Source organism: Tachyglossus aculeatus, chromosome 1 (assembly GCF_015852505.1).
Source record: "Tachyglossus aculeatus isolate mTacAcu1 chromosome 1, mTacAcu1.pri, whole genome shotgun sequence".
NCBI lineage: Eukaryota > Metazoa > Chordata > Mammalia > Monotremata > Tachyglossidae > Tachyglossus > Tachyglossus aculeatus.
Genome location: NC_052066.1, coordinates 73,567,433 through 73,711,611, shown reverse-complemented (window position 1 = coordinate 73,711,611; position 144,179 = coordinate 73,567,433). Strand labels below are relative to the sequence as shown.

General features: G+C 47.5%; 2 protein-coding genes and 1 pseudogene across 2 annotated transcripts; 2 read left to right on the top strand and 1 right to left on the bottom strand.

Annotated features, from left to right (window-relative positions):
• Nucleotides 1-5,216: 5,216 nt before the first annotated feature.
• On the bottom strand, nt 5,217-5,316 carry LOC119937369 (annotated as a pseudogene).
• Nucleotides 5,317-50,630: 45,314 nt separating this feature from the next.
• On the top strand, nt 50,631-93,464 carry AMMECR1L (AMMECR1 like). Its single transcript, XM_038744113.1, has 6 exons — nt 50,631-51,063; nt 67,893-68,003; nt 68,446-68,560; nt 69,845-69,935; nt 73,052-73,148; nt 89,964-93,464. Exons 1-6 carry the CDS (start codon nt 50,657-50,659, stop codon nt 90,073-90,075), a joined length of 933 nt encoding a protein of 310 aa, XP_038600041.1. The 5' UTR covers nt 50,631-50,656; the 3' UTR covers nt 90,076-93,464.
• Nucleotides 93,465-114,104: 20,640 nt separating this feature from the next.
• On the top strand, nt 114,105-143,308 carry POLR2D (RNA polymerase II subunit D). The gene is made up of 4 exons (XM_038751933.1): nt 114,105-114,212; nt 136,298-136,478; nt 141,185-141,280; nt 142,701-143,308. Exons 1-4 carry the CDS (start codon nt 114,140-114,142, stop codon nt 142,777-142,779), a joined length of 429 nt encoding a protein of 142 aa, XP_038607861.1. The 5' UTR covers nt 114,105-114,139; the 3' UTR covers nt 142,780-143,308.
• Nucleotides 143,309-144,179: the final 871 nt, after the last annotated feature.

Genomic DNA, 144,179 nt, shown 5'->3' with positions numbered 1-144,179 from the left:
GTTAAGCGCTTCCTATGTGCCAAGCACTGTTCTAAACACTGATAATAACCATGATGGTATTTGTTAAGCGCTTCCTATGTGCCAAGCACTGTTCTAAGCACTGATAATAACCATGATGGTATTTGTTAAGCGCTTCCTATGTGCCAAGCACTGTTCTAAGCACTGATAATAACCATGATGGTATTTGTTAAGCGCTTCCTATGTGCCAAGCACTGTTCTAAGCACTGATAATAACAACGATGGTATTTGTTAAGCGCTTCCTATGTGCCAAGCACTGTTCTAAACACTGATAATAACCATGATGGTATTTGTTAAGCGCTTACTACGTGCCAAGCACTGTTCTAAGCACTGATAATAACCATGATGGTATTTGTTAAGCACTTACTATGTACCAAGCACTGTTCTAAGCACTGATAATAACAATGATGGTATTTGTTAAGCGCTTCCTATGTGCCAAGCACTGTTCTAAGCACTGATAATAACAATGATGGTATTTGTTAAGCGCTTACTACGTGCCAAGCACTGTTCTAAGCACTGATAATAACCATGATGGTATTTGTTAAGCGCTTCCTATGTGCCAAGCACTGTTCTAAGCACTGATAATAACAATGATGGTATTTGTTAAGCGCTTACTACGTGCCAAGCACTGTTCTAAGCACTGATAATAACAATGATGGTATTTGTTAAGCGCTTACTATGTGCCAAGCACTGTTCTAAGCACTGATAATAACCATGATGGTATTTGTTAAGCGCTTCCTATGTGCCAACCATTGTTCTAAGCACTGATAATAACAATGATGGTATTTGCTAAGCGCTTACTATGTGCAAAGCCCTGTTCTAAGTGCTGGGGAGGTTACAAGGTAACAGGTTGTCCCACGGGGGGCTCACAGTCTTAATCCCCATTTTACAGATGAGAGAACTGAGGCACAGAGAAGTGAAGTGTCTTCTAGACTGTGAGCCCACTGTTGGGTAGGGACCGTCTCTCTATGTTGCCAACTTGTACTTCCCAAGTGCTTAGTACAGGGCTCTGCACACCGTAAGCGCTCAATAAATACGATTGAATAAATACGATTGAATGAATGAACTGCTGTGGGTCTTTCTCGATAGTTGAAAGAGTGCCAGATCTTCACATATTGGTAAGTTTTTTCTACTGTTTGTAGACCCTCCTCCGCTGGGCCGTGTGATACCGTTGATACCGTGTGCGTGACTCAGTGGAAAAAACCTGGGCTTCGGAGTCAGCGGTCATGGGTTCAAATCCCGGCTCCACCAATTGTCAGCTGTGTGACTTTGGGCAAGTCACTTAACTTCTCTGTGCCTCGGTTTCCTCATCTGTAAAATGGGGATTAAGACTGTGAGCTCCCCGTGGGACAACCTCATCACCTTGTAACCTCCACAGCGCTTAGAACAGTGCTTTGCACATAGTAAGTGCTTAATAAATGCCATCATCATTATAAGCGCTTAGTACAGTGCTCTGCACACAGTAAGCGCTCAATAAATATGATTGATTGATTGATTGATTGGGCCACCTTAACACCCTGTGGGCCCGGGGCTAATAGATTTTGTGGGGGTCTCCTTCACGTGGCTTGTGACATCATTACATCATCATCATCATCATCATCAATCGTATTTATTGAGCGCTTACTGTGTGCAGAGCACTGTACTAAGCGCTTGGGAAGTACAAGTTGGTGACATATAGAGACAGTCCTTACCCAGCAGTGGGCTCACAGTCTAAAATACATCAGACTAAAATACATCATGCCATGTATTCATTCGTGCGATCGTATTCATTGAGTGCTTACTGTGTGCTGAGCACTGTACTAAGCGCTTGGTATGATGATGATGATGATAGAGGTATTGCCCTGGCTTAACTGATGAGTGCCCAGTGAGGAGCCTCTTTCATCCCTGCTCTGGCTTCCCTGCCACCACTCTTAAGCTCAGGCTGACCCCTCATGTGAATAATAATAATAGTAATAATAATAATAATAATGGTATTTGTTGAGCATTTGCCATGTGCCAGTACCCTACTAAGCGCTGGGGTGGATACGAGCATGTCGGGTTGGACACAGCCCCTGTCCCACGTGGGGCTCACAGTCTCAACCCCTGTTTTACAGAGGAGGGTAACTGAGGCCCAGAGAAGTGACTTGCCCATGGTCATACTGCAGACAAGTGGAGGAGTGAGATTAATAATAATGGCATTTATTAAGCACTTACTATGTGCAAAGCACTGTTCTAAGCGCTGAGGAGGTTACAAGGTGGTCAGGTTTTCCCACAGGGGGCTCACAGTCTTCATCCCCATTTTACAGATTAATCAATCAATCAATCGTATTTATTGAGCGCTTCCTGTGTGCAGAGCAATCAATCAATCAATTGTATTTATTGAGCGCTTCCTGTGTGCAGAGCACTGTACTAAGCGCTTGGGAAGTCCAAGTTGGCAACATACAGAGACCATCCCTACCCAACAGTGGGCTCACAGTCTGAGGCCCAGAGAAGTGAAGCGACTTGCCCAAAGTCACACAGCCAAGTGGCGGAGGCAGGATTTGAACCCGTGACCTCTGACTCCAAAGCCCGGGCTCTTTTCCACTGAGCCACGCTGCTTCTCTAACCCATGACCTGCTTGCTCCCAGGCCTGTGCTCTCTCCACTGAGCTCTGCCGCTTCTCTCCGTCCTCGGTGAATCTCCCCCTCGAACGGCGGCTCGTGGGGCTGTTGGCACGTTGAGCCCCATGGCAACTCTGCCGAGCCGACTTTCTCCCAGCCCAGGGTTTTGGGGAGCAGGGGAAAGGGGAGGACGGGAGGGGCGAGGGAATGGTCCGCCGTCTCATCAATCGTCTTTATTGAGCGCTTACTATGTGCAGAGCACTGTACTAAGCGGAGAAGTCTCCACTTCTCCACTGTACTAAGTGGAGAAGTCTCCACTTCTCCCTCCAAGGTCTGGTTGTTCCTTCCCCTTCCAGGTTAGCTGAGCCGGTTCGGCTGAGGCTGCAGCTCCATTTTGCTGCGGTGGATCATCATCATCATCATCATCAATCGTATTTATTGAGCGCTTACTGTGTGCAGAGCACTGGACTAAGCGCTTGGGAAGTACAAATGGCAACATATAGAGACAGTCCCTGCCCAACAGTGGGCTCACAGTCTAAAAGGGGGAGACAGAGAACAAAACCAAACATACCAACAAAATAAAATAAATAGGATAGATATGTGCAAGTAAAATAAATAAATAAATAGAGTAATAAATATGTACAAACATATATGGGGCTAATCGGGTTGGACACAGTCCCGGCCCCACTTGGGGCTCACAGTCTTAATCGTCATCATCAATCGTATTTATTGAGCGCTTACTGTGTGCAGAGCACTGGACTAAGCGCTTGGGAAGTCCAAGTTGGGAAGTACAAGTTAATCCCCATTTGACAGGGGAGGGAACTGAAGGACAGTCAAGTGACCTACCCAAAGTCACACGCTTTAGAGCCCAGGTCCCTCTGAGGCCCGTGCTCTGCCCACCAGTCCGGCTCTACCCCTGTCCTGGGGACTGTGGTTTCATTCAATCAATCAATCATCAATCAGTCGTATTTATTGAGCGCTTACTGTGTGCAGAGCACTGGACTGAGCGCTTGGGAAGTACAAGCTGGCAACATATAGAGACAGTCCCTACCCAACAGTGGGCTCACAGTCTAGAAGGGGGAGACAGAGAACAAAACCAAACATACTAACAAAATAAAATAAATAGAATAGATTCATTCAATCGGATTTATTGAGCGCTTACTGTGTGCAAACTGAGCGCCTGGAAAGTACAAATCGGCAACGTATAGAGACGGTCCCTACCCAACAGCGGGCTCGCAGTCTAGAAGGGGGAGAGAGGCAACAAAACAGAACAAGTAGACGGGTGTCAATACCATCAGAATAAATAGAATTGTAGTTATTGACACCTCGTTAATAAAATAGAGTAAGAAATATGTACAAATATACACAACTACTGTGGGGAAGGGAAGGGGGTAGGGCAGAAGGAAGGACCTCAATTCCTCTTTCCGCCCCACTACGGCTTCCCTGCCACGTGGTACGTGGTTTCCATGTACCTCCTGCGTGCAGCGTGGCTCAGTGGAAAGAGCACGGACTTTGGAGTCAGAGGTCACGGGTTCAAATCCCGACTCTGCCCATTGTCCGCTGTGTGGGACCTTGGGCAAGTCACTTCACTTCTCTGGGCCTCACTCATCTGGAAAATGGGGATGAAGACTGTGAGCCCCCCGTGGGACAACCTGATCACTTTGTAACCTCCCCAGAGCTTAGGACAGTGCTTTGCACATAGTAAGTGCTTCATAAATGCCATTATTATTATTATTATCCCCCGCAACAGGGCAGAAGTGCAGAGCGCGAAAGGACTTAGTTCTGCCTCAGTTATTGGCCGGTAGTTACTCTATCCAGCCAGGCTTGAAGGTGACTTTTGGCATGGGAGGGGTGTGAAGTTGGAAGCCATATCGTGGGGGCCTCCAAGGCAGGCGAGAGGTAGCCTGGGCCTCAGCCCCGTGAGACCCTGCTTTCAGCTGGCCCTCCTCCTCTGTCACAGTAGGTCAATCAATCAATCGTATTTATTGAGCGCTTACTGTGTGCAGAGCACTGTACTAAGCACTTGGGAAGTCCAAGTTGGCAACATATAGAGACGGTCCCTACCCAACAGTGGGCTCACAGCCTAGACTAGATTCTAGTCTAGAATCAGTCACGCTTCGTCCCAGATACCCAAATTACACCATATCCTTCGGGCCTCGGTTAACCAGGGCAGCGCGACATTATAACCCGAAGCAGGGTTAACTCATCTTTGTCAAAAGCCGTTATTGGGCGCAAAGCATTATAGTATATATTTGGGAATGGCTATAGAACAGAAACACTTGTTTGGTTGTTAATGGCATTTATTGAGTGCTTACTAAGTACTGTTCTAAGCGCTGGCAAGGTGATCAGGTTGTCCCATGACCTCTGACTCCAAAGCCCGTGCTGTTTAATACAACAGAATTAGCAGACATGTTCCCTGCCCATAAGAAGCTTCCAGTCTACTGGGGAAGACAGACATTAATATGAATAAATAATTTATAATATGTAAATCTACATATATAAGTGCTGTGGGGTTGGGGCTGGGGAGACTATCAAGTGAAGAGAAGAGTGTGGCTCAGTGGAAAGAGCTCAGGCTTTGGAGTCAGAGGTCATGGGTTCAAATCCCGGCTCCACCACTTGTCAGCTGGGTGACTTGGGGCAAGTCACTTCACTTCTTTACACTTTCGATCTCACTTCTCTAGTTACATACTATAGAAACGATCCCTGAAAGTATAGCCTCTGGGCCTCAGTTACCTCATCTGTAAAACGGGGATTGACCGTGAGCCCCATGTGGGACAACCCGATCACCTTGTAACCTCCCCAGTGCTTAGAACAGGGCTTTGCACATAGTAAGCGCTTAATCAATGCCATCATTAAGTGTCCAAAGGTCCCAGACAGGCGCAGGGATGACGCAGAAGGGGGAGTGAGCTGGGGGAAAGAGGGCTTAATCGGGGAAGGCCTCATCATCATCATCATCATCAATCGTATTTATTGAGCGCTTACTGTGTGCAGAGCACTGTACTAAGCGCTTGGGAAGTACAAGTTGGCAACATATAGAGACAGTCCCTACCCTGCAGTGGGCTCACAGTCTAAAAGGTGGGTTCACAGTCTAAAAGAGGAGGAGATGTGACCTTAGTAACGGTTTGAAGGTGGAGAGGGTGGTGGGCTGGCATATCAATCAATCAATCAATCGTATTTATTGAGCGCTTACTATGTGCAGAGCACTGTACTAAGCGCTTATGAGGAGCGGGAAGGAGTTACAAACTAGGGGAAGGATGTGGGAAAGGGGTTGGCAGAGAGAAAGACGAGTTTGGGGCCCAGTAAGTCGATGCCAGAGGAGCCGTAGTGGGAGATTGGTGAGGTAGGGTGGGGGTGAGCTGATTGACGGCTTTAAAGCCCAGGGTAAGGAGTTTCTGTTCGTGGAGGTGGACGGACAGCCATTAGAAGTTCTTGAGGAGTGGGAAGACACGAACTGACTGTTTTTATAGATAAATACGATGGATTGGTTGACCTCCAAGCTCTCTTTCCCTAAGGAGTGATTCAGGACCTGCTGAACAAAGCAGGGCCGATTTAGCAGCAATCTGAGCCGAGGCTGAGCTGTCAATGTTTGGTCTTTGGAGAACAAACATCTTGACAGGCTCTCCCGCGTGAAACCTCGAGGGGTAATTTTGGTGAACCTAAAGACGGAAAACCTCAGGCGAACCAACGCATGGCCTCCTTCAGATAGCAGACTGTAGTTAAGGAATTATTTTGGAACCAGACCTGAAGCTATCGAATTATTCATTCATTCAGTCAATCAATCATATTTATTGAGCGCTTACTGTGTTCAGAGCACCGTACTGAGCGCTTGGGAAGTACAATTTGGCAACAGAGACAATCCCTACCCAACGGGATCACAGTCTAGAAGTGGGGAGACAGACAACAAAACAAAAGTCGAGTGGACTGGCATCAATATAAATAAACAGAATTATAGATATATACACATTTAGACTGTGAGCTCACTGTTGGGTAGGGACTGTCTCTATATGTTGCCAACTTGTACTTCCCAAGCGCTTAGTACAGTGCTCTGCACACAGTAAGCACTCAGTAAATATGATTGATTAAGAAAATAAATAGAATAATAAATATCAATCAATCAATCAATCAATCGTATTTATTGAGCGCTTACTATGTGCAGAGCACTGTACTAAGCGCTTGGGAAGTACAAATTGGCATCACATAGAGACAGTCCCTACCCGATAGTGGGCTCACAGTCTAAAAGGGGGAGACAGAGAACAGAACCAAACATACCAACAAAATAAAATAAGTAGGATAGAAATGTACAAGTAAAATAAATAAATAAATAAATAAACAGAGTAATAAATATGTACAACCATATATACATATATACAGGTGCTGTGGGGAGGGGAAGGCGGTAAGGTGGGGGGATGGAGAGGGGGGACGAGGGGGAGAGGAAAGAAGGGGCTCAATCTGGGAAGGCCTCCTGGAGGAGGTGAGCTCTCAGGAGGGCCTTGAAGGGAGGAAGAGAGCTAGCTTGGCGGAGGGGCAGAGGGAGAGAGGGCATTCCAGGCCCGGGGGATGACGTGGGCCGGGGGTCGATGGCGGGACAGGCGAGAGCGAGGTACAGTGAGGAGATTAGTGGTGGAGGAGCGGAGGGTGCGGGCTGGGCAGTAGAAGGAGAGAAGGGAGGTGAGGTAGGAGGGGGCGAGGTGATGGACAGCCTTGAAGCCCAGGGTGAGGAGTTTCTGCCTGATGCGCAGATTGATCGGTAGCCATTGGAGGTTTTTGAGGTATATGTATATGTACATATATATGTACATATATACGCAAGAGCTGTGGGGCGGGGATTAGAATGAGTAATAGACATGTCCAATTTGGATTGTAGAATATCCACTATTCACCCTGCCACTTCTCCAAACCTCCAACCCCTTTTCTGACTTCTGACTGATCTTTCAAGAGCCTTTCATTGCTCCACAGTTTTTCTCTTAGAATTTCAATCACAGGTCGATCGCTGGACAGCAGATGCGATTTAAAAGCAAACAAAGAACTAGAGAAAAATGTGAATTCAAGTCAGGAAACCTGAAGTCCAGTTCCGACTCTGCCATTTGGCTGCTGGGTGACCTTGGGCAAGTGACTTAACTTTCTGGTGCTTCAGTTTCCTCATCTGCAAGATGAGAATTAATTCCTGTTCTTCCTCCCCCTTAATATCTGGACCCCACGTGGGACAGGGATGGGTTCTGATCTAATTGTCTTAAATTATAATAATAATGATGATGGCATTTATTAAGCATTTACTATGTGCAAAGCACTGTTCTAAGCACCAGGGAGGTTACAAGGTGATCAGGTTGTCCCACGAGGGGCTCACAATCTTAATCCCCATTTTACAGATGAGGGAAATGAGGCACAGAGAATTTAAGTGACTTGCCCAGTCACACAGCTGACAATTGGCAGAACAGGGATTCGAACCCATGACCTCTGACTACAAAGCCTGGGCTCTTTCCACTGAGCCACACTATAGTGCTTAGCATAGGGTTTGATACGTTGCCTTGAACAATTCCCATTAATTCTACTAAAATCAGGAAGGAGCTACAAATAATTTCGATTGGTAATTTGAGGAGGAAAATCATCTTTAGCTGAGTACATTTATACTGATTCATCCTTCCCTTCCACAAATGTTTACATCTGTGGGGAATTTGGGTGAAGTGTTTAAAATAACTCATCTGTTAATCCCACTCACGGCTCTCAAACTTCCATCAGTGGGATTAGATGTTGTATATCTTCCTCTCTGCTGAGGAGTGAATCAAATCCACGGATATACTGTCCTCTGCAGTTACTCAGTTTCTTCTTTGGGGTGATTCTCCTACGGCAGATCGACTCATATCTCTACCTTTTTCCGAATTCTCTCTCTCTTAGAATCATTAAAGGCAAAACAAAGTTTAATTTCTCATTTTCCTTCCACTTCTGGAATAAAAGTGGGGAAACTATTACCCTTTCTTTCTCCCTAACTATATTAAACATCTTGGCACACGGGGATTCTGTTTCGGCTATTTCCCCCCCGCCGCCCCCTTTACTCAAGATGGACTTTAGAGCCGTTGAGATCCAAGAGCCTCATTGCTAAGGATTCGAATAGCCTGAGTATTTTGTGAGATTTTTAAGGAATGTGGGGGAAAAGCTCAACGTTTGATATGTGGGTTTTTAAAATAACTTCTTCCTGAGTAGGCAAGAGGCAGAAATACGGAAATGAGGCTTCAGTGTCTAAATTGAGCCGATCCAGGCGGGGATATTGTTGATCTATCACGGAGTTGCGTCAAAAATCATCCCCTGCGCTTTGAGGGGGAAAATCCACGTTCGTGTCTAGCCAGACCGTGGATACGTAGGGGGAAGCAGGAAATGGAAGTGTGTTCCTATTTGTGCTGTTTGTTATTCGGTTACCCGCTCAGGCTGAAGAAGTTCTAATCGGTTTATACTCTCAGAAAATCTGTGAGGTCTAGTAGAGCAGTCTAGATTAGCGAATCGATAATTCATGATGATAATTGTGGTATTTAGCACCTACTATATACCCAGAAAAAAAAAAAAAACATCTCTCCTATGAATCAACACCTTATCCGTGGCAGGAGAACTTGTGTATGCCAATGAAGCTTAGATCTATGCCACTGAGACCTAGCCTCTCGCCAGGGCTACCCACAACGGAAAGGTCTAGGCCGAAGCATCCGACCAAGTTGAGTAGAGAAGCAGCGTGGCTCAGTGGAAAGAGCCCGGGCTCTGGAGTCAGAGGTCATGGGTTCAAATCCTGGCTCTGCCAATTGTCAGCTGTGTGACTTTGGGCAAGTCACTTCACTTCTCTGGGCCTCAGTGACCTCCTCTGTAAAATGGGGATGAAGACTGTGAGCCCCCCCGTGGGACAACCTGATCACCTTGTAACTTCCCCAGCGCTTAGAACAGTCCTTTGCACATAGTAAGCGCTTAATAAATGCCATTATTATTATTATTAGTATTATTATCATTATTATTATTACCCTGTGCCGGGCAGCAGCGGCGCGGCAAAGAGTCAAAGGCAGATGATCAACTTATCGAAATGTTAATCGAAGACAATGGCAGAGACTTTACTTTTTACTGCCTGGAAGAAGGCCATGGTAAACAATTTCCATTTTTTTTTACAAAGAAAACTCTATGGATAAAGTCCATAAAGTCGCTATGAATGATAAAGTCCGTAAAGTCGCTATGAACTGGAAATGACTCGACGGCATCTGATGATGACGTTCCAAACACTGTACTAAGTGCTGAGGTAAATACAAGATAATCAGCTCCCACATGAGGCTCGCAGTCTACACAGGAGGGACAGCAGGTATTGAATCCCCATTTTGCAGATGAGGGAACTGAGGCACGGAGAAGTTAAGTGGCTTGCCCAAGGTCACCCAGCAGACAAGTGGCGCAGTCAGGATTAGAAGCCAGGTCCCTTGGCTCCCAGGCCTAGTCATAATTACGGTATTTGTTAAGCACTTACTATGTGCGAGGCACTGTACTAAGAACCGGGGGGGATACAAGCGAATCGGGTTGGACACAGTCCCTGCCCCACGTGGGGCTCACTGTCTCAATCCCCATTTTACAGATGAGGGAACTGAGGCACAGGGAAATTAGGTGACTTGCCCAAGGTCACACAGCAGACTAGTGGCGGAGCCAGGATTAGAACCCAGGCCCCGAATCCCAGGCCTGTGCTCTTTCCACTAGGCCACGCTGCCCTCGAATCTACACAACACACCTACTCTTTTGTTAACTCAGTTTCCCCAAAAGTGAAATAGTCTTCTGCCTCCCAGAATTTTAAGGAGAGATCACATATGAGGAGTGCTCTAGAAAGCTTCATTTAACTAGAAGAGAAGACATCATCATGCCTGCTAGAAGGGTAGCTTTTATAGGGACCGTCTCTATATGTTGCCAACTTGTACTTCCCAAGCACTTAGCACAGTGCTCTGCACACAGTAAGCGCTCAATAAATACGATTGATTGATTGATTGATTGACCATCAGAAAGGGGTGCTGAGAGCTGAAGATGGTGGTTTTTCTAGTCCTCCCATGGGCGTTTGAGGACCTGGCCCTCGCATTTGGGGTCGGGGCACCGTTGGCGCTTCTGGCCCAGGGGAGCACCTGGGTTCAGTGGATAGAGCCTGGGATTGGAAGTCAGAGGACCAGGATTCGAATCCCGGCTCTGCCACATGTCTGCTCTGTGACCTTAGGCAAGTCACTGCACTGCTCTGTGCCAGTTACCTCATCTGTAAAATGGGGATGAAAAAAATCCGCCTCCCACGTAGTTAGACCGTGAGCCCCATGTGGGACAGGGACTGTGTCCAAAATGATGAACTTGTATCATCCCTGGGGCTTGGCACATAGTGAGTGCTTAACTCACTCTCCCACTTCTAGACTGTGAGCCAGTTGTTAGGTAGGAACCATCTCTATATGCTGCCAACTTGTACTTCCCAAGCACTGAGTACAGTGCTCTGCACACAGTAAGCGCTCAATGAATACGATTGAATGAATGAATGAACAAATACGACTGATAATAGTAATAATATTAATGATGGATCAGGAAGATGCTGGGGATTACGTAGACGGAAACTAACTGCAGCTCAGTAATCCCACTCCTTAGACTGCCTCAGCCTAGATCAAGATCAGGTGGCATGGACCCCTGGGTTCACCACATCTGAGGTTGAAATAATAAGAATAATCATAATGATCCTGGTATTTAAGGGCCTACCGAGTGCCAAGCACTGTTCTAAGAACTGGAATAGATAAAACTGAACTCCTTATCTTCCCTCCCAAACCCTGCCCTCTCCCTGACCTTCCCATCACTGTTGACGGCACTACCATCCTTCCCGTCTCACAAGCCCGCAACCTTGGTGGCATCCTCGACTCCGCTCTCTCGTTCACCCCTCACATCCAATCTGTCACCAAAGCCTGCCGGTCTCACCTCTGCAACATTGCCAAGATCCGCCCTTTCCTCTCCATCCAAATCGCTACCCTGCTCATTCAATCTCTCATCCTATCCCGACTGGATTACTCCATCAGCCTCCTCTCTGATCTCCCATCCTCCTGTCTTTCCCCACTTCAGTCCATACTTCACACCACTGCCCGGATCGTCTTTGTGCAGAGACGCTCTGGGCATGTTACTCCCCTCCTCAAAAATCTCCAGTGGCTACCAATCAACCTACACATCAGGCAATAACTCCTCACCCTCGGCTTCAAGGCTGTCCATCCCCTCGCCCCCTCCTACCTCCCCTCCCTTCTCTCCCTCTCCAGCCCAGCCCACACCCTCCTCTCCTCTGCCACCACTAACCTCCTCACTGGGCCTTGTTCTCGCCTGTCCCGCCATCAACCCCCGGCCCACGTCCTCCGCCTGGCCTGGAATGGCCTCCCTCCAAACTAGCTCTCTTTCTCCCTTCAAAGCCCTACTGAGAGCTCACCTCCTCCAGGAGGCCTTCCCAGACTGAGCCCCCTCCTTCCTCTCCCCCTCCCCCATCCCCCTCATCTTACCTCCTTCCCCTACCCACAGCACCTGTATATATGTATATATGTTTGTACGTATTTATTACTCTATTTATTTATTTTACTTGTACATATTTATTCTATTTATTTCATTTTGTTAATATGTTTTGTTTTGTTGCCTGTCTCCCCCTTCTAGACTGTGAGCCTATTGTTGGGTAGGGACCGTCTCTATATGTTGCCAACTTGTACTTCCCAAGCACTTGGTACAGCGCTCTGCACACAGTAAGCGCTCAATAAATGCGATTGAATGAATGAATGAATAAAAGTTAATTAGCTTGGGCAAAGTCCCCATCCCACGTCGGGCTCACAGTCCGAGTCGGATTGAATCCCCATTTTCCAGATGAGGTAACTGAAGCCCAGAGAGGTGAGGTGCCTCGCCCGAGGTCACAGAGCAGACAGGTGGCAGAGGTGGGATTAGAACCCAGGTCCTCTGACTCTTTCCACTACCCCACGCTGCTTCCTGTGAAAAAGGTTGGCTCGGGCAGGGCCGCCCAAAACTTGCACCATCAGGCAGAGGAATGGGAAAGGGAGTTTGTTTTTGTATTTTTTTTTTCCCCTCTCCACCTTTTCCTCCTCACTCCTCCTGCTCTTCAGAGAGAGGCTAGCTCCTCCGATTGCTTTTTCTGCCCTTAAGATCAGCTTGAAAAATCCAACTGCTTTCTGGAACCACCGTAGCTACCCTGCATCCCATTCATCCAGAAAGTCCCAAACTGCAGCAGCGACACAGAGGTAACCGCCGTGCCATCCAGAAGCCGTTCCGGAAAATGGATCGAGACTTCAGTCACTACCCTGGCTGAAATTGGCACAAATTTAAAAGTAAGGAAAAATACCTTGTTCCAGGACCTTCCACCCATTACTTAATTCAGAAGTCTATAATCTTCAGGGGACAAGGGAGGGAATAATGAATTTTTTACGCTTGCATCACACGAAACCTGTCAGGCTTTGGAAGTAAATTTAACCCAGTGTATTTCATTCTTGTGTCACTCTCACAAGAGTCACTCTGTATTTCTGTATATTCCTGCTGTGACTGAGAACGGTCAGGTGAACGTTACACCACCGGGCGTTAGATCTGGTGGTTCTACTTAAAAATTTTAGCTGAATTTGAAATCAATCAATCAATCAATCGTATTTATTGAGCGCTTACTGTGTGCAGAGCACTGTACTAAGCGCTTGGGAAGTACAAGTTGGCAAATGGAACCAGAACCCGTTTTGTTGGTGTACCCAACTCGATTCATTCAACCGTACGTGTTGAGTGCTTACTGCGTGAAAAGCACAATGCAACAGACGCATTCCCTGCCCACAACGAGAGCCCCGTCTAGAGATGTTCTGAACGTTTAACATTTGGTGGTTCATTCATTCATTCAGTCGTATTTACTGAGCGCTTACTGTGTGCAGAGCACTGTACTAAGCGCTTGGTTGTAGGTTTATTTACTAGAGATGCAGAAGCTTTGGTAATAAAACTTCCACCGATCACCGGTATTTACTGAGAGCCTGCTGTGTGCAGAACACCGTACTAAGCCCTGGGGAAAGTACAGTGGAACAGAGTTGGAAGCCACATTCCCGGTCCACGAGTTTTTAAGTTCCATATTCACAATGGAAACGTGCAGATATTAAAGAATTCATTTTTCCTCTTTTAAAGACATTTCTAAAACACAATTCCACTCTGTGGAGCACAATCAAACGACCTCCCTTTGCCTTCATTTGAGAAGCCGCGTAGCTCAGTGGAAAGAGCCCGGGCTTTGGAGTCAGAGGTCATGGGTTCGAATCCTGACTCCGCCACATGTCTGCTGTGTGACTTTGGGCAAGTCACTTCACTTCTCTGGGCCTCAGTTACCTCATCTGTCAAATGGGGATTAAGCCTGTGAGACCCCCGTGGGACAACCTGATCACCTTGTAAACTCACCAGCACTTAGAACAGTGCTTTGCACATAGTAAGCACTTAATAAATGCCATCATCATCAATCCCGACTCCACCACATGTCTGCTGTGTGACCTAGGGCAAGTCACTTAACTTCTCTGCACCTCAGTTACCTCATCTGTAAAATGGGGATTAAGACTGTGAGCCCCACGTGGGACAACTTGATCACCTTGTATCCCCCCAGCGCTTAGAACAGTGCTCTGCACATAGTAAGCGCTTAATAAATGCCATCATTATTATTATTATTATCATCATCATCATCATTAAAATGGGGATTGACTGTGAACCCCACATGGGACAACCTGATCACGTTGTATCCCCCCAGCACTTAGAACAGTGCGTTGCACATAGTAAGCGCTTAACAAATGCCATTATTATTATTATTTCACAACAACCGCTGGCTGGGGTAAAGGTTTCAGAAATGGCCATTTTCTTACTCTTCCAGGGTAAATGTGGTTCTGCGTCCCTCGAAAGAAGAAACCGTGCTGGAAAATCCCGGGCACGGGGTTTGACAAGTCTTCAGTTCTACCCCTATTTTACAGATGATAATATTGATTTTAAGGCTTCCTGGGCTAAAAACTGGGATCATAATGATGGCGTTCAACACAGTGTATGGGCCGGGCACTGGGGTAGGTACGAGTTAATTGGCCCACCTGGGGCTCACAATCAGAGGGCTGGAGAATAGGTATTTTAGCCCCATTTTACACCGACGGTAGTGAGGTACAGAGGTGGTGATCAATCAATCAATCAATCGTATTGAGCGCTTACTGTGTGCAGAGCACTGTATTAAGCACTTGGGAAGTACAAGTTGGCAACATATAGAGACAGTCCCTACCCAAGAGTGGGCTCACAGTCTAGAAGGGGGAGACAGAGAACAAAACCAAACGTATTAACAAAATAAAATAAATAGAATTTATTTTTCAATTTCAATACTTCAGTATATACATATATACATACAATTCAAATATATATTTGAATTGAAATTTCAATAATTTCAATACTTATACACACCTGAACCAAAGCCTCTGGTTATTTATATAGTGTTCACTTTCTTCTGATCTGCCCGAGGTCACAGTTTGGAGAACCCTGGGCTCCGGCTCTTCCACCAAGCCGTGCTTAGGCCCAGAGGGATTAAATAATAATAGTAATTATGGTATTTGTTCAGCGCTTTACTATGTTCCAGGCACTGTACTAAGCGCTGAGGTAGATACACACGAATTGGGTTAGACACAGTCCCTAGCCCGCTCGGGGCTCAAAGTGTCAATCCCAAACACCTGGTGCAGTGCTCTGCACACAGCAAGTGCTCAATCAATCAATCAATCAATCATATTTATTGAGCACTTAGTGTGTGCAGAGCACTGTAGTAAGCGCTTGGGAAAGACAAGTTGGCAACATATAGAGACAGTCCCTACCCAACAGTGGGCTCACAGTCTAGAAGGGGGAGACAGAGAACAAAACCAAACATATTAACAAAATAAAAGAAATAGAGTCGATATGTACAAAATAGAATAGATATGTACAAATCAATAAATACAATTGAATGAATGCACACAGTAAGCGCTCAATAAATACGATTGAATGAATGAATGAATGAAAGAAAGTTTCCCCCCCCTTCCAAAACACTGGAGGAGTTCGAGGATTTTCCTTAAACTGTGTTTTCATTCAGTCAGTCGTATTTATTGAGCGCTTGCTGTGTGCAGAGCACTGTACTAAGCGCTTGGGAGAGTACAATTCAGCAGGAAATAGAGACAATCCCTGCCCACAATAGGCTCATAGTCTAGAAGGTTGTTGTGGGGGAGACAGACATCCACCTGTCTACTTGTTTTGTTTTGTTGTCTGTCTCCCCCTTCTAGACTGTGAGCAACTTGTTGGGTTGAGACCGTCTCTATCTGTGGCCGAACTGTACTTTCCAAGCGCTTAGTGCAGTGCTCTGCACACAATAAGCGCTCAATAAATACGAATGAATGAATGAACATTTTACTTGTACGTATTTACTACTCTATTAATTTTGTTGATGTGCATATAGCTATAGTTCTGTTTATTCTGACAATTTTGACACCCGTCTACTTGTTTTGTTTTGTTGTCTGTCTCCCCCTTCTAGACTGTGAGCAACTTGTTGGGACAAGACCGTCTCTATCTGGGGCCGAATTGTACTTTCCAAGCGCTTAGTGCAGTGCTCTGCACACAATAAGCACTCAATAAATACAAATGAATGAATGAACATTTTCCTTGTACATATTTACTACTCTATTAATTTTGTTAATGATGTGCCTATAGCTATAATTCTATTTGATGATTTTAATACCCGTCTCCATGTTTTGTTTTGTTGTCTGTCTGTCTCCCCCTTCTAGACTGTGAGCAACTTGTTGGGTCGAGACCATCTCTATCTGTGGTCGAATTGTGCTTTCCAAGCGCTTAGTACAGTGCTCTGCACACAGTAAGCGCTCAATAAATACGAATGAATGAATGAACATTTTACTTGTACATATTTACTACTCTATTAATTTTGCTAATGATGTGCATATAGCTATAGTTCTGTTTATTCCGACAATTTTGACACCCGTCTACTTGTTTTGTTTTGTTGTCCGTCTCCCCCTTCTAGACTGTGAGCAACTTGTTGGGTCGAGACAGTCTCTATCTGTGGCCGAATTGTACTTTCCAAGCGCTCAGTGCAGTGCTCTGCACACAGTAAGCGCTCAATAAATACGAATGAATGAATCCCCATTTTTCAGATGAGGTAACTGAGGCCCAGGGAAGTGAAGTGACTTGCCCAGGGTCACACAGCAGACAAGCGGGGGAGCTGGGATTAGAACCCAGGCCTGGGCTGTATCCATTTCACCCTGCTTCCTTCACAAGTGGATTGACACCCGTCTACAGGTTTTGTTCTGTTGCCTGTCTCCCCCTTCTTGACCGTGAGCCCGTTGTTGGGTAGGGACCGTCTCTATATGTCGCCAAATTGTACTTTCCAAGCGCTCACTACAGTGCTCTGCACACAGTAAGCGTTCAATAAAGACGACCGAATGAAGTGTAGCAATGAAGCGTCCTAAGGTCATTCATTCAATCGTATTTATTGAGCGCTTACTGTGTGCAGAGCACTGTACTAAGCGCTTGGGAAGTCCAAGTTGGCAACATATAGAGACGGTCCCTACCCAACAGCGGGCTCACAGTCTAGACGGTCATCCAGTGGCTCACGACAGACCCGTGACTACAGCCCAGGGCTCCTAACGGAGAGCTTTTGGCCATACGTTGGCATATATGTTGCCAACTCGTACTTCCCAAGCGCTTAGTACAGTGCTCTGCACACAGTAAGCACTCAATAAATACGACCGAACGAATGAATATGTTGTACTGCTTCGCCTCCCCATTGGGGTCTTTTAGACTGTGAGCCCAATGTTGGGTAGGAACTGTCTCTATATGTTGCCAACTTGGACTTCCCAAGCGCTTAGTACAGTGCTCTGCACATAGTAAGCGCTCAATAAATATGATTGATTGATTGATTGATTGGGGTGGTGCAGAGCTGCTGGGATTTTTCCCAACTCACGGTCTCTAGGGTTTTGGCTAACTCATTATTGGTGGATTTTCTCGCTAATCCGCAAAGGTCTTTGAGCGACCTCTGACTAAATATAACACCATCCTTTACCTCGGTGTTGGTCAGATGCATTTTTGATGGCCCAAACCTTCCCCATCCCCTCCCCTTTTTAATTTAATAACAATAATGATGGCATTTATTAAGCGCTTACTATGTGCAAAGCACCGTTCTAAGCGCTGGGGAGGTTACAAGGTGATCAGGCTGTCCCATGGGGGGGGGCTCACAGTCCTAATCCCCATTTTACAGATGAGGTCACTGAGGCCCAGAGAAGTCAAAATCACAATCAATCAATCAATCGTATTTATTGAGCGCTTACTATGTGCAGAGCACTGTACTAAGCGCTTGGGAAGTACAAATTGGCATCACATAGAGACAGTCCCTATCCTACAGTGGGCTCACAGTCTAAAAGGGGGAGACAGAGAACAGAACCAAACATACCAACAAAATAAAATAAGTAGGATAGAAATATACAAGTAAAATAAATAAATAAATAAATAAATAAATAGAGTAATAAATATGTACAACCATATATACATATATACAGGTGCTGTGGGGAAGGGAAGGAGGTAAGATGGGGGGATGGAGAGGGGGACGAGGGGGAGAGGAAAGAAGGGGCTCAGTCTGGGAAGGCCTCCTGGAGGAGGTGAGCTCTCAGCAGGGCCTTGAAGGGAGGAAGAGAGCTCCCTCTTCACACAATCAATCGTATTTGTATCAATCACACAACTGATAACGGGCAGAGCCAGGATTTGAACCCATTCATTCATTCATTCATTCAATTGTATTTATTGAGCGCTTACTGTGTGCAGAGCACTGTACTAAGCACTTGGGAAGTACAAGTTGGCAACATATAGAGACAGTCCCTACCCAACAGTGGGCTCAGAGTCTAAAAGGCAAGTCACTTAACTTCTCTGGGCCTCAGTTACCTCATCTGTAAAATGGGGATTAAGACTGTGAGCCCCACATGGGACAACCTGATCACCCTGTATCCTCCCCAGCGCTTAGAACAGTGCTTTGCACATAGTAAGTGCTTAACAAATGCCAATTATTATTATTATTATTATTATTAAAAGGGGGAGACAGAGAACAACTTTACAAGTCATTTTAATGCCACCTCACTGCCCAGCTGGCTGAGCAGTGACAACCTGGGAGCAATCCCGGCTCCGCCGCTTGTCAGCTGTGTGACTTTGGGCAAGTCACTTCACTTCTCTGGGCCTCAGTTACCTCATCTGGAAAATGGGGATGAAGACTGTGAGCCCCCCCCCGTGGGACAACCTGATCACCTTGTAACCCTCCAGCGCTTAGAACAGTGCTTTGCACATAGTAAGTACTTAATAAATGCCATCATTATTATTATCTGAATACCATTTCAGGAAGGCAGAACCCTTTGGGGAATTGAGGATTAAAGTCCCTCCTCCAGAAGCCAGATAGATTCTTTCCTGTTCTTTAGCTGTCTTTCTCTACCGGAATGACCCCGGGTGTTTAAGATGCATTCTGAATACTTTTAATCAAAAACTGGCCTTTTCATCTACACATAATAAAAATAATAATGGCATTTATTAAATGCTTACTATCAATCAATCGTATTTATTGAGCGCTTACTGTGTGCAGAGCACTGAACTAAGTGCCTGGGAAGTACAAGTTGGCAGCATCTAGAGACGGTCCCTACCCAACAGTGGGCTCACAGTCTAGAAGGGGGAGACAGAGAACAAAACCAAACATATTAACAAAATAAAATAAATAGAATAGATATGTACACGTAAAATAAATAAATAAATAGAGTAATAAATACGTACAAACATATATACTAGGTGCAAAGCACTGTTCTAAGCGCCGGGGAGGTTACAAGGCGATCAGGTTGCCCCACGGGGGGCTCACAAGTCTTAATCCCCATTTTACAGACGAGGTAACTGAGGCACAGAGCAGTGAAGTGACTCACCCAAAGTCACCCAGCCGACAATCGGCGGAGCCGGGATTTGAACCCATGACCTCTGACTCCAAAGCCTGGGCTCTTTCAGCGTGGCTCAGTGGAAAGAGCATGGGCTTTGGAGTCAAGAGGTCATGGGTTCAAATCCCAACTCCACCACATGTCTGCTGTGTGACCTTGGGCAAGTCACTTAACTTCTCTGAGCCTCAGTTCCCTCATCTGTAAAATGGGGATTAAGACTATGAGACCTACGTGGGACAACCTGATCACCTTGTATCCCCCCAGCGCTTAGAACAGTGCTTTGCACATAGTAAGCGCTTAACAAATGCCATCATTATTATTATTTCCACTGAGCCCCGCTGCTTCTCTAATAAATACGACAGAATGAATAGAAGGTAAGCAGGTTGTCCCACATGGGGCTCACAGTCTTCATTTTCCAGATGAGGGAACTGAGGCACGGAGAAGTCAAGTGACTCGCCCAAAGTCACACCGGGTGGAGGTGGGATTTGAACCTCTGACTCCCAAGCTTGGGCTCTTTCCATTTGGAGCCTTTTAGACTGTGAGCCCTCTGTTGGGTAGGGACCGTCTCTATATGTTGCCAACTTGGACTTCCCAAGCGCTTAGTACAGTGCTCTGCACACAGTAAGCGCTCAATAAATACGATTGATTGATTGATTGATTGATTGAGCCACGCTGCTTCTGTAACCTAGGCCTCTAGCTCACTGCCCCTCAACCTCCAGGCTCCGAGCCAGCGGGTTTGTCCAACTGGTAGTCTGTCACCCGACGAATGGCTATAAAATGGCTCGGACGGCTTCGACGGCGGCGGACTGGGGTCACCGACCCGTCGTCCAAAACGCCGCAGCTTCTGGGGGGAAAGTTATCTTCCCTCCCGCTGGGCTCCGTCGTCCTCGGTGAGGCCGTCGGGGACCGTGCGAACCCCCCGGGTTCCAAGCACGGCCTGCCCATTTCGGCTTGCTTCAACTGAGCGGCGACTGCGGGGAATGATGCTGAAATAATAATAATAATCATAATGATGGCATTTGTTAAGCGCTTACTATGTGCAAAGCACTGTTCTAAGCGCTGGGGAAGATACAAGGTGATCAGGTTGTCAATCGAGTGCTTACTGTGTGCAGAGCACTGTACTACTACTACTACTAATAATAATAATGATGGCATTTATTAAGCGCTTACTATGTGCAAAGCACTGTTCTAAGCGCTGGGGAGGTTACAAGGTGATCAGGTTGTCCCACAGAGGGCTCACAGTCTTCATCCCCATTTTACAGATGAGGGAACTGAGGCCCAGAGAAGTGAAGTGGCTTGCCCAAAGTCACACAGCTGACAATTGGCGGAGCCAGGATTTGAACCCATGACCTCTGACTCCAAAGCCCCGGCTCTTTCCACTGAGCCACGCTGCTTCTCTAAGCGCTTGGGAGGTTACAAGGTGATCAGGTTGTCCCACAGAGGGCTCACAGTCTTCATCCCCATTTTACAGATGAGGGAACTGAGGCCCAGAGAAGTGAAGTGGCTTGCCCAAAGTCACACAGCTGACAATTGGCGGAGCCGGGATTTGAACCCATGATCTCTGACTCCAAAGCCCAGGCTCTTTCCACTGAGCCACGCTGCTTCTCTAAGCGCTTGGGAAGTACAAGCTGGCAACATATAGAGACAGTTCCTACCCAACAGTGGGCTCACAGTCTAGAAGGGGGAGACGGAGAACAAAACCAAACATATTAACAAAATAAAATAAATAGAATAGATAGGTACAAGTAAAATAAATAAATGGAGTAATAAATATGTACAAACATATATACAGGTGCTGTGGGGAAGGGAAGGAGGTAAGATGGGGGGGATGGAGAGGGGGCACGGGGGGCTTACAGTCTTAATCCCCATTTTACGGATGAGGTCACGGAGGCCCAGAGAATAATAATAACAATAATAATAATAATAATAATAATGACATTTATTAAGCGGTATGTGCAAAGCACTGTTCTAAGCACTTGTGGGGGGATACTAGGTGATCAGGTTGTCCCACGTGGAGCTCACAGTCTTAATCCCCATTTTTCAGATGAGGTCACGGAGGCCCAGAGAAGTGAAGCGACCGGCCCGAAGTCGCACAGCTGACAAGTGGCGGAGTCAGGATTTGAACCCGTGACCTCTGACTCCAAAGCCCAGGGTCTTTCCACTGAGCCACGCTGCTTCTCTTAAATCTGCAGTACTGTGGCACACATTATGTATTCCAGAGCAGACGGGTTTTGTTGGAAAGCTGCACAGTTCTGTATGATTTGCCTTTCTTACTAGACACTTTCTTGGGCCTTGGAAGACTCACCGTTTTGATCGTTCTCTGGAAATACGAACACTACGCCAAAAATTGGAAGCAATTCCCTGAGGATGTGCTTCCTTCCCGTAGGCTTGGCAAAGGGGCCAGCCCTCTCTGCTCTAGCAGGGCAGGACGCACCGCTGCCGCTGCACCTGACCGTACGAGAAGCGGCGTGGCTCAGTGGGAAGAGCCCGGGCTTTGGAGTCCCAGGTTACGGGTTCAAATCCCGGCTCCGCCACTTGTCAGCCGGGCGACTTTGGGCAAGTCGCTTCGCTTCTCTGGGCCTCAGTTCCCTCATCTGGAAAATGGGGATGAAGGCTGGGAGCACCCTGTGGGACAACCTGATCACCTTGTAACTTCCCCGGTGCTTAGAACAGTGCTTTGCACATAGTAAGCGCTTAATAAATGCCATTATTATTATTATTAAATCCCCACTCTGCCACTTGTCAGCTGTGTGACTTTGGGCAAGTCACTTCACTTCTCTGGGCCTCAGTGACCTCATCTGGAAAATGGGGATGAAGACTGTGAGCCCCCTGTGGGACAACCTGATCACCTTGTAACCTCCCCGGCGCTTAGAACAGTGCTTTGCACATAGTAAGTGCTTAATCAATGCTATTGTTGTTATTATTATTACTAAATTTAGCATTTAGCACAGCTGCTTCAAGGGAAGCAGCGTGGCTCAGTGGAAAGAGCCCGGGGTTTGAAGTCAGAAGTCACGGGTTCAAATCCCCACTCCGCCACTTGTCAGCTGTGTGACTTTGGGCAAGTCACTTCACTTCTCTGGGCCTCAGTTACCTCATCTGGAAAATGGGAATGAAGACTGGGAGCCCCACGTGGGACAACCTGATCACCTTGTAACCTCCCTGGCGCTTAGAACAGTGCTTTGCACATAGTAAGCGCTTAATGCCATTGTTGTTATTATTATTACTAAATTCAGCATTTAGCACAGCTGCTTCAGGGGAAGCAGCGTGGCTCTGTGGAAAGAGTCCGGGCTTTGGAGTCCGAGGTCACGGGTTCAAATCCCCGCTCCGCCACTTGTCAGCTGGGTGACTTCGGGCAAGTCACTTCACTTCTCTTGTACTTCCCAAGCGCTTAGTACAGTTCTCTGCACACAGGAAGTGCTCAATAAATAAGATTGATTGATTCTCTGGGCCACAGTTCTCTCATCTGGAAAATGGGGATGAAGACTGGGAGCCCCCCGTGGGACAACGTGATCACCTTGTAACCTCCCCGGCGCTTAGAACAGGGCTTTGCACATCGTAAGCGCTTAATAAAAGCCATTATTATTATTACCGAATTTGGGGGTCAGTGGGGGAGGAACTCTTCCATTCTCCAGATTGAGGGGGGAAAAAGAAAAAAGGAAGGACCAACAGCTGAATGCTCGAAAAATGCCCAACAGAAATACATCTTTCCCACAGAACCTCGGGCTATATGCGGTGTCAAGTAAGCATTTAGCACAGCGCGGGGCAATGAGCGGCGTGGCCTTGCGGACAAAACACAGGCCTGGGAAGGATCTGGGTTCTAATCCCAGCTCTGCCATCTGACCGCCGGGTGACCTGGGGCAAGTCACTTCCCTTCTCTGTGCCTCAGTTACCTCACCTGTAAAATGGGGATTAAGAGTGTGAGCCCCACGTGCCACGGGGGCTGTGGGTCTAACCTGCGTCCAACCAATTGTCTCCCCCTTCTATAATAATAATAATGATGATGGCATTTGTTAAGCGCTTACTATGTGCCAAGCACTGCTCTAAGCGTTGGGGGGCTACAAGGTAATCAGTTTGTCCCACATGGGGCTCCCAGCCTTAATCCCCATTTTCCAGAAGAGGGAACTGAGGCACAGAGAAGTGAAGGGACACAAGGTGATCAGGTTGTCCCACATGGGGCTCACAGCCTTAATCCCCATTTTCCAGATGAGGGAATTGAGGCACAGAGAAGTGAAGTGACACAAGGTGATCAGGTTGTCCCACATGGGGCTCACAGCCTTAATCCCCATTTTCCAGATGAGGGAACTGAGGCACAGAGAAGTGAAGGGACACAAGGTAATCAGGTTGTCCCACATGGGGCTCACAGCCTTAATCCCCATTTTCCAGAGGAGGGAACTGAGGCACAGAGAAGTGAAGGGACACAAGGTAATCAGGTTGTCCCCCATGGGGCTCACAGCCTTAATCCCCATTTTCCAGATGAGGGAACTGAGGCACAGAGAAGTGAAGGGACACAAGGTAATCAGGTTGTCCCACATGGGGCTCACAGCCTTAATCCCCATTTTCCAGAGGAGGGAACTGAGGCACAGAGAAGTGAAGGGACACAAGGTAATCAGGTTGTCCCACATGGGCTCACAGCCTTAATCCCCATTTTCCAGATGAGGGAACTGAGGCACAGAGAAGTGAAGGGACACAAGGTAATCAGGTTGTCCCCCATGGGGCTCACAGCCTTAATCCCCATTTTCCAGATGAGGGAACTGAGGCACAGAGAAGTGAAGGGACACAAGGTGATCAGGTTGTCCCCCATGGGGCTCACAGCCTTAATCCCCATTTTCCAGATGAAGGAATTGAGGCACAGAGAAGTGAAGTGACACAAGGTGATCAGGTTGTCCCACATGGGGCTCACAGCCTTAATCCCCATTTTCCAGAGGAGGGAACTGAGGCCCAGAGAAGTGAAGTGACTTGCCCAAAGTCTCCCAGCTGACAAGTGGGCAGAGCTGGGATTCGAACCCATGACCTCTGACTCCCAAGCCCGGGCTCTGTCCTCTGAGCCACGCCGCTTCTCTAGACCGTGAGCCCGTTGTTGGGAAGGGACCGTCTCTATATGTTGCCGACTTGTACTTCCCAAGCGTTCAGTACAGTGCTCTGCACACAATAAGCACGACTGAATGAATCTGATCACCTTGTAACCTCCCCAGCGCTTAGAACAGTGCTTTGCACATAGTAAGCATTTAATAAATGCCATCATTATTATTATTATTCTTATTATCTTCATCGACCCCAGCGCTTGGGACAGTGCCCGGCGCACAGTAAGCGCTTAGTAAATACCATAAAAAAAAATAACAACTGCCGAAGAGTGGCGTTACGGAGAGATTCAGCTCCCGGTCTCGCTTTTAGGCCGCAGGATACCGTGATACAACTCATCCCCCGGGGAAAAAGTTGGAGCCCCGTGGAACAGACAACGCAATCGGTAGACGACCAAAGGGGAGAAATGAAAAGACGCGAGGAAACGACGGAGATCCCATAAATTACCCGCACTGTTGGTCAATTTTGCCGGCTTAAGCAACAGGACGGACCCACCGTGGTCATCGCTTCCGAGATCTTAGGCCTGACCCTTCCTCGACTGCTCTACTCCCCGTCAAAAAAAAACCCACTGGGATGCTGAGGCTTGCCCGCTTCTTCCCGGCCGGGCAACGTCGTAAGGACAAGGGAGACGACGGCAAAAAAAGCGCCGCGTGTTCTTTGCGAAGTCAAAAAATGCACATAAGTCAGCGCTTCATAAATGCCACCGTTCTTAAAAGTCCGCAGGCGGCGTCCTTCGGGGCGAAGATCGCCGAAGGCGCGACTGCGTCCCGAAGCGGATCTGGAGAACTTGTTGCTTTCGTTGTTGGTGAAAATACAGGGCTGCATATTGTCGTTCATTCATTCAATCGTATTTATTGAGCGCTTACTGTGTGCGGAGCACTGGACTAAGCGCTTGGGAAGTCCAAGTTGGCAACATCTAGAGACGGTCCCTACCCAGCAGCGGGCTCACAGTCTAGAAGGGGGAGACAGACGACAAGGAGGGTTGCTCAGACACCAGTGAGCCCACTGTTGGGTAGGGACTGTCTCTCTATGTTGCCAACGTGTACTTCCCAAGCGCTTAGTACAGTGCTCTGCACACAGTAAGCGCTCAACAAATACGATTGATTGATTGGTAGTTAAAAAACAAACAAACCTAAAGGAAGCACTCAGTGGTCCCCGGGCCCAAAAGTTCTGCATCAAGTACCTGTATATATGTTTTTACATATTTATTACTCTATTTATTTATTTTACTTGTACACATCTATTCTATTTATTTTATTTTGTTCGTATGTTTGGTTTTGTTCTCCGTCTCCCCCTTTTAGACTGTGAGCCCACTGTTGGGTAGGGACCGTCTCTAGATGGTGCCAACTTGTACTTCCCAAGCGCTTAGTCCAGTGCTCTGCACACAGTAAGCGCTCAATAAATACGATTGATTGATTGATTGATCAACGTCGGCAACCCGCCTTTCCGCCTTACAGGGGAAGGGGCTCAGATCCCCCTGACCAGGCCACGGTGAGGGCCAGGAGAGGTGTCTCTCACACACAACTACTCTCCTTACACACAAACACACACTTTTTCCCTAGCCGCCCCCCTCTTCCACAGCATCTAGCTCTATGTGTATTTATTCTAATGTGTATATGTATTTATTCTGATTATTATCTGATTATTCTATGTGTATTTATTCTGATGACACCTGTCCACATGAGTTGTTTTGTTGTCCATCTCCCCCCTTCTAGACTGTGAGCCTGTTGTTGGGTAGGGACTGTCTCTATATTCCTTTATTCATCCATTCAATCATATTTATTGAGCGTTTCCTGTGTGCAAAGCACTGTGCTCAGCCCTTGGAAAGTACAATTCAGCGATAAAGAGAGACAATCCCCGCCCACAACGGGCTCCTACTCGTCGATATTTACTATTCTATTCATTTTAGTTAATGATGTGCATCTAGCTTTATTTCTATTTATTCTGATGACTCGACACCCGTCCACATGTGTTGTTTTGTTGTCCGTCTCCCCCTTCTAGACTGTGAGCCCGTTGTTGGGTAGGGACCGTCTCTATATTCCTTTATTCATCCAGTCAATCGTATTTATTGAGCGCTTACTGTGTGCAGAGCTCTGTACTAAGCGCTTGGGAAGTACAAGTTGGCAACATATTCATTCATTCATTCAATCGTATTTACTGAGCGCTTACTGTGTGCAGAGCACTGTGCTCAGCGCTTGGAAAGTACAATTCAGCGATAAAGAGAGACAATCCCGACCCGCAACGGGCTCCTACTCGTCGATATTTACTATTCTATTCATTTTGTTAATGATGTGCATCTAGCTCTATGTGTTTTTATTCTGATGTGTATGTGTATTTATGTGTGTATTTATTCTGATTATTATCTGATTATTCTATGTGTATTTATTCTGATGACACCTGTCCACGTGTGTTGTTTTGTTGTCCGTCTCCCCCCTTCTAGACTGTTAGCCCGTTGTTGGGTAGGGACCGTCTCTATATTCCTTCCTTCATTCATTCAATTGTATTTATTGAGTGCTTACTGTGTGCAGAGCACTGTGCTCAGCGCTTGGAAGGTACAATTCAGCGATAAAGAGAGACAATCCCCGCCCACAACGGGCTCCTACTCGTCGATATTTACTATTCTATTCATTTTGTCAATGATGATGATGATGATGGCATTTATCAAGCACTTACTATGTGCAAAGCACTGTACTAAGTGCTGGGGAGGTTACAAGGAGATCAGGTTGTCCCACGGGGGGCTCACAGTCTTCATCCCCATTTTACAGATGAGGGAACTGAGGCCCAGAGAAGTCAAGTGACTTGCCCAAAGTCACACAGCTGACAATTGGTGGAGCGGCATTCGAACCCATGACCCCTGACCTCAAAGCCCGGGCTCTTTCCACTGAGCCACGCTGATGTGCATCTAACTTTATGTGTATTTATTCTGATGACTCGACACCTGTCCACATGTGTTGTTTTGTTGTCCGTCTCCCCCCTTCTAGACTGTGAGCCTATTGTTGGGTAGGGACCGTCTCTATATTCCTTTATTCATCCATTCAATCGTATTTATTGAGCGCTTACTGTGTGCAGAGCACTGTACTAAGCGCTTGGGAAGTACAAGTTGGCAACATATCCATTCATTCATATCGTATTTATTGAGCACTTACTGTGTGCAGAGCACTGTACTAAGCGCTCGGGAAGTACAAGTTGGCAACATATTCATTCATTCAATCGTATTTATTGAGCGCTTACTGTGTGCAGAGCACTGGACTAAGCGCTTGGGAAGGACAAGCTGGAAACATATACAGACGGTCCCTACCCGACAGCGGGCTCACAGTCTAGAAGGGGGAAACAGACAACAAAGCAAAACATATTAACAAAATAAAAGCAATAGAATAAATATGTACAAATAAAATAGAGTTATAAATACGTACAAACATATATACATATATACAGGGGCTGTGGGGAGGGGAAGGAGGTAAGGCGGGGGGGATGGGGAGGGGGAGGAGGGGGTATAGAGACGGTATACATATACCTATAGAGAAGCAGCGTGGCTCAGTGGAAAGAGCACGGACTTTGGAGTCAGAGGTCACGGGTTCAAATCCCGGCTCTGCCAATTGTCAGCTGTGTGACTTTGGGCAAGTCACTTCACTTCTCTGGGCCTCAGTGACCTCATCTGGAAAATGGGGATGAAGACTGGGACCCCACCATGGGACAACCTGATCACTGTGTAACCTCCCCAGCGCTTAGAACAGTGCTTTGCACATAGTAAGCGCTTAATAAATGCCATCATTATTATTATTATTATTATATATATACATATAGGGGGTATACATATAGAGACGGTCCCTACCCGACAGCGGGCTCACAGTCTAGAAGGGGGAGACGGACAACGAAACAAAACATATTAACAAAATCAAACCAACAGATGTTGCCAACTTGTACTTCCCAAGAGCTTAGTCCAGTGCTCTGCACACAGTAAGCGCTCAATAAATACGATTGAATCCGCCAAGCTAGCTCTCTTCCTCCCTTCAAGGCCCTGCTGAGAGCTCACCTCCTCCAGGAGGCCTTCCCAGACTGAGCCCCTTCCTTCCTCTCCCCCTCGTCCCCCTCTCCATCCCCCCATCTTACCTCCTTCCCTTCCCCACAGCACCTGTATAGATGTATATATGTTTGTACATATTTTTTTACTCTATTTATTTGTTTATTTATTTTATTTGTACATATCTATTCTATTTATTTTATTTTGTTAGTATGTTTGGTTTTGTTCTCTGTCTCCCCCTTTTAGACTGTGAGCCCACTGTTGGGTAGGGACTGTCTCTATATGTTGCCGATTTGTACTTCCCAAGCGCTTAGTACAGTGCCCCGCACACAGTAAGCGCTCAATAAATACGATTGATGATGATGATGATGATTATGAATGAATGCATGAATAGAAGGGGGGAGTGATGGTCATCAAAACAACAGGCCACACACAGACACACACATACACACCCCACCTTCTCCAGCCCCCGCCCGCACTCATCTTGCCCTCCTTCCCCGGCCAGCCCCCCCATACTTTCCTCACAGACACCCCCACAACCCCCCTCCTTCTCCATCCCCCTCCACAGACCCACTTTCTTAGCCTGGGCTTGGGAGTCGGAGGTCACGGGTTCTAATCCCAGCTCTGCCGCTTGTCAGCTGTGTGACCTTGGGCGAGTCACTTGACTTCTCTGGGCCTCAGTTCCCTCCTCTGTCAAATGGGGATGAAGACTGTGAGCCCCCGTGGGACAACCTCATCACCTTGTATCCTCCCCAGCGCTTAGAACAGGGCTCGGCACAGAATAGGCGCTTAACAGATGCCATCGTTGCAATTATTAGTTTTTATTATAAATATTACGTTACGTTATATTATAAATAGGGCTTAGGAGTCAGAGGTCACAGGTTCTAATCCCACCTCCGCCACTTGTCAGCTGTGTGACTCTGGGCAAGTCACTTGACTCCTCTGGGCCTCAGTTCCCTCCTCTGTCAAATGGGGATGAAGACTGTGAGCCCCCCGTGGGACAACCTCATCACCTTGTATCCTCCCCAGCGCTTAGAACAGGGCTTGGCACAGAACGAGCGCTTAACAGATGCCATCGTTATGATTATTAGAAATATTATGTTACATTATATTATAAATAGGGCTTAGGAGTCAGAGGTCACAGGTTCTAATCCCACCTCCACTGCTTGTCAACTGTGTGACTCTGGGCAATCCACTTGACTCCTCTGGGCCTCAGTTCCCTCCTCTGTCAAATGGGGATGAAGACTGTGAGCCCCCCATGGGACAACCTCATCACCTTGTGTCCTCCCCAGCGCTTAGAACAGGGTTTGGCACAGAATAGGCGCTTAACAGATGCCATCATTATAATTATTAGTTTTTATTATAAACATCACATTCCATTATATTTTAAATACCAATGTTATTATAAATAGGGCTTAGGAGTCAGGGGTCACGGGTTCTAATCCCACCTTGGCCATTTGTCAGCCGGGTGACTTTCATCACAAGGAGCAGCATGGCTCAGTGGAGAAGAGCCCGGGCTTTGGAGTCAGAGGTCATGGGTTCGAATCCCCGCTCCGCCACATGTCTGCTGTGTGACCTTGGGCAAGCCACTTCACTTCTCTGAGCCTCAGTTACCTCATCTGTAAAATGGGGATTAAGACTGTGAGCCCCATGTGGGACAACTTGATCACCTTGTATCCACCCCCAGTGCTTAGAACAGTGCTCTGCACATAGTAAGCGCTTAACAAATGCCATTATTATTATGATTATTTCATCAATCGTATTTATTGAGCGCTTACTATGTGCAGAGCACTGTACTAAGCGCTTGGGAAGTACAAGTTGGCAACATACAGAGACGGTCCCTACCCAACAGTGGGCTCTCTGTCAAATGCCCCAGGTGGGCCAACCTGATCGCCTTGCATCCTCCCCAGCGCTTAGAACCGTGCTTGGCACATATTAAGTGCTTAACAAATGTCATCATTATGGTTACTATTTATTATCATTTATACCCACACCCACACCCACCCACCCACACACTCTTTCCTCTACCACTATCCTTTCTCCCCCCACACCCATACACACCGCCCCCGGCCCCGCAGGCAGACAGACACAGACAGGCAGGGAGGAAGGTACACACCCAGACGACAGACAGGCACACGGACAGACAGACGGACAGACAGATGCACGGAGGGACAGGCAGTGAGACGGACAGGCAGGGAGACAGATGGACAGCCAGGCAGCCAGGCAGGCAGGAAGCAGTGTGGCTCAGTGGCAAGAGCCCGGGCTTTGGAGTCAGAGGTCACGGGTTCAAATCCCGGCTCCGCCGCTTGTCAGCCGGGTGACTTTGGGCAAGTCGCTTCACTTCCCTGGGCCTCAGCTCCCTCATCTGTAAAATGGGGTTTAAAGACCGGGAGCCCCCCGTGGGACAACCTCATCACTTTGTAACCTCCCCAGCGCTTAGAACAGTGCCTTGCACATAGTAAGCACTTAATAAATGCCATTATATAAAAATATGAATAAGGCACACACACACACACACACACGGACGGATGGGCAGACAGGCACACAGACAGACACACGGACGGGCAGGCAGGCAGAAAGGAAGGTCCACACACAAACACACACACACACACAGACAGACGGGCAGGCATGCACACACACACACACACATATGCACACGGACGGGCAGGCAGACAGACAGGAACACAGACAGACACGTGGACGGACAGGCAGGTCCACACACAGACAGACAGACACACACACACACGGATGGACAGACAAGACGATAGGCAGGCAGACACACACACGGATGGACAGACAAGAAGATAGGCAGACAGGCAGGTAGGTAGAGAGACAGACAGACACACACACGGACGGACAGACAAGAAGATAGACAGACAGACACACGGAAGGACAGACAGACAAGAAGATAGGCAGACAGACACATGGATGGACAGACAGACAAGAAGATAGACAGACACATGGACGGACAGACAAGAAGATAGACAGGCAGGCAGGCAGAGAGAGAGACAGACACACACACACGGACAGACAAGAAGATAGGCAGGCAGAAAGACAGACACACACACACGGATGGACAGACAAGAAGATAGACAGACAGACAGACAGACAAGAAGATACACAGACAGCAGGCAGGCAGAGAGACAGACACACACACACACACACGGATGGACAGACAAGAAGATAGACAGACAGACAGACAAGAAGATAGACAGCCAGGCAGGCAGAGAGACAGACACACACACACACACACACACACACCCACGGACGGACAGACAAGAAGATGACAGACAGACACACACGGACGGACAGACAAGAAGATGACAGACAGACAGACAGACAAGAAGATAGGCAGACAGAAAGGCAGGCAGAGAGACAGACAGACACACACACGGACGGACAGACAAGAAGATAGGCAGACAGACACATGGACGGACAGACAGACAAGAAGATAGACAGACAAGAAGACAGATAGACAGAGACACACACGGACGGACAGACAAGAAGACAGACAGACACACACACACACACACGGACGGACAAGAAGACAGATAGACAGATAGAGACACACACAAGGACGGACAAGAAGACAGATAGACAGACAGACACACACACGGACGGACAGACAAGATAGACAGACAGACACACGGACGGACAGACAGACAAGAAGATAGACAAGAAGACAGATAGACAGAGACACACACGGCCGGACAGACAAGAAGACAGACACACACACACACACACACACGGACGGACGGACAAGAAGACAGATAGACAGACAGAGACACACACGGACGGACAAGAAGACAGATAGACAGACAGACACACACACGGACGGACAGACAAGATAGACAGACAGACACACGGACGGACAGACAGACAAGAAGATAGACAAGAAGACAGATAGACAGAGACACACACGGCCGGACAGACAAGAAGACAGACAGACACACACACACACACGGACGGACGGACGGACAAGAAGACAGATAGACAGATAGAGACACACACGGACGGACAAGAAGACAGATAGACAGACAGACACACACACGGACGGACAGACAAGATAGACAGACAGACACACGGACGGACAGACAGACAAGAAGATAGACAAGAAGACAGATAGACAGAGACACACACGGCCGGACAGACAAGAAGACAGACACACACACACGCACACGAACGGACAGACAAGAAGACACACACACACACACACACACACACACACACACACACACACGAACGGACAGACAAGAAGACAGACACACACACACACACACACACGAACGGACAAGAAGACAGACAGACAGACAGACACACACACACACACACACACACACGGACGGACAAGAAGACAGACAGACAGACACACACACGGACGGACGGACAGACAAGAAGACAGACAGACAGACACACACACACGGACGGACGGACAGACAAGAAGACAGGTAGATAGACAGACAGACAGACACACACACATACAGGCAGACACGCGGACGGACAGGCAGCACGGTCCACACACACACACACACGGACGGACGGACAGGCAGGAAGGTCCACACACACACACACACACACACACACACACACACACACGTTTATTCATTCACTCATTGAATCGTATTTATTGGGCGCTTACTGCGTGCGGAGCCCTGTAGAGCCGGCCCCTACCCCACAACGGGCTCACAGTCTAGAAGGGGGAGGCGGACAACGAAACCGGACATATTAACCAAATACAATGAATAGAATAAACAGGCACAAATAAAATAAATCAATGAATGGAGCAATAAATTCACAGAGACAGACAGACAGACAGACAGACACACACACACGGACTAACGCCCGTCCGGCCCGACGTCCAGCCGCCACAGAGCGGAACGCGCCTGCGCGCGGGAGGGCGCCCCCACCCGGGTTCTGTCGGCCCCGCGGCGGGCCGAGGGGGCGGGGCCGGCGGAGGCGCCCGCCAATGGGCGGCGCCGCTCCGCCTCACGTGACGGGGCGGGCCCCGCCTCCCGCCGGGCCGAGGGGGCGGGGCCGGCGACGGCGCCCGCCAATGGGAGGCGCCCCTGCGCCCCACGTGGGCCTCCCGGCGGCCGGAGGGAGGGGAGGGAGGGGGCCGCTGGTCCGGCGGGGCCCGGCCCCCGTCCCGGCATTCCCTCCCCGGCGGCGCCGGAGCCTGCCGGGATCGTGGAGGACCCCGCGCGCTCCGCCTTCCCTCAGTCCCTCCTCCCTCCTCCCTCCTCCCGCGGGAGCCGGCGGCCGGACCCATGGCTCCATGAAGCGGCGCGAGGGGGGGGACCGCCGCCGCCGGGACCACCGGGACCACCGGGACCACGGGGACCACGGGGCGGCCGCCACGGCAACCGACACGGACACGGACACGGACGCGGGCGAGGACCCGCCCCGGACGCTCCCGACGCTCCTGCCGCTGCTCCTGCTCCTCCTGCTGCTGCTGCTGCTGCTCCCGCCGCCGCCGCCGCCGCTCGGACACGGGAAAAGGTGCGAAACTCCCGGCCCGGGGGCGGGCGGGCCGCCGTGTGTGTGTGTGTGTGTGTGTGTGTGTGTGTGTGTGTGTGTGGCCGGCCGGCCGTCTGACTGACTAGTAATGATGATGATGATGATGATGAGGGCCGTGTGTGTCTGTCTGTGTGTCTGTCTGACTGACTAGTAAGAATGATAACGGTGATGATGATGAGGGGGGCATTTATTAAGCGCCTCACGGGAAAGGGGGCGAAACTCCCGGCGCGGGGGGCTCTGTGTGTGTGTGTGTGTGTGTGTGCGTGTGTGTGTGTCTCTGTGACCGTCTGTCTGACTGACTAGTAGTAATAATAATGATGATGATGATGGTGAGGGCTGTCTGACTGACTAGTAGTAATAATAACGGTGATGATGAGGGGGGCATTTATTAAGCGCCTCACGGGAAAAAGGGGGCGAAACTCCCGGCGCGGGGGGCTGTGTGTGTGTGTGTGTGTGTGTGTGTGTGTGTCTGTGACCGTCTGTCTGACTGACTAGTAATAATAATAACGATGATGATGGTGATGAGGGCTGTCTGACTGACTAGTAAGAATGATAACGGTGATGATGAGGGGGGCATTTATTAAGCGCCTCACGGGAAAAAGGGGGCGAAACTCCCGGCGCGGGGGGCTGTGTGCGTGTGTGTGTGTGTGTCTGTGACCGTCTGTCTGACTGACTAGTAATAATAATAACGATGATGATGGTGATGAGGGCTGTCTGACTGACTAGTAAGAATGATAACGGTGATGATGAGGGGGGCATTTATTAAGCGCCTCACGGGGGAAAGGGGGCGAAACTCCCGGCGCGGGGGGCTGTGTGCGTGTGTGTGTGTGTGTCTGTGACCGTCTGTCTGACTGACTAGTAATGATAATAGTCTGTGACCGTCTGTCTGACTGACTAGTAAGAATAATAATGAGGAGGAGGGCCGTGTGTGTGTGTGTGTGTGTGTGTGTCTGTGACCGTCTGTCTGACTGACTAGTAATAAGAATAGTCTGTGACCGTCTGTCTGACTGACTAGTAAGAATAATAATGATGAGGAGGGCCGTGTGTGTGTGTGTCTGTGACCGTCTGTCTGACTGACTAGTAATAGTAATGGTCTGTGACCGTCTGTCCGACTGACTAGTAATGATGATAATGATGAGGAGGGCCGTGTGTGTGTGTGTCTGTGTGTGTGTCTGCCTGACTGACTAGTGAGAATGATAACGGTGATGATGATGAGGGGGGCATTTATTAAGCGCCTCACGGGAAAGGGGGCGAAACTCCCGGCGGGGGGGGGCTCTGTGTGTGTGTGTGTGTGTGTGTGTGTGTGTGTGTGTGTGTGTCTGTGACCGTCTGTCCGACTGACGAGTAATGATAATAATGATGAGGAGGGCTGTGTGTGTGTGTCTGTCTGTCTGACTGACTAGTAAGAATGATAACGGTGATGATGATGAGGGGGGCGTTTATTAAGCGCCTCACGGGAAAAGGGTGCGAAACTCCCGGCGCGGGGGGCCGCGTGTCTCTGTGTGTGTGTGTGTGTGTGTGTGTGTGTGTGTGTGTGACCGTCTGTCTGACTGACTAGTAATGATAATAATGATGAGGAGGGCTGTGTGTGTGTCTGTGTGTGTGTGTCTGTGTGTGTGACCGTCTGTCTGACAGAGTAGTAATGATAATAATGATGAGGAGGGCTGTGTGTGTGTGTGTGTGTGTGTCTGTGTGTGTGACCGTCTGACTGACTGACTGACTGACTGACTAGTAATGATAATAATGATGAGGAGGGCTGTGTGTGTGTGTGTGTGTGTGTGTGTGTCTGTGTGTGTGACCGTCTGACTGACTGACTAGTAATGATAATAATGATGAGGAGGGCTGTGTGTGTGTGTGTGTGTGTGTGTGTGTGTGTGTGTGTGTGTCTGTCTGACTGACTAGTAAGAACGATAACGGTGATGATGATGATGGGGGCATTTATTAAGCGCCTCACGGGAAAAGGGGGCGAAACTCCCCGCGCGGGGGGGCCGCGTGTCTCTGTGTGTGTGTATGTGTGTGTGTGTATCTGACTGACTAGTAATGATAATAATAATGATGATGAGGGCCGTGTGTGTCTGTCTGTGTGTGTGTCTGACTGACTAGTGATAATGATAACGGTGATGATGAGGGGGGCATTTATTAAGCTCCACACGGGAAAAGGTGCGAAACTCCCGGCGGGGGGGGGGGGGGGGGGCTCTGTGTGTGTGTGTGTGTGTCTGTCTGTGACCGTCTGTCTGACTGACTAGTAATAATAATGATGATGAGGGCTGTGTGTGTGTGTGTGTGTGTGTCTGACTGACTTGTAAGAATAATAACGGTGATGATGAGGGGGGCATTTATTCAGCGCCTCACGGGAAAAGGGGCGAAACTCCCGGCGCGGGGGGGCCGTGTGTGTGCCTCGTCTGTCTGACTGACTACTACTAATAATAACGATGATGATGATGGCATTTATTAAGCGCCTCACGGGAAAGGGTGCGAAACTCCCGGCGGGGGGCCGCGTGTGTGTGTGTGTGTGTGTGTGTGTGTGTGTGTGTCTGACACTGACTAGTAATAACGATAACGGTGATGGGGACATTTATTAAGCGCCTCACGGGAAAAGGTGGGAAACTCCTCGGCGGGGGGCCGTGCGTCTGTGTGTGTGTGTGTGTGTGTGTCTGTGTGTCAGTCTGACTAATAATAATAATAATAATAATAACGATGATGGTGGCATTAAGCGCTACCCGGGAAAAGGTGGGGAACTCCCGGCGGGGGGCCGTGTGGCTGTGTGGGTGTCTGTGTGTCTGACTGACTAGTAATAATAATGATAATAATAATAATGGCATTTATTAAGAGCTACACGGGAAAAGGTGGGAAACTCCCGGCGGGGGGCCGTCTGTGTGTGTCTGACATCATAATCAATCAATCAATCAATCAATCGTATTTATTGAGCGCTTACTATGTGCAGAGCACTGTACTAAGCGCTTGGGAAGTACAAATTGGCATCACGTAGAGACAGTCCCTACCCAACAGTGGGCTCACAGTCTAAAAGGGGGAGACAGAGAACAAAATAATAACAATAATGATAATGATGATGGCATTTATTAAGCGCTACACCGGCGGGGGGGAGTGTGTGTGTGTGTGTGTTGTGTTCTAGCTCCCCCCCCCCCCCCCCAAATTGTGTCCGTGTTCGGGGAAAGTTTGGTTGCGTGGGGCGCCGCCTGGCGGCCTCCGTGCACACTGACCCTCTCCATCCCCCCCCCACCCCCCCCCCATCAATCACTCAGTCAATCTCCTCCACCGGCTCCCCTCGCCTGCATTTCTTTCATTTATTCATTTATTCATTCATTCATTCATTCAATCAATCGTGTTAATAATAATAATGATGGTATTTATTAAGCGCTTACTGTGTGCAGAGCACTGGATTAAGCGGTTGGGAAGCACAAGTTGGCAACGTATAGAGACGGTCCCTACCCAACAGCAGGCTCAGCCCCCACTCCCCCGGCCCACCATCTCCTCTATGCCCCCTCCCCTCCATCCCCACACACCCCTTCTCCTCCTGCACCCCCTTTTCCTCTTCCTCCTCCAGCCTTTGGCCGGCTCGGATTTCCCCGCCTCACCGTTTTCTTCCTCCTCGCCTTGCCGTTTTCTTCCCCCCGGCCCTCCCTTTTACTCTCTTTGAGCTCTTCCTCTCCCCCTCCTCCTTCTCCATCTCCCCCTCCTCCTTCTCCATCACCCCCTCCTCCTTCTCCATCACCCCCTCCTCCTCCATCTCCCCCTCCTCCTTCTCCATCTCCCCTCCTCCATCACCCCCTCCTCCTTCTCCATCACCCCCTCCTCCTTCTCCATCTCCCCCTCCCGCCACTGACCCCACACTCCCTTATCCCTCCCTCGTGTTTCCTCTCCCTCCTCATATTTTCCCCTCTCACCTCCTCCGTCCCTCCCCTTCCCACCCCCGTCTCCCCCTGCCACTGATCCCATGCTCCCTTATCCCTCCCTCGTGTTTCCTCTCCCACCCTCGTATTTTCCCCTCTCACCTCCTCCATCCCTCCCCTTGCCCCACCCGCCACTGATCCCACGCTCCCTTATCCCTCCGTCACGTTTCCTCTCCTCCCTCATATTTTCCCCTCTCACCTCCTCCGTCCCTCCCCTCCCCCCCCCCCCCCCCCCCCGCACTTCCACATTGCCCAGCCACATCCCTTCCGGCCTCCTCCCATCTCTGTCCTGGGTTGACCTCGGCCGGCAGCCCTGCCCGCCTGCCCCTCCGCCCCTCTCCCAGCCTCAGCAGCCTCTCCTTCCCACCCCTGCCCGTCGGCTGCGCGGTCACCTCCATCCCCTCGCCACCCTCCCTCTGCCCCCGGACCCCCGCGCCGACCACCCCATCCGCCCCCCGGGGAACTCGGAGGGCCGAGCTCCTCGGGCCCGGCCGGGATGAACAGAGCGGGAACCCCCCGCTTCTCCGGATGGCCCACCGGCCCGCCGGGGAGGTGGCCGAGCCGTTCTGGCCAACCTGAGAAGGACTCGCTGCCCTGCCATTTTTCAGCGTTGTTTTTCTGGGGACCTCGGAGATGGTGTCGGTGCACGACTGCCAGGCGGCAGCGAGACCCCCCCACCCAAAATTTGGGTATCCTAGTCAGGTTAACCTTCAGCCAGAAGCTCAAGGAGCGTCCCCCACCTCAGGGCTCGGAAACGGCCGGTTCCTCGATTCCCTCTCCTTCGTTTTCAGCCCGAGGACGAGAAAGTCCCGAAACGGTTTTAGGATTTTTGCCACTCCCCAGATCTGGCCTAAATTCCCAAGCGTTATGTGGAGATGGAGTCCCAACTGCCCAACTACGGGCTTTCTAGAAGAGTCCCAACTGCCCAACTACGGGCTTTCTAGAAGATTCCCTTTCGGGTCGTCCCGGGAGGGCCCGGCTTCCCGTTCTACCTGGTCTTGGAAATCCGGCGTCCTAAAAATTCTCCATTTTAGGTGCGGGAAGCGGGAATGGGATTGGAAAAAAGAAAATTCATTCCAGATGCAGAGTAGCACCCTTCCTCTGCTCTAGCTGCTCCCCCGGGCATTCAAAACTTCTGCTTTTAGTAAGTACCGGGCAGACTTTTCTGTGAGTTTAGGATAACGTGGGTCATCCGGCGGAGGGGAAGGGGGCTGAGGAAGAAACGTGCGGGTGTGGCGTTCGCCTCAGAGTGCCGGAACCGTTTTGTCGACTGGAGAGACACCCGGGGTTGTTTTTTTTTTGTTGTAAAACCGGGAGAGGTCGGGCTGCCGACGGAAGGTCGTACTTTATCTCCATTTTTAAAAAAAAGTTCATTAGGCATGATGTCCAGAACGGACTCAGGTGGTGCGGTGCCTCGGGTGACGGTCGGCGTTTCGCTACTAGATCAGGAATTAACAGACGTTAGTGAATCCAGCTGGCTCATCGCAACTCCCAGACCACCCGACCACCACTCGTTCTGCCAGTGGAGACTGGGATTATGACATTAGGCGTTGCTGCCGATCGAGATCAAAGGGAAGGAACCAGACCGCGCAAAGTAAGCTTGGCAGATTTCAGACACTGGCTCTCGGCCTTCAGTATCGGTGACGTCGCCGTGAAGATTAAATTCGAGCGCGTTATTGACGACCATGTTCTCACGGCTCCAAAATACGTGCTCCGTACCTGTTGAGTCCCTACGCTCTCGGTTTTAACCCAGATTCCCAGGTGGAGAACGGTACAAGATCCATTTTAGAAGATCTTCGAGAGTAGCTCCCAGGCTGTGAGCTCCTTGTGGGCAGGGAACGTGTCTGTCGTTTATTATCGCACCCTCCCAAGCCCTTCGTGTGGCGCTTTGCACGCGGTGAGCGCTCAGTAGATACGACCGAATGAATAGTAGTGTTTTCTGGACAATTGGAAATAGAGCTCTTGACGGAGGAAACCTTGCTACTCCAAAGTACAGGGCTTTTCCATGCCTCATTGGAGATTAGTGGGGTATTTGTTAAGCGCTTATCGTGTGTCAAGCACCGTTCCAAGCCCTGGGGTAGATACGAGTGAATCCGGTTGGTCATCCAATAAGTCGTAATAATTTTGGTATTTGTTCAGCACTTACTATGTGCCAAGCGCCGTTCTGAGCGCCGGGTAGATACGAGGTGATCAGGTTCTCCCACGGGGGGCTCACGGTCTTCATCCCCATTTTCCAGATGAGGGAACTGAGGCCCAGAGAAGTGAAGTGACTCGCGCAGAGTCACACGGCTGATGAGCGGCGGAGCCGGGATCAGGACCCGCGACCCCTGACTCCCAAGCCCGGGCTCTTTCCGCCGAGCCACGCTGCTTCTCTACTGGTGACCGTGGTGAGGTGTGGGGAATCGGTCCCCAAATGTTTGTTTTCTCTTTTTCCCCCCACTGTCATGTCAGTGAGTAGCACACGCATTCGGATGCTCAGATCCAGCCTCCGTGCAAATCCAGGTTACGTTTTAGTGGCCGTTTTGTCACAAAAGGAACCCCGCCTCCCCACCCCACCGACCCTTTATAGAAGTCACGCTCTGACTACACATCCGGCCTCGTCAGATCGCAGAAGAGACCCTGGAGAAACTCCATGGCTCTAAAAATTCAAAAAGAAATTTGTTGAGGATGGCCCCAACGATGGAATCCCAGGGACGTGAGCTCCCCGGGGTGGGGGGAAGGGGACCGTCATTCCCTCCGGGCAGCCTTAAACTTCTCCCCTCCCCACCGCTTTTTTAGAGCAGGAAGGAGACTCCAAAGTGCAGAGATGTCAGCTCTGTTGTATTCCCGTGAGCGGGCCCCTCCCGGGACCCAGAGAGCCAGTTAGTCGCCGCGATCCTGGCCCGTGCAGAACCCCCCTACGGGGATTGGTTCGGAGGGGCCGCCGCAGCCCCGAAAACCCATAGCACACCTCGTGCACCCCGCCAAGCCCAAGGCTGAGGTCACCGTCCTTTGCTGTAACTGTTGCGGGCTGGCCGGTGGCAACATCATCATCATCATCAATCATATTTATTGAGTGATTACTATGTGCAGAGCACTGTACTAAGTGCTTGGGAAGTACAAATTGGCAACGTATAGAGACAGTCCCTACCCAACAGTGGGCTCACAGTCTGAAAGGGGGAGACAGAGAACAAAACCAAACATACTAACAAAATAAAATAAATAGAATAGATATGTACAAATAAAATAAATAAATAAATAGAGTAAAAAAATATGTACAAACATATATACATATATACAGGTGCTGTGGGGAAGGGAAGGAGGTAAGATGGGGGGGATGGAGAGGGGGACGAGGGGGAAAGGAAGGAAGGAGCTCAGTCTGGGAAGGCCTCCTGGAGGAGGTGAGCTCTCAGCAGGGCCTTGAAGGGAGGAACAGAGGATGGAGGAGGGGGCGAGGAGAAGAGTTTGAGTCACCCCTCGCCCCTTCCTCTCCATCTTCCTCCTTCCCCTTCCCGCACTCCGCTCCTCACCTCATCTCTTCCCTCCCTCTGTCTGTTTCTCCCCTCTCCCTCCCCCTGCCCCGGCGTGGCCCGAGGTCAGGGACTGCGCCTGCTAATTCTGTCGTTGTACACTCTCCCGAGCGCTTAGCACAGTGCCCTGCATGTAGTAAGCGCTCAATAAATACCATTGGCCGATTGATATGTAGGCACCCGGGGTAGGTCTTGAAACACCCCCAGAATCTGCGGCGGAGCTTCCCCTCCCCTTCAGAGCTCTGCTTCCAGCTCGGATGAAAAGTTGGCATCCCACTGAACGCACCTCGGGGGAGATCTAGGACTCTCCTACTTTTCCAACGCAGAATCAGTTAGTTGTACTTATAAAGTACCCACTGTGTGCAAAACACTTCTAGGCAGTTGGGAGAGTACGATAGAAGGCACAAAACCTGCCCTTAAAGTTACAGTCCAGATGTGGGGGGGAGACACAGTCACCAAAATAATTTACAGGCAGGAGGACGGAGGAGGAAAGGGGGATTTTTAGGTGAATTAGTGCTGAAGGAAAAGGCCTAGGAGGTATTGAGGTAAGTGCTCCAGAGGTGGCGAGTGCCCAACTGTCTAGTTGACGCACGAGTGCCGAGCCGGGAGTCGGAGCCGACGTGGGAGCGGCGGGGTGGGGGGTGATTAAAAATGAATCGGGGAAGGGCTGTCGGAAGGTGACGTGACTTTAGAAGGGCTTTAAGGATGGGGAGGACCGTGGTCTGCTGGACGTGAAGGGGGAAGGAGTTCCGGGAAAAAGGGAGGAGGGTGTGAGCTTCAGGCCGGAGGTGGGAGAGAGAGGAAGAGAGGGAGAGAGAGAAACTTGCCGGTCTCAGCTCTGCAACATTGCCAAGATCCGCCCTTTCCTCTCCATCCACACCGCTACCCTGCTCGTTCAAGCTCTCATCCTATCCCGTCTGGACTACTGCATCAGCCTTCTCTCTGATCTCCCATCCTCGTGTCTCTCCCCACTTCAATCCATACTTCATGCTGCTGCCCAGATTGTCTTTGTCCAGAAACACTCTGGGCATTTCACTCCCCTCCTCAAAAATCTCCAGTGGCTACCAATCAATCTGTGCATCAGGCAGAAACTCCTCACCCTGGGCTTCAAGGCTGTCCAGCCCCTCGCCCCCTCCTACCTCACCTCCCTTCTGCCCTTCTCCAGCGCAGCCCGCACCCTCCGCTCCTCCGCCGCTAACCTCCTCACCGTACCTCGTTCTCACCCGTCCCACCATCGACCCCCGGCCCACGTCATCCCCCGGGCCTGGAATGCCCTCTCTCCCTCTGCCCATCCGCCAAGCTAGCTCTCTTCCTCCCTTCAAGGCCCTACTGAGACCTCACCTCCTCCAGGAGGCCTTCCCAGACTGAGCCCCTTCCTTCCTCTCCCCCTCGTCCCCCTCTCCATCCCCCACATCTTACCTCCTTCCCTTCCCCACAGCACCTGTATATATGTATATATGTTTGTACATATTTGGTCCCCTATTTATTTATTTATTTATTTATTTATTTATCTTGTACATATCTATTCTATTTATTTTATTTTGTTAGTATGTTTGGTTTTGTTCTCTGTCTCCCCCTTTTAGACTGTGAGCCCACTGTTGGGTAGGGACTGTCTCTATATGTTGCCAACTTGTACTTCCCAAACGCTTAGTACAGTGCTCTGCACACAGTAAGCGCTCAATAAATACGATTGATGATGATGATGAGAGCGGCACGAGGTTTCTGCCTCTCGCCAATGGCCTCAGGTCAGAAATTGCCCAGCAAAAGGGAAATCTGTGAGCGCTCCTTCTGTTGGTCAGACACCATCTGGTGCTTGGGGACTACTTACTGTTGACCCTTCTTCCTTCCTTCACGTATTTTCCTCCACGATGGGAACACTGTTTCCATTCGGGATGAATCGGATTTCATCCTCGTCATTCTCCTCTTTGACTTGGACAAACAGCGAGGGCGGGGCGGGGGGGAAACGATGCCCAGCTGCCTGGTCAGAAGCGAGAGAAGCGGGCCTGCGAATCACCTTAACTTACATCGTGGTGTGTTGTCTTTAAAAACGCTGTTCTCTACGGGCCCCGATGTCCTGATTTGGTCTCATTGGTTTGTGTACCGTGGTTTCTTTCACACTGCTCCGGGCCTTTTATCGGAGGAAAAGTGACCTTTTTTTTTGCACCAGTCACTGAGAGAGGCGGGAGCTAGGAATTTGACCCAGGCCCCAAGTACGGACACGTTCTTCTAGAGTTTGGGGAGAAGGGAGAAAAGATCCATTCTGTATTTTGAAAGAAAGAAAGGAAGGCATATCAACCCCCAGGTTGATAAGGCCGTTTTTGATGATTGGACCGATAGGTGGTTGTTTAATGCGTTGTCGCTCGGAGATTTCTCGAACCCTGCTGTGAGACCCAAATTCAGGCACCCAACTAGAGGCAGTGCTTTTTTTGGCCAATGAGTCTTCAAGGTTTCTGATGTTGCGTACTGGAAGATGTGAGCCCGTCGTTGGGTAGGGACCGTCTCTATATGTTGCCGACCTGGGCTTCCCAAGCAGTTAGTACAGTGCTCTGCACACGGTAAGTGCTCAATAAATACGATTGAATGAATGAGTGAATGGCCAGAGGGAGGCTATCTGTAATTTATCTTAATGTCCGTCTTCCCCTGCAGAGTGTAAGCTCCTTGTGGGCAGGGACTGCACCTACCGACTCTGTTGTATTGGACTTTCCCAAGCGCCTTGCACAGCACCCTGCACCCGGTAAGCGGTCGGTCAATACCGTCGATCGATGGAGGAAAGGGATCGCAAGACTTTCGCCTCCAAAAGTCCTGGTAACTATGGAGCGGCCCACGGAAATTTCGAGAAGCCTTTCAACACTTGTCGCCACTGTGGTCTCTCTGGGTCTTTTACTTGCGTTCCTTCCGTGTCAACTGGATTAACTTGTTGAAGCTGCTTCACTAGATGGTAAACTCCTTGAGGGCGGGGGGGGGGGGGTCATGTCCATAGACTCCGTCGTATCGGTCTCGAGTGCTCAAAACTATAGTGCCCCTGCCACAAGGTAAGCACTCCAATATACCACCGATCGGTTAGTCCAAGGGTGACTAGAGAAGATGCCTGAAATTTGAGTTCGATGGAGACAAGCCTTCCCTTTCGCTGTTAGGAAACTTGTCCGATTGAGGTTATTGGACCGTTGGGCTAACAGAGTGTCCTAATATGGCTTGTTTCAACCAACGAAGAACACACAGGAGCCCCCGCGTCAAAATTAAGAGTCGGAATGTATTTTTTTTTCCTACAACGGTCACGGAGCGGGAGGAATTTTGGAAAGCCGTCTTGGGTGATCAAGATGGGTCATATTCCCCGGGTGTACTGCGTTTGTCCGACCTCCTGTCCCGGCTTAGGAATACCTTCGAGTTTTGCAGGATTTCGGCAGTCAGATGGAATCACCTCGTTAGAGACGTGACTCGGGGCCTTGGGTTGCGACCGACACGTCCGGAGGGTCTGGGTCCATTCTCGGATGGGTTTTTTCCTGCGAAGAAAGATAGGGTAAAACCTCAAGGCAGCAGAAGGGGAGTGGTGAACGTGTTCTGCCTGTGTCAGTTGCCCGTAAACTAAAATCGGGGTTTTGATCTGAATTGCGGAACCGTCCAAGGATTCAGAGGGTTCCTTCCACTCAGAGTGTAGGTCGCGATAGAAAGTACTTTTTCAGAGGTCACGGTATTTCTTTTTTTTCCCTGCTACTTGTTAAGCGTTCACTAGGTGCCGGGCACCGTTCTAAGCTCAGGGGTAATTCCGAGTTGGGCCGGACGCAGTCCCAGTCCCGCACGGCACTCACGGTCTAAATAGGAGGGAATAGGAGTGAATCCCCATTTACAGGTGAGGTACAGAGAAGTGAAGTGACTTGCCCGAGGTCACACAGCAGTGACATGTGGCGGAGCTGGGATCAGAACCCAGGGCCTCTGGACGCCCGGACTCTTTCCACTCAGCCTGTGGGACTCTGGGCGAATCACTTCACTTCTCTGTGCCTCAGTTACCTCATCCGTAAAATGGAGATAAAGATTGTGACCTCCCCCCCCTTGTGAGAGGCAGGACCTGTGTCCAACCCAATTTGCTTGTATCCATCCCAGCGCTTAGTACAGTTCCTGGCACATAGTAAGCATCTAACAAGTATCACACTTATTAGCGCTTCATGTAATAATAATAATAATAATAATGATGGCATTTATTAAGCGCTTACTATGTGCCGAGCACTGTTCTAAGCACTGGGGGATACAAGGTAATCAGGTTGTCCCACGTGGGGCTCACAGTCATCATTTTATAGATAACTGAGGCACAGAGAAGTAAAGTGGCTTGCCCAAAGTCACACAGCTGACGAGTGGCGGAGCCGGGATTTGAACCCGTGACCTCCGACTCCAAAGTCCCGTGGTCTTCCCACTGAGCCACGCTGCTCCAGTAACTGTTTTCCTCATTAAGTGACTTCCAAACACCCTCTTCAGTGTCTCTTGTCTTATCCTGGGAGATAAGAGTCGGAAAGCAATTAAGAAGGAGACCGGGGTGCTTGTGGGGGTTATCCCGCAGCGCAGTGACAAAGGAAAATTTTAATTTCCTGTGGCTTTGGGTGGCGTGGAGGCTAAAAATTCATTTTCGTCTGGCTTAATCTCCACCCTCATCTGGGAAGCGGGCAACAAAACCGATCTGGATTAAAGGAATCGTGGTAAACTCCAGATGGCTATCCATGATTGAAGTTCTTGTTGTTTGGAGAATAATTTAATTCTTTAGATTAAAAAAAAAAATCTCCACCAGCCTGGAATTTGCATAAGAGAAACCGCATCCCTCCCGGCCGGGGCCGCCGAAGCTCTGCCTTCGTCCCGTTTGCCGGGCCCGACCTGTCCGGGTAACCCACAGGGACAAAAATCAGCACTTACTACACTCCACCCAGATAATTTTTCTTTTCAATCGACTGTCAGTCAGGGATGACAGGTGGGGCCCGCTTAATTCTCTACCGAGCTGCTTTGGTTTGGGGGGGAACCGCTCATTGGCGGTGGAGAGGGTAGGGCGAGGAGGAGAGAGGGAACGGTACAAGCAGATAAGCGCCGAAACGATAAGGACGTTTAATTGGGCGTTCATCATCATCAATCGTATTTATTGAGTGCTTACTATGTGCAGAGCACTGTACTGTTCAGCCGGAGAAGCAGCGTGGCTCAGTGGTAAGAGCCCGGGCTTTGGAGCCAGAGGTCATGGGTTCGAACCCCAGCTCCGCCACGTCTGCTGTGTGACCTTGGGCAAGTCACTTCACTTCTCTGAGCCTCAGTTACCTCATCTGTAAAATGGGGATTAAGACTGTGAGCCCCACGTGGGACAACCTGATCGCCTTGTATCCCCCAGCGCTTAGAGCAGTGCTTTGCACATAGTAAGCGCTTAACAAATGCCATTATTATTATTATTATCCTGCTCTTCCTCGGGTTTAAGGTGGCAGCCGGAGGAGGGGAGGGTCCTGTGAGCCTTCAGGGTCTCCCGACGCTCCCAGCCTGGGACCCACGGGGTGGTCGGAACCCCGTTGTCTCGTACTTTTAAGAGAAGCTCCTCCCGGTGCCGATAGTCTAATTGGCGGTGATCGTGCGACTTCATCATCGTCATCATCATCAATCGTATTTATTGAGCGCTTACTGTGTGCAGAGCACTGTACTAAGCGCTTGGGAAGTACAAATTGGCAACATATAGAGACAGTCCCTACCCAACAGTGGGCTCACAGTCTAAAAGGGGGAGACAGAGAACAAAAGCAAACTTACTAACAAGATAAAATAAATAGAATAGATATGTACAAGTAAAATAGAGTAACAAATATGTACAAAGTGACTTTGGGCAAGTCACTTAACTTCTCTGGGCCTCACCTGTAAAATGGGGATTAAGCCCGTGAGCCCCTTGGGACAACCTGATCACCATGTAACCTCCTCAGTGCTTAGAACAGTGCTTTGCACATAGTAAGCGCTTAATAAATGCCATTATTTATTTTATTATGATTTATTAGTCACTGTCCGGTTCATAGCTGAACGGCGGCCGTGTGGCCCTGAAAGAGACGGCGGCCAGGCCCAGAATCAAACCTCCCCCCCACCGTGGGCGAGGGACTCGGAAGAAGATCCAACCTCTCAGTGTGAAGAGCAGATTCGTTTTCAGATTGAGTTTCCTTCCCTTAGTGGCAGGACAGCATGGCGTACGTTGGCTGCTGGGTTAAATTTCAAAACGTGTTCACCCGGGACTTCCGCAGCAATCGGTCTTAACTACGCATTTTGGATGGAGCCCTGTCCGGTAATTTAGACGAGCCCCGCGGGAAGTAGGTTCCCGATCTCGATAGAACAGAACCGCAATCAATCAATCAATCAATCGTATTTATTGAGCGCTTACTGTGTGCAGAGCACTGTACTAAGCGCTTGGGAAGTACAAGTTGGCAACATATAGAGACAGTCCCTACCCAACAGTGGGCTCACAGTCTAAAACCGCAGTGTCGGAAGAAATGGGGGTGGCGCTTTCCGAGGTACGGGCACTTTGGCATCGGGCTCCCTTCAGCCGGGGGGGTTCTTCGGGAATGGGATCCCCGGGTTCTTGAAGGGTGAAGTGTCTTCTCCCTGTGTTTCAATCGGTGGTATTTATTGAGCGCTTACTGTGCGCGGAGACGTGTACGAAACGCTTGGGACAGTAACGGTGTTAAGGACGATGGTATCTGTTAAGCGCCTACTGCGTGCCGAGCACCGTTCCGAGCGCTGAGGGGGATAGAAGGTAATCAGGTTGTCCCACGTGGGGCTCACAGTCTTCATCCCCATTTTAATAATAATAATGATGGCATTTATTAAGTGCTTACTATGCGCAAAGCACTGTTCTAAGCGCTGGGGCGGTTGCAAGGTGATCAGGTTGTCCCGGGGGGGCTCACAGTCATAATCCCCATTTTAAAGATGAGGTAACTGAGGCACAGAGAAGTGAAGCGACTTGCCCAAAGTCACATCGCTGACAAGAGGCGGAGCCGGGATTAGAACCCATGACCTCCGACTCCGAAGCCCGGGGCTCTTTCCGCCGAGCCGCGCCGTCTCACGCAGTACGGTACAATACAACAGAGTCGGTAGACACGTTCCCTGCCCACAGAGAGCTCACGTTCTAGAAGACGAGCTTACGGTGACTCCAAATCGTAGTCGAGGGCTCTCCGCGCACCGTAAGCGCCCGGTAAATGCGATGGTCTCACTGGCTCCCCTTCCTCCTGATGTTTTTGTTTCTGTAAATTTAGTTTCCCTGTGCCTCAATTTGTCCGTTCAACGAGTGGATAGAAATTTCTGCCTCACAAGGGCCTGTAGGCCCAGAGCGGTTATCTTGGCAAAGGGCCTCAAAGAATTTTAAATCATCATCATCATCAATCGTATTTATTGAGCGCTTACTATGTGCAGAGCACTGTACTAAGCGCTTGGGAAGTACAAATTGGCAACATATAGAGACAGGCCCTACCCAGCAGTGGGCTCACAGTCTAAAAGGGGGGAGACAGAGAACAAAACCAAACATACTAACAAGATAAAATAAATAGAATAGATATGTATAAGTAAAATAAATAAAAATAGAGTAATAAATATATACAAACATATATACATATGTACAGGTGCTGTGGGGAAGGGAAGGAGGTAAGAAGGGGGGATCATCATCATCATCAATCGTATTTATTGAGCGCTTACTATGTGCAGAGCACTATACTAAGCGCTTGGGAAGTACAAATTGGCAACATACAGAGACGGTCCCTACCCAGCAGTGGGCTCACAGTCTAAAAGGGGGAGACGGAGAACAAAACTAAACGTACTAACAAAATAAAATAAATAGAATAGCTATGTACAAGTAAAATAAATAAATAAATAGAGTAATAAATATGTACAAACATATATACATATATACAGGTGCTGTGAGGAAGGGAAGGAGGTAAGAAGGGGGGGATTGCCTTGTAACCTCCCCAGCGCTTAGAACAGTGCTTGGCACACAGTAAGCGCTTAATAAATGCCATCATTATTATTATGATGATGATGATGATGATGATGATGATGAGGGAAGGGGCCTCCTCACGAAGGCCCCTTCGTGAAAAACGCCCAAGTATCCGTGCGCGTTTTTGGTACGAGCGCTTCAAGAAGGCATTGGATAAATGCATGTTCGAGAGGCTCAGAGTGGGCTTTTAGTGTGAAAAATGAGGGAAGCCAGAAGAGTCATTAAGATGGCAAACTCCTAGGGATTGTGTCATCGATTCTCTTTCTTTGGGACTCCCAAGCGCCTCTGCGGTGTTGTACGCCGTGTAGAAACTCAATAGACGCTACAGGCTGGATGGAGCATTTCTCTGTCTCCGTAGGTCATTGAATTGGTTCTTGTGACTTTTATCCCTATTTTTCACTGGCGCACCCGTCGCCAAAAGTTTGATTATCCCGAGAGGCAGGCGGCGTTTACCTTGTCACTTTATGCCGTGAATCGTCTCTTTTGGATTTGCGAGAATTGAGTCCGGGGAGCTCAGAGTAGACAGGCCCACGGAGATGATGAAAACGCGACACCGAGGCCCATGAAGAAGGGTTAGATAACCGTGATTATTCACCTTGGAGAGGAGAGTCGAATTCGTCCCCGTGTGAAACTCTCCAAGAGGCTCTTTCAGAGAGGATGGTGAGCGGAGGGCGGTGACTTCGACCGAGCGCGATGGATCGAGACGAGGGGCGGGGGAGAATTTTCCCGAAATGAGCTTGAATAGTTGGACTGGAGTGCCGAGGGAGCTCGTAGACTCTTCTCGAGGGGGTCTTTCAAAAATCCCGTCAGTTCTCACCTCTTGGAGTAGTAGGTGGTTGAGGAGTAGTGTTTAGCGAGCGCCCGCTCCTTTCCACCAGACCCTATCCAACCCCCGTCCGTTTGAGTTTGGGACTGAAGACTTCCCAAGTGCTTAGTACAGTGCTCTGCACACAGTAAGCGCTCAATAAATACGATTAATTGATTGATTCTTCCTTTCCTTCCCCCACCTTGAAACTGTCCACTCTCTTCTTCCGGTCAGGGTTCCGCAGCGTTCCGGGCCTCGACCACTGAATCAGGATGGGAAAAAGACGCTGCGTTCCTCCACTCGAGCCCAAGTTGGCCGCGGGCTGCTGCGGGGTAAAGAAGCCCAAGTTATCCGGAAGCGGAACCCACGGTCACGGGAACCAGCCCACCACGGTGCCGGGTTCGAGTTCGGGTCCCCTCCAGAACCACCAGCATGCGGACGGGAGCAACGGAAGGGAGAACGTGTCCGACTTAACTCTGGGGCCCGGAAATTCCCCCATCACTCGAATGAATCCCACCTCGGGAGCTTTGAGCCCGCTGACCCGCCCCAATGGAACTGCCAACGCTCCCAAGAACCTGGTGGTGACAGCGGAGATGTGCTGCTACTGCTTCGACGTCCTCTACTGTCACCTCTACGGCTTCCCTCAGCCCCGGCTTCCTAGATTCACCAACGATCCCTAGTGAGTAAACTCGGGTGCGGGCAGGCGGAGGATGCGGTGGCGACGTCGGCGGGAGAGGGCGGGTCTTGAAGCGGGAGTCATCCCGCGGTCCCCGGAGCCGCACCGGCGTCCGCGGCAGGGCTCGAGGGGAGGGCGCCGGCTTTCTCTACCTCCCACGGAAGCGCGATAGGAGAACTGAGTACGTTGGAGTGCGATGATCCGAGTCCGAGTGGTAGAAAAAGCTACCGGACTCCGCCCGGATCTCTGGTCCGGTTGCAAACGGAGTAAGTCCGGTCGTGCGATTAGTATCCCGGCAGCCGGGAGGAGGTTCTGTTCTTGGCTTAAGAATCGCATTTCCTTAGGTAAGTTGTCTGCCCTTTCCGTGCCCAGTTTCTTCCTCTGGAAGATACGCTCCCCTTACCCGGCGCCAGACTGAGCCGCCCAACGAGTAGGCCTGTGCCCGCCGGGGGTGGCACCCATCCTCTTGCCTGGGAAACAAAGGAGTGTGATGGAGGGCTTCCCTCTCCGGGTGGAAGCCCTTCTAGACTGTGAGCCCACTGTTGGGTAGGGACTATCTCTATATGTTGCCAACTTGGACTTCCCAAGCGCTTAGTACAGTGCTCTGCACGCAGTTAGCGCTTAATAAATACGACTGATTGAACTAGAAGAGACCCGGGCAGCAGGTAGCACTGTCATTGGCTCTGTTGGGTAGGGACCGTCTCTATATGTTGCCAACTTGGACTTCCCAAGCGCTCAGTACAGTGCTCTGCACACAGTAAGCGCTCAATAAATACGATTGATTGATTGTCCCTGTCTTCTTCAGCAGCTTAGTGGTGACTCCGTTACCCTTCCCTCCAGCCTCCCCCGGGGCTGCGGTGGGGGTCCCCCCATTCCCCCGCGGCGGCCGCACCAGAGTCCCGGGGACACCGAGGAGGGAAAGTGCTGTGTTTTCAGCCGGGTCCCGCGACTCCTGATCCGTGTACCCGTCCTCCTCGGGGGCCTGTTGAGATAACAGAGAAACCGGTTTAGAAAGCGTTAGATCTTCCAGTGAAGGGACTAATGTACGTACGGGGTCTCTGACCATCGGTCGATCTGTGGAAACGCTTCCAAGTCTTCGGTGCCCGTGGGGAATGCAAGCCACAGTCCGGGGCGAGAGCCCCCGCCAGAACAGATGTCAGCGGGTCCAGAAGAACGCTGCCGCTTTAATCGCTGGATCCGACGAGCTTTATGAAGCGTTCTTTTGTGGAAAGCGATTAGGCAAATTAGCCCGTGGCCGGGGTTTAAAAGAAAGCCAGCGGCAGGGCTGAAGTGCAAGCCGAACATGCCTTGCCTCTCCTTTTGGCTTGGGACGGGGTGAACCCTTGAGGATTTCAGCCACAGAGGCGCGTGGACACGCGCACGCCCTCCCCTTCCCTCCCGCCCCAAACCCCCACAAAGTCTAGGGATTTGGGAGCAGCCGGAGTGGGTGTGATTTGGAAGAGGCCCCGGGGAGAAGCGTCGGGAGGTAAGCGGGGTTGAAAACTTTAGGATTTCAGCTAGAAGCCTAGTTGGCTCCGACGGCCCTCGTTTAAAGTCAGTCTGGGCTGTTGGGCCGGAAAAATGCAGATGAGATCGCAAAACGCCCTGTTATAATCATCCTCTTCCTACTGGGTTTTCCTCTCTATTTTAGGAAGGATTTTCTTGGATAGCCTAGAGTACCACATTGCTTTTATTCTGTACCGCGGCTTTTGCGGAAGCCACGTAACCACTTTTAACGGAGCTAAAAGAGCAGAGTGCCATACAGAGAGCGAGATTAGCAAAGGCCTACTTTGCTGCGCTTTATTTCAGGTTACTCTGAAGGGAAGATAAATTGGAAACGCGTAAAGGCGTTAGAAGGTTACTGACGACGATAACGATTGCAAATGCAGAAGATGCCATTTGCCGCGGTGACCGGAAGAGGGTGAGGGAAAAGAGGGAAGACTGTTGTTGATTAACTGGTGGCTAAAGGACGACAGACAGGATCTAATGAAGCGAATCGGAATGAATGTGAGGGATTTTTAAAGGAAGATGGATTACGTTTCAACGGGCTATCAGACCCCCACCCCCCACCCCTGCTCAGCCGGCAGAGGTGACGGTGGTGGCCTTCGCAGCCGTGACAGCGTGGCTTTCACCCCGCGTGATCTCAGCCCGTTCCTCCAGTCAGTTGGCGTGGCGGGGTACGATAGCCGCCGGTGTCCGGACTGGGCCCGTTTTCAGAGGGGGCGAGCAAAGCAGAAAGGCTCAGGAGAGAATTTGAACAGCTGGAGGTATCCAGGCCCGAGGCAGATGAGAGGTGAGCTCTAGGCTGGGGCGAGAGAAGCAGCTGGGGTTTTGGGTTTTTTTTTTTTTAACCTTCGAATTTGATGTATGGGTGTGTGCAGATGGTATAAAACGGCTGGCTTTCGGAAAAAGATTCGGTACAAGCAGTGTCATCTTTTCCCGGTCCGTCCCCACCCCGAGAATAATCGCCAGGCACTCGTTCCGTGTTCCACCTGGGCCAGGTTTGGGAAGGTGAGAGCGGAGACGACAAGGCAGGGCAGTTATTCCTCGCCAGAATTATAAAACGTGCAGGGGGACGAATCCTCTGTCCCGGTATCGTTCCTGGTGGCATCCCGAAACCGCCCGGGGGAGATATTTACGTTTGTTCTTGAGATCTTTACCAAGAAAAAACCAGGTCCTTTCATTTAGTTGTCGTGATTAACTGCTATACGGAGGAAGGATTTCCTGTGCCAGGCTAGCACAGACCCCAGAACTTAATTTTGCCAGAGGTGATCTGCGGGATGAATGTAAACGGGGATCTGGGGAGAGCAGTACTGCGGTTAGCAATAGTCAGACTTTTGTGAGCTGCGGAGGGAATGGGAAGAATGGAAAGTTAAGAGACTAGATGTAAGCTCGTTGTGGGCAGGCAACGTGTCTATAGACTGCACAGTGCTCTGTACACAGTAAACGCTCAATAAATACGATTGAATTGAATGACTCCGTACGGTGAGCCCGCTGTTGGGTAGGGACCGTCTCTATATGTTGCCGACTTGTACTTCCCAAGCGCTTAGTACAGCGCTCTGCACACAGTAAGCGCTCAGTAAATACTATCGAATGAATGAATGTACGGCGTATTCTCCCAAGTGCTTAGTACCGTGCTCTACACACATAAGTGCTCAATAAATACCATCGATTGATTTGACACACTTTTTGCACTAGTAGAGAATGCAGATTACCCAAAAACAGTAATACAGAGAGGAGGAAAATAGGTGAGGTGGGTGTATATATATATATATTTTTTTTTTTCCCAATTTAGTCATCTCGTTGTTGGGAAAGCTAGGTGGGTAGTAAAAAAAGTAAAAAGGAGAGCAGGTCTCAAGGAGACATGATGAAGAAGCAGAAGTGTCAACCCAAATGACAGATATTAGGGGTTTGAGAGAGTGCCTGGAATTTGGGCAGTCTTATATTTATAGTCCTGGAAGAGACACAATAAATTGGATTTGAGTCGGGTGGTTGGGAAGGATGATTAATGAAGTAGAAGAGGGAGTGAAGTTTCAGCGGCAAGGGAGGGAATGAAAAGATCCAATTTAGAGGGAGCAGGTTCGGTAATCCCGGTGAAGCACTGTAGCTTGGCTCTTGTCAGGCATCACCGCTGTATGCATTTGTATGTTGGGGTCTTGGGGAAGGCCATTTAAAGTTCAAAGCCCATCTTCCCCGCCCCCCTCCTTGAGTATCCTTCTCCTGCCTTTCTTTCCCCCCTCCGTCTTCCGGCCGCTGAGTGGTTTTAAAGCGTGGAGCCGCCGGAGAAATTCATTCCCATCTCCCAGACGCTGGGATTGCCCACCTACACCCCTCAGCTTCTGGGAGCTGCAGAATTTAGCCCGGGGGAAAGGCCCTGTTAGACACCTCCAAGACAATTATCAGAGGTCACCGAGCATCCTCGGTCGAGGCACTTCTCCGGGGATTTGGAAAACCTGACAGTTGGGCCTTTTGCGGTTTCGCTGTCTGTGAGAACGTTCAGCTCTTGAGACCATGAAAACTTTTTTTTCCAAATGTTGACTCGCTGTTCGAAACAAGCTTAGGAGGCGGTACGGGGGCTAGAGTTCCATGGCTTCGTAAATCAGGGCCAAGGGGAAGCCCCTGATCTGCTTGCCCGTTGCTGCCTCCGGAGAAAAGGAAGAAAGTTAGACGGCGGAAGAAGTTATAAGGAGCGGGATCGATGCCGCCGGAGAATCCGAGACCCGTGGCCAGTTTATCTGGAATTAAGGCTTAAAAGGAAAGCCTGGCTACGCCACTCCCGCGGTTCACCTGTCCGGCATTTCTTAAACGGGCGGGCGGGTTATGGAAAGAAAAGCCAACGGAGTTGACGGGACTATAAAGCAGCCAAGCTGAGAACTCTGGCTCCCCGCCCCCGTAGGCCTGAAGTGGCAGCGAGAGATCGAAAAGGCGGCGGAGCGGGAAGATGCCAGGATGAACCCGCGTCTCTTTGCCCGATCGAGGAACTTGGGACTTTGGCCAAAGAGCGGGAGTAAGAGCTTCTGCCAGGAGAAAGCTTAATGGGGAGAAACCGATCTCCGAAAGACGTAAGATGATGACGATTCGGTCTCTGGAACGGGAGGAGTTTTGCAGTTCCCGGACTTGGGCTCATTGGAGGGTGCTTTACATCGGGGCCGGAAAAGGATTGGAAATCCGAGTGGCCGGCCGGTCTTATTTAGGAGCCGGCCAGAAAGCCGTAGTTGCTAAAAATTGCACCGTCGCACAAGTGTGAGTAATGATATGGAGGGGGGAGGAGACGGGAGGAAAGCTGCTACGTTACGGGACGTGAGCTCAACACAGCCAGAGTAATGAAGCTGTTACAGTTGGAAGAAAATACGGTTTCCTTGACGTAAGCTATGAAATATGGAATCCTTGAGTGGCTGTGAAACCGAGAAATTACTCTGCCCCTTAAAGAAATCATCCTGGTCAAATTTTAAAACTCGTGGCACAATTAAAAGTGTCCAGTAGCCAGGGTCACACACTTTTCAAATAGAATTAATTCTACGACCATTGACAGGCCTCGTTTTCTCCAAGAGATTAGACTTGCCCCAGTCCTGAGGCAACAACAAAGTGGTGTTAGACCGTGGAACTTTAATCCAAGAGTCCTGCGACTATTTCCGTGCCAAACCTCGGCTCGGGCCTTCCTAAAGCAGGCTTCCCAGAGCGGCGGCGAGCTCCTCTTCAGCCGAGACTTACACCGACCTGTGTCCTGACTTGGGGGTGGGACTGGGGCGGGAGAGAGGTAGCCTCATCATAATAATAACTGTGGCATCTCTTAGGCACCTTTTACCTGTCCAGCACTGTATTAAATGCCGAGCTAGATGCAAGATAATGGGGTCAGACACAGCCCCCGTGAGGTGTCTCGGGGTGGGGGATTCAGCGATTGAATCCCCATTTTACAGGTGAGGAAACTGAGGCAGAGAGACTTACCCAAGGTGACACAGCAGGTAGGTGGCAAGGCCGGGGTTGGAACCCAGATCCTCGGATTCCCCGGCCTGGGCTCTTTCCATTAGGCGGCCCTGCTTCTCCCACTGTGCGTAGGTCGGGCCCTTCATTAGTTTATCATCAACTGTATTTATTGAGCGCTTACTGTGTGCCGAGCACTGTACTAAGCGCTTGGGAAGTACAAGTTGGCAACATATAGAGACAGTCCCTACCCAACAGTGGGGTATCCAGAATAATAATAACGATGGCGTTTATTAAGCGCTTACTATGTGCAAAGCACTGTTCTAAGCACCGGGGAGGTTACAGGGTGATCAGGTTGTCCCACGGGGGGTTCACAGTCTTCACCCCCATTTTCCAGATGAGGTAACTGAGGCCCGGAGAAGTTAAGTGGCTTTTGGTGACATTTATGAACCGCTTACTAGGTGCAAAGCACTGTTCTAAGCACTGGGGAGGTTACAAGGTGCTCAGGTTTCCCACAGGGGGCTCACAATCTTAATCCCCATTTTCCAGATGAGGTAACTGAGGCCCAGAGAAGTTAAGTGGCTTGCCAAAAGTCACGCAACTGACAGGTGGCGGAGCTGGGATTTGAACCCATGACCTCTGGCTCCCAAGCCCGGGCTCTTTCCACGGAGCCACGCTGCTTCTCTAGAAGTGAAGATCACAGTCTTTTAGACTGTGAGCCCACTGTTGGGTAGGGACTGTCTCTATGTGTTGCCAATTTGTACTTCCCAAGCGCTCAGTACAGTGCTCTGCACATAGTAAGCGCTCAATAAATACGATTGATTGATTGATTGATTGAAGATGGGCCGCGCTGAGCCATCCGCGCTCTCTCCCCCAGCCGTCGCCTCGTCGACGTGCTGCAGTGTGAGACCGTTGGCAGAGCGCCGTGTGATCCTGGAACAAAAAAGTCTCTGAGGCCTCCGTAGCCGCGCCCATTTCACAAGCTGCCATGGAGGTGGCACGTACAGTAGCTGAACTATGGCCTGGGGTGTCATCCTTTTCTCACCGAAACCTGTGGAAATCAGTATTTAAATAAGCTAGGTGGGGAGGTCTTCACCCAGAAATGGAGGAGCACTTGAGGCAGGGCTGAAAGGAACATCATCGGGGCGTTGGAGGTACACGGCCGGGAGAAAATATAGGGTTCCGTAAGCGCGGGATTCGTTTTCGTGGCAGAAGTTTCCAGATGCGTGGAACCCAACCAGAGCTACCCGCGGGGAACGTGTCTGCTAGACTGTCTTTTAGACTGTGAGCCCACTGTTGGGTAGGGACCGTCTCTATATGTTGCCCACTTGTACTTCCCAAGCGCTTAGTACAGTGCTGTGCACACAGTAAGCGCTCAGTAAATACGATTGATTGATCGATTGCTAATCCTGCTGCATTGTACTCTCCCAAAAGGGCTTAGTAGAGTGTTCTGCACGTAGTAAGCACTCAATAAATACCACTGATTGACTGATTTACGCTCTCCCCTCAACCACCCTCCCCATACTGTTAATAACAGTCAAGTCATGGTAATCAATCAATCAATTGTATTTATTGAGCGCTTACTGTGTGCAGAGCACTGTACTAAGCGCTTGGGAAGTGCAAGTTGGGTAACTAAGCACTGTAGAGAAACTTGGAGTTTGTTGTAGCCAGGGAATGTGTTTATTGTTGTGTTGTACTCTCCCGAGCCCTTAATAATAATAGTAATGATAACAATAATGATGGCATTTATTAAGTGCTTACTATGTGCAAAGCACTGTTCTAAGCGCTGGGGAGTTTACAAGGTGATCAGGTTGTCCCACGTGGGGCTCACAGTCTTAATCCCCATTTGACAGATGAGGCAACTGCGGCCCAGAGAATCAATCAATCAATCAATCAATCGTATTTATTGAGCACTTACTGTGTGCAGAGCACTGTACTAAGTGCTTGGGAAGTACAAGTTGGCAACATATAGAGACAGTCCCTACCCAACAGTAGGCTCACAGTCTAAAAGAATAAATAGAGTAATACATACAAACATATATACATATATACAGGTGCTGTGGGGAGGGGAAGGAAGTAAGGCAGGAAGGAGGGGGAGAGGAAGGGAAGTCACACAGATGACAACTGGTGGAGCTGGGATTTGAACCCACGACCTCTGACTCCAAAGCCCCGGCTCTTTCCACTGAGCCATGCTGCTTTTCTCAAAGGACCGCCTTCTCAAAGTGACGTGCCCAAAGTCACACAGCTGACAAGTGGCGGAGCCAGGATTTGAACCCATGACCTCTGACTCCAAAGCCCGGGCTCTTTCCACTGAGCCGTACAGTGCTCCGCACACAGTGAGCGCTCAGTAAATATGACTGAATGAATGAGTGACACCTCCATACCTGTAGAGTTTACTCATTACAGTACTATGAGGTAAATAAGCCTTTTCATTCCCCTTTCCTCCAAAGTCCAAGACATTTTATTGAAAAACTGGGGCCCACGGGGTGGGGGGGTCACGGTGACTTACCCTAGATTGCACCGAGAATCGACGAGGACCACACATGATTTCTTTTTGCCACTGGAAATGCATGTGAGAGTAAAGGGGGAAAAAAATGAGGTATCTGCCTTCAATCAGTCATAGTTACTGAGCGCTTACTACGTGCACACATTTTTTTAAGAAACTGGGGCCCACGGGGGGTCACGGTGACTTACCCTAAATTGCACCGAGAATCGACGAGGACCACACATGATTGCTTTTTGCCACTGGAGATGCATGTGAGAGTAAAGGGGGAAAAAAATGAGGTATCCACCTTCAATCAGTCATAGTTACTGAGCGCTTACTACGTGCACACATTTTATGAAGAAATTGGGGCCCACGGGGGGTCAATGGTGACTTACCCTAAATTGCACCGAGAATCGACGAGGACCACTCATGATTGCTTTTTGCCCCTGGAAATGCATGTGAGAGTAAAAGGGGAAAAAGAATGAGGTATCTACCTTCAGTCAGTCATAGTTACTGAGCGCTTACTACGTGCAGACATTTTATTAAGAAACTGGGGCCCATGGGGGGGTCACGGTGACTTCAAGCGCTTAGTACAGTGCTCTGCACACAGTAAGCGCTCAATAAATACGATTGATTTATTACCCTAAATTGCACCGAGAATCGACGAGGACCACGCATGATTGCTTTTTGCCCCTGGAAATGCGTGTGAGAGTAAAAGGGGAAAAAAATGAGGTATCTACCTTCAATCAGTCATAGTTACTGAGCGCTTACTACGTGCACACATTTTACTAAAACTGGGGCCCATGGGGGGTCACGGTGACTTCAAGCTCTTAGTACAGTGCTCTGCACACAGTAAGCACTCAATAAATACAATTGATTGATTACCCTAAATTGCACCGAGAATTGACGAGGACCACACATGATTACTTTTTGCCACTGGAAATGCATGTGAGAGTAAAGGGGGAAAAAAATGAGGTATCTACCTTCAATCAGTCATAGTTACTGAGCGCTTACTACGTGCACACATTTTATTAAGAAACTGGGGCCCATGGGGGGTCACGGTGACTTCAAGCTCTTAGTACAGTGCTCTGCACACAGTAAGCACTCAATACAATTGATTGATTACCCTAAATTGCACTGAGAATTGACGAGGACCACACATGATTGCTTTTTGCCCCTGGAAATGCATGTGAGAGTAAAGGGGGAAAAAATGAGGTATCTACCTTCAATCAGTCATAGTTACTGAGCACTTAATACGTGCAGACATTTTATTAAGAAACTGGGGCCCATGGGGGGTCACGGTGACTTCAAGCGCTTAGTACAGTGCTCTGCACACAGTAAGCGCTCAATAAATGCGATTGATTGATTACCCTAAATTGCACCGAGAATCGACGAGGACCACACATGATTGCTTTTTGCCCCTGGAAATGCGTGTGAGAGTAAAAGGGGGAAAAATGAGGTATCCACCTTCAATCAGTCATAGTTACTGAGCGCTTACTACGTGCAGAGCACCGTATTAAGCGCTTGGGAGAGTTCAGTAAAACAGAGTTGGTAGAGACTTTCCCTGCCCACATATATTCCCTAAATCCTCCAGTCCCCCAGTTTTTCATGGCCACTAAGGTCATTTTGCTCTGCTACAGAAATTTCTGATTTGCGTACCGATAAACCCAGGTTGGCACAGCCAGGCTTTCGGTGGCTAGGATGGACAAGACCAGCAGATGCGTGGGCCGCTGTCCTCCCTGCCCGGGTTGCCACCCGCTGAAGGTGATTTTTATCGACCGTATGAGTCAATATTACAGGCTTTCGCCCCATGGAAAGCAGCGGAGAGCGGGTGTCCGGACGGGGAGCTCTGTGGCGGGACAGCAGACCAACGACCGGCTTGGTTTGTCATCGTAGTTCTCGACAGGTGGCCACGCAGACGTGCAGACCCCCTCCGACCGCTTTAAATCAAGATGTGGCTGGGCTGTGGCATCGTGCTGACCACCTCCCGGCCCCCTCAGGATACCTCCTGCCACGCTGCCCCAGTATGACAGACACCTGCGTTGAGAAATGTTCAGATATCTTCCAGGCTTTTTGGACACCTCTGATTTCAGTTCCTTTTTTTGACTGTCCGTGAATTTAGAGACGCGTGGCAGCCTTGGCCCCTATTTTTTACTTTAAATGGTATTTGTTAAGCACTTACTGTACGCCAGGCACTTGTCAAGCTCTGGGGTAGAGACAGGGTCATTCATTCATTCAATCGTCTTTATTGAGCGCTTACTGTGTGCGGAGCACTGTACAAGTCGGCTTGGGAAGTACAAGTCGGTAACATATAGAGACGGTCCCTACCCAACAGCGGGCTCACAGTCTGGAGTGGGGGGACAGACAACAAAGCAAAACATGTAGACGGGTGTCAAGTCGTCAGAACAAGTAGAATTAAACAAAATAAATAGAATAGTAAATGTGTACAAGTAAAATAAATAGTGATAAGTCTGTACAAACATATATACAGGTGCTGTGGGGAGGGGAAGGAGGTAGGGCGGGGGGTGGGAAGGAGGAGAGGAAAAAGGGGGCTCAGTCTGGGAAGGCCTTGTCCCACATGGGGCTCACAGTCTTAATCCCCATTTACAGGTGAGGGAACTGAGGCACAGAGAAGTTAAACTTAAGATAACGTAACTTCTCTGTGCCTCAGTTCTCCTGTTCTCCCTCCAGTTTAGACTGTGAGCCCCACGCAGGGGCAGGGACTGTGTCCAACCTAATTGACTTGTATCTATCTCAGCGCTTAGAACAGTGTTTTGACACATAGTAAGTACTTAGCGAAGGCTATTTTTTTAAAAAAAAGGGGAAGTGACCTACCCAAGGACACACAGCAGACAAGATTAGAACCCAGGTCTTCTGACTCCTGGACTAGTGTGTCGTTTCCATTAGGCCACGCTGCTCCTCACGGCCTCGCCTTGGACAGTGGTGGGTTCCCCTGCCAGGCAGTAAGTAGGGGAGTGAAGGGGAGCGCTTACCAGCCGCTGGGAAAATCCATTCAGGGTTTCCCAGGGAAGAGTTTCCAATCTTCCTGCTGGAAAGGGGCTTCCCCACCGCCCCTCTCCTCGCTCCTCAATCTCCCTGAACTCCTTGGAAACTGGCAACCTCATATGTCCCCACTTGAACCACAGGGGACTAGTGGCCTGGGAATTGTATTATTGGTAATAATGGCAACCTCATATCATCATCATCAATCATATTGAGCGCTTACTGTGTGCAGAGCACTGTACTAAGCGCTTGGGAAGTACAAATTGGCAACATATAGAGACGGTCCCTACCCACCAGTGGGCTCACAGTCTAAAAGGGGGAGACAGAGAACAAAACCAAACAGACTAACAAAATAAAATAAGTAGAATAAATAGAATAGATGTGTACCCCACTTGAACCACAGGGGACTAGTGGCCTGGGAATTGTATTATTGGTAATAATGGCAACCTCATATCATCATCATCATCAATCATATTTATTGAGCACTTACTGTGTGCAGAGCACTGTACTAAGCGCTTGAGAAGTACAAATTGGCAACATATTGAGACAGTCCCTACCCAACAGTGGGCTCACAGTCTAAAAGGGGGAGACAGAGAACAAAACCAAACAGACTAACAAAATAAAATAAATAGAATAAATAGAATAGATGTGTACCCCACTTGAACCACAGGGGACTAGGGGCCTGGGAATTGTATTATTGGTAATAACGGCAACCTCATGTGTCCCCACTTGAACCACAGGGGACTAGTGGCCTGGGAATTGTAGTATTGGTAATAATGGCAACCTCATATCATCATCATCATCATCATCAATCATATTTATTGAGCGCTTACTGTGTGCAGAGCACTGTACTAAGCGCTTGGGAAGTACAAATTGGCAACATATAGAGACAGTCCCTACCCAACAGTGGGCTCACAGTGTAAAAGGGGGAGACAGAGAACAAAACCAAACATACTAACAAAATAAAATAAATAGAATAAATAGAATAGATGTGTACCCCACTTGAACCACAGGGGACTAGTGGCCTGGGAATTGTATTATTGGTAATAATGGCAACCTCATATGTCCCGACTTGAACAACGGGACTAGTGGCCTGGGAATTGTATTATTGGTAATAATAATGTATTAAGCTCTTACTGTGTGCCAAGCATTGTACTAAGCACGGAGGTATATACAAGGTAATCAGGTAGGATGCACGGTCCCACTTGGGGCTCACAATCTTGGTGGGAGTTGTTATCTTAGGCCACCTTCCCACTTTTACTTACCGCTCGCTTTCCCCAGCTTGCCCGTGGGCACCTTGGTCCCTCCCTGGGGCTGGCGGGGCCTTTCTCTCGGCTCCTGAACGTAGGTAGGGGAGAAGAGAGAGAGAAAGAGGGGAAAAAAAGAGGAGGAGGAGGAGTCCACGCTCCCAGTGGAAGAGAAAGAAGAGAGGGAATGAAGCAAAGCATCCAGAAGTTGGAGAAAAGTCTGGGTTTGGAGGAGCCTAGAGCAGAAAAAACCGTTCGGCTGCAGGCCGGGGTCGTCGTTTTGGCTTGTTGGGCCAGACTGCAGGCTCGGCGTGTTTCTCCTATTCCCTCAGGAGCAGGACATGTGGGGGTGAAGGGCCATGATTAACTCTTTACCTCGACCTACCTTCCCAGCTCCCAGAATGCTGATAATAATAATAATAATAATGGCATGTATTAAGCGCTTACTATGTGCCAAGCACTGTTCTAAGCACGGGGGAGGTTACAAGGTGATCAGGTTGTCCCACGGGGGGCTCACAGTCTTCATCCCCATTTTCCAGATGAGGTCACAGGCCCAGTGAAGTGACTTGCCAAGTCACACAGCTAAGTGGCGGGGCCGGGATTTGAACCCGTGACCTCTGACTCCAAAGCCCGGGCTCTTTCCACTGAGCCACGCTGCTTCTCCGCGTTGATGTGGTGGTGATGGTGTATTTTGTTAGTACGTTTGGTTTTGTTCTCTGTCTCCCCCTTTTAGAGTGTGAGCCCACTGTTGGGTAGGGACCGTCTCTATATGTTGCCAACTTGTACTTCCCAAGCGCTTAGTACAGTGCTCTGCACACAGTAAGCGCTCAATAAATGCGATTGATTGATTGACGGGGAAGATTCTCTTCTTTTCTGCCTCCCTGCAGCAGCAGGAAGGTGGCAGAGGGGCTCGATCAATCAAGAGAAGCGGCGTGGCTCAGTGGAATGAGCCCGGGCTTTGGAGTCAGAGGTCCTGGGTTCGAATTCCGGCTCCACTAATTGTCAGCTGTGTGACCTTGGGCAAGTCACTTCACTTCTCTGTGCCTCGGTTACCTCATCTGTAAAATGGGGATTGACCTGATCACCTTGTAACCTCCCCAGCGCTTAGAACGGTGCTTTGCACATAGTAAGCGCTTAATGAATGCCATTATTATTATTATTATTGCGTACTTACCGTCTGCGGAGCACTGTACTGAGCACTTGGGAGAACACAGTCTAGCAGAAACGTCCCCCGTCCGTGGCGAGCTTACGGTCTAGGGGGTCTGGCCGCGCTGGGGTGGTTTGGGAAGGACTGGGGTGTTGCTTACAGTAGTTCCATTCCCACCGAGGGTGAGGACAAGGAGGGATCCTCAACCGGGGAAACCCATAGCGAGAAAGTGGAGGAGCTCCAGCTGGGAATCTCAAAGCCGCTCTTGGCAGTCATTCGGAAGGTATGTATTAAGCACTTACTATGTGCAAAGCACTGTTCTAAGCGCTGGGGAGGTTACAAGCTGATCAGGTTGTCCCACGGGGGGCTCACAGTCTTCATCCCCATTTTCTAGATGAGGAAACTGAGGCCCAGAGAAGTGAAGTGACTTGCCAAGTCACACAGCTAAATAGCGGGCTAGGGAGGGAAGCCAGTCAGTCGCGTTTATTGAGCACTTATCGTGTGCCGGGCACCGTACTAAGCACCTGGGAGAGTAATAATAATAATGATGGCATTTATTCCCCTTCTAGACTGTGAGCCCACTGTCGGGTAGGGACCGTCTCTATATGTTGCCAATTTGGACTTCCCAAGCGCTTAGTACAGTGCTCTGCACACAGTAAGTGCTCAATAAATATGATTGATTGATTAATAATAATAGTGATGGCATTTATTCCCCTTCTAGAGTGTGAGCCCACTGTTGGGTAGGGACCATCTCTATACGTTGCCAACTTGTACTTCCCAAGCGCTTAGTAGAGTGCTCTGCACACAGTAAGCGCTCCATAAATACGATTGATTGATTGATTAATAATAATACTGATGGCATTTATTCCCCTTCTAAACTGTGAGCCTACTGTCGGGTAGGGACCGTCTCTATACGTTGCCAACTTGGACTTCCCAAGCGCTTAGTACAGTGCTCTGCACACAGTTAGCGCCCAATAAATATGATTGATTGATTGATTAATAATAATAATGATGGCATTTATTCCCCTTCTAGACTGTGAGCCCACTGTTGGGTAGGGACCGTCTCTATATGTTGCCAACTTGTACTTCCCCAGCGCTTAGTACAGTGCTCTGCACACAGTAAGCGCTCAATAAATACGATTGATTGATTGATTAATAATAATAATGATGGCATTTATTCCCCTTCTAGACTGTGAGCCCACTGTCGGGTAGGGACCGTCTCTATACGTTGCCAACTTGGACTTCCCCAGCGCTTAGTACAGTGCTCTGCACACAGTAAGCGCTCAATAAATACGATTGATTGATTAATAATAATAATGATGGCATTTATTCCCCTTCTAGACTGTGAGCCCACTGTCGGGTAGGGACCGTCTCTATATGTTGCCAACTTGGACTTCCCAAGCGCTTAGTACAGTGCTCTGCACACAGTAAGCACTCAATAAATACGATTGATTGATTGATTAATAATAATAATGATGGCATTTATTCCCCTTCTAGACTGTGAGCCCACTGTCGGGTAGGGACCGTCTCTATACGTTGCCAATTTGGACTTCCCAAGCGCTTAGTACAGTGCTCTGCACACAGTAAGCGCTCAATAAATGCGATTGATTGATTGATTAATAATAATAATGATGGCATTTATTCCCCTTCTAGACTGTGAGCCCACTGTTGGGTAGGGACCGTCTCTATATGTTGCCAACTTGTACTTCCCCAGCGCTTAGTACAGTGCTCTGCACACAGTAAGCGCTCAATAAATTTGAATGAATTAATAAATTTATTAAGAGCTTACTATGTGCAAAGCACTGTTCTAAGCACTGGGGAGGTTACAAGGTGATCAGGTTGTCCCACGGGGGGGCTCACAGTCCTAATCCCCATTTTCCAGACGAGGTCACTGAGGCCCAGAGAAGTGAAGTGACTTGCCCAGAGTCACACGGTTGACAATTGGCGGAGCCGGGATTTGAACCCCTGACCTCCGACTCCAAAGCCCGGGCTCCTTCCACTGAGCCACGCTGCTTCCCCGTACGATACATTATAACAGACACGTTCGCCGCCCACAACGAGCTCATTTGCCAGCAGGAAATTTTTCGGTGCCCCGGGATTTTTCCCTCTCTGCTTTGTCTGCCAGGGGGTGGAGAGTTGAGGTGCCAAAGGTGAGTTTGGGAAAGTGGGGAAGCCAAGTTTGGGGTGAATCTGTCGAAATTGGTGTAGGTTACGCGGCAGTTCTTGGCAGGCAAGGGCAGCTGTTTCCGAGAGGAACAGTGTGTTCGAATCGTAAAGGGAAAAGAAAGCTGAAGAGGGGAATGAATGAACCCACTTGATCCGGCTGAGGAAGGAGGAGCCCTGAAAGAAAGGGTAACGGAAGGGGAAAAGTACGGAAATCTGGAAGATGTGAAGAAGCTTTGAGGGCAGCCTCGAGAAAGCGCCAAGATTGCAGAGAGGGGACCGGGTGGTGAGGAAAAGCTACGGCCTGGGGAAATCTGAGGCTCAGAATAAAGGGAAGAGAAAACCGGAATTTGGTCAAGAGACTACAGTCAATCAGTCAGTCAATCAATCGTATTTATTGAGCACTGTACTAAGCACTTGGGAAGTGCAAGTTGGCAACATATAGAGACAGTCCCTACCCAACAGTGGGCTCACAGTCTAAAAGGGGGAGACAGAACAAAACCAAACATACTAACAAAATAAAATAAATAGAATAGATATGTACAAGTAAAATAAATAAATAAGTAGAGTAATAAATACGTACAAACATATACACGTATATACAGGTGCTGTGGGGAAGGGAAGGAGGAAACCCAAGTGATCTGGTCCCCACTGGCTGTCCCTGTGTGCCAAGCACAGACTCAAGTGGATGTTAAATAGCCAAAAGGTGATAAGTCTGAGTGCTACACTAAGGTGGATTACTTGCCGTGGTTATGTGACTCAAAGGGGGAGAAATTAAGGGGATTTTACTTTTGGATAAAGTGGCATAAAATAGTAAACTGTAATCCATTCAAAGCTCGTCTTCCGGAAGTCCATCGGTTGTTTAGTGGAGTCTCCATCATGGCTGCCTGATGTTTAGAATCCAAGTGAATGCTAGCTTCCCGAACAGCCTAGCTATCTTGACTTTTTCCAATAGTTCAAACCCAGTCTGGTTCTCCGTCTGGTTTTCAAAATGGTACCGTGCAGAGGTAGAGGTTGTCCCGTATGATTTGCTGAACCATAAATCGAGGTAGTGATGGAGATCCTTATCAACAGCCCCTCCTGGACCCACGGCAGGCCATGCTCTGTCTCCTATCCTCTTGTAAACACACAGTAAGCACTTAACAAACACCATCAAAAAACCCCACAACACACACAGTTTGGAGCATGACTGCCAAAATACTGATTTTACCAATCGTCGGGGAAAGGGTCACGCAAGCTGTAACCGGGTGATTTAGAGCATCATTAGGCAGGTGGAAAAAACTACAAGGACATAAACCAAAAAGGCTGGTTCTGGATGCACGTTACTAATTGGGGGCTGGAGAGTGTTTGTGTTTTGCCTTTGTAGTCCACTCTTTGTGACATGGAAGACGGGGAGAGACAAGCGGCTCCGCGGCTGCATTGGGACCTTCTCAGCCATGAATCTTCACTCAGGACTCAGGGAATACACATTAACCAGGTAACGGCACCAAAACGCGGCGCTGCGGGGTGGGGGGAAGCCGTGCAGTTGGAATGATCGAGAGAGTTAGCGCTGATGGGCTTTCGGGAGGCGGGGAGGGTTGTGTGCGGGTGTTTGTGTAGATAGGCCGGCAGCGGTAATTTTCAGCATTTATCTCCCAGCGTGAATGTCTCAGAAATGTCTAGTAAGGAAATATAGTGGTTTTAATTTTAGGAATCGCCTGAGAAATTTTATGCGTCGGGGGAAAAAAAAAAAAAACCACAATTCAAAATTGGGTCATGATAGAAAATGGATTGGAGGATTTTGCGGCCGTGACGGGCATCTCTTCCGAACTGACGCAGTAGCGTTCGTAAATATTCCCGGCACCTATTTCTCCCGCGGGCTCGGACGCCGAGTCCGGAACCGCCTTGTTGTCGCCTTGTGTTTTCTGATCCCTCTGCAGTGCACTTAAGGACAGCCGATTTCCCCCCCTGACCCGCGAGGAGCTGCCTAAACTTTTCTGCTCTGTCTCCCTCCTTACTAACTTTGAGGATGCCAGTGATTATCTGGACTGGGAGGTGAGAACAGCCGCATTTGGAACTCTGCCTCTCTCGGTACATTTGGGTTCGGGCTAGTCCGCACGGTCACGCGTCTCCTTCGTTACGAGGGTCTTTGAGGACGTTAGAGCCGAGACTGAAAGCCACTATGGGGAAAGTAAACGGGGGAAGAGGCGCTACCCGCACCGAGTCGTTCCTCTGGCGACGGCGAACCGAATTGCTCCGGAAGCCGTAGGAGGGATTTACGGGGAGAGCAGAACGTGGTTTGGTGCTCGAGGATTTTATGATTTTCAGAGTGACCCAGATCCGTTCCCTCTCTTCCCTGCTGCCTCTTCCTATCGCTTACGCTCAGGGCACATCACCCGTTTCTGAGACCCTTCTGCCTCTCTAAAAGATGCGCCCAGCAGGAAAAGACACCAGATCGGTGGTCCAGCTTGTTGCCAACTTGCACTTCCCAAGCGCTTAGTACAGTGCTCTGCGCACAGTAAGCGCTCAATAAATACGATTGAATGGTCCAGCCCAATTTAAGCCCTGATCCGAAGGTCACGGTGAGCGGTCGGGAGTGAGGAATGAAGTTCAGAAAGGCAAGCCTCAGGACAGGTGCGGTCGACAGAAGAACAAATGAGAGGGTGGACGTCCAGAGCTGGCATTGTAAGCCCCTTGAATTACGCGTCACCCACCTCGACATCGCACGCCCGCGGCCGGGGGTCGGGCTCGTCTGAATCGGAAGGGAAGCTTTCTCGTTCTCCCCGATTCTCACGGGGTTAACCGTAAAGAGGCAGGATGGCTGACTTGGTTTTCAGCCAACGCAGCCGGGCTGCCTTGCCAAACAGCATTGCGTGCCATTTGAATCTTACGTAGGAGTTAACAGCAAGGAAATTGGTCGCCGACCACTCCGCTGCATGTGTGAGAAGCATCTCCTCCGATTAACATCCATTCTGCCACTCTCCCTAGGAAGCGGCAGAAATACTAGGGAGAGCCCAGGCTAGGGCCTGCCGTGGGCATCGGGGAAGAAACGGCAGGGTCTGGAGAGTGATTTGGTCTGTTGGGTGGGGGCCGTCCCTATATGTTGCCAACTTGTACTTCCCAAGCGCTTAGTACAGTGCTCTGCACACAGTCAGCGCTCAATAAATACGATTGAATGAGTGAATTTGGTCGTACGACGCCAGCAAAGCTAGACTCTCAGGTTCACCCTCTCCAGCCAGCGTTCTTCCGTCTGCCGGGGGCCTCGGGCTAGTCAGGAGTAGAAGCTGCCGTCGGACATCAGACTCTTTTTTCCCCTGACCCGATGGCTTTCTCCCACAGGTGGGGATCCACGGGATCCGAATCGAGTTCATCAACGAGAAGGGCGTCAAGCGAACGGCCACGTATTTACCCGAGGTAGCTAAGGAACAAGGTGAGCCGTCTGACGAAGCTGCCAGTTCGGCCCAGTCGTGAGACCGGAAGCGCGGTCCGGAGGGTGACCGAAGAGCACCCGCCGTTCGCTTCCCGGCTCGGACGGTGAACTACTTTAGGACCTCAGTGTGGGGGGGGATTTAACCTCTCCGGGCCTCAGTCAATGAGGCTGAAACGAAGATGATGCGATTTTTAAATGGAGTTCCCCGACGTGGTCGGGTGATGATGGAAAGCTGGAACTCCCAGCGACACTGCACTGCAGCCTGCTTACGAGGTCCTCTTTTCAGGCTGCCCTCCAGATACCTTTTTTAAGTCCTAAGCTGAGAGCATCGAAAGCGTTCCCGATTAATGATCGATCGATCCTTTCAGGGAAACATTAAGATGTTCTTGGGTTTTTAATTGATTCAACCTCAACTTTAGACGGATTGGCCGACAAGCTGACGAAAAAAATACCCTTAGTTTGAGCCTACGGGGAGCGGGAAGAAGAGGTCCCCGATCTAGTCATCCCGGCTTTTTATTTGTTTGGGGGCCGCTGGACGGGATGCCGGGAGCCCACGGGGTATCTTTAGGATTAAAGTGGGAAAACGGCAACTGCCTTTGCCTCACTTACCTCATCTGTAAAATGGGGATTAAAACTGTGAGCCCCCTGTGGGACAACCTGATCGCCTTGTAACCTCCCCAGTGCTTAGAACAGTGCTTTGCACATAGTAAATGCTTAACAAATACCATCATTATTATTATTATTATTATTATTATTATAGAGAAACACAGATAGAAGTGAGATGTTGCCAACTTGTACTTCCCAAGCGCTTAGTACAGTGCTCTGCACACAGTAAGCGCTCAATAAATACGAGTGAATGAACGGCAACTGCCTTCTGGACTGTAAGCTCCCCGCAAGTAGGGATCGTCTCGACCGACCCTGCGGTATTGTTCTGCCCCGAATGCTCAGTGCAGTGCTCTGCATTCAGTAAGCGCTCAGTAAGCAGCACGGATTGGTTAAGAGGGTGGAGAGGATGATCCTTCAAAGCTCCGTTGCGCCTCCCAAGAGGCGTCGGAATTTTTTCCTGTGCCTGGAAAATAGGGCCAGGTTAATCCGGCGGCCTGATTCAGGGAGAATCATAACCGCAGCGGTGCCCAGGGATCAACGGAGAGGCCGTGGGGTTGGGGGCTGGCTCACGTATGTTGAGCCGCGTGGTTCTCCCGATTCTGGGGCAGGCACCGCGTCCTTGAAAATATTTAGCTCTTCCCCTTGCCTGTCAATCCCTTCTCCCGGTCCCGGCTGCGTTTCCTAGGAGAGTCCAGAAAATGGGCGAAACTCCTGCCCAACCACAGGGGCCTATCCAGAGCAGAGTCTGTTTAAAGAGAACCCGGATCCCGGCTTCTAGGCCGTAGTGGATCGGAGCCTTTAATGGTTCATCTGTAAATGTTAAGCGCTTGTCTTCTTTTTCTTTTTAATACTTAGGGGAAACAGAAAAAAACTCTTTTAAAGAAGCTGGTGATTGGTAAAGATCTCGTGAGGGAGTGGTGAACTGTGTGTTCTGGTTCATGCAGGTTCTTCTACACTGTGAGCCCGTTGTTGGGTAGGGACCATCCCTATAGGTTCATTCGTTCATTCAGTCGTATTTATTGAGCGCTTACTGTATGCAGACTAAGCGCTTGGGACGTACAAGTTAACTGTAACTATACAGTATATAGTACAAGTATAACTATATAAGTACAAGTTAACTATAGGTTGCCAACTTGTACTTCCCAAGCGCTTAGTCCCGTGTTCTGCACACAGTAAGCGCTCAAGAAATACGATTGAATGAATGAATGAATGCAGGTTCTTTTCTCCATAATTCTGAAAAATTTCAGGATTTGTCGTTATCTACAGGGAAACGCACGAGCGTTCTTTTATATAAATGTTAGAGCTTTAAACGTTCCTCGGTCACTCAGTGAAACACCACAGTGTGTCTTTTCTTCTCGAGATTAATCCGTTTTTCTTCCAAAGTGGCCGAGTGTTAAGAAAAGCACCATGTTTGCTGGAGAAGAGCCTAGAAAAGAGAAGCAATTATAGCTCATTGCAAACTTGCCGGGGGAAATGGCTATTACCCTGTCAGGCCCCATCTCAGTTGGGCTTGAAAAGTTTACTCGGTAGTAAAACAAAATATGTATTTGCCCCCCCCCCAAAAAAAAAGTGTAGTTCTTTTCGTTAAGTTTCTTCAAGGAAAGGGCAGCGTCCTCGCTGCCAGCAACATCTAGGGCAGTGTCCAAGGGGCGTTCAGTATGTGTGATTGGATATGGATGGATGGGAGGGAAGGTGGGTGGAATAAGGAAGGAAGAAAAGATGGATGGTTGGATGGATGGATAGGACACATCAGAATGTAGTAGCAGTGTCTGATGAAAGGCTGGGGGAAGCTTAATAGCCTAAGCTTTTGGCGTTCTGCGCGGTAACTTCTGGGTGTTTTTTATTTTATTATTTTTTGGGGGGGTGATTTATAGAGTGACGATTTTATTTTATTATTATTTTTTTGGATGATTTATAGGGTGACGATGAATCAAGCCACCCTAAAGTAGTTTCTCCCTTTAAAGTTGCTCCTCTCCCAGCACTGAGCGTGTTCATTTTATGGGTAAGAGTCACGGTAGCTGCCAGTAGGATCGTTGCCCACATCTAGAAGCTTAAGACCCCACTTCCCGTATGTCGAAGATTCAGAAACGTGTGCCGAGCTCTTCCACTCGTCCGTATTAAGCACCCTCGGGAATCCACCGAGTCAGCCTAAATTGGGAAATGTTTACTATGCTATAGGTGACTGACCTTGGGTGGCAACTGGCAGAAATGGGGTAGGACTCAATGAAGAGGGGGACGTGCATTATGGAACACCCGGGTCACTATTTCACAGAAGCTGGAATTCGTCAAGGATGGTAGAAGAGTCAGACCCGAGCCCAGGGTAGGTGCAGGCAAGTGTGCGTAGGTGTCTCTCCATGCTTTGTTCTCAATCTGTGTTTATTTTCAGCCCGATGTTAGAGTCGCTCCTCCAGAACCCCGTTTGTGTCCTCCGCGAACGGTCCTCGGCGTAGTCTTCTCTTTGAAACGTGCTGTGGAGCGCCGCAGGCTTAACTGCCGTCTCTCTTCCGCAGACTGGGACCAGATCCAGACGATAGATTCCTTGCTCAGGAAAGGGGGCTTCAAGGCGCCGATTACCAGTGAATTTAGGAAAACAATTAAACTCACCAGGTAAGATGCTCGGTTGGACTTGTCCATCTCGTTTCGTGAGGGGTTTCTTCTGGTAGAGAAGGAACAAACTAGTTTATCCGACTTCCTACGCAGCTGTGAATGTCCTAACATTAGAGCCCCTCTGTGGGCATCCGGGATGAAGAGGTGCTTGTAGCAGGGAGGTGTATATCAATCAATCAATCAATCAATCAGTCGTATTTATTGAGCCCTTACTGTGTGCAGAGCACTGTACTAAGCACTTGGGAAGTACAAGTTGGCAACATATAGAGATGGTCCCTACCCAACAGTGGGCTCACTGTCTAAAAGGGGGAGACGGAGAACAAAACCAAACATACTAACAAAATAAAATAAATACAATAGATATGTACAAGTAAAATAAATTAATAAATAAATAGAGTAATAAATATGTACAAACATATATACATATATACAGGTGCTGTGGGGAAGGGAAGGAGGTAAGATGGGGGGATGGAGAGGGGGATATATGGAGAGGTGTATATATGTTTGTACGTATTTATTACTGTATTTTATTTGTACATATTTGTTCTATTTATTTTACTTTGTTAATATGTTTTGTCTTGTTGGCTGTCTCCCCCTTCGAGACTGTGAGCCCACTGTTGGGTAGGGACCGTCTCTATGTGCTGCCGGCTTGTACTTCCCAAGCGCTTAGTACAGTGCTCTGCACACAGTAAGCGCTCAATCAATACGCTTGGATGAATGAACAGAGGCCGAAAAATCCGTGAAGCCCTTGGTTGAGAAAAGCAACTCCTCTTCCTATTGCTGCCTGCCAAGCTGTTCCGTGTGACGCAGCGGTCTCCCGGCAGCCCGCTGCTGCGCCACATTGTCCGAAGCTGAGCGTCCCTGTGTTTTTAAATTGTTCAGGTGGCCTCGGAAGCTTGCGTGATCCCCCTTTCAGTTCATCCCACAGAAGCTGCTTGGGTAACGTCAAAACAATTAAGCACATATCTCTCAATTATCTATTGTAAATTATTTAGGTTAACGTCTGTCTCCCCCGTCTAGGCCGTAAACTCACTTTGGGCAGGGAACGTGCCTGCTGACTCTGTTGTCTGTCTCCCCCTCCTAGACTGTGAGCCCGCTGTTGGGTAGGGATCGTCTCTGTATGTTGCCAACTTGGACTTCCCAAGCGCTTAGTACAGTGCTGTGCACACAGTAAGCGCTCAATAAATACGATTGAATTGAATGAATAATAATAATAATGATGGCATTTGTTAAGCGCTTATATATGTGCCAAGCACTGTTCTAAGCACTGGAGGGGGATACAGGGTGATCAGGTTGTCCCACGTGGGGCTCACGGTCTTAATCCCCGTTTTACAGAGGAGGTAACTGAGGCACAGAGAAGTGAAGTGACTTGCCCAAGGTCGCACAGCTGACAATTGGTGGAGCCAGGATCTGAACCCATGACCTCTGACTCCTAAGCCCGTGCTCTTTCCATTGAGCCACGCTACTCTCCCGAGCGCTTAGTACAGTGCTCTGAACATACTAAGCGCTTGGTAAATACAGTTGATTGACTGATCTTGGCCTATTAGCCCCTCTCCTCATGCATCCCACCCAGTGGAGTTGTGTTGCTGTGAGCGTTGCTTCAGTGCTTTTGAGCTCTGTTCTATCTTAAGAAAAACAATTACGGCATTTATTAAGAGCTTATTCATTCATCCAGTCGTATTTATTGAGCGCTTACTCTGTGCAGATCACTGTACTAAGCGCTTGTGTACCGAGGCGCTGGTTTAGGTTCAGGGTAATCAGATCAGACGCAGTCCCTGTTCCACCTGGGGCTCTCGGTCTGAGAGGGAGGGAGAGCGGGTTTCTTATTTTTGTGACCTTGGGAGAGCCACTTCACTTCTCTGTGCCTCAGTCACCTCATCTGTAAAACGAGGATGAAGACGGTGAGCCCCACGAGGGCCAACCTGATTGACTTTTCTAGACTGTGAGCCCACTGTTGGGTAGGGACTGTCTCTACATGTTACCAACTTGTACTTCCCAAGCGCTTAGTACAGTGCTCTGCACACAGTAAGCGCTCAATAAATACGATTGATTGATTGACTTGTGTCTATCCCAGCGCTTAGAACAGTGCCTGGCACAGTAAGCACTTAACGAGTTCCAGAATCAGTATTATTATCATCCCCGTTCTTTGGCTTGTGTCTATCCCAGCTCTTAGAACGGTGCCTGGCACATAGTAAGCACTCAACGAATTCCAGAATCAGTATTATCATCATCCCCGTTCTCCAGACGAGGGAACAGAGATTCAATCAATCAGTCAATCAATCGTATTTATTGAGCACTTACTGTGTGCAAAGCACTGTACTAAGCGCTTGGGAAGTACAAGATGGCAACATATAGAGACAGTCCCTACCCAACAGTGGGCTCACAATCTAAAAGGGGGAGACGGAGAACAAAACCAAACATACTAACAAAATAAAATAAATAGAATAGATATGGACAAGTAAAATAAATAGAGTAATAAATATGTACAAACGTATATACAGGTGCTGTGGGGAAGGGAAGGAGGTAAGATGCGGGGGATGGAGACGGGGCGAGGGGGAGAGGAAGGAAGGGGCTCAGTCTGGGAAGGCCTCCTGGAGGAGGTGAGCTTTCAGTAGGGCCTTGAAGGGAGGAAGAGAGCGAGCTTGGCGGATGGGCAGAGGGAGAGAGGGCATTCCAGGCCCGGGGGAGGACGTGGGCCGGGGGTCGATGGCGGGACAGGCGAGAGCGAGGTACGGTGAGGAGATCAGTGGTGGAGGAGCGGAAGGTGCGGGCTGGGCTGGAAAAGGAGAGAAGGGAGGTGAGGTAGGAGGGGGCGAGGGGATGGATGGACAGCCTTGAAGCCCAGGGTGAGGAGTTTCTGCCTGAAGTAAGCACTAGTAAGCACTCAGCGAATTCCAGAATCAGTATTCTCATCATCCCCGTTCTCCAGACGAGGGAACAGAGATTCAGAGAGGACAAGTGACTTAGCCAAGGTTACCCAGCCCTCCCGGGGCAGAGCCGAGGTCCCCCGGCTCCTAGGCTCACGATCTTTTCACGAAACCATGCTGCTTCTTAAGGCGGCTCTCCAGCCTGGCAGGGGCCGGTGCTGTTTTACTCCAGGGATGTGGGGAAACGGTCAAACGGGTCGTCTTCAACGCAGAACATCTGAATTGGCTTGGCAGTTGCCCAGTTAATTGTTGGTATCAAATACTCTCGTTAGTCTCCCTCTCTCTCCCTGCTGTGTTCCCCTGGCACTTGGATTTCGCCCCTTCGTTCACCCCAGCCATCGGCCTCACAGCCCTTAGGTACATATTCGTAATCTGTTTCAATCAATCAATCAATCAATCGTATTTATTGAGCGCTTACTGTGTGCAGAGCACTGTACTAAGCGCTTGGGAAGTACAAGTTGGCAACATATAGAGACAGTCCCTACCCAACAGTGGGCTCACAGTCTAAATGGGGGAGGCAGAGAACAAAACCAAGCATACTAACAAAATAAGTAGAATAGATATGTACAAGTAAAATAAATAGAGTAATAATGTCCGCCTCCCCCGCTAAGCTTACGGTCCATAGTAGTAGTAACTTTTATCGAGGGCCTCCTTGGTTCAGTGCTCTGTACGAGGCACTTGGGCTGTACAGAATGACAGAGCCACACATTTCTTGCCCAAAAGGAGCTTAAAGTGTAGTAGTGGAGAAAAACATAAAATTATTTACAACTAGAGGCAGAAGCTAGTACCGTACAGTGCTTTGTACTCGGTAAATTCAAACTAATTGTTGGTGGTGGTGCTGGTTATGATTTGACATATATTTATTTTATTTTGTTAGTATGTTTGGTTTTGTTCTCTGTCTCCCCCTTTTAGACTGTGAGCCCACTGTTGGGTAGGGACTGTCTCTCTATGTTGCCAATTTGTACTTCCCAAGCGCTTAGTACAGTGCTCTGCACATAGTAAGCGCTCAATAAATACGATTGATGATGATGATGATGATCTACTTCCTTTTTTTTTAATGGCATTTATTAGGCGCTTACTATGTGCAAAGCACTGTTCTAAGCGCTGGGTAGGTTGCAGGGTGATCAGGTTGTCCCACGGGGGGCTCACAGTCTTCATCCCCATTTTACAGATGAGGGAACTGAGGCCCAGAGAAGTTAAGTATCTTGCCCAAAGTCACACAGCTGACAACTGGCAGAGCCGGGATTTGAACCCATGACCTCTGACTCCAAAGCCCGGGCTCTTTCCACTGTGCCACGCTGCTTCAGCAGTAGCTTCTTGATTTTTTGAGTTGATTACTCTTTAGCATATCTTTATAGCTCTTTTCTCCTACCAGATATCAGTTATACAAGGATTCCGTCCGTCGGATCCTGCTTTCTTAGTTCTTTTAAAACAAAAGGGGTTTGTTCAAAGCCCTACTGAGAGCTCACCTCCTCCAGGAGGCCTTCCCAGACTGAGCCCCCTCCTTCCTCTCCCCCTCCCCACAGCACCTGTATATATGTATATATGTTTGTGTGTATTTATTACTTGATTTTATTTGTACATATCTATTCTATTTATTTTATTTTGTTAATATGTTTTGTTTTGTTCTCTGTCTCCCCCTTCTAGCCTGTGAGCCCGCTGTTGGGTAGGGACCGTCTCTATATCAATCAATCAATCAGTCGTATTTATTGAGCGCTTACTGTGTGCAGAGCACTGTACTAAGCGCTTATGTGCAAAGCACTGTTCTGAGCGCTTGGGGGGATACAAAGTGATCAGGTTGTCCCACGTGGGGCTCGCAGTCTTAATCCCCATTTTACAGATGCGGTAACTGAGGCTCAGAGAAGTTAAGTGACTTGCCCAAGGTCACACAGCAGACATGTGGTGGAGCCGGGATTCGAACCCATGACCTCTGATTCCAAAGCCCGTGCTCTTTCCACGGAGCCACGCTGCTTCTCTTGGACTTCCCAAGCGCTTAGTCCAGTGCTCTGCACACAGTAAGCGCCCAATAAATACGAATAAATGAATAAATATTGTGGTGTGTAATAATGAATAGTGCTGGATATTTATTCAGCACATACTGTGCGCAGAGCACTGTACTGAGCAGTTGGGAGAGTAGACTGTGGCAAGTATCTGAATCTAGGGGTTCAGGAAAGAGATGAAGGGGAAAAGCCTGGGAATGTCCTGGAAGAATAATTGACATTTGCCGGTGACAGACGGAATCTGGGGTTTCAAAGACAGGAAGGAGTCATCATCATCATCATCATCAATCGTATTTATTGAGCGCTTACTATGTGCAGAGCACTGGACTAAGCGCTTGGGAAGTACAAACTGGCAACATATAGAGACAGTCCCTACCCAACAGTGGGCTCACAGTCTAAAAGGGGGAGACAGAGAACAAAACCAAACATATTAACAAAATAGTCGAGAGAGTCGAAAATAATACCAAGATTACAGGCTTCTGAGACCGGGAAGATGGTAATGTGTCAACTGATAGGGGAAAGTTAAGTAAAAGAGAGGACTTGGGAGGGAAAATATTTTGTTTTGTTGTCCGTCTCCCCCTTCTAGACTATGAGCCCGTTGTCAGGTAGGGACCGTCTGTATATATTGCTGACTTGTACTTCCCAAGCGCTTAGTACAGTGCTCTGCACACAGGAAGTGCTCAATAAATACGATTGAATGAATGAATAATTATGGTATTTAAGCACTTACAGTGTGCCAAGCGCTGGAGTAGACACTGGGTAATGAGGTTGTCCCACGTGGGGCTCACAGTCTCAATCCCCATTTTACAGATGGGGACTCAGGCCCAGAGAAGTTAAATGACTTGCCCAAGGTCACACAGCAGACCGGTGCTTACCAGGTACCAGGCACCGTACAAGCTAAACGGGTTGGCCACAGTCCACGTCCCACGTGGGGCTCACGATCTTAATCCCCATTTTACGGATGAGGAAACTAAGGTGTGGGGAAGTGAAGTGCAGCGGACAAGGGCCGGGATTCGAACCCAGGCCCTTCTGACTCCCAAGCCCGGGCTCTATCCACTAGGCCACGCTGCTTCTCGGGGAAGGTGTCTACCAACTCTGTTGGTTCGTAGCCCCCCACGCACTTAGTACAGTGCTCCGTACACGGGAAGCGCTCAGCGAATACGACTGATTGATCGATCGATGAGCACAATGCAGAGGATTTGGTGTTGCCGTGTGCATCACCTGCTGTCCTGCATCTCCGTCTGAAGCCACAGCGTATCTCAAGCAGTGCCCAGGGGACTGTTTTTTCCGGTAGTCAGTCCGGAAGGATTCCGCCCGGAATCCTGCCGGCGACGGGAGCGGTAAGATTCCCCGGACGTGCCCACAGCGAGTCCATCCTTTCTTCTGGAAGGCGATGACTACGCCGACCTCCTTGAAGGGTCGCAGCGTTTCCTCGGAGTCCTACGTGGTGAGGAAAAGCTCGCAGGGATTTCTGAGGAGTCAGGCCGTCTGGAGAGCCATCAGGGCTGGGTTCGCGTCGGGGATCGAGAAGCGCTTCCTCCAGAGTCGGGTCGTGCCCTCGTATTTGGACTGGTTTTCCGGACTTCCGAGGGCCTCCGCCTGGGTGGCGACGGGCGTGGTCAAGAGATGGTCACAAGTGGAGGTAGCAGTGGGGATGGTACTTATGGAGCCCTCCCTGGGAGCGGTGCACCAAACTAAGCCCTTGGAAAGACACAACAGCGTGGCTTAGTGGATAGAGCACGGCCCTGGAGGTCAGAAGGTCCTGGATTCTAATCCCGGCTCCGCCATATGTCCGCTGATGGCACCCAAATCTACATCTCCGCCCCTGCTCTCTCTCCCTCCCTCCAGGCTCATATCTCCCCCTGCCTTCAGGACATCTCCATCCGGATGTCCACCGCCGTCTAAAACTCAATATGTCCAAGATTGAACTCCTTATCTTCCCTCCCAAACCCTGTCCTCTCCCTGACTTTCCCATCACTGTAGACGGCACTACCATCCTTCCGGTCTCACAAGCCCGCAACCTTGGTGTCATCCTCGACTCCGCTCTCTCGTTCACCCCTCACATCCAAGCCGTCACCAAAGCCTGCCAGTCTCACCTCCGTAACATCGCCAAGATCCTCCCTTTCCTCTCCATCCAAAGCGCTACCCTGCTCGTTCAATCTCCCATTCCATCCCGACTGGATTACTGCATCAGCCTCCTCTCTGATCTCCCATCCTCCTGTCTCTCCCCACTTCAGTCTATACTTCACGCTGCTGCCCGGATCATCTTTGTGCAGAAACGCTCTGGGCATGTTACTCCCCTCCTCAAAAATCTCCAGTGGCTACCAGTCAACCTATGCATCAGGCAGAAGCTCCTCCCCCTGGGCTTCCAGGCTGTCCATCCCCTCGCCCCCTCCTACCTCCCCTCCCTTCTCTCCTTCTCCAGCCCAGCCCGCACCCTCCGCTCCTCTGCCACTGCTAACCTCCTCACTGTTCCTCGTTCTCTCCTGTCCCGCCGTCGACTCCCGGCCCACGTCCTTCCCCTGGCCCGGAACGCCCTCCCTCCGCACATCCACACATCCCTCTCTTCCTCCCTTCAAAGCCCTCCTGAGAGCTCACCTCCCCCAGGAGGCCTTCCCAGACTGAGCCCCCTTTTTCCTCTCCCCCTCCCCATCCCCCCCCACCCTACCTCCTTCCCGTCCCCACAGCACCTATATATATATTTGTACCGATGTATTACTCTATTTTACTTGTACATATTTACTATTCTATTTATTTTGTTAATGATGTGTATTTAGCTTTAATTCTGTTTGTTCTGACGACTTGACACCTGTCCACGTGTTTTGTTTTGTCGTCTGTCTCCCCCTTCTAGACTGTGAGCCCGTTGTTGGGTAGGGACCGTCTCTATATGTCACCGACTTGTACTTCCCAAGCTCTTAGTACAGTGCTCTGCACACAGTAAGCGCTCAATAAATGCGATTGAAAGGATGAATGTCTGCTGTGTGACCTTGGGCAATTCACTTCTCTGGGCCTCAGTTACCTCATCTGTCAAATGGGGATTAAGAGTGTGAGCCCCATGTGGGACAGGGACTGTGCCCAACCTGATTGACTGTATCTGCCCCAGTGCTTAGAACAGTGCTTGGCATATAGTAAACACTTAACAAGCGCTCAATAAATACGATTGATGATGATGATGATGATGAACAAGTACCATTATTACACTGTAATGGGATATTGCCGCTTGGGTGACACTCACTCCTTGCCTGGTTCTATCCACACTCTTCGGCGATGGGGTAGTAGTAAGCACGGGGACAGTAAACTTCCACCGAGATAGTTATGCACTTTGCTCGGAGAGTACTCAAGGCAGCAAGGAGCATCCCTTTTTTTATATATCAATCAATCAATCAATTGTATTTATTGAGCACTTACTGTGTGCAGAGCACTGCACTAAGAGCTTGGGAAGTCCAAGTTGGCAACATATAGAGACGGTCCCTACCCAACAGCGGGCTCACAGCCTAGAAGGGGGAGACAGACAACAAAACCAAACAGATTAACAAAATAAAATAAATAGAATAGATATGTACAAGTAAAATAAATAGAGTAATAAATATGTACAAACATATATACAGGGGCTGTGGGGAAGGGAAGGAGGTAAGATGGGGGGGATGGAGAGGGGGATTTAAGTGCTTACTATGTGCCAGGTATTGTACTAAGCACTGGGGTCGATACAAGATTGGAACCAGTCAGTGTCCATAGTGTTAATCCCCATTTTACAAATGAGGGAAATGAGGCCCAGAGAAGCGAAGTAACTTGCCCAAGGTCACACAGCAGGCAAGTAGCAGTGCTGGGATTAGAACCCAGGTCCTTGTCTCTCCCAGGACGGTGCCCTATCCCCTAGGCCACGTTCCTTCGGGACTCCAGACTCTCAGCCCAGCGTGGGCAGGGAACGTGTCTACCAACTCTGTTATATTGGACTCTCCCAAGCGCTCAGTACAGTGCTCTGCACACAGGAAGTGTTCAATAAGTGCCAGTGATGGGTTGATTGAGGACAAAGGGATCCTGGCTGGGTTCCTCAGGAAGACAAGGGGCAGGCTGGGGAGAAAGTCCTGGTGTGGATGGAAGAAAGAGCTTTTAGGTTCGTTCTCGCTGTTAGTGAAATGTGCAGCTCCCTAACACACACTTTTTCATTCATTCATTGTCGTATTTATTGAGTGCTTACTTTGTGCAGAGGACTGTACTAAGCGCTTGGGAAGTACAATTCGGCAACAGATACAGTCCCAACCCAACAACGGGCTCACAGTATAGAAGGGGGAGACAGACAACAAGACAAAATAAGTAGACAGGTGTCAGTACCATCAAAATAGATAAGTAGAATTATAGCTATATACACATCATTAATAAAATGGAGTAATAGATAGGTACAAATATACACAAGTGGGGAGGGGAAGGGAGTAGGGCAGAGGGAGGGAGTGGGGGCGATGGGGAAGGGAGGAGGAGCAGAGGATAATGGGGGGGCTCAGTGTGGGAAGGCCTCCTGGAGGAGGTGAGCTCTCAGTAGGGCTTTGAAGGGAGGAAGAGAGCTAGCTTGGCGGATGGGCAGAGGGAAGGCATTCCAGGCCCTGGGGATGACGTGGGCCGGGGATTGATGGCGGGACAGGCGAGAACGAGGTACAGTGAGGAGATTAGCGGCGGAGGAGCGGATGGTGCGGGCTGGGCTGGAGAAGGAGAGAAGGGAGGTGAGGTAGGAGGGGACAAGGCGATGGACAGCCTTGAAGCTCAGGGTGAGGAGTTTTTGCTTGATTCATAGGTTGACGGGCAGCCACTGGAGATTTTTGAGGAGGGGAGTAAGGAGTAACATGCCCGGAGCGTTTCTGTACGAAGATGATCCGGGCAGCAGAGTGAAGTATAGACTGAAGCGGGGAGAGACAGGAGGATGGGAGATCGGAAAGGAGGCTGATGCAGTAATCGAGTCGGGACAGGATGAGAGATTGAACCGACAAGGTAGCGGTTTGGATGGAGAGGAAAGGGCAGATCGTACTTTCATGCACATTCGTACTAGACAACAGAGAAACGTTATTAGAGCCCATCTATTTCCAACTGCCTGCTGAAGTCAAGGATTGGGGATCACAGCACAAGTCCTCTGTGTTCAAGGGGTGCATATAATAATAGCAGTCATGGTATGAGAAGCAGCGTGGCTCAGTGGAAAGAGATTGGGCTATGGAGTCAGAGCTCATGGGTTCAAATCCCGGTTCCACCACGTGTCAGCTGTGTGACTTTGGGTAAGTCACTTCACTTCTGTGGGCCTCAGTGACCTCATCTGTAAAATGGGGATGAAGACTGTGAGCCCCACATGGGGCAACCTGATCACCTTGTAACCTCCCCAGCGCTTAGAACAGTGCTTTGCACATAGTAAGCGCTTAACAAATGCCATCATTATTATTAGTATTATTTGTTAAGCACTAACTGTGTACCAACCCCTGTACTAAGCTCCGGAATAGATCTAAGATAATCAGGGATACAGTCCCTGTTCCATGATGGAACTCGTGGTCGAAAGGAGAGGGAGAAGCAGTGTGGCCTAGTGAATAGAGCTCAGGCCTAGGAGTCGGGAGGACCTGGGTTCTAATCCCAGGTCGCCACTTGTCTGCTGTGTGATCTCGGGTAAGTCACTTCACTTCTCTCTGCCTCAGTTTCCTCATCAAATGGGGATTAAGACCGTGAGCCCGATCAGCTTGTATCTGCCCCGGCGCTTCCGCTAGTTAGCAAGCGCTTAGCAGATACCATAAAAAAGGGTTTCATCCCCACTTTACAGGTGAGGAAAACGAGGCGCAGAGTCATCAAGTGACTTGCCCAAGGTCACACAGCAGGCAAGTGGCAGAGCTAGGATTAGAAGTCAGGTGCTCAACTGGGCAGGTTCAGAATTCAGCTCACACAGAGACTTCATTATTACGAACAAATGCTAAACTTTATCACCAAAGAGAGCGGAGGAGATCCAAGGCGGCCTCATAGGAGTAAAATTTCATAATTATTACCGCTTGCCCACGAAGCCTCCGGCGTGGCCCACTTGAAGCGTCTGGCATTACAGTAGGATGATAAAAAATCGCTCCTTATGAAAGGAACCAGCCTCAAACAGCTTGGTGGTTCCTAAATCTGAGCTCTCTTAAAGCGTACAGTCTAGTGAAACTGAGGGCCTGACTTGCTATGTTGATTTTAGGTAAGTCACAGTCTCGCTTTTTTTTTTCAACCACAAAATGTCATCCGTACAGCCTACTAAATGTGCCGATGCGTACTGAGGATAAATTAGTTTATTTAAGGCGCCTTAGACTCCAAAAAAGGCATTTCTCAAATAAATTAGAACGGTAAGGTGCCTTGGACCCCAAAAAAGGCATTTCTCAAATAAATTCGAACCGTAGTAGTACTCAGAAATTAAAGAGCCACATCCTTGCAAAATGATGTGATAATCCCCTGGAAGTGGAAACTGTTTTCAAGGACGGAGGAAGGGGGTAAAGAGTTGTTGTCAGCCAGGACTTTGCGTGAGGAGAGCCACCTCTAATCCCTGGGCGCCATATGGGTCATGGCTGGTTGTTGTCTACGCCTCTTATAATAATAATAATGGCATTTATTAAGCGCTTACTTTGTGCCAAGCACTGTTCTAAGCACTGGGGAGGTTACAAGGTGATCAGATTGTCCCACTGAGGGGACTCACAGTCTTCCCGTTTTACAGATGAGGTAACTGAGGCCCAGAGAATCAATCAATCAATCATATTTATTGAGTGCTTACTGTGTGCAGAGCACTGTACTAAGCGCTTGGGAAGTACAAGTTGGCAACATATAGAGACAGTCCCTACCCAACAGTGGGCTCACAGTCTAGAAGGGGGAGACAGAGAACAAAAGCAAACATATTAACAAAATAAAATAGAATAGATATGTGTACAAGTAAAATAAATAAATAGAGTAATAAATATGTACAAACTTATTTACATATATATATACAGGTGCTGTGGGGAAGGGAAGGAGGAAGGATGGAGAGGGGGACGAGGGGGAGAGGAAGGAAGGGGCTCAGTCTGGGAAGGCCTCCTGGAGGAGAAGTGAAGTGACTTGGCCAAAGTCCCACAGCTGACAATTGGCGGAGCCGGGATTTGAACCCGTGACCCCCGACTCCCAAACCCGGGCTCTTTCCACTGAGCCACGCTGCTTCTCTAAGCTTCTGCTCTGCTTAGAGCTCTGCTTCTCTGAGCTCTTGCTCAGAGCTCTGTCTGACGCTCGGTTCGTTCATTCATTCAGTCGTATTTATTGAGCGCTTACCGTGGGCAGAGCACTGTACTAAGCGCTTGGGAAGTACAAGTTGGTAACATGTCTCTATATGTTGCCAACTTGTACTTCCCAAGCGCTTAGTACAGTGCTCTGCCCACAGTAAGCGCTCAATAAATACGATTGATTGATAAAGAGACGGTCCTTACCCAACAACGGCCTCACAGTCTCTAGGCGCAGTCATCTCTGAAGTGGGAACAGAAACCAGGTTATTTAAGGCCCTCCAGGAGGCTTCCCCTGTCTCTATATGTTGCCAACTTGCACCTCCCAAGCGCTTAGTACAGTGCTCTGCCCACAGTAAGCGCTCAATAAATAGGATTGATTGATATAGAGACGGTCCTTACCCAACAACGGCCTCACAGTCTCAAGGCGCAGTCATCTCTGAAGTGGGAACAGAAACCAGGTTATTTAAGGCCCTCCAGAAGGCTTCCCCTGTCTCTATATGTTGCCAACTTGCACTTCCCAAGCGCTTAGTACAGTGCTCTGCCCACAGTAAGCGCTCAATAAATACGATTGATTGATATAGAGACGGTCCTTACCCAACAACGGCCTCACAGTCTCTAGGCGCAGTCATCTCTGAAGTGGGAACAGAAACCAGGTTACTTAAGGCCCTCCAGGAGGCTTCCCCTGTCTCTATATGTTGCCAACTTGTACTTCCCAAGCGCTTAGTACAGTGCTCTGCACACAGTAAGCGCTCAATAAATACGATTGATTGATTGATTGATTGATTGATTCCCCGCTTAAACCTCCCTTTCCCCGACTCCCTCGCTCTTCTGCGTCACTTGGATCCGTGACCCCTGGCGATTGGATACCCGCCCCACCCCGCCAACCCCACAACGCTGATGCACAGATCTCAAAACGATACACGATCAATTATTTATATCAACCCCCGTTACCCCAATAAACCGCAAGCTTGTTGCGGGCGAGGAACATTTCGGCCACCCCTGCGTACGGTCAGTGAGCAAATAGTCAATCATTTGAGAAGCAGCCGTGGCTCAGTGGAAAGAGCGGGAGCTTTGGAGGCCGAGGTCGTGGGTTCAAATCCCGGCTCCGCCAATCGCCAGCTGTGTGGCCGGTCACTTCACTTCTCTGGGCCTCAGTTACCTCGTCTGTAAAATGGGGGTTAAGACTGTGAGACAACCTGATCATCTTACCTCCTTCCCTTCCCCACAGCACCTGTATATATGTTTGTACATATTTATTACTCTATTTATTTATTTTATTTGTACATATCTATTCTATTTATTTTATTTTGTTAGTATGTTTGGTTTTGTTCTCTGTCTCCCCCTCTTAGACTGTGAGCCCACTGTTGGGTAGGGACTGTCTCTATACGTTACCAATTTGTACTTCCCAAGCGCTTAGTCCAGTGCTCTGCACATAGTAAGCGCTCAATAAATACGATTGATGATGATGATGATCACTTTGTAATAATAATAATGGTGATGGCATTTATTAAGCGCTTCCTCTGTGCAAAGCACCGTTGCTGGGGAGATACAAGGTGATCAGCTGTAACCTCCCCGGCGCTTAGAACGGTGCTGTGCACATAATAAGCGCTGAATAAATGCCATCATCATTATTATTATTAATAAATACGATTGATCGATTATTCCGTCATCTTCCTCAAGCTTGAAGTCCGGTCTTTGACTGAAATGAAACCTATCACGCGGACCCTCAAGTAGAGACACTGCTCAGTAAATACAAGTGAATGAGTTTGGTGCTCTGCGTCAGCACCACTTTTGAATTATTTCAAGACCGAAATTCCTCATCCAGTTTCCGCGAGCAAACCGCTCCGGATAAACAGAGTTGTTCGCGGTTACGGCCAGAAACTATAAGGGTTTCATGGGTTCAAATCCCGGCTCCGCCACTTGTCAGCTGTGTGACTCTGGGCAAGTCACTTCACTTCTCTGGGCCTCAGTGCCCTCCTCTGGAAAATGGGGATGAAGACTGGGAGACAACCTGATCACCTTGTACCCTCCCCAGGGCTTAGAACAGTGCTTTGCATGTAGTAAGCGCTTAATAAATGCCATTATTATTATTATTATTATTATTATTATCATATAAGCCATTTGTGCTGATAGGATCGTCTCGGGCGTGGGTGGTGGTGGTGATGCCTTTTCCTGCTGTCCGTTTTGGAACGGGTAATGTTGTTTTCTTGTTTTTTCTGCTGATCATCATCAATCGTATTTATTGAGCGCTTACTGTGTGCAGAGCACTGTAATGCCGATGGTGCTAGTGATGGTACGGCCTGCTCTTCTCCAAGGCGGGGGTCGTGTTCTCCCCAAGCAGCAGGGCCTAGGGGACAGAGCGCGGGCCTGGGTTCTAATCCGGCTCATTCCTTCAATCAGTCGTACTTACTGAGCGCTTACTGTGTGCAGCTTCCCTTCCCTGGGCCTCGGTTTCCTCATCAGCAAAACGGGGATGCAGTCCCTGTTCTCCCTCCTACTTGGGCTGCCAGCCCCACGGGGGATGCGATTAGCTTGTCTCGACCCCGGCGCAGAGCCCAGAATGAGCACTTAGCAAATACCACAATTATCAGCGCTTAGAACAGTGCTTTGCACATAGTAAGCGCTTAATAAATACCATTATTATTATTATTATTATTATTAGAGCATTAAGAAAAATGGATCCGTTCCGACGCCGCTCTCACGCCCTCGAATCACTTCTTCTAACACCGCCACGCGGTATAGCCAGACAGGCTCACGTTGTTCTCCGATTCCCCGACGGTGTCCTAAAATAAATAAATAAATAGAGGACATGGTGTCCTAAAATAAATAAATAGAGGACATGTTACTCTATTTATTTATTTGTTTTATCTGTACATATTTATTCTATTTATTTTATTTTGTTAATATGTTAAATATGTTGATAGTACAGTGCTAAGCGCTTAGTACAGTGCTCTGCACACAGTAAGCACTTAATAAATGCGATTGATTGCTGTTTTGTTTTGTTCTCTGTCTCCCCCTTCTAGACTGTGAGCCCGCTGTTGGGTAGGGAGCGTCTCTATATGTTGCCAACTTGGACTTCCCAAGCGTTTAGTACAGTGCTGTGCACACAGTAAGCGCTCAGTAAATGCGATTGATTGATGTTTTGTTGTCCGTCTCCCCCTTCTAGACTGTGAGTCCGCTGTTGGGTAGGGACCGTCTCCATGTGTTGGCAACTTTGACTTCCCAAGCGCTTAGTCCAGTGCTGTGCACACAGTAAGCGCTCAATAAATACGATTGATTGATGTTTTGTTTTGTTCTCTGTCTCCCCCATCTAGACTGTGAGTCCGCTGTTGGGTAGGGACCGTCTCTATATGTCGCCAACTTGGACTTCCCAAGCGCTCAATCAATCAATCAATCAATCAATCAATCAATCGTATTTATTGAGTGCTTACTGTGTGCAGAGCACTGTACTAAGCGCTTGGGAAGTCCAAGTTGGCAACGTATAGAGACGGTCCCTACCCAACAGTGGGCTCACAGTCTAAAAGAAATAAATACGATTGAATGAATGAACAGGACACGTGATGAAAGCCCAACGGCAGAACCGAGAGGATTGAATGGGGACTCTCGACGTACGGGAAACACAGGACAGTCGGTTGAGACAAGGTCCCCGTCATCATCATCAATCGTATTTATTGAGCGCTTACTATGTGCAGAGCACTGTACTAAGCGCTTGGGAAGTACAAATTGGCAACATATAGAGACAGTCCCTACCCAACAGTGGGCTCACAGTCAACCGAGGGGCTCGCCATCCAAGTTAGAGAAGCAGCGTGGCTCAGTGGAAGGAGCCCGGGCTTTGGAGTCAGAGGTCGTGGGTTCGAATCCCGGCCCCGCCACAAGCCCGCCGCGTGACCTTGGGCAAGTCACTTCACTTCTCCGAGCCTCAGTTCCCTCATCTGGAAAAATGGGGATGAAGACTGGGAGCCCCCCGTGGGACAACTTGATCACACTGTATCCCCCCTCCCCCCCCCAGCGCTTAGAGTAGTGCTTTGCGCATAGTAAGCGCTAGAGAAGCAGCGTGGCTCAGTGGACAGAACGCGGACTTTGGAGCCGGAGGTCATGGGTTCGAATCCTGCTCTGCCACTTGTCAGCTGGGTGGCTTTGGGCAAGCCACTTCACTTCTCTGGGCCTCAGTTCCCTCACCTGTAAAATGGGGATGAAGACTGTGAGCCCTCTGTGGGACAACCTGATCACCTTTGGAATCAGAGGTCATGGGTTCGAATCCCGGCTCCACCACCTGTCCGCTGTGTGACCTTGGGCAAGTCACTTCACTTCTCTGGGCCTCAGTTCCCTCCTCTGTAAAATGGGGATGAAGACTGTGAGCCCCACGTGGGACCACCTGATCACCTTGTATCCCCCCAGCGCTTAGAATGCACATAGTAAGCGCTTAATAAATGCCATTATTGTTATTATTATTAACAGATGCCATCGTTATTATTATTATTAAGTTGCTTTCCTTCTTCGCGAAGCCCAGAACGAGCGCCTAGGGCGGCGCACGGCCCGCGCGGGCAGCGCCGGCCGCCTCCGATGGATCGATCGGAGTGAGCGTCGCCGCCGGGGAAGGGCCGGGGAAGCGGGCCGGCCGCCGTCTCTGACCGTCTCTCTCGTTTCCCCCGCCAGGTACCGCAGCGAGAAGGTGACAATCAGCTACGCGGACTACATCGCTTCTCGTCAGCAGTGTTTCCAGAACGGCACTCTTCATGCCCCGCCCCTGTACAATCATTACTCCTGACACACGGCTGCATGACCCGTCCCACCCCGCCGCGGCCGCCAGCGGCTACGACATCATCGGAGCGGACGCCTCCTCTTCCTGGTCCAGTTACTTCTATTACTGCACCATTTTATGATGCTAGCTTCCGTTGCCGAGTCTGCCTTCCGGCCGAGCGAGGTGGGGGAAGAGGGCCGTCCTTCGGGGGCCCCGGGCCTTACGTCTCCGCCTTCCCTCAAAGCGGGGGTTCAGTTGGATCGGGGGCTCCCCGGCGAGGCGCGGAGGCCCCGTCCGAGGGCGGGCGCCGCTTGGGACGGCCCCGCCGGAAACGGGATCGCGGGGGGCTCCCCCCGGATGGAGTAGGCGCGTGCCCCCGGCAGCCTGGGCAACGGAGTCCAACGAGAAACACTTTTAGGTTCTTTTAAATCCCCCGTTTTTTTAAACCACCGGCCCGGCGCCTCCCACGAGCTTCGCGTGGGCGCCGTGGGCCTCTCCCGACGTCTCCGGGCCCCTCGGAGGGCGTCGCGGATCCCGGCGCTGCCGGAGGCCTCGACCCGCTCCCCGCCGACGGCCCGATCGCCCTCCTTGCGGCGGGTTTTCGGCCCCGAGACGGGACTCCGGGGCGCGGCCCGCTACCCGGTGGCAACGGAGCTGCCTGCCGGAGGGCGGGAGGCCGCCGCCGAGCGTGGCGGGGGACCGGAGAAGGGCTCGAGTGTCAGAGAGAGAGCGCTACTTCACACTAGGCTACCTCACTCATACATCGGTAGCAGTGCCTAAGCGGCAGGATCCAGGGTCTTTGACCTTCACGGGACGCGGCCGGGGTCGGGGGCACGGCCCGGCGGGCGACCTCCGGTGTCCCGAGGCTGTCGGATTCGGGGCGGGCACCCTAGGGGACCGTGGAGCGGGGCGGTCGGTTGCTTTTGCTGGGATGACCGTGAAACTCCCAACGGGGGAAGTTGTCGATATTCCGATCCATTGCAGGTCTTCGGAGCGAAGCTCTAGGGTCGAATGGGCGAGTCACTGATCTCCTCCCCCCTCTCGAGCGTCTTCATCCCATCGGGGAAGTGAGAGAACAAAGCAAAAACGACCTCGCTCTAAAACGTTTATACCAAATTCTTCAGATTCTCCCGTGCTTTGGGGTTCCCCTGTCCCATTTTTGCCGATTTTTTCCAGATACCTACTTAGAAGTGAGTTTCCGCCCCGGCTCCTGCCGATCCTTCGCTGGCTCCTCCGCCGCCCTCGCCAAACAGTGCCATTAACGCGACCCGCGGACCTGAGCGAAGCTTTGTAATCGTTGGAATATGGCATCGCTTCAACGATTGAGCAAGAGGAAGGGGGCGGCCGGTGGGAAAGAAAGAATCCGCCTCGCGATCCGTCCGCTTGGATCCCGACCGCGCCGGTCAGAGGAGTCGGAAACCCAGATTTAGCATTGGATTGGAAAGATGATTTCTTTTTATTTATTTTTTTTGAAGTCGGCGTGGTGTCGTGGCTTTTTGAAACCGGCTGAAGACCAATCCGGCGTTCGTGTGAGCCTTCTCCTGGCGTGCGAGGGGGGACGGAGTCTGAGAAACCCCCTCGTCCTTGGCATCCCGGTCCTCCTAGTTTCCTGAAAGGGATGAGTGTCTTGGCAGCCTTCTGGTCGCCCTACCGACCGTTCTTGGGGGGAAGAGAGGTGGGCGAGGGGAAAGATGGGGTTTATATCCTTCTCAGGATAGCTGTGCAATATCACCCCAGGCCTCCGCCTGCACAGGGCCAGCGTCGTCGTCAGTCGGCGGGGGTTAAGGAAAAGCACGCGACGACGGTGGGATTTGTTTCACGCCTTCCCGCCGCTGCGAGGAAATCCGTTACAGCCGAGGGAGATTAGTAGTCGCTCTTCAAGTACCCCCTCCCCAACGCCACACAGGGCTACGCTCATCAACGTTCAAGTGTCCCGTGCTCGGATCCGTGTCTGGTTCCCGAAGATTCAAGAGGAAAGCCGACAGAAAGACAAAAATTGGTGCTATAAACCTCCACCCCCTGAGCGCGCTCAGTGAGACTGGTCACGCAAGCATTCAGTGCCATGCCAAGCCTGTTGTTTTCCTTTCTTTTTTTTCTTTTTCCGACGTCGCCCCGTTCTGCGTCTTCTCCGGTGTATAGTGTGTTTTTATTTTATTAAGGGGGGGCGGCGGGGAGAGGGACGGCTGTCTCCTTTCGAGAGAAAGCGGGCAGAAATAAAACCCAAACCCACGTGCGTCGGCGTCGAGCGACTGGGCCGGCTTGACCGAAGTGGGCTGCGTGGTTTTGGGGTGGGGAGGCCTGGCTCCTTCACCCCCGCCTCCCCGCCCGCCGAGTCGGCCAGCGCAGACGGTGGCTCGGGGGCCTCTCGCCGAGGGGACGGGGACCGCGGGTGGGGCGGGGGACGCCGGGCCCCCCGAGGGGAAACGGGCGCAGTCGGCGCCCGCCCCAGATGGCCCCCGTCGCCCCGTTGGGATGCCCGGCCGGCGGTTCTCAGGAAATAATCCCATATATCCAGATCAGCACGTGGCAGCTTTGCGTAGGGAGGAGAGAGGACTCCGAGCTGAAACCTACTGCCTTCCCCTTGCCTGACAGACGGCGACGAGGAGGACGGCCGGGTGAGATGCGACCGGCGAGGCGAAAGAAAGCGAAACCCCCCCCCCGTCGGCGTCGCGTCCCCCCCGTTCCCGCGTTGCTCGGCCGGGCGACGGGGTGAGCTACTGTCTTCTACGAAGCCGGCCCCCGGGCTGGCCGCTTCGGTTCGGAGTCGGTCTCCTCCCTAGCTGCGAGTGCCTTTTGGTCGAGAAAGCTTTGAGGGTCTCACGAGAACCGCAGCCGGGAAGGTCATCCCGCCGTGATTACGGATCGTCCTGGATTTACGTCGACCGCGAGAGGTTGTCCGCCGTCACTGGAGTCGGCTGTCAGTGTTGGATTGTTTCCACTGTGAGGTCCTGAAATTCTCTGTTCCGTTCATGATGTTTAAAAGGAAAAAAGAAAAAAAAAGCCAATAGCCGCAGGGGCCCCTTTCATCCCGAAAGGCCTCCCGTCAAAACGTTACCTATATCTTACCGTTTCTAAGAAAAGAGATCTGTTAAAAAAATAATAATAAAAAAAAAATAAAAATCCTAAAATGTCCTTTTAACTTTTGCACAAGATCAGTTGTCTTTCATAACATGTTAACATCTGCAGTCTTCGCCAACTCCATTGGTATTCCGGAACCTACATGTTCTTTCATTTTTGGTTCGGTTTATTTCCCTAAAGCGAGAAACCTCTTAGGACCTTGAGTGCAGAGGTGTCAGACCAATTACACTTTGTATTACACTTGGTGGCCTCCCACTGTATAACTTCTGAGTGTAAATCATTGAACTCTATCCTCTAATGAAGTATTGTAGAGAATAAATCATAATGGGTAAAGATAAGCCTTTGTCCCGTCTCTTTATTCTAGCCGGTCCCTTGGACCGTTTGGAAGTACAATTAGTCGGAATCCTTTTTTTCCCCCCCCTCACTCTCAGCTGAGTACCCCCAAATACGGCAAGGGAACTCCAGAATCCCGTGGTTTTCCTTCAGGATGAATGGGAGCATTGTTTTTATTTTAATTCCAGTACCGAACTTGGACCCAAGTGCCGGCCTTCCTCTGCACCGGCGATTCTTACCTCGAAAGGGACACGATCGGCGTGTAAGCCGAGTGAAAAACAACAGTCGGGTGAAGGGAGACTTAATTAAGATGCTCTTTTTTTTTATGGCATTTGTTAAGCGCTTACTATGTGCAAAGCACTGCTCTAAGCGCTGGGGGGGATACAAGGTGATCAGGTTGTCCCACGTGGGGCTCACAGTCATCATCCCCATTTCACAGATGAGGTAACTGAGGCTCCGAGAAGTAAAGTGACTTGCCCAGGGTCACACAGCAAACATGTGGTGGAGCCAGGATTCGAACCCATGACCTCTGACTCCAAAGCCCGTGCTCTTTCCACCGAGCCACGCTGCTTCTCATGCTCTTAACATCGGTATTCCGGGGTTTGGAGGGCAGGGACCGACCGCAGCGTGGCCCGGTGGAAAGAGCCCGGGCTTTGGAGTCAGAGGTCGTGGGTTCAAATCCGGGCTGCGCCAATTGTCAGCTGGGTGACTTTGGGCAAGTCACTTCGCTTCTCTGGGCCTCAGTTCCCTCATCTGTCAAATGGGGGTGAAGACTGTGAGCCCCCTGTGGGACAACTTTATCACCTTGTAACCCCCCCAGCGCTTAGAACAGTGCTTTGCACGTAGTAAGCGCTTAATAAATGCCATTATTATTATTATTATTATTCTCTGGGCCTCAGTTACCTCATCTGGAAAATGGGGACAACCTGATCATCTTGCCAGCGCTTAGAACAGTGCTTAGTAAGCGCTCAATAAATGCCATTAGCAACCAAACAAGTGTTTCTGTTCTATAGTAGCTGTTCCCAAGCATCTACTATAATGCTTTGCGCCCGATAACGGCTTTTGACAAAGATGAGTTAACCCTACTTCGGGTTATAATGTCGCGCTGCCCTGGTTAACCGAGGCCCGAAGGATGTGGTGTAATTTGGGTATCTGGGAGGAAGCGTGATTAATTTTAGACTAGAATCTAGTCTAGACTGTGAGCCCGCTGTTTCGTAGGGACCGTCTCTATATGTTGCCAACTTGGACTTCCCAAGCGCTTAGTACAGTGCTCTGCACACAATAAGCGCTCAATAAATGCGATTGATGATGATGATATGGTGTAATTTGGGTATCTGGGAGGAAGCGTGATTGAGTCTAGACTAGAATCTAGTCTAGACTGTGATCCCACTGTTGGGTAGGGGCCGTCTCTATATGTTGCCAACTTGGACTTCCCAAGCGCTTAGTACAGTGCTCTGCACACAGTAAGCGCTCAGTAAATACAATTGACTGATTCATAGTTTTACGTTTCTAAGCGAGCTGGAAATTGATGTAATAGCATTGACTGATTGAGTTTGCTTAAAGGGTAAAGTTTGAAGCAGCGTACGCTGACGTCTGCTTCGATGGGCCTGGAATGGCCTCCCTCTGCCCCTCCGCCAAGCTCGCTCTCTTCCTCCCTTCAAGGCCCTGCTGAGAGCTCACCTCCTCCAGGAGGCCTTCCCACACTGAGCCCCCTCCTTCCTCTCCCCCTCGTCCCCCTCTCCATCCCCCCCATCTTACCTCCTTCCCTTCCCCACAGCGCCTGTATATATGTATATATGTTTGTACAGATTTATCACTCTAGTTATTTATTCTACTTGTACATATCTATTCTATTTATTTTATTTTGTTAGTATGTTTGGTTTTGTTCTCTGTCTCCCCCTTTTAGACTGTGAGCCCGCTGTTGGGTAGGGACTGTCTCTATATGTTGCCAATTTGTACTTCCCAAGCGCTTAGTACAGTGCTCTGCTCATAGTAAGCGCTCAATAAATACGATTGATGATGATGATGATGGCAGTTATCCTCAACCCATCTCTCTCATTCAATCCACAAATTCAATGTCACCAAACCTTCCCCAGTCTTCCTTCACTACGTCACTAAAATCTGCCCATTCCTCTCCATCAAAACCGCCGTTACACCGAGCCAAGAAGCAGCGTGGCTCAGTGGAAAGAGCCCGGGCTTGGGAGTCAGAGGTCATGGGTTCGAATCCCGGCTCCGCCGCTTGGGTAGGGATTGTCTCTGTTGCCGAACCGTACTTTCCAAGCGCTCAGTCCAGTGCTCTGCACAGAGTAAGCGCTTGATAAATACGATGGAATGAATGAAAAAGCACGGGCCTGGGAGCGAGAGGACCTCGGCTCTAATCCCGGCCCTGCCATTTTGTAAACTACCTGGGGTCAAGCCGTCTTACTTTTTTAGGTTGCTCTGGGGGATTTTAGGTGTTTCACCTGTATATATGTTTGTAAGTATTTATTACTCTATTTATTTTACTTGTACATATCTATTCTATTTATTTTATTTGGTTAATATGTTTGGTTTTGTTCTCTGTCTCCCCCTTCTAATAATAATGATAATAATGATGGCATTTATTAAGCGCTTACTATGCGCCAAGCACTGTTCTAAGCGCTGGAGAGGTTACAAGGTAATCAGGTTGTCCCATGTGGGGCTCACAGTCTTCATCCCCATTTTACAGATGAGGTAACTGAGGCACGGAGAAGTTAAGTGACTTGCCCAAAGTCACCCAGCTGACAATTGGAGGAGGCGGGATTCGAACCCATGACCTCTGACTCCAAAGCCCGGGCTCTTTCCCATTGTGCCACGCTGCTTCTCTAGACTTTCTAGACTGTGAACCCACTGTTGGGTAGGGACTGTCTCTAGATGTTGCCAACTTGTCCTTCCCAAGCGCTTAGCCCAGTGCTCTGTACACAGTAAGCGCTCAATAAATACAATTGATTGATTGATTGATTGAGGGCAATTGTCTCGCTGGCGAGTCTCATTCATTCATTCGATCGTATTTATTGAGCGCTTACTGTGTGCAGAGCGCTGAACTATGCGCATGGGAAGTACAAGAGCCTCATAATAATAATAATAATAATAATAATAATGACATTTCTTAAGCGCTTACTATGTGCAAAGCACTGTTCTAAGCACTGGGGGATGCAAGGTAATCAAGGTTGTCCCATGTGGGGCTCACTGTCTTAATCCCCATTTTACAGATGAGGGAACTGAGGCTCAGAGAAGTTAAGTGACTTGCCCAAGTCACACAGCAGACAGGTGGCAGAGCCGGGATTAGAACCCCTGACCTCATGATTGCCTCTAGAACGACTCCCAGCGTAGTGTCGTGATTTCGCATTTCGGTATGGAAAAATAAAAGTCGTTTTTGAGGCGACTCAGCCTCACTGGTAGAGAAGCAGCGTGGCTCAGTGGAAAGAGCCCGGGCTTTGGAGCCGGAGGTCACGGGTTCAGATCCCGGCTCCGCCACTTGTCAGCTGGGTGACTTTGGGCAAGTCACTTCACTTCTCGGTGCCTCAGTGACCTCATCTGGAAAATGGGGATGAAGACTGTGAGCCCCACGTGGGACAACCTGATCACCTTGGATCCCCCCAATGCTTAGAACAGTGCTTTGCACATAGTAAGTGCTTAACAAATACCATCATTATTATTATTATTATTATCTTGTCTGCTGTGCTGTATGACTTGGGACAAGCCACCTGATCACCTTGTAACCTCCCCGGCGCTTAGAACAGTGCTTTGCACATAGTAAGCACTCAATAAATGCCATTAACAAACACTGAATTACTCTGGACCTCAGTTACCTCATCTGTAAAATGGGGATCAAGACTGTGAGCCCCACGTGGGACAGGGACTGTGTCCAACCTTGCATCTACCCCAAGTCTGCTGTGTGACCTTGGGCAAGTCATTTAACTTCTCTGAGCCTCAGTCACCTCATCTGTAAAAATGGGGATTAAGACTGTGAGCCCTACGTGGGTCAACTTGATCACCTTGTATCCCCCCCAGCGCTTAGAACAGTGCTTGGCACATAGTAAGCGCTTAACAAATGCCATTATTATTATTATTATTACCCCAGCACTTTAAAACGGTGCCCAGCACACAGTAAACGCTTAACAAATACCAATAAAAAAAATACCATAAAATGTTCGTAGTTCTGCTTGAAAACAACTAATGGGGCATCAGATGACATGAGCAGAGCTTGAGGAAATGTTAGTTCAAGGGTTATGTTTCAATTTGACCTGTTCAACTCATTTACTTGTTCATTTAGTCCAGTGCTCTGCACACAGTAAGCGCTCAATAAATACGATTGAATGAAATGAATGAATTTACATTTGTTCATTTTGTTCATTTACTTGTTTTGGGTTTAAAAAAAAACCAACTTTCAGGCCTGACCTTGTTTCTTTAGTATTTTGGGTCCATTAGCTGTATCTGTTGAGTTTGGACGGAAAGTTCACCAAGTCCTGCTCATTCTTGTACTTCCCAAGCGCTTAGTACAGTGCTCCGCACCCAGTAAGCGCTCAATAAATACGATTGATTGATTCTCCGTGTCCCTTCTGTAGATTTTCTATGAAAATCCTTCCCTGTATTTTTGCCGAAAAGGAAAGACAAGCACTGCGTGTGACCAAGAGGGCCTAAAATGGAATATAACGTGTGTCTAAACAGTAAATCTGTAGGACTGAAGAGCATGGAAGTTCAGTACTGTCTCGTAAGATGAAGCCATCCTTCATATGAAGCCATAAAATAAAAAAATATTTATTTTATTTTGTTAGTATGTTTGGTTTTGTTCTCTGTCTCCCCCTTTTAGACTGTGAGCCCACTGTTGGGTAGGGACTGTACATGTTGCCAATTTGTACTTCCCAAGTGCTTAGTACAGTGCTCTGCACATAGTAAGCGCTCAATAAATACGATTGATGATGATAATGATGATCCTTTTTGAGGACGATGAGTAGGAAATGTTCCCCACTGAGATGGTCGTCTCTGCGTGAAAACCCACTTGGCAAAGAAGATGTTGTAGACTGTGAAGAAGATTTCTAGACTGTGAGCCCGTTGTCGGGTAGGGACTGTCTCTCTATGTTGCCGACTTCCCAAGCGCTTAGTACAGTGCTCTGCACACAGTAAGCGCTCTTCTAGACTGTGAGCCCATTGTCGGGTAGGGACCGTCTTTGTATGTTGCCGACTAGTACTTCCCAAGCGCTTAGTACAGTGCTCTGCACACAGTAAGCGCTCAATAAATACGATTGAATGAATGAATGAATGCACACAGTAAGCGCTCAACACCTGTATATATGTATATATGTACACATTTATTACTCCATTTATTTTACTTGTACATATCTATTCTATTTATTTTATTTTGTTAATATGTTTGGTTTTGTTCTCTGCCTCCCCCTTCTAGACTGTGAGCCCACTGTCGGGTAGGGACCGTCTCTGTATGTTGCCGACTTGTACTTCCCAAGCGCTTAGTACAGTGCTCTGCACACAGTAAGCGCTCAATAAATACGACTGAATGAATGAATGAATGCACACAGTAAGCACTCAACACCTGTATATATGCATATATGTTTGTACATATTTATTACTCATTTATTTATTTTACTTGTACATGTCTATTCTATTTTATTTTGTTAATATGTTTGGTTTTGTTGTCTGTCTCCCCCTTCTAGACTGTGAGCCCGTTGTTGGGGTAGGGACCGTGTCTATATGTTGCCAACTTGTACTTCCCAAGCACTTAGTACAGTGCTCTACACACAGTAAGCGCTCTTCTAGACTGTGAGCCCGCTGTTGGGTAGGGACTGTCTCTGTATGTTGCCGACTTGTACTTCCCAAGCGCTTAGTACAGTGCTCTGCACACAGTAAGCGCTCAATAAGTACGATTGAATGAATGAATGAATGCACACAGTAAGCGCTCAACACCTGTATATATGTATATATGTTTGTACATATTACTCTATTTATTTTACTTATACATATCTATCCTATTTATTTTATTTTGTTAATATGTTTGGTTTTGTTCTCTGTCTCCCCCTTCTAGACTGTGAGCCCGCTGTTGGGTAGGGACCGTCTCTAGATGTTGCCACTTGGACTTCCCAAGCGCTTAGTACAGTGCTCTGCACACAGTAAACGCTCAATAAATACGATTGATTGATTGAATGAATGAATGAATACGATTGAATGAATGAATGAATGTTGCCTTAACGATGCCTCTAATAATAATAATAATAATAATGATAGCGTTTATTAAGCGCTTACTGTGTGCAAAGCACTGTTCTAAGCGCTGGGGAGGTTCCAAGGTGATCAGGTTGTCCCATGGGGGGCTCCCAGTCTTCATCCCCATTTTACAGATGAGGTAACTGAGACTCAGAGAAGGTTAAGTGACTTGCCCAAGGTCACACAGCAGACATGTGGTGGAGTTGGGATTCGAACCCATGACCTCTGACTCCAAAGCCTGTGCTCTTTCCACTGAGCCACACTGCTTCTAATGAACAAATGAATGTTGCCATAATGCCTCTGATAATAATAATAATAGCATTTATTAAGCACTTACTGTGTGCAAAGCACTGTTCTAAGCGCTGGGGAGGTTCCAAGGTGATCAGGTTGTGCCACGGGGGGCTCCCAGTCTTCATCCCCATTTGACAGATGAGGGAACTGAGGCCCAGAGAAGTGAAGTGACTTGCCCAAAGTCACACAGTTGGCAATTGGCAGAGTCAGAGTCGTCCTAGCCTCTAGTCATAGGCAGACCCGAACAAAGGTTTATCGTCCACCTCCACCCAAATAATAATTGTTGTAATAACTATTGCATTTAAGTGCTTCCTATCCTACTTTTAGACTGTGAGCCCGCTGTTGTTGGGTAGGGACTGTCTCTATATGTCGCCAACTTGGACTTCCCAAGCGCTTAGTACAGTGCTCTGCACACAGTAAGCGCTCAAATACGATCGATTGATTCCTATGTCCCAGGCACTGTTCTAAGCCACTGGGGTAGACACAAGATAATGGGGTTGCACCCATTCCCGTCCCACATGGGGCTCACAGTCTTAATCCCCATTTTCCAGATAAGCAACTGAGGCCCAGAGGAGTGAAGTGACTTGCCCAAGGTCACCCAGCAGAAAAGCGGCAGAGCCGGGGCGCGCGGACCGGAGTTAAAGCCGGCCTTGGTGGTGGGACTCCGAAGCCCGGGCTCTTTCCACTGAGCCCCGCTGCTTCCCTGGCATCTGCTTCAGTGGCAATTATGGAGAAGCAGCGGGGCTCAGTGGAAAGAGCCCGGGCTTTGGAGTCAGAGATCACGGGTTCGAATCCCGCCTCCGCCGCTTGTCAGCTGTGTGGCTTTGGGCAAGGCACTTCACTTCTCTGGGCCTCAGTTCCCTCATCTGGAAAATGGGGATTTATTTATGTATATACGTATATACATACATATATATGTATGTATACATACATACATATGTGGCCTGTTTATATGTATATATGTTTGCACATATTTATTACTCTATTTATTTTACTTGTACATATCTATTCTATTTTATTTTGTCAGTATGTTTGGTTTTGTTCTCTGTCTCCCCCTTTTAGACTGTGAGCCCACTGTTGGGTAGGGACCGTCGCTATGTGTTGCCGACTTGTACTTCCCAAGCGCTTAGTACAGTGCTCTGCACAGAGTAAGCGCTCAATAAATACGATTGATTGATTGATTGATGGGGATTAAGACTGTAAGCCCCCCCGTGGGACAACCTGATCACCTTATAACCTCCCCGGCGCTTAGAACAGTGCTTGGCACATAGTAAGCATTTAATAAATGCCATCATTATTAATAATCCTCAACCCATCTCATTCAATCCGCAAATTCAATCTGTCCCCAAACCTTCCCCAGTCTGTCTTCACTACATCACTAAAATCTGCCCATTCCTCTCCATCAAAACCGCCGTTACGCTGATCCAAGGAGCAGCGTGGCTCAGTGGAAAGAGCCCGGGCTTGGGAGTCCGAGGTCCTGGGTTCTAATCCCGGCCCCGCCGCTTGTCAGCTGTGTGACTTTGGGCCAGTCACTTGACTTCTCTGGGCCTCAGCTCATCTGGAAAATGGGGATGAAGACTGTGAGCGCCACGTGGGACAACCTGATCACCTTGTATCCCCCCAGCGCTTAGAACAGTGCTTTGCACATAGTAAGAGCTTAACAAATGCCACCATTATTATTATTATTATTAGGACCTCCTGTTTGGAACCACAAGGTGCTCAGCCTGATGCGCTTCTGATGTGCTTAGTACAGTGCTCTGCACACAGTAAGCGCTCAATAAATACGATTGAATGAATGAGTGAATGAATGAAGGTTAGCTCAGGGAGAATGGCTCTGGGTTCATCTTGGTTTGGTCCTTCCTCATCTTCCCGGGGGATTCTTTGCCCACCGACAACTGCTGGAACCGGGCCTTCGAATCTACCCAGACGGACAAGCACCGTGGCCTAGTGGAAAGAGCGCAGGCCTAAGAGTCAGAGGACCAGAGTTCTAATCCCGGCTCTGCTGATTGCTTGCCGTGTGACCTCGGGCAAATAACTTCCCCGTGCCTCAGTTTCCTCAACTCTAAAATGGGGATTTCCTCCACTGCAAAATGTTCTCCCTCCTACTTAGTGGAGGGCCCCATTAACTGGGACTGTCTGACCTGATTGCTTGTAGTCATTCAATCGGCTGTATTGAGCGCTTACTGTGTGCAGAGCACTGTACTAAGCGCTTGGGAAGTACAATTCGGCAACAGATAGAGACAATTCCCCCCCCCCCCCCCAACAACGGGCTTCCAGTCTGGAAAGTAAAATTCGGCAACAGATAGTCCCCCTCCAACAACGGGCTCACAGTCTAGAAGGGGGAGACCGACAACAAAACTAAACAAGTAGACAGGCTTCAGTAGCATCAAAATAGATAAATAGACTTTTAGATTCATTCATTCATTCAATCGTATTTATTGAGCGCTTACTGTGTGCAGAGCAGTGTCCTAAGCGCTTGGGAAGTACAAGTTGGCAACATATAGATACGGCCCCTACCCAACAGTGGGCTCACAGTCTAGAAATCGGGTCATCAGGTTGTCCCACGTGGGGCTCATAGTCTTAATCCCCATTTTAATAATAATAGTCATGATGGCATTTACTAAGCGCTTACTATGTGCCAAGCACTGTTCTAAGCGCTGGGGAGGTTACAAGGTAATCAGGTTGTCCCATGGGGGGCTCAGTCTTCATCCCCATTTTAATAACAATAATAATAATAATAATAATGGCATACACATCACTTGTATCTCCCCCAGTGCTTAGAACAGGGTTTGACATAATAATAATAATAATAATGATGATGGCCTTTATTAAGCACTTACTATGTGCAAAGCACTGTCCTAAGCGCTGGCAAGCTTACAAAGTATCCCACGGGGGGCTCACAGTCTTAATCCCCATTTTCCAGATGAGGGAACTGAGGCCCAGAGAAGTGAAGTGACCTGCCCAAAGTTACCCAGCTGACAATTGGCGGAGCTGGGATTTGAACCCAGGTCCTCTGACTCCAAAGCCCAGGCTCTTTCCACTGAGCCATGCTGCTTCTCCAACTGACATACAGTAAGTTGGTGTCTTGTGCACTTTTGGGGGCTCGTTCGGTAATCCGGGAGTTGTCCGGGACCCTCATGTGGCACAGCGATGTCCTGATGAGGTGACCCTCCACAATCAATCAATCAATCAATCAATTGTATTTATTGGGCGCTTACTGTGTGCAGAGCACTGTACTAAGCACTTGGGAAGTACAAGATGGCAACATCTAGAGACAGTCCCTACCCAACAGTGGGCTCACAGTCTAAAAGGGGGAGACAGAGAACAAAACAAAACATATTGACAAAATAAAATAAATAGAATAAATATGTACAAGTAAAATAAATAAATAGAGTAATAAATATGTACAAAGATATATCCATATATACAGGCGCTGTGGGGAAGGGAAGGAGGTAAGGCGGGGGCATGGAGACGGGGAAGGACGGGGAGAGGAAGGAGGGGGCCTCATTAATGATACTGATGGCATTTGTTAAGTGCTCACTATGTGCCAAGCACTGTTCCAAGCGCTAAGGTAGATATAAGGTAATCAGGTTGTCCCCCGTGGGGCTCACAGTCTGAGTCCCCATTTTACAGATGAGGTCACTGAGGCCCAAAGAAGTGAAGTGTTTAGTTGCACCAAAACAACTGTATCTTTTGTTGTTGCGGGTGTGCTCGGTGGTTATATTTTGTTGCTTCTTGTCTCTGTCTTTCCCTTGATTTTCATGGTGAATCAGAGTAAAGAGTATTATTTACTATCAATCAATCAATCGTATTTACTGAGCACTTACTGTGTGCAGAGCACTATACTAAGCGCTTGGGAAGTCCAAGTTGGAAACATATAGAGACGGTCCCTACCCAACAGTGGGCTCACAGTCTAGAAGGGGGAGACAGGGAACAAAGCCAAACATATTAGCAAAATAAAAAAAATAGAATAGATATGGACAAGTAAAATAAATAAATAGAGTAATAAATATGTACAAACATATATACATATATACAGGTGCTGTGGAGAAGGGAAGGAGGTAAGGCGGGGGGTGATGGGGAGGAGGGGGAGAAGCACGATCATCTAAAAATGGGGAACGGTTTAGGACAAATGAGATCTGGGGATGTGAGGGTCCTCCAACTGTATTACTGCAGCTGTTTCCTATCTTGAGGGCATTTAATGTGTTCTATTGTACTTCCCAAGCGCTTAGTACAGTGCTCTGCACAAAGTAAGCGCTCCATAAATACGATTGAATGAATGAATGAATGAATGAAATAGCCACCTACTTACCTAGGATGGAAAACACATTGGTCCAGGGGACTAGAAAAGACTGTTGATTATTACTATATTTATTATTATTAATGTTTATCATTACTATAATTTCTGGGAGAGTGAGATGAAAAGGTTTGGTTTTGTTGTCTGTCTCCCCCTTCTAGCCTGTGAGCCCACTGTTGGGTAGCGACCGTCTCTATATGTTGCCAGCTTGTACTTCCCAAGCGCTTAGTACAGTGCTCTGCACACAGTAAGCGCTCAATAAATACGATTGATTGATTGATTGATTGAATGCTTGTGGATTGTGATTTTGTCTTCATGAAGCTAATTTTACCTAGACCCCTTTTAGAGACCTATTCCTCTGACCCTTCTCCACACATTATTTCTAGTGACTCAATGGTATCTTTTGAGTGCTGACTGTGTGCAGAGCATTGTATTTGGGAGAATACAATAAAACAGAGGTTGTAGACACCTTCTTGGCCTACGAGTTATTAAAGATACTTATTAATCAGTCAATCAATCGCATTTATTGAGCGCTTACTGTGTGCAGAGCACTGGACTAAGCGCTTGGGAAGTCCAAGTCGGCAGCACATAGAGACAGTCCCTACCCAACAGCGGGCTCACAGTCTAGAAGGGGGAGACAGAGAACAAAACCAAACCTACTAACAAAATAAAATAAATAGAATAGATATGTACAAGTAAGATAAATAAATAAATAAATAGAGTAATAAACATGAACAAACATATATACATATATACAGGTGCTGTGGGGAAGGGAAAGCACCTACCTCATTAAGCACCTACCTCCTTCCCTTCCCCACAGCACCTGTATATATGTATATATGTTTGTACATATTTATTACTCTATTTTTTTACTTGTACCTATCTATTCTATTTATTTTATTTTGTTAATATGTTTTGTTTCGTTCTCTGTCTCCCGCTTCTAGACTGTGAGCCCACTGTTGGGTCGGGACCGTCGCTGTATGTTGCCAACTTGGACTTCCCAAGCGCTTAGTCCAGTGCTCTGCACACAGTAAGTGCTCAATAAATACGATTGATTGATTGCTGGACTGTGTTAAGCGCTTCAAAATGCTACAGAAGCAGAGCATTTCCTGTACCCTGAAACCAAACTAATGAAGAAGACGGATGCAAAAAACCGAACAAACGCGGGGAGCAGTAAGAAGTGCAATTCTGAGCTAGGTAGCAGAGTGACTTGGCTGGCATCATTCATTCAATCGTATTTATTGAGCGCTTACTGTGTGCCAAGCACTGTACTAAGCGCCTGGGAAGTACAAATCGGCAACATAGAGAGATAGCCCCTACCTGATAACAGGCTCACTGTCTAAAAGGGGGAAGCTTAACACCAGATTAAACTTTGCGAACAGATGCTTTGACAATTACATGGTTAACACCTCAAGAAAACTGTCCATTCGTGCAAATCAATCAATCAATCAATCGTATTTATTGAGCGCTTACTGTGTGCAGAGCACTGGACTAAGCGCAAATAGCTAGTAATCTGATCTACCACAGTAAAGTTGACTGCAAAATTGAATATACATTTTTATAGCGAAGAGAAGCAGCGTGGCTCAGTGGAAAGAGTCCGGCCTTTGGAGTCAGAGGTCATGGGTTCAAATCCCGGCCCCGCCACTTGTCAGCTGGGTGACTTTGGGCAAGCCACTTCACTTCTCTGGGCCTCAGTTGCCTCATCTGTAAAATGGGGATTAAGACTGTTGGCCCCACGTGGGACAACCTGTTCACCTTGTAACCTCCCCAGCGCTTAGAACGGTGCTTTGCACATAGTAAGCGCTTAATAAATGCTATTAAAAAAAGACTAGTAATCTGATCTATCTCAGTAAAGTTGACTGCAAAATTGAAAATACGTTTTTATAGCGAAATGCTGAGGATGTTTCTACAACAGTGCTAAGGGTGGTTTTTAAATAGTAAGCCCCCCACTCTAGACTGGATGCTTGTGGTGGGCAGGGGACGTCTCTACCAACTTTGTTACACTGTACCCAGCGCTTTGAACAGTGCTTGGCACATGGTAAGCGCTTAACAATGGCACATGGTAAGCGCTTCACAAATACCATCATTATTATTATTGCACGCCCAAGCGCTTAGTGATAGTACGAATAATCATGGTATTTGTGAAGCGCTTATTAGTGCTTAGTGATAGTACGAATAATCATGGTATTTGTGAAGCGCTTACTAGTGCTTAGTGATAGTACTAATAATCATGGTATTTGTTAAGCGCTTACTAGTGCTTAGTGATAGTACTAATAATCATGGTATTTATTAAGCGCTTACTAGTGCTTAGTGATAGTACTAATAATCATGGTATTTGTGAAGCGCTTAGTGATAGTACAAATAATCATGGTATTTGTTAAGCGCTTACTAGTGCTTAGTGATAGTACTAATAATCATGGTATTTGTGAAGCGCTTACTAGTGCTTAGTGATAGTACTAATAATCATGGTATTTGTGAAGCGCTTAGTGATAGTACAAATAATCAAGGTATTTGTTAAGCGCTTACTAGTGCTTAGTGATAGTACTAATAATCATGGTATTTGTGAAGCGCTTACTAGCACTTAGTGATAGTACAAATAATCATGGTATTTGTGAAGCGCTTACTAGTGCTTAGTGATAGTACTAATAATCATGGTATTTGTTAAGCGCTTACTAGCGCTTAGTGATGGTACTAATAATCATGGTATTTATTAAGCACTTACTAGTGCTTAGTGATAGTACTAATAATCATGGTATTTATTAAGCGCTTACTAGTGCTTAGTGATAGTACTAATAATCATGGTATTTGTGAAGCGCTTAGTGATAGTACAAATAATCATGGTATTTGTTAAGCGCTTACTAGTGCTTAGTGATAGTACTAATAATCATGGTATTATTTGTTTAAGCGCTTACTAGTGCTTAGTGATAGTACTAATAATCATGGTATTTGTGAAGCGCTTACTAGTGCTTAGTGATAGTACTAATAATCATGGTATTTGTTAAGCGCTTACTAGTGCTTAGTGATAGTACTAATAATCATGGTATTTATTAAGCGCTTACTAGTGCTTAGTGATAGTACTAATAATCATGGTATTTGTGAAGCGCTTAGTGATAGTACAAATAATCATGGTATTTGTTAAGCGCTTACTAGTGCTTAGTGATAGTACTAATAATCATGGTATTTGTGAAGCGCTTACTAGTGCTTAGTGATAGTACTAATAATCATGGTATTTGTGAAGCGCTTAGTGATAGTACAAATAATCAAGGTATTTGTTAAGCGCTTACTAGTGCTTAGTGATAGTACTAATAATCATGGTATTTGTGAAGCGCTTACTAGCACTTAGTGATAGTACAAATAATCATGGTATTTGTGAAGCGCTTACTAGTGCTTAGTGATAGTACTAATAATCATGGTATTTGTTAAGCGCTTACTAGCGCTTAGTGATGGTACTAATAATCATGGTATTTATTAAGCACTTACTAGTGCTTAGTGATAGTACTAATAATCATGGTATTTATTAAGCGCTTACTAGTGCTTAGTGATAGTACTAATAATCATGGTATTTGTGAAGCGCTTAGTGATAGTACAAATAATCATGGTATTTGTTAAGCGCTTACTAGTGCTTAGTGATAGTACTAATAATCATGGTATTATTTGTTTAAGCGCTTACTAGTGCTTAGTGATAGTACTAATAATCATGGTATTTGTGAAGCGCTTAGTGATAGTACAAATAATCATGGTATTTGTTAAGCGCTTACTAGTGCTTAGTGATAGTACTAATAATCATGGTATTTGTTAAGCGCTTACTAGTTCTTAGTGATAGTACTAATAATCATGGTATTTGTGAAGCGCTTATTAGTGCTTACTGATAGTACGAATAATCATAGTATTTGTGAAGCGCTTACTAGTGCTTAGTGATAGTACTAATAATCATGGTATTTGTGAAGCGCTTACTAGCGCTTAGTGATAGTACAAATAATCATGGTATTTGTGAAGCGCTTACTAGTGCTTAGTGATAGTACTAATAATCATGGTATTTGTGAAGCGCTTAGTGATAGTACAAATAATCATGGTATTTGTTAAGCGCTTACTAGTGCTTAGTGATAGTACTAATAATCATGGTATTTGTGAAGCGCTTACTAGCACTTAGTGATAGTACAAATAATCATGGTATTTGTGAAGCGCTTACTAGTGCTTAGTGATAGTACTAATAATCATGGTATTTGTTAAGCGCTTACTAGCGCTTAGTGATGGTACTAATAATCATGGTATTTATTAAGCACTTACTAGTGCTTAGTGATAGTACTAATAATCATGGTATTTATTAAGCGCTTACTAGTGCTTAGTGATAGTACTAATAATCATGGTATTTGTGAAGCGCTTAGTGATAGTACAAATAATCATGGTATTTGTTAAGCGCTTACTAGTGCTTAGTGATAGTACTAATAATCATGGTATTATTTGTTTAAGCGCTTACTAGTGCTTAGTGATAGTACTAATAATCATGGTATTTGTGAAGCGCTTAGTGATAGTACTAATAATCATGGTATTTGTGAAGTGCTTACTAGCGCTTAGTAATAGTACTAATAATCATGGTATTTGTTTAAGCGCTTACTATGTGCCAGGCACTGTTCTAAACGCTGGGTTGGATATAAGCAAATCGGGTTGGACATGGTCCCTGTCCCACGTGGGGCTCACAGTCTCAACCCCCATTTTACAGATGAGGGAACTGAGGCACAGAGAAGTGAAAGGACTTGCCCAAGGTCACACAGCAGACAAGTGTGAGAAGCAGCGTGGCTCAGTGGAAAGAGCGCGGGCTTTGGAGTCAGAGGGAATGGGTTCAAATCCCGGCTCCGACGATTGTCAGCTGTGTGACTTTGGGCAAGTCACTTCACTTCTCTGTGCTTCAGTTCCCTCATCTGTAAAATGGGGATGAAGAATGTGAGCCCCAGGTGGGACAACCTGATCACCTTGTATCACCCCAGTGCTTAGAACAGGGCTTGGCACATAGTAAGTGCTTAATAAATACCATTGTTATTATTATTATTATTATTATTATTATTAAAGTGGCAGAGCTGGAATTTGAACCCATGACCTCTGACTCCCAATGATAATATGCTATTTGTTAAGCGCTTACTATGTGCAAAGCACTGTTCTAAGCAGTGCGGTTGATACAGAGGAATCAGGTTGTCCCACGCGGGGCTCACAGTCTTCATCCCCATTTTACAGATGAGGTAACTGAGGCACAAAGAAGCAAAGTGACTTGTCCAAAGTCACACAGCTGACAAGTGGCTGAGACGGAACTTGAACCCATGACCTCTGACTCCCAATGATAATATATTTGTTAAGCGCTTACTATGTGCAAAACATTGTTCTAAGCAGTGGGGTTGATACAAAGTAATCAGGTTGTCCCATGTGGGGTTCACAGTCTTCATCCCCATTTTACAGATGAGGAAACTGAGGCACAAAGAAGTGAAGTGACATGTCCAAAGTCACACAGCTGACAAGTGGCGGAGCTGGGACTTGAACCCATGACCTCTGACTCCCAATGATAATATGATATTTGTTAAGCGCTTACTATGTGCAAAGCACTGTTCTAAGCAGCGGGGTTGATACGAGGTAATCAGGTTGTCCCACGTGGGGCTCACAGTCTTTATCCCCATTTTACAGATGAGGGAACTGAGGCACAAAGAAATGAGGTGACTTGCCCAAGATCACACAGCACACAAGTGGCAGAGCCGGGATTAGAACCCATGACCTCTGACTCCCAATAAGGATATGATATTTGTTAAGCGCTTACTACGTGCAAAGCGCTGTTCTAAGCAGCGGGGTTGATACAAGGTAATCAGGTTGGGGTTCACAGTCTTCATCCCCATTTTCCAGATGGGGGAACTGAGGCCCAGAGAAGCGAAGTGACTCGTCCAAAGTCACACGGCTGACAAGTGGCGGAGCAGCGTGCCTCGGTGGAAAGAGCCCGGGTTTGGGAGTCAGAGGTCGTGGGTTCAAATCCTAACGATTTTGACCCCTGTCTACATGTTTTGTTTCGTTGTCCGTCTCCCCTTCTAGACCGTGAGCCCGTTGTCCGGTAGGGACCGTCTCTCTAGGTTGCCGACTTGGACTTCCCAAGCGCTCAGCACAGTGCTCTGCGCACAGTAAGTGCTCAATAAAGATGAATGAATGAATGGATGATCCCGGCTGTGCCACTTATAATCTGTGTGATTTCGGGCAAGGCAATAATACCATTGAAAGATGATTGACTGATGGATTCATTCAGCCGTATTTATTGAGCGCTTACTGTGTGCAGAGCTCTGTACTTGTTGTGATCGGGTTTGTCTGATCTCCGTTTTGTTTTCCCATCCCTTCCTCCCATCCCTTTGTACGCCCTTCCTCACGGAAGAAGAAGGCCCGCCAAAACTTCCCGCCACAAAACCTGCCTAACCAAGGCCTCCCCCGCCCCGACCTGCCTGACCAAAGCCATCCCTGTTGTCCACTAGCGGACTTGACATGACCGACTCCATTTTGTGCAGGCTGAGAGAACGACTCCTATTAGGACCCACAGGATGCTGTGAATTCTCTATTTTTACTGCCTTCTCTGCAACAGATGCCTTCAAGGCCATTAAACAAGTAACGCCGATCTATGTAAGGTCGTAGGGCGGATGACATCCTGACAAGACAGCGACAACAGAAGATAACAGAATTCACACACCTATTTATACGAGGCCATAGGGCAGATACCAACCACCTTGACAAGGCAGTAAAAACAGAGAATTTACAGCATCCTGTGGGTCCTAATTGGATTCCTGAAATTCCTAAATGCTCCCTCCCATGTTGCTGTAACTCGATAAAAGACGCAGTGAGAATGGGATCGGGGCTGCTCGATCTGGGTCCCTGGCCCCTTGCAGCCGCGCGCTAATAAAATCCACTTCTAAATTACTACTTGGGTCTCACTCGCTGATTCTCGGCACAACATACTACGCGCTTGGAAAGGACAAATCGGCAGCATATAGAGACGGTCCCTACCCAACAGCGGGCTCACAATCAATCAATCAATCAATCAATCGTATTTATTGAGCGCTTACTCTGTGCAGAGCACTGTACTAAGCGCTTGGGAAGTACAAATTGGCAACACATAGAGACGGTCCCTACCCAACAGTGGGCTCACGGTCTAAAAGGGGGAGACAGAGAACAGAACCAAACATACCAACAAAATAAAATAAATAGGATAGATAGGATAGAAATGTACAAACATTAGGTTGTCTCTTTTTTTTTTTTTTTTGGTATTTGAGCGCTTACTATGTGCGGAGCACTGCACTTGATCACTCGGGAGAGTACAACGCAACAGAATTAGTGGACACCTCCCCTGCCCGTAATGAGCTTCCAGTTAAGAGAAGCAGCCTGGCCTAATGGCTAGAACACCGGCCATTAGCGTCACTGGTCAGAAGATCGCGGGTTCGACTCCGCCACCTGTCAGCTGGGTGACCCTGGGCAAGTCACTTCACTTCTCTGTGCCTCACTTTCCTCATCTGTAAAATGGGGATTGAGACTGTGAGCCCCACGTGGGACAGGAACCGTGTCCAACTTGATTTGCTTGTATCCGCTCCAGCACTTAATACAGGGCTTGGCACATAATAATAATAATAATAATGATGGCATTTATTAAGCGCTTACTATGTGCAAAGCACTGTTCTAAGCGCTGGGGAGGTTATAAAGTGATCAGGTGGTCCCACGGGGGGCTCACAGTCTTTTAATCCCCATTTTACAGATGAGGGAACGGAGGCACGGAGAAGTGGAGTGACTTGCCCAAAGTCACCCAGCTGACAAGTGGCATAGCCGGGATTTGAACCCATGACCTCTGACTCCAAAGCCCGAGCTCGTTCCACTGAGCCACACAGTGAGAATGGGATCGGGGCTGCTTGATCTGGGTCCCTGGCCCCTTGCAGCCGCGCGCTAATAAAATCCACTTTTAAATTACTACCTGGGTCTCACTCGCTGATCCTCGGCGCAACATACTACGCGCTTGGAAAGGACAAATCGGCAACATATAGAGACGGTCCCTACCCAACAGCGGGCTCACAATCAATCAATCGATCAATCAATCAATCATCAATCGTATTTATTGAGCGCTTACTCTGTGCAGAGCACTGTACTAAGCGCTTGGGAAGTACAAATTGGCAACACATAGAGACAGTCCCTACCCAACAGCGGGCTCACAGTCTAAAAGGGGGAGACAGAGAACAGAACCAAACATGAGGCCGGGCAGCGTGGCTCAGGGGAAAAAGCACGGGCTTTGGAGTCAGAGGTCATGGGTTCAAATCCCGACTCCGCCACATCTGCTGTGTGACCTTGGGCAAGTCGTTTAACTTCTCTGACCCTCAGTTACCTCATCTGTAAAATGGGGATTAAGACTGTGAGCCCACGTGGGACAACTTGATCACCTTGTAACCCCCCCCAGCGCTTAGAACAGTGCTTTGCACATAGTAAGCGCTTAATAAATGTCATTATTATTATTATTATACCAACAAAATAAAATAAATAGGATAGAAATGTACAAGTAAAATGAACAAATAAATAAATAAATAAATAGAGTAATAAATATGTACAACCATATATACACAGTCTAGAAGAGAAGCAGCGTGGCTCAGTGGAAGAAGCCCGGGCTCTGGAGTCCGAGGTCATGGGTTCAAATCCCCATTCTGCCACTTGTCAGCTGGGTGACTTTGGGCAAGTCACTTCACTTCTCTGGGCCTCAGTTACCTTCATTCATTCAATCGTCTTTATAATAATAATAATTGGCATTTATTAAGCGCTTACTATGTGCAAAGCACCGTTCTAAGCGCTGGGGAGGATACAGGGTGATCAGGTTGTCCCACGTGGGGCTCACAGTCTTAATCCCCATTTTACAGATGGGTAACCGAGGCCCAGAGAAGTGACTTGCCCAAGATCACACAGCTGACATGTGGCGGAGTCGGGATTCGAACCCATGACCTCTGACTCCAAAGCCCGGGCTCTTTCCACTGAGCCACGCTGCTTCTCTATTTATTTATTTTACTTGCACATTTCTATCCTATTTTATTTTGTTAGTATGTTTGGTTCTGTTCTCTGTCTCCCCCTTTTAGACTGTGAGCCCACTGTTGGGTAGGGACTGTCTCTATGTGTTGCCAATTTGTACTTCCCAAGCGCTTAGTACAGTGCTCTGCACATAGTAAGCGCTCAATAAATACGATTGATTGATTGATTGATTGACTCCAAAGCCCGGGCTCTTTCCGCTGAGCCACGCTGCCTCTCTATTTATTTATTTATTTTACTTGTACATTTCTATCCTATTTATTTTATTTTGTTGGTATGCTTGGTTCTGTTCCCTGTCTCCCCCTTCTAGACTGTGAGCCCGCTGTTGGGTAGGGACCGTCTCTATGTGTTGCCAACTTGTACTTCCCAAGCGCTTAGTACAGTGCTCTGCACGTAGTAAGCGCTCAATAAATACGATTGATTGATTGATTGAGCGCTTAACGTGTGCAGAGCACTGTGCTAAGCGCTTAGGAAGGACAGGTTGGCAACTTCCGGTTTGCGCACGCGCGCTCCTGTGCTCTCTGGCCCCGCCCCCCCGCGGTGACTCCCGCTTCCGGTCCCCCCTTGCCTCTCTGGCCCCGCCCACCGCCGCAACTTCCGGTTCCTCCCTCCCTCTCTGGCCCCGCCCCCCGCAGCGACTTCCGCTTCCGGTCCCCCCCGCGTGCGCCCTCCCCCCCGAGCCCCCCGCGCGCGCGCAGCCGCGGCGGCTTCCGGTTCCGGTCCGGCCTGTCTCTCGCGCGCACGCGCGCGCACGCGCCCGCAGCGGCTTCCGGTTCCGGTCCGCCGGGCGCCATGGCGGCCGTGGGGAACGACCCACGGGCGGGCGACGTGGAGGAGGACGCCTCGCAGCTCGTCTTCCCCAAAGGTGCCCCCGACGCCGACAGCACTGCCCTCCTTTCGTTCCTTTACTCGTTATTAATAATAATAGTAATAATAATAATAATAATAACGACGGTGTTTATGGTGCTTTGCACCTAGTTCCCTCCTTTCATCCCTTTAGTCGTTCTTAGTAACAATCGTAATACTAATGACGATGGTGTTTATAGCGCTTTGCACATAGTTCCCTCCTTTCATTCCTTTAGTCGTTATTAATAATAATAGTAATAATAATAATAATAACGGCGGTGTTTATAGTGCTTTGCACCTAGTTCCCTCCTTTCATCCCTTTAGTCGTTCTTAGTAACGATCATAATAATAATGAAGATGGTGTTTATAGTGCTTTGCATGTAGTTCCCGCCTTTCATTCCTTTAGTCGTTATTAATAATAATAGTAATAATAATAATAATAACGGCGGTGTTTATAGTGCTTTGCACATAGTTCCCTCCTTTCATCCCTTTAGTCGTTCTTAGTAACAATCGTAATACTGATAACGATGGTGTTTATAGTGCTTTGCATGTGGTTCCCGCCTTTCATTCCTTTAGTCGTTATTAATAGAAATAGTAATAATTAATAATAATGACGGTGTTTATAGTGCTTTGCACATAGTTCCCTCCTTTGATCCCTTTAGTCGTTCTTAGTAACAATCGTAATACTAATAATGACGGTGTTTATAGTGCTTTGCACCTAGTTCCCTCCTTTCATTCCTTTAGTCGTTCTTAGTAAGAATAGTAATAATTAATAATAATGACGGTGTTTATAGTGCTTTGCACATGGTTCCCTCCTTTCATCCCTTTAGTCGTTCTTAGTAGCAATCGTAATACTAATAATGATGGTGTTTATAGTGCTTTGCACCTAGTTCCCTCCTTTCATCCCTTTAGTCTTTCTTAGTAAGAATAGTAATAATTTATAATAATGACGGTGTTTCTAGTGCTTTGCACATGGTTTCCTCCTTTCACTCCTTTAGTCGTTCTCAGTAACGATCGTAATACTAATGATGATGGTGTTTATAGTGCTTTGGGTGTAGTTCCCGCCTTTCATTCCTTTAGTCGTTATTAATAAAAATAGTAATAATAATAATAGTAACGATGGGGTTTATAGTGCTTTGCACATAGTTCCCTCCTTTCATTCCTTTAGTCTCTCTTAGTAACAATCGTAATACTAATAATGATGGTGTTTATAGTGCTTTTTACGTAGTTCCCTCCTTTCATTCCTTTAGTCGTTCTTAGTAATAATAGTAATAATTAATAATAATGACGGTGTTTATAGTGCTTTGCACATGGTTCCCTCCTTTCATTCCTTTAGTCTTTCTTAGTAACAATCGTAATACTAATAATGATGGTGTTTATAGTGCTTTGCACCTAGTTCCCTCCTTTCATCCCTTTAGTCGTTCTTAGTAATAATAGTAATAATTAATAATGATGACGGTGTTTATAGTGCTTTGCACAGAGTTCCCTCCTTTCATCCCTCAGTAACGATCGTAATAATAATGATGATGGTGTTTATAGTGCTTTGCATGTAGTTCCCGCCTTTCGTTCCTTTAGTCGTTATTAATAAAAATAGTAATAATAATAATAGTAACGATGGGGTTTATAGTGCTTTGCACCTAGTTCCCGCCTTTCATCCCTTTAGTCGTTCTCAGTAACGATCGTAATAATAATGACGATGGTGTTTCTAGTGCTTTGCACATAGTTCCCTCCTTTCATTCCTTTAGTCGTTATTAATAAAAATAGTAATAATAATAATAGTAACGATGGTGTTTATAGTGCTTTGCACCTAGTTCCCTCCTTTCATTCCTTTAGTAGTTATTAATAAAAATAGTAATAATAATAATAGTAACGATGGTGTTTCTAGTGCTTTGCACCTAGTTCCCTCCTTTCATCCCTTTAGTCGTTCTTAGTAACAATCGTAATACGAATGACGATGGCGTTCATAGTGCCTTGCACAGAGTTTCCTCCTTTCATCCCTTTAGTCTTAGTAAGAATAGTAATAATTAATAATAATGACGGTGTTTATAGTGCTTTGCACATGGTTTCCTCCTTTCATTCCTTTAGTCTTTCTTAGTAACGATCGTAATAATAATAACGATGGTGTTTATAGTGCTTTGCATGTAGTTCCCGCCTTTCATCCCTTTAGTCGTTCTCAGTAACGATCGTAATACTAATGATGATGGTGTTTATAGCGCTTTGCGTGTAGTTCCCGCCTTTCGTTCCTTTAGTCGTTATTAATAAAAATAGTAATAATAATAATAATAATAATAACGATGGTGTTTATAGTGCTTTGCACCTAGTTCCCTCCCTTCATTCCTTTAGTCTCTCTTAGTAACAATCGTAATACTAATAATGATGGTGTTTATAGTGCTTTGCACCTAGTTCCCTCCTTTCATCCCTTTAGTCTTTCTTAGTAAGAATAGTAATAATTAATAATAATGACGGTGTTTATAGTGCTTTGCACATAGTTCCCTCCTTTCATTCCTTTAGTCGTTCTTAGTAACAATCGTAATACTAATAATGATGGTGTTTATAGTGCTTTGCACCTAGTTCCCTCCTTTCATCCCTTTAGTCGTTCTTAGTAATAATAGTAATAATTAATAATGATGACGGTGTTTATAGTGCTTTGCACCTAGTTCCCTGCTTTCATCCCTTTAGTCGTTCTCAGTAACGATCGTAATACTAATGATGATGGTGTTTATAGTGCTTTGTATGTAGTTCCCGCCTTTCGTTCCTTTAGTCGTTATTAATAAAAATAGTAATAATAATAATAATAATAATAATAACGATGGTGTTTATAGTGCTTTGCACATAGTTCCCTCCTTTCATTCCTTTAGTCTCTCTTAGTAACAATCGTAATACTAATAATGATGATGGTGTTTATAGTGCTTTTTACGTAGTTCCCTCCTTTCATTCCTTTAGTCTTTCTTAGTAAGAATAGTAATAATTAATAATAATGACGGTGTTTATAGTGCTTTGCACATAGTTCCCTCCTTTCATTCCTTTAGTCTCTCTTAGTAACAATCGTAATACTAATAATGATGATGGTGTTTATAGTGCTTTGCATGTAGTTCCCGCCTTTCATTCCTTTAGTCGTTATTAATAAAAATAGTAATAATAATAATAATAACGATGGTGTTTATACTGCGTTGCACCTAGTTCCCTCCTTTCATCCCTTTAGTCGTTCTTAGTAATAATAGTAATAATTAATAATGATGACGGTGTTTATAGTGCTTTGCACCTAGTTCCCTGCTTTCATCCCTTTAGTCGTTCTCAGTAACGATCGTAATACTAATGATGATGGTGTTTATAGTGCTTTGCATGTAGTTCCCGCCTTTCGTTCCTTTAGTCGTTATTAATAAAAATAGTAATAATAATAATAATAATAACCAAGGTGTTTATAGTGCTTTGCACCTAGTTCCCTCCTTTCATTCCTTTAGTCTCTCTTAGTAACAATCGTAATACTAATAATGATGATGGTGTTTATACTGCTTTTTACGTAGTTCCCTCCTTTCATTCCTTTAGTCTTTCTTAGTAAGAATAGTAATAATTAATAATAATGACGGTGTTTATAGTGCTTTGCACATAGTTCCCTCCTTTCATTCCTTTAGTCTCTCTTAGTAACAATCGTAATACTAATAATGATGATGGTGTTTATAGTGCTTTTTACGTAGTTCCCTCCTTTCATTCCTTTAGTCTTTCTTAGTAAGAATAGTAATAATTAATAATAATGACGGTGTTTATAGTGCTTTGCACATGGTTTCCTCCTTTCATTCCTTTAGTCTTTCTTAGTAACGATCGTAATAATAATAACGATGGTGTTTATAGTGCTTCGCACGTAGTTCCCGCCTTTCATCCCTTTAGTCGTTCTCAGTAACGGTCGTAATACTAATGATGATGGTGTTTATAGCGCTTTGCGTGTAGTTCCCGCCTTTCGTTCCTTTAGTCGTTATTAATAAAAATAGTAATAATAATAATAATAACGATGGTGTTTATAGTGCTTTGCACCTAGTTCCCTCCTTTCATCCCTTTAGTCGTTCTTAGTAACAACCGTAATACTAATAACGATGGCGTTCATAGTGCCTTGCACATAGTTCCCTCCTTTCATTCCTTTAGTCGTTCTTAGTAATAATCGTAATAATTAATAATAATAATGGTGTTTATAGTGCTTTGCGCATAGTTCCCTCCTTTCATTCCTTTAGTCGTTCTTAGTAATAATAGTAATAATTAATAATGACAATGGTGTTTATGGTGCTTTGCACCTAGTTCCCTCCTTTCATCCCTTTAGTCGTTCTCAGTAACGATCGTAATACTAATGACGATGGTGTTTATAGCGCTTTGCGTGTAGTTCCCACCTTTCGTTCCTTTAGCCGTTATTAATAGAAATAGAAATAATAATAATAATAACGATGGTGTTTATAGTGCTTTGCACCTAGTTCCCTCCTTTCATCCCTTTAGTCGTTCTTAGTAATAATAGTAATAATAATAACGATGATGGTGTTTATAGTGCTTTGCACCTAGTTCCCTCCTTTCACTCCTTTAGTCGTTCTCAGTAACGATCGTAATACTAATGACGATGGTGTTTATAGCGCTTTGCGTGTAGTTCCCGCCTTTCATTCCTTTAGTCGTTATTAATAAAAATAGTAATAATAATAATAATAACGATGGGGTTTATAGTGCTTTGCACCTAGTTCCCTCCTTTCATTCCTTTAGTCTCTCTTAGTAACAATCGTAATACTAATAATGATGGTGTTTATAGTGCTTTTTACGTAGTTCCCTCCTTTCATTCCTTTAGTCATTCTTAGTAATAATAGTAATAATTAATGATAATGACGGTGTTTATAGTGCATTGCACATGGTTTCCTCCTTTCATTCCTTTAGTCTTTCTTAGTAACGATCGTAATAATAATAACGATGGTGTTTATAGTGCTTTGCATGTAGTTCCCGCCTTTCATCCCTTTAGTCGTTCTCAGTAACGATCATAATAATAATGATGATGGTGTTTATAGTGCTTGGCGTGTAGTTCCCGCCTTTCGTTCCTTTAGTCGTTATTAATAAAAATAGTAATAATAATAATAATAATAATAACGATGGTGTTTATAGTGCTTTGCACCTAGTTCCCTCCTTTCATTCCTTTAGTCGTTCTTAGTAACAATCGTAATACGAATGACGATGGCGTTCATAGTGCCTTGCACATAATTCCCTCCTTTCATCCCTTTAGTCTTTCTTAGAAAGAATAGTAATAATTAATAATAATGACGGTGTTCATAGTGCTTTGCACATAGTTCCCTCCTTTCATTCCTTTAGTTTTTCTTAGTAACGATCGTAATAATAATGACGATGGTGTTTATAGTGCTTTGCATGCAGTTCCCGCCTTTCATCCCTTTAGTCGTTCTCAGTAACGATCGTAATACTAATGACGATGGTGTTTATAGTGCTTTGCGTGTAGTTCCCGCCTTTCATTCCTTTAGTCGTTATTAAAAGTAGTAATAATAATAATAATAACGATGGTGCTTATAGTGCTTTGCACCTAGTTCCCTCCTTTCATCCCTTTAGTCGTTCTTAGTAACAATCGTAATACTAATAACGATGGCGTTCATAGTGCTTTGCACAAAGTTCCCTCCTTTCATCCCTTTAGTCGTTCTTAGTAAGAATAGTAATAATTAATAATAATGACGGTGTTTATAGTGCTTTGCACATAGTTTCCTCCTTTCATCCCTTTAGTCGTTCTTAGTAACGATCATAATAATAATGACGATGGTGTTTATAGTGCTTTGCATGTAGTTCCCGCCTTTCGTTCCTTTAGTCGTTATTAATAAAAATAGTAATAATAATAATAATAATAACGATGGTGTTTATAGTGCTTTGCACCTAGTTCCCTCCTTTCATCCCTTTAGTCATTCTTAGTAACAATCGTAATACTGATAATGATGGTGTTTATAGTGCTTTGCATGTGGTTCCCGCCTTTCATTCCTTTAGTCGTTATTAATAGAAATAGTAATAATAATAATAATAACGATGGTGTTTATAGTGCTTTGCACGTAGTTCCCTCCTTTCATTCCTTTAGTCGTTCTTAGTAACGATCGTAATAATAATAATGATGATGGTGTTTATAGTGCTTTGCATGTAGTTCCTGCCTTTCATTCCTTTAGTCGTTATTAATAAAAATTGTAATAATAATAATAATAACGATGGGGTTTATAGTGCTTTGCACATAGTTCCCTCCTTTCATCCCTTTAGTCATTCTTAGTAACAATCGTAATACGAATAACGATGTTGTTTATAGTGCTTTGCACATAGTTCCCTCCTTTCATTCCTTTAGTCGTTCTTAGTAATAATAGTAATAATTAATAATAATGATGGTGTTTATAGTGCTTCGCACCTAGTTCCCTCCTTTCATTCCTTTAGTCGTTCTTAGTAACGATCATAATACTAATAATGATGGTGTTTATAGTGCTTTGCATGTAGTTCCCGCCTTTCATTCCTTTAGTTGTTATTAATAAAAATAGTAACAATAATAATAGTTTAACGATGGTGTTTATAGTGCTTTGCACCTAGTTCCCTCCTTTCATCCCTTTAGTCGTTCTTAGTAACAATCGTAATACGAATGACGACGGCGTTCATAGTGCTTTGCACATAGTTCCCTCCTTTCATTCCTTTAGTCGTTATTAATAATAGTAATAACTAATAATAACAATGGTGTTTATAGTGCTTTGCGCATAGTTCCCTCCTTTCATTCCTTTAGTCGTTCTTAGTAATAATAGTAATAATTAATAATAATGATGGTGTTTATAGTGCTTCACACCTAGTTCCCTCCTTTCATTCCTTTAGTCGTTCTTAGTAACGATCGTAATACTAATGATGATGGTGTTTATAGTGCTTTGCATGTAGTTCCCGCCTTTCATTCCTTTAGTCGTTATTAATGAAAATAGTAATAATAATAATAATAATAACGATGGGGTTTATAGTGCTTTGCACGTAGTTCCCTCCTTTCATCCCTTTAGTCGTTCTTAGTAACAATCGTAATACTCATAACGATGGTGTTTATAGTGCTTTGCACATAGTTCCCTCCTTTCATTCCTTTAGTCGTTCTTAGTAATAATAGTAATAATTAATAATAATGATGGTGTTTATAGTGCTTCGCACCTAGTTTCCTCCTTTCATTCCTTTAGTCGTTCTTAGTAACGATCTTAATACTAATAATGATGGTGTTTATAGTGCTTTGCATGTAGTTCCCGCCTTTCATTCCTTTAGTCGTTATTGATAGAAATAGTAATAATAATAATAATAATAACGATGGTGTTTATAGTGCTTCGCACATAGTTCCCTCCTTTCATTCCTTTAGTCGTTCTTAGTAACAATCGTAATACTAATAACGATGGTGTTCATAGTGCTTTGCACATAGTTCCCTCCTTTCATTCCTTTAGTCGTTATTAATAATAGTAATAATTAATAATAATAATGGTGTTTATAGTGCTTTGCACCTAGTTCCCTCCTTTCATTCCTTTAGTCGTTCTTAGTAACAATCGTAATACGAATGACGATGGTGTTCATAGTGCTTTGCACATAATTCCCTCCTTTCATCCCTTTAGTCTTTCTTAGTAATAATAGTAATAATTAATAATAATGACCGTGTTTATAGTGCTTTGCACATAGTTCCCTCCTTTCATTCCTTTAGTCGTTCTTAGTAACGATCGTAATAATGATGATGGTGTTTATAGTGCTTTGCGTGTAGTTCCCGCCTTTCATTCCTTTAGTCGTTATTAATAAAAATAGTAATAATAATAATAACGATGGTGTTTATAGTGCTTTGCACATAGTTCCCTCCTTTCATCCCTTTAGTCGTTCTTAGTAACAATCGTAATACTAATGATGACGGTGTTTATAGTGCTTTGCACATAGTTCCCTCCTTTCATTCCTTTAGTCGTTCTTAGTAATAATCGTAATAATTAATAATAACGATGGTGTTTATAGTGCTTTGCACATAGTTCCCTCCTTTCATCCTTTTAGTCGTTCTTAGTAACAATCGTAATACTAATGATGACGGTGTTTATAGTGCTTTGCACATAGTTCCCTCCTTTCATTCCTTTAGTCGTTCTTAGTAATAATCGTAATAATTAATAATAACGATGGTGTTTATAGTGCTTTGCACATAGTTCCCTCCTTTCATCCTTTTAGTCGTTCTTAGTAACAATCGTAATACTAATGATGATGGTGTTTATAGTGCTTTGCATGTAGTTCCCGCCTTTCATTCCTTTAGTCGTTATTAATAGAAATAGTAATAATAATAGTGATGGTGTTTATAGTGCTTTGCACCTAGTTCCCTCCTTTCATCCCTTTAGTCGTTCTTAGTAACAATCGTAATACTAATAATGATGGTGTTGTTTATAGTGCTTTGCACATAGTTCCCTCCTTTCATTCCTTTAGTCGTTCTTCGTAATAATAGTAATAATTAATAATAACGATGGTGTTTATAGTGCTTTGCACGTAGTTCCCTCCTTTCATCCCTTTAGTCTCTCTTAGTAACAATCGTAATACTAATAATGATGGTGTTTATAGTGCTTTGCACGTAGTTCCCTCCTTTCATTCCTTTAGTCGTTCTTAATAATAATAGTAATAATAATGATGGTGGTGTTTATAGTGCTTTGCACATAGTTCCCTCCTTTCATTCCTTTAGTCGTTATTAATAATAGTAATGATTAATAATAATGACAGTGTTTATAGTGCTTTGCACATAGTTCCCTCCTTTCATTCCTTTAGTCGTTCTTAGTAACAATAGTAATAATTAATAATAATGATGGTGTTTTTAGTGCTGTGCACATAGTTCCCTCCTTTCATTCCTTAGTCGTTCTTAGTAACAATAGTAATAATTGATAATAATGATGGTGTTTATAGTGCTATGCACATAGTTCCCTCCTTTCATTCCTTTAGTTGTTCTTAGTAATAATAGTAATAATTAATGATAATGGCAGTGTTTAAAGTGCTTTGCACATAGTTCCCTCCTTTCATTCCTTTAGTCGTTCTTAGTAACAATAGTAATAATTGATAATAATGATGGTGTTTATAGTGCTATGCACATAGTGCCCTCCTTTCATTCCTTTAGTTGTTCTTAGTAATAATAGTAATAATTAATGATAATGGCGGTGTTTAAAGTGCTTTGCACATAGTTCCCTCCTTTCATTCCTTTAGTCGTTCTTAGTAATAATTGTGATGATAATAATGGTGGTGTTTATAGTGCTTAGCGCATAGTTCCTTCCTTTCCTTTAGTCGTTCTTATTAATAATAGTAATAACAATGATGGTGTTTATAGTGCTTTGCACATAGTTCCCTCCTTTCATTCCTTTAGTCGTTCTTAGTAATAATAGCAATAATAATAACGATGGTGTTTATAGTGCTTTGCACATAGTTCCCTCCTTTCATTTCTTTAGTCGTTCTTAGTAATAATAGTAATACTAATAATGATGGTGTTTATAGTGCTTTGTGCATAGTTCCCTCCTTTCATTCCTTTAGTCGTTTTTAGTAACAATAGTAATAATATTAATGATGATGGTGTTCATAGTGCTTTGCACATAGTTCCCTCCTTTCATTCCTTTAGTCGTTCTTAGTAATAATAGTAATGATAACGACGGTGGTGTTTATAGTGCTTTGCACATAGTTCCCTCCTTTCATTCCTTTAGTCGTTCTTAGTAACAATAGTAATAATAATAACGATGGTGTTTTTAGTGCTTTGCACAGTTCCCCCCTTTCATTCCTTTAGTAGTTCTTAGTAATAATAGTAATAATTAATAACAACGATGGTGTTTATAGTGCTTTGCACATAGTTCCCTCCATTCCTTTAGTCGTTCTTAGTAATAATAGTAATAATAATGATGGTGGTGTTTATAGTGCTTTGCACATAGTTCCCTCCTTTCATTCCTTTAGTCGTTCTTAGTAACAATGGTAATAATAGTAATGATGGTGTTTATAGTGCTTTGCACATAGTTCTCTCCTTTCATTCCTTTAGTCATTCTAAGTAATAATAGTAATAATAACGATGGTGGTGTTTAAAGTGCTTTGCACATAGTTCCCTCCTTTCATTCCTTTAATCGTTCTTAGTAATAACAGTAATAATAATAATGATGGTGTTTGTAGTGCTTTGCACATAGTTCCCTCCTTTCATTCCTTTAGTCGTTCTTAGTAATAATAGTAATAATAATAATGATGGTGTTTATAGTGCTTTGCACATAGTTCCCTCCTTTCATTCCTTTAGTCATTCTAAGTAATAATAACGATGGTGGTGTTTATAGTGCTTTGCACATAGTCCCCTCCTTTCATTCCTTTAATTGTTCTTAGTAATAATAGTAATAATAATAATGACGGTGTTTATAGTGCTTTGCGCATAGTTCCCGCCTTTCATTCCTTTAGTCGTCCTTAGTAATAATAGTAATAATAATAATGATGGTGTTTATAGTGCTTTGCGCATAGTTCCCTCCTTTCATTCCTTTAGTCGTTATTAATAACAGTAATAATTAATAATAATGACGGTGTTTATAGTGCTTTGCACATAGTTCCCGCCTTTCATTCCTTTAGTCGTTCTTAGTAATAATAGTAATAATAATATTGACGGTGTTTATAGTGCTTTGCACATAGTTCCCTCCTTTCATTCCTTTAGTCGTTATTAATAATAGTAATAATAATAATGACGGTGTTTATAGTGCTTTGCACATAGTTCCCTCCTTTCATTCCTTTAGTCGTTCTTAGTAATAATTGTAATAATGATGGTGTTTATAGTTCTTTGCACATAGTTCCCTCCTTTCATTCCTTAAGTCATTCTTAGTAACAATAGTAATAATAATAGTGATGATGGTGTTTATAGTGCTTTGCACATAGTAAGCACTTAGCAAATACCATCATTATTATTATTAAGCGCTTACTATGTGCCAAGCACTGTTCTAAACGCTGGGGAGGTTCCAAGGTGATCAGGTTGTCCCACGGGGGCCTCACAGTCTTCATCCCCATTTGACAGATTGATTCATTCATTCATTGAGCGCTTACTGTGTGCAGAGCACTGTACTAAGCGCTTGGGAAGGACAAGTTGGCAACGTATAGAGACGGTCCCTCCCCAACAGCGGGCTCACAGTCTAGAAGGGGGAGACGGACAACAGAACAAATCATAGTAACAGAATAAAATAAGTAGAACACTGAGGCCCAGAGAAGGGAAGTGACTTGCCTAAAGTCAATCAATCAATCGTATTTATTGAGCGCTTACTGTGTGCGGAGCACTGGACTAAGCGCTTGGGAAGTCCAAGTTGGCAACATCTAGAGACGGTCCCTACCCAACAGTGGGCTCACAGTCTAGAAGGGGGAGTCAGACAACAAAACATATCAACAAAATAAAATAAGTAGAATACTGAGGCCCAGAGAAGGGAAGTGACTTGCCCAAAGTCAATCATCAATCAATCAATCGTATTTATTGAGCGCTTCCTGTGTGCAGAGCACTGGACTAAGCGCTTGGGAAGTCCAGGTTGGCAACATCTAGAGAGGGTCCCTACCCAACAGCGGGCTCACAGTCTAGAAGGGGGAGACAGACAACAGAACAAAACATATTAACAAAGTAAAATAAGTAGAATACTGAGGCCCAGAGAAGGGAAGTTACTCGTTCAAAGTTAATCATCAATCAATCAATCGTATTTATTGAGCGCTTACTGTGTGCAGAGCACTGGACTAAGCGCTTGGGAAGTACAAGTTGGCAACATCTAGAGACGGTCCCTACCCAACAGTGGGCTCGCAGTCTATAATAATAATAATAATAATAATAATGGTTTTTCTTAAGCGCTTACTATGTGTCAAGCGCTGGGGTAGATACAGGGTAATTAAGGTGTCCCACGTGGAACTCACTGCCTTAATAATAATAATGAGGGTATTTGTTAAGGGCTTACTACGTGCAAAGCCCTGTTCTAAGCCCTGGGGGAGTTACAGGGTCATCAGGTTGTCCCCCGTGGGGCTCACAGTCTTCATCCCCATTTGACAGATGGGTAACTGAGGCCCGGTGAAGTGATTTGCCCAAAGTAACCCAGCTGATAAGTGGCGGAGCCGGGATTAGAACCCACGACCGCAGACTCCCAAACCCGGGCTCTTGTCATTGAACCACGCTGCTTCTCCAGTACTGTACTAAGTACTTGGGAAGTAGAGAAGCAGCGTGGCTCAGTGGAAAGAGCGCGGGCTTGGGAGTCAGAGGTCATGGGTTCGAATCCCGACTCCCCCTCCTGTCTGCTGTGTGACCTTGGGCAAGTCACTTCACTTCTCTGTGCCTCAGTTCCCTCATCTGTAAAATGGGGATTAAGACTGTAAGCCCCACGTGGGACAACCTCATCTCCTTGTGTTCCCCCCAGCGCTTAGAACAGTGCTTTGCACATAGTAAGCGCTTAATACCAACATTATTATTGTTATTATTACAATTCAGCAACAAATAGGGTACAATTTATCCATTCAAGTAGCAGCGTGGCTCAGTGGAAAGAGCCTGCGCTCTGGAGTCAGAGGTCATGGGTTCAAATCCCGGCTCCACCACTTAGCTGTGTGACTTTGGGCAAGTCACTTCACTTCTCTGTGCCTCAGTTCCCTCATCTGTAAAATGGGGATTAAGACTGTAAGCCCCACGTGGGACAACCTCATCTCCTTGTGTTCCCCCCAGCGCTTAGAACAGTGCTTTGCACATAGTAAGCGCTTAATACCAGCATTATTATTGTTATTATTACAATTCAGCAACAAATAGGGTACAGTTTATCCATTCAAGTAGCAGCGTGGCTCAGTGGAAAGAGCCTGCACTCTGGAGTCAGAGGTCATGGGTTCAAATCCCGGCTCCGCCACTTGTCAGTTGGGTGACTTTGGGCAAGTCACTTCACTTCTCTGGGCCTCAGTTCCCTCATCTGTAAAAGGGGGACGAAGACCGTGAGCCCCCCGTGGGGCAACCTGATCACCTTGTAACCTCCCCAGCGCTTAGAACAGTGCCTTGCACATAGTAAGCGCTTAATAAATGCTATTATTATTATTATTTATTATTATTCAGATTTATTCAGAGTACAATTTATTCAGTATGATGTATTCATCCCTCTGCCTCCCAGCCCCGCGGCCCCCATCATCATCAGCATCATCATCAATCGTATTTATTGAGCGCTTACTGTGTGCAGAGCACTGTACTAAGCGCTTGGGAAGTGCAAATTGGCGACATATAGAGACAGTCCCTACCCAACAGTGGGCTTACAGTCTAAATGCCCATTGCTCTCACTTACTTCTCTGTAGTTATGTCTGTCTGCTCCCTCTCCCCCTTCTAGACTGTGAGCCCGCTGTTGGGCAGGGATTGTCCCTATCTGTTGCCGACTTGGACTTCCCAAGCGCTTAGAACAGTGCTCTGCACACGGTAAGCCCTCAATAAATACGACTGAATGAATATTTTACTCTCCCCAAGCGCTTAGTACAGTGTTGGGGGCAGGGATTGTCTCTTTGTTGCCGAATTGTACTTCCCCAGTGCTTAGTACAGTGCTCTGCACACAGTAAGCGCCCAATAATAATAATAATAATAATGGCATTTATTAAGAGCTTACTATGGGCAAAGCGCTGTTTTAAGTGCCGGGAAGGTTACAAGGTGATCAGGTTGTCCCGCAGCGGGCTCACAGTTTTCATCCCCATTTTACAGATGAGGGAACTGACGCACAGAGAAGTTAAGTGGCTCGCCCAAAGCCACACAGCTGGCAATTGGCGGAGCTGGGATTTGAACCCATGACCTCTGACTCCAAGCCCAGGCTCCTTCCACTGAGCCACGCTGCTTCCCTATGCAGTGCTTCCCTGTGCCCAGTTCATTCATTCATTCAGTTGTATTCATTGAGCGCTTACTGTGTGCAGAGCACTGTACTAAGCGCTTGGGAAGTACAAGTTGGCAACATATAGAGATGGTCTGGAATGCCCTCCCTCCGCACATCCGCCAAGCTGGCTCTCTTCCTCCCTTCAAAGCCCTGCCGAGAGCTCACCTCCTCCAGGAGGCCTTCCCACACTCAGCCCCCCATTTTCCTCTGCTCCTCCTCCTTCCCATCGCCCGCCTCCCTCCCTCTGCCCTACCCCCCTCCCCTCCCCTCAGCACTTGTGTATATTTGTACATATCTATTATTCTATTTTATGTGTACATATTTGCTACACTTCATTAATGATGTGCATGTTGCTATAACTCTGTTCTGATGGTATTGACACCTGTCTACTTGTTTTGTTCTCTGTCTCCCCCTTCTAGACTGTGAGCCCATTGTTGGGTAGGGACTGTCTCTAGATGTTGCCAACTTGGACTTCCCAAGCACTTAGTACAGTGCTCTGTACACAGTAAGCACTCAATAAACAGCCCCCTGTTCCTTCCCCTCCTCCTTCCCTCACCCCCAACGATCTGGCCTCCTACTTTGTTAATAAAATTAAATCCATCAGGTCCGACCTCCCCAAAGTCTCTTCCCCCCTTTCCCCAACCCCCCGGCTCTCAACACTCTCTGCTACTCTCCCATCCTTCCCAGCGGTATCCTCAGAGGAACTCTCCTCCCTCCTCTCAAGTGCTACTCCGGCCACCTGTGCTTCTGACCCCATTCCCTCTCATCTTATGAAATCTCTCGCTCCATCCCTTCTCCCCTCCTTAACTTCCATCTTCAACCGCTCACTCTCCACTGGTTCCTTCCCCTCTGCCTTCAAACATGCCCACGTCTCTCCCATCCTTAAAAAACCCTCTCGTGACCAGGGATTGTCTCTGTTGCTGAATTGTACTTCCCAAGTGCTTAGGATAGTGCTTTTCACACAGTAAGCACTCAGTAAATATGATTGAATGAATGAAAAAATGCTGTCCCCACAGTAAATCCGAGTGAATAAATGAACGCCCCCCTCCCTCCCCCCGAAGCCACTGTGGACTTTCTAGGTCCCTGCGATGCCCCAGGGCATTGCATGAAATCCTGCCATCGCCCCTTCTGCTCCCTCATCATCATCATCATCAGTCGTATTTATTGAGCGCTTACTATGTGCAGAGCACTGTACTAAGCACTTGGGAAGTACAAATTGGCAACATATAGAGACAGTCCCTACCCAACAGTGGGCTCACACTCTAAAAGGGGGAGACAGAACAAAACCAAACATACTAACAAAATAAAATAAGTAGAATAGATATGTACAAATAAAATAAATAAATAAATAGAGTAATAAATATGTACAAACATATATACATATATACAGGTGCTGTGGGGAAGGGAAGGAGGTAAGAAGGGGGGGATGGAGAGGGGGACGAAGGGGAGAGGAAGGAAGGGGCTCAGTCTGGGAAGACCTCCTGCTCTGCATCGCTCCGACCTGCTCCCTATAATAATAATTATATTATGCCCGTGCCCATCATCCCCATCAGCTCTTCCGTACATTTAACTCCCTTCTCAGGCCCCCTGTTCCTCCCCCTCCTCTATCCCTCACCCCCAACGATCTGGCCTCCTACTTCATTAGTAAAAGTTACGCCATCAGGTCTGAGCTCCCCAAAGTCACTCCTCCCCCTTCTCCAACCCTTCCCCCCTGCTCTTAACCGTCTCCGCTACTCTCCCGTCCTTCCCAGCAGTATCTTCAGAGGAGCTCTCCTCCCTTCTCTCAAGTGCTATTCCAGCCACCTGTGCTTCAGACCCCATTCCCTCTCATCTTATCAAATCTCTCGCCCCATCCCTCCTCCCCTACTTAACTTCCATCTTCAACCCCTCACTCTCCACTGGTTCCTTCCCCTCTGCCTTCAAACCTGCCCACGTCTCCCCCATCCTAAAAAAACCCTCTCTTGACCCCACCTCACCTTCTAGTTATCGCCCTATCTCTCTCCTACCTTCCTCTCCAAAATCCTAGAATGAGTCATCTACACTCGCTGCCTCGAATTCCTCAACGCCAACTCTCTCCTCGACCCCCTCCATTCTGGCTTCCATCCCCAAAACTCCACGGAAACTGCCCTTTCAAAGGTCACCAACGACCTCCTTCTTGCCAAATCCAACGGCTCCTACTCTATCCTAATCCTCCTCGACCTCTCAGCTGCCTTTGACACTGTGGACCACCCCCTTCTCCTCAACACGCTATCCGACTTTGGCTTCACAGACTCTGTCCTCTTCCTGTTCTCCTCTTATCTCTCGGGCCGTTTATTCTCAGTCTCCTTTGTGGGCTCCTCCTCCTCCTCCTCCCATCCCCTTACTGTAGGGGTTCCTCAAGGGTCGGTTCTTGGTCCCCTTCTGTTCTCGATCTACACGCACTCCCTTGGTGACCTCATTCGCTCCCACGGCTTCAACTGTCATCCCTACGCTGATGACACCCAAATCTACATCTCTGCCCCTGCTCCCTCTCCCTCCCTTCAGGCTCGCATCTCCTCCTGCCTTCAGGACATCTCCATCTGGATGCCTGCTCGCCATCTAAAACTCAGTATGTCCAAAACCGAACTCCTTGTCTTCCCTCCCAAACCCTGCCCTCTCCCTGAGTTTCCCATCACTGTAGACGGCACTACCGTCCTTCCCGTCTCACAAGCCCGCACCCTTGGTGTCATCCTCGACTCCGCTCTCTCATTCACCCCTCACATCCAGTCCGTCTCCAAAACCTGCCAATCTCACGTCTGCAACATCGCCAAGATCTGCCCTTTCCTCTCCATCCAAACCACTACCTTGCTGGTTCAATCTCTCATCCTATCCCGACTGGATTACTTTAACAGCCTCCTCTCTGATCTCCCATCCTCCTGTCTCTCCCCACTTCAGTCTATACTTCACACTGCTGCCCGGATCATCTCTGTGCAGAAACGCTCTGGGCATGTTACTCCCCTCCTCAAAAATATCCAGTGGTTGCCTGTCAACCTACGAATCAAGCAAAAACCCCTCACTCTCGGCTTCAAGGCCGTCCATCACCTCGCCCCTTCCTACCTCCCCTCCCTTCTCTCCTTCTCCAGCCCAGCCCGCACCCTCCGCTCTTCTGCCGCTAATCTCCTCACCGGGCCTCGTTCTCGCCTGTCCCACTGTCGACCCCCGGCCTGGAATGCCCTCCCTCCGCACATCCGCCAAGCTAGCTCTCTTCCTCCCTTCAGAGCCCTACTGACAGCTTAGAACAGTGCTTGCACATAGTAAGCGCTTAACAAATACCATCGTTTTTATTATTATTATTTAACTCGCGGGCAGGGACTTGTCTGTTTATCGTTGTACTCTCCCAAGCGCCTAGTACAGTGAAGTGCACACAGTAAGCACTCAGTAAATAAGACTGAGTGAAGGAATGCCCATCCCCAGCCGGGACTGGCAGCCCTGTGATCGCCCACCGCCCCGAGCCGGGACTGGCAGCCCTGCCATCGCTGCCCCCCAAAGCGGCACTGGAAGCCCGGCTGTTTCCCCCTCGTCACCCCAAACTCACCTGGGACTGGAAGCCCTGCCGTTACTTCTCCCCAAGCCGGGCCTGGGAGCCCCGCAGCGCCTCCCGTCCCCCTTCTGCATCCCCTTCCTCCCCATCAGCTCCTCTTTCTTGGCCAGCCATCTCCTAGCCTGCTAGCTCCCGCTGGGATCTTTCCCACCCCTGTTGCTTCCCTGCTCGCGATGTTCTAGGAGCGTGTGGACTTCGGAATTTAGAAGCTTCTCCCCCGTTTCAAATTCCGTCAGTCAATCAATCAATCGTATTTATTGCAGCCTCCTGGCTGCTTCCTGGGTTCCCCTCATTTTTTTTTTAATGGCATTTCTGAAGCGCTTACTACGTGCAAAGCACCGTCCTAAGCGCTGGGGAGGTTGCAAGGTGATCAGGTTGTCCCTCGTGGGGCTCACAGTCTTCATCCCCATTTTAATCAATCAATCAATCGTATTTATTGAGCGCTTACTGTGTGCAGAGCACCGGACTCAGCGCTTGGGAAGTCCAAGTTGGCAACATCTAGAGACGGCCCCTACCCGATAGCGAGCTCACAGTCTAGAAGGGGGAGACAGACAACAAAACAAAACATATTAACGAAATAAAATAAATAGAATAATAAATCCTCTGGCCTCAGGTGTAAAATAGAATCCATATCTATTCTATTCATTTTCTTTTGTTAATATGTTTTGTTCTCTGTCTCCCCTTTCTAGACTGTGAGCCCACAGTTGGGTAGGGACTGTCTCTGTATGTTGCCAACGTGGACTTCCCAAGCGCTTAGTCCAGTGCTCTGCACGCAGTAAGCGCTCAATAAATACGATTGAATGAATGAATGAATGTTGGGTAGGGACCGTCTCTGTATGTTGCCAACTTGGACTTCCCAAGTGCTCAGTCCAGTGCTCTGCACACAGTAAGCGCTCAATAAACACAATTGAATGAATGAATAAATACGTACAAACATATATACAGGTGCTGTGGGGAGGGGAAGGAGGGGGCTCAGTGTGGGAAGGCCTCCTGGAGGAGGTGAGCTCTCAGGAAGGGCTTTGAAGGGAGGAAGAGAGCTGGCTTTTACAGGTGAGGCCCAGAGAAGTGAAGCGACTTGCCCAGAGTCACCCAGCTGACAGTTGGCGGGGCCGGGATTTGAACCCGTGACCCCTGACTCCAAAGCCCGGGCTCTTTTCCTGCGGAGCCTTGCTGCTCCTCATTTCCCACCCGGCGGGTTGGCTGGCCCTCTCCGGAGGGGGCCGGGTCCCTGTAACAGACCCCCCCCAACCGCCACCCTGGGGGATCGGGAAGGAAATGGAGAAGCCGCTTCTCGGCTTCAAGTGATGCTCCCGACTGTCCAAAGGTTCCCCGGCCAAGCTTAAGTGTAATAATAATAATAATAATGATGGTATTTGTTAAGCGCATACTATGTGCAAAGCACTGTTCTAAGCGCTGGGGAGGTTACAAGGTGATCAACTTATCCCAAGGGGGGCTCACAGTTTTAATCCCCATTTTCTAGACGTGGTAACTGAGGCCCAGAGAATCAATCAATCAGTCAATCGTATTTATTGAGCGCTTACTGTGTGCAGAGCACTGCACTAAGCGCTTGGGAAGTCCAAGTTGGCAACGTATAGAGACGGTCCCTACCCAACAGTGGGCTCACAGTCTAAAAGGGGGAGACAGAGAACAAAATCAAACATACTAACAAAATAAAATAAGTAGAATAGATATGTACAAGTAAAATGAATAAATAAATAGAGTAATAAATATGTACAAACATATATACAGGTGCTGTGGGGAAGAGAAGGAGGTAAGATGGGGGGTGACTTGCCCACTGTCTCACAGCTGACGGAGTCGGGATTTGAACCCGTGACCTCTGACTCCAAAGCCCGTGCCCTTTCCAGTGAGCCACGCTGCTTCTCCAAGTGTAAGCTGGGTAGGGACCGTCTCTATATGTTGCCAACCTGCACTTCCCAAGCGCTTAGTACAGTGCCCTGCACACAGTAAGCGCTCAATAAATACAACTGAATGAATGTAAGCTCATTCTCTACACCGTGAGCTCGTTGTGGGCAGGGAATGCGTCTGTTGTATTGTTACATTGTACTGTCCCAAGCACTTAATCAATAAATCATATTTATTGAGTGCTTACTGTGTGCCAAGCACTGTACTAAGCGCTTGGGAAGTACAAGTTGGCTTAGTACGCTGCTCGGTACACAGTAGACGCCCAGTGAATATGACCGACTGGGAAGGAAACGCGTCTAAGCCCTCTGTTGTACCGAACTCTCCCAAACGCTCAGTACATAATCAGTAAGTGCTCAGTAATACTCAGTAGTGCTCAGAGAAGCAGCGTGGCTCAGTGGAAAGAGCCCAGGCTTTGGAGTCAGGTCATGGGTTCGAATCCTGACTCCGCCAATTGTCACCTGTGTGACTTTGGGCGAGTCACGCAACTTCTCTGAGCCTCAGTTACCTCGTCTGTAAAATGGGGATTGACTTGTCTCCCCCTTCTAGACTGTGAGCCCACTGTTGGGTAGGGACTGCCTCTATATGTTGCCAACTTGTACTTCCCAAGCGCTTACTACAGTGCTCTGCACACAGTAAGTGCTCAATAAATACGATTGACGATGATGACGATGATGATGACTGAGAGCCCCATGGGGGACAGCCTGATCACCTTGTATCCTTCCCAGCGCTTAGAACAGTGCTTTGCACATAGTAAGCGCTTAACAAATGCCATTATTATTATTATTATTATTATTATTATTATTATTAATACTGTTGCTATTGATGCGTCTATTCTCCCAGAAGAAATCTCGGTCGTGTCAGCCCCCTGTAGATTTAGAGGGATCAGGGAAGAAGGAGATGGAGATCAATGAACGTATTTATTGGGGGGTCTTATTGGGTGCAGGGCACACTCTCTTCTCGCATCGCTCACCCTCTTCATTCCCCTCAGGCCAACTTGATGAGCTCTTTCCTCATCAAGCACCAGCGGTAGCAGCTTGTACTTCCCAAGCGCTTAGTACAGTGCTCTGCACGCAGTAGGCGCTCAATAAATACAATTGATTGGTGTTTCTTGAGTGCTTTCTGTGGGCTTTCTCCCAAGCACTGGGCTGAGTGCTTGGGAGACATAGTAAGCGCTTCATAAATGCCATCGTTTTTATTATTATTATGCGGAGGTGGATGGCGTTGCCCTTCCACTAGGATTTGCACACTTTATTCACCCCTCCCTCAGCCCCATAGCACTTTTTTTTTTTTACATATCCAGAATTAAGTGCACTTATTTGCATTAATGTCTGTGTCCCCTCTCTAGACTTTAAGCTCCTTATGGGCAGGGAACATGTCAACCAACTCAGCGATTGAATGAATGAATCCCACTTCCTTCCCCTCCTTACAGCACCTGTATATATGTATATATGTTCGTACGTATCTATTACTCTATTTTATTTGTACATATTTCTTCTATTTATTTTAGTTTGTTAATATGTTTTGTTGTGTCGTCTGTCTCCCCCTTCTAGACTGGGAGCCCGCTGTCGGGTAGGGACCGTCTCTAGATGTTGCCAACTTGGAGTTCCCACGCGCTTAGTACAGTGCCCTGCACGCAGTAAGCGCTCAATAAATACGATTGAATGAATGAATGAATGAATGAATGTCCAACGCAGAAGAGTTGGTAGCTGCATTTCCTACCAAGAGCACGTGGACCATCCAGAGGGGGAGACGGGCATTAATATAAATATATCTTAGTACAGTGCTCTGCACGTAGTAAGCGCTCAATAAATACGATTGATGAAATGTGTATTTTATAGAGCACGTGGACCATCCAGAGGGGGAGACGGGTGTTAATATAAATACATATTTTATAGAGCACGTGGACCATCCAGAGGGGGAGACGGGCATTAATATAAATATATCTTAGTACAGTGCTCTGCACGTAGTAAGCGCTCAATAAATACGATTGATGAAGTATGTATTTTATAGAGCACGTGGACCACCCAGAGGGGGAGACGGGCGTTAATATAAATATATATTTTGTAGAGCACGTGGACCATCCAGAGGGGGAGACGGGCATTAATATAAATATATATTTATTAGTACAGTGCTCTGCACAAAGTAAGCGCTCAATAAATACGATTGATGAAGTATGTGTTTTATAGAGCACGTGGACCATCCAGAGGGGGAGACGGGCATTAATATAAATATATATATTAGTACAGTGCTCTGCACATAGTAAGCGCTCCATAACTACGATTGATGAAATATGTATTTTATAGAGCACGTGGACCATCCAGAGGGGGAGACGGGCATTAATATAAATAAATAATATATATTATATATATTTGTAATTAGTAATAAACAAATCAATGCGATTGAATGACTTTATCACGTCGAACTTTCCTCCTGCCTGAAACTCCCTCCTCCCCGCTTCGGATCTGCCGGACCGCAACTCTCCCAATCTTCGAAGCCCTTCCAGGAATTCCTGGTTTCCAGGAATACGTCCCCGTTCCTGTTTCTCTCCTCCATCCCAACCGCCTCCTCGGCATTTAAACGCCACCTCAGCACCTAGGTGCCCACAAACTACCCGTTCCATTTCCGTGGACATCCGACGGAGCCGATTAAAAGGGGGTTTTGGTACTGATTCCCACCTCCGTCGCCAACTTGTACTTCCCAAGCGCTTAGTACAGTGCTCTGCGCACAGCAAGCGCTCAGTAAATACGATTGATTGATTTGTAGAGTTTGAAACGGCGGAGACGCTTCTAAATTCGGAAGTCCACATGCTCCTGGAACATCGCAAGCAGCAGAATGAGAGTGCGGAGGACGAACAGGAGCTTTCGGAGGTTTTTATGAAGACTTTGAACTACACCGCCCGCTTCAGCCGTTTCAAAAACAGGGAAACCATCGCCAGCGTCCGCAGGTGAGTACGGGTCCCTCCTGCCGGAGCTTAATATTTGAAAATGCGCTGCAGGTAGAAGGGAACGAACGAACAGGGAGATGCGGTGCTGTAACGCGACCGCGAAATGACTGGAAAGCAGCGCGGCTCAGTGGAAAGAGCCCGGGCTTTGGAGTCAGGGGACGTGGGTTCGAATCCCGGCTCCCCCACTTGTCAGCTGGGTGACTTTGGGCCAGTCACTTCACTTCTCTGGGCCTCAGTTCCCTCATCTGTAAAATGGGGATGAAGACGGTGAGCCCCCCTGTGGGACAACCTGATCACCTTGTAACCTCCCCAGCACTTAGAACAGTGCTTTGCACATAGTAAGCGCTTAATAAATGCCATTGTTATTGGAAAGCACACTGCAGGAATGCTTTTTCAAGTATCACTTCTCTGTGCCTCAGTTCTGTCAACTGTGAAATGGGGGTGAAGACTGTGAGCCCCCCGTGGGACAACCTGATCACCTTGTAACCTCCCCAGCGCTTAGAACAGTGCTTTGCACATAGTAAGCGCTTAATAAATGCCATTGTTATTGGAAAGCACACTGCAGGAATGTTTTTTCAATTATCACTTCTCTGTGCCTCAGTTCCCTCAACTGCAAAATGGGGGTGAAGACTGTGAGCCCCACGTGGGACAACCTGATCACCTTAACCTCCCCAGCGCTTAGAACAGTGCTTTGCACGTAGTAAGCGCTTAATAAATGCCACTATTGTTGTTATTGGAAAGCACACTGCTGGAATGCTTTTTCAAGCATCACTTCTCTGTGCCTCAGTTCCCTCAACTGTAAAATGGGGGTGAAGACTGTGAGCCCTACGTGGGACAGCCTGATCACCTTAACCTCCCCAGCGCTTAGAACAGTGCTTTGCACACAGTAAGCACTTAATAAATGCCATTATTATTATTATTATTATTATTATTATATGCTGGGATAGACTCAAGCGAATCAGGTTAGACACAATCCGTGTCCCACATGGGACTCGTGGTCTTTTTTTTTTGATGGCATTTATTAAGCGCTTACTATGTGCAAAGCACTGTTCTGAGCGCTGGGGAGGTTACAAGGTAATCAGGTCGTCCCACGGGGGGGCTCACAGTCTTAATCCCCACTTTACATATGGGTAACTGAGAAGTGAAGTGACTTGCCCAGGGTCACACAGCAGACAAGTGGCGGTGCTGGGAGTAGAACTCAGTTCCTTCCGACCCCTGGGCCCCGCTGCCAGTTCATTTATTAAGAGAAGCAGAAGCTTCTTGTGAAGCTTAAGAGAAGCAGAAAGGCAGCGTGGCTCAGTGGAAAGAGCCCGGGCTTTGGAGTCAGAGGTCATGGGTTTGAATCCCGGCTCTGCCAATTGTCAGCTGGGTGACTCTGGGCAAGTCACTTCACTTCTCTGTGCTTCAGTGACCTCATCTGGAAAATGGGGATTAAGACCGTGAGCCCCCCGTGGGACAACACGATCACCTTGCAACCTCCCCAGTGCTTAGAAGTGCTTTACACATAGTAAGAGCTTAATAAATGCCATAGTTATTATTATTATTAATAATAATAATATGGAAAAATACGATCAGAGATTTGTGATCGGGGGTTCCAGGAGTTGCCCCAGCCAATTTCTATATAGATGTATGAAGTGTTTCTCTGCTTTTTCAAGAAGAGTCTTAACGTTAAGACTAATAATAATATATTACAATTTATATTATATTATATAATTAATTTATACTATAATTTATGTTTTATAATTATGTTGCCAATTTGTACTTCCCAAGCGCTTAGTACAGTGCTCTGCACATAGCGCTCAATAAATATGATTGACTGATTGATTGATTAATAATAATAATAATAATGGCATTTATTAAGCGCTTACTGTGTGCAAAGCACTGTTCTAAGCGCTGGGGAGGTTACAAGGTGATCAGGTTGTCCCACGTGGGGCTCACAGTGTTAATCCCCATTTTACAGATGAGGTAACTGAGGCCCAGAGAAGTTAAGTGACTTGCCCAAAGTCACACAGCTGACAGTTGGCAGAGCCGGGATTTGAACCCATGACCTCTGACCCCAAAGCCCGGGCTCTTTCCACTGAGCCACGCTGCTTCTCTACAGTCACTACTTTACAGTCACTAATCCAAAGAATAAGGACTAGATGATAGTTTTCTACCATCCAATTTAATATATATGTATTTTTTTAATTACATTACCTTTCCTTCTAAGAGCTGAAGGTGCAGTCCAGAGAACTTTAATCAAGAAATGAAATATTTTTCATGTCGGCGTTATGGAACGGAAAACCAGAAAAGTTCGGGAGCATGTCGAAAAGATTAAAAAAAGGGGATTTCGAAGGGTCGTGAGATGAGTGGAACAAATGAAGCTTCAGGCAAAGGACGATGGAGTCCCTTAAGGATACTGCTGTCTCTAACGTGGATAGGTGGCTGGATCCAGCCATCCTAATCAATCAGTCAATCGTATTTATTGAGCGCTTACTGTGTGCAGAGCACTGTACTAAGCGCTTGGGAGGTACAAGTTGGCAACATATAGAGACGGTCCCTACCCAACAGTGGGCTCACAGTATTGGAAGCTGTTCCACTGGCCAGTTCCCTACTCTTTTTGCCCAAGCTTTCATTCGTTCAATCATATTTATTGAGCACTTACTGTGTGCAGAGCGCTGTACTAAGCGCTTGGGAAGTACAGCCATCTTGGCTCTTTTTTTATTGTTAACAACACATGCAGGGACCTCGCGGTAATGGTATTTAGCGCTTATTATGTGCAAAACACTGAGCACTGGCAAAGAAATGCATAATCAGTGGTGTACCACTGAGCAGTGTGGCTCAGTAGAAAGAGCCCGGGCTTTGGAGTCAGAGGTCATGGGTTCCAATCCCGGCTCCGCCAATTGTCAGCTGTGTGACTTTGGGCAAGTCACTTCACTTCTCTGGGCCTCAGTTACCTCCTCTGTAAAATGGGGGTGAAGACTGTGAGCCCCCCGTGGGACCACCTGATCACCTTGTAACCTCCCCAGCGCTTAGAACAGTGCTTTGCACATAGTAAGCGCTTAATAAATGCCATCATTATTATTATTACTGAGCACTTACTATGTGCAGAGCACTGTCCTAAGAGTACAACAAAGGTGGTGGAAACGTTCCCTGCCCACAACGAGCTTAAAGTCTAGAGGATGAGCGTACAGGGTAGATTCATTCATTCATTCGATCCTATTTATTGAGCGCTTACTGTGTGCAGAGCACTGTACTAAGCGCTTGGGAAGGACAAGTTGGCAACATGAGATGAGATGTAGATGAGATGTAGCTATACTCCTCGGCTTCAAGCGGTCCACAGTCTAAGGACGAGTGGGGAGTGTTGGTGACAGACACGTAAAGAAAGATGACCAACCGGTCAGTAGTATTTATTGAGGGATCGTATTTATTGAGGGCTTTTTATGTGCGGAGCATTGTACAAAATACAAACCCAGAGATGAAGAGAAACGTGTTTGGAGGATCGGATTTTAGGCTGCAGGTATCTCAGGTGAGCCCTCGCAGCTGCGGCCAGGACGACTGCCCGTCGTCGTGAAAGTTTGGCAGATGGGCTGGGGGTGGTTGAGTCCTTTCCCCAGGCCGGAGCGCGTCACTACGGTCACCATTCATTCATTCAATCGTATTTATTAAGCGCTTACTTTGTGCAGAGCACGACTAAGTGCTTGGGAAGTACACGTTGGCAACATACAGAGACGGTCCCTACCCAACAGCGGGCTCACAGTCTAGAAGGGGGAGACAGCAGCAAAACAAGTGGACAGGTGTCAAGACGTCAGAACAAATAGAATTAAAGCTAAATGCACGTCATTAACAAAATAAATTGAATAGTAAATATGTACAAGTAAAATAGAGTAATAAATCTGTACAAGTATATATACAGGTGCTGTGGGGAGGGGAAGGAGATAGGGCGGGAAGGATGGGGAGGAGGAGAGGAAAAAGGGGGCTCAGTGTGGGAAGGCCTCCTGGAGGAGGTGAGCTCTCAGGAGGGCTTTGAAGGGAGGAAGAGAGCGAGCTTGGCGGATGTGCGGAGGGAGGGAGGGCATTCCAGGCCAGGGGGATGACGTGGGCTGGGGGTCGATGGTGGGACAGGCGAGAACGAGGTACGGTGAGGAGATTAGCGACAGAGGAGCGGAGGGTGCGGGCTGGGCTGGAGAAGGAGAGAAGGGAGGTGAGGTAGGAGGGGGCGAGGGGATGGACAGCCTTGAGGCGGAGGGTGAGGAGTTTTTGCTTGACGCGTAGGTTGTCAGGCTGGGCCAGGGCAGCGTCTTTCCCTTGCGGCTAGGGCCTGGGGATGGATCAATCATCAATCAATCGATGATTTATTGAGTGCCGGGATGCGGGGCAGGGAGAGCGATGGTCGCCTCGCTTCACTTCTCTGGGCCTCAATTCCCTCATCTGTAAACTGGGGATTAAAACTGTGAGTGTATGTGGGACCGGGACTGTGTCCAACCCATTTATCTCATATCAGCTCCAGCGCTTAGAAGGATGCCTGGCACGCAGTAAGCGCTTAACAAATACCATAATTGTTGTTATTAATCGGAAGTTGTGGAATTTTCAGGATATCCTAATGGGAGCACTCAGTGATGGAGTTCTGCGTTCTTAAATTGCTTTCCCTTACGCCCTCCCCTTTGGAAGTCGGGTACGTTCTTTGCCACGTTAAAAAAAAAAATATATCTCTTGACTTTGTGCAGCTTGCTGCTCCAGAAGAAGCTCCATAAATTCGAGTTGGCCTGTTTAGCCAATCTTTGCCCTGAGACAGCCGAGGAAGCCAAGGCCCTGATTCCAAGGTGAGACGGCTTCGGGTCCGGGCAGAATGCGGTCTGAAATATCTTTTCCCAAACACTAAATCTGTGGCAGTGGAACAGTCAGGTCGGATTGCTAAAGTCTGGAAGGGAGGCAGTGGAGAGCTTCTCGCTTGTTCTCCTTTCCATTATCATCATCATCATCATCAATCGTATTTATTGAGCGCTTACTGTGTGCAGAGCACTGGACTAAGCGCTTGGGAAGTACAAATTGGCAACATAGAGAGACAGTCCCTACCCAACAGTGGGCTCACAGTCTAAAAGGGGGGAGACAGAGAACAAAACCAAGCGTACTAACAAAATAAAATAAATAGAATAGATATGTACCAGTAAAATAAATGAGTAATAAATATGTACAAACATATATACATATATAGAGGTGCTGTGGGGAAGGGAAGGAGGTAAGATAGTCGCGTGACAAGTGCTATATAGAAAATTGGCTATTGAAGTTTCACCTTATCGCTCATCGCTAAGTTTGCCCTTTGGTTTTGTACAAGTAAAATAAATAAATAAATAGAGTAATAAATATGTACAAACATATATACATATATAGAGGTGCTGTGGGGAAGGGAAGGAGGTAAGATAGTCGCGTGACAAGTGCTATATAGAAAATTGGCTATTGAAGTTTCACCTTATCGCTCATCGCTAAGTTTGCCCTTCGGTTTTGTACAAGTAAAATAAATAAATAAATAGAGTAATAAATATGTACAAACATATATACATATATACAGGTGCTGTGGGGAAGGGAAGGAGGTAAGATAGTCGCGTGACAAGTGCTATATAGAAAATTGGCTATTGAAGTTTCACCTTATCGCTCATCGCTAAGTTTGCCCTTTGGTTTTGTACAAGTAAAATAAATAAATAAATAGAGTAATAAATATTTACAAACATATATACATATATCGAGGTGCTGTGGGGAAGGGAAGGAGGTAAGATAGTCGCGTGACAAGTGCTATATAGAAAATTGGCTATTGAAGTTTCACCTTATCGCTCATCGCTAAGTTTGCCCTTCGGTTTTGTACAAGTAAAATAAATAAATAAATAGAGTAATAAATATGTACAAACATATATACATATATACAGGTGCTGTGGGGAAGGGAAGGAGGTAAGATAGTCGCGTGACAAGTGCTATATAGAAAATTGGCTATTGAAGTTTCACCTTATCGCTCATCGCTAAGTTTGCCCTTTGGTTTTGTACAAGTAAAATAAATAAATAAATAGAGTAATAAATATGTACAAACATATATACATATATAGAGGTGCTGTGGGGAAGGGAAGGAGGTAAGATAGTCGCGTGACAAGTGCTATATAGAAAATTGGCTATTGAAGTTTCACCTTATCGCTCATCGCAAAGTTTGCCCTTCGGTTTTTGTGTGGCTTTGATTTTTTTTCCCTGTACTGGCAGCCTGGAAGGTCGATTTGAAGACGAGGAGCTTCAGCAGATTCTTGAAGATATCCAGACCAAGCGAAGCTTCCAGTATTAGCCGCAAACACTAAAGCCTCAGGAAAACCAGAGGAAGAAGTTCTAACTGTTCCTCCGCAACTCCGAAAAGCACAAACCCCAGTAGCGGAAAGAATCACTTCAGTTTGGCCTTCCATGGTCGGAACAGGGTGAAACAAGTGTCGTGCGGACAGTGCGATTTAACCACGGACGGTTGCGTACGCTGGCTCTTCGACTGCCGTAGACATGGCAAGGACTCCTTTACCGTGACATCCGTCGGCGCTCGGCACGGGATCGTGGGATGCTTTCCCCCGAGAACCCATCCCCTCACTCTTCATCTTTGCCCCGAGAATCTACAAGAAATTCCTAATCTCTGGTTTGAGTAAATGTGGAATGTGATTCTTCGGGGAGCTAGGAATCTAGGAATTTTTGTCCCTTCTGAACATTTGAAGTCATAGTGGTGCAATCAAGACTCGAGATGAAGTAGCTCTATGATCTCTCGACACAAAGGTGCCCGTCACCCGGCTTTTTCTATGTTACTGTTTTGTCTCAATTAAATGTGGTATTTTTCACTTGGGTTGTGGACCTCAAGTTTTCTGTAGGTTTTGTTCTCTATGTACTCTAAGCATTAAGATTTCCATCAGGTCTGGAGACATGAAAAGAAATAACCTCAGTGGAGGAAAGGGGAAATGACAACTAGGAAATCGAAGTCCTTCTATGGAATTATAGATGGAGTTACAGTAAGCGCTCAATAAATACGATTGATGAATTATTATAGTTTCCTGCTTTACGAGAGAGATTTATCATTTTAATGTCGCTAATTGATCATTTGATATTTGCATCCCAGAAAATGTTGAGATTTTAAGTGACTACAATCACAGAAGATGGGTAGAGTCAGACAAAAGATTTTCCCGTTACCCACTGTTTTATGTTACCCACTATTTTATATTTTTAGATTCTGTGTAGAGCCTTTCATCGTAGGGCTCATTATAGAGGATGTCTCAGAAGGGGGAAAAGCCTTCTTAAAGTAATTCTACTACGATTCAGTCAGTCGTATTTATTGAACACTTACTGGTGCAGAGCACTGTACTAAGCGCTTGGGAAGTATAAGTCGGCAACGGATAGAGACGGTCCCTGCCCAACTACGGGCTCACAGTCTAGAAGGGGGAGACGGACAACAAAACAAAACATGGAGACAGGTGTCAGTACTATCAGAATAAATAGAATCATAGCTATATACACATCATTAATAAAGTAAATATAGTAAATATGTACAAATAAAATAAATATGTAGAAATGCATACAAGTGCTGTGGGGAGAAGGAGGAGGGGAGAAAAAAGGGGGGCTCAGTCTGGGAAGGAGGTGAGCTCTCAGTAGGGTTTTGAAGGGAAGAAGAGAGCTAGCTTGGCGGATGTGCGGAGGGAGGGTATTCCGGGCCCGGGG

What these genes read in the sequence shown, in the direction of transcription:
- POLR2D (XM_038751933.1), top strand. Translation starts at nt 114,140, where the DNA reads ATGGCGGCCGTGGGGAACGACCCACGGGCGGGCGACGTGGAGGAGGAC. An exon ending in GCAGCTCGTCTTCCCCAAAG is followed by an intron (nt 114,213 to 136,297) that starts GTGCCCCCGACG and finishes ATTGATTTGTAG; the next exon opens with AGTTTGAAACGGCGGAGACG. An exon ending in GCCAAGGCCCTGATTCCAAG is followed by an intron (nt 141,281 to 142,700) that starts GTGAGACGGCTT and finishes CTGTACTGGCAG; the next exon opens with CCTGGAAGGTCGATTTGAAG.
- AMMECR1L (XM_038744113.1), top strand. Translation starts at nt 50,657, where the DNA reads ATGGGAAAAAGACGCTGCGTTCCTCCACTCGAGCCCAAGTTGGCCGCG. An exon ending in CGAGGTAGCTAAGGAACAAG is followed by an intron (nt 69,936 to 73,051) that starts GTGAGCCGTCTG and finishes TCTCTTCCGCAG; the next exon opens with ACTGGGACCAGATCCAGACG. An exon ending in AAAACAATTAAACTCACCAG is followed by an intron (nt 73,149 to 89,963) that starts GTAAGATGCTCG and finishes TTCCCCCGCCAG; the next exon opens with GTACCGCAGCGAGAAGGTGA.